The sequence below is a fragment of the Diuraphis noxia genome, unplaced genomic scaffold (genome assembly GCF_037042655.1).
Source record: "Diuraphis noxia isolate RWA-SAM2 unplaced genomic scaffold, SU_Dnox_SAM2 contig0004, whole genome shotgun sequence".
In the NCBI taxonomy this organism is placed as follows: domain Eukaryota; kingdom Metazoa; phylum Arthropoda; class Insecta; order Hemiptera; family Aphididae; genus Diuraphis; species Diuraphis noxia.
The window spans coordinates 48209132-48353310 of NW_028301714.1; the positions used below are offsets into that span (position 1 = coordinate 48209132).

Genomic DNA, 144179 nt, shown 5'->3' on the forward strand with positions numbered 1-144179 from the left:
AAAATAAACTATAGTTATATTTTGAAAATAAAAATGGAAAGGGGGTATTGGCGCCCACAAGCAAATTATTTTTAAGGATCAAAAAAGAAATTTGGAAAAAATTATGGTCTTGGAAAACACAATAAAGACTGCTCTATGTTATCTCATGAAAAACAAAAGAAGGATAATTAAATCATGATAAAATTATATTTTATACTGGGAAGTTGTTATTAAAGTTTAATAATTGTGTACACAAAAATAAATTAGTGCTATATTTTGAAAATAAAAATGGAAAGGGGGTATTGGCGCCCGCAGGCAAATAATTTTTAAGGATCAAAAAAGAAATTTGGCAAAAATTATAGTTTTGGAATACACAATCAAGACTGCACTATGTTATCTCAAGAAAAACAAAAGAAGGATAATTAAATCATGATAAAATTTTATTTTATACTGGGAAGTTGCTATTAAAGTTTAATAATTGTGTACACAAAAATAAATTAGTGCTATATTTTGAAAATAAAAATGGAAAAGGGGTATTGGAGCCCGCAGGCAAATTATTTTTAAGGATCAAAAAAGAAATTTGGAAAAAATTATATTCTTAGAATACACTCTAAATAATGCAATATGTATTCTAAAGAAAAACAAAAGAAGGATAATTAAATCATGATAAAATTATGATTTTTAGTTGAACATGGTTAAAAAAGTTTAAAAATTTTGGCAAGTGGCTTATAAAGTTTAAAAGTTGTCTACACAAAAATAAAATTAAGAAATAATTTGAAAATAAAAATGAAAAGGGGGTATTGGCGTCCGCAGGCAAATGATGTTTAAGGATCAAAAAAGATTTTTGGAAAAAATTATGGTTTTTCAATACACAATGAAGACTGCACTATGTATTCTCAAAAAGAATGTATGAAGGATAAATAAATCATGATAAAATTATGTTTTTTAGTTGAACATGGTTAAAAAAGTTTAAAAATTGTGGCAAGTGGCTTATAAAGTTTAAAAGTTGTCTACACAAAAATAAAATAAAGCTGTAATTTGAAAATAAAAATGGAAAAGGGGTATTGGAGCCCGCAGGCAAATTATTTTTAAGGATCAAAAAAGAAATTTGGAAAAAATTATAGTCTTAGAATACACAATGAAGACTTCACTATGCATTTTCAAGAAAAATGAATGAAGGATAATTAAATCATGATAAAACTATGATTTTCAGTTGAACATGGTTAAAAAAGTTTAAAAATTGTGGCAAGTGGCTTATAAAGTTTAAAAGTTGTCTACACAAAAATAAAATAAAGCTATAATTTGAAAATAAAATTGGAAAGGGGGTATTGGCGTCCGCAGGCAAATGATGTTTAAGGATCAAAAAAAGAAATTTAGAAAAAATTATTTTCTTAGAAAACACTATAAATACTGCAATAAGTACTCTCAAGAAAAATAAATGAAGCATAATAGCACTATGATAAAATTATGTTATTTAGTGGCAAGTGGCTTATGTAGTTTAAAAGTTGTCTACACAAAATTAAAATAATGCTATATTTTGAAAATAAAAATGGAAAGGGGGTATTTGCGCCCGCAGGCAAATTATTTTTAAGGATCAAAAAAAGAAATTTAGAAAAAATTATTTTCTTAGAATACACAATGAAGACTGCACTATGTTATCTCAAGAAAAACAAAAGAAGGATAATTAAATCATGATAAAATTATATTTTATACTGGGAAGTTGCTATTAAAGTTTAATAATTGTGTACACAAAATTAAAATAATGCTATATTTTGAAAATAAAAATGGAAAGGGGGTATTTACGCCCGCAGGCAAATTATTTTTAAGGATCAAAAAAGAAATTTAGAAAAAATTATTTTCTTAGAATACACAATGAAGACTTCACTATTCATTTTCAAGAAAAATAAATTAAATAAAAAATGAAGGATAATTAAATCATGATAAAATTATGTTTTATATCGTCAAGTGGCTTGTTAAGTTTAAAAATTGTGTCCACAAAAATAAACTAGAGCTAAATTTTGAAAATAAAAATGGGAAGGTGGTATTGGCGCCCGCAGGCAAATGATTTTTAACGATCAAAAAAGAAATTTGGAAAAAATTATAGTCTTAGAATACACTATAAATACTGCAATATGTATTCTCAAGAAAAACAAAAGAAGGATAATTAAATCACGATAAAATTATGATTTTCAGTTGAACATGGTTAAAAAAGTTTAAAAATTGTGGCAAGTGGCTTATAAAGTTTAAAAGTTGTCTACACAAAAATAAAATAAAGCTATAATTTGAAAATAAAATTGGAAAGGGGGTATTGGCGTCCGCAGGCAAATGATGTTTAAGGATCAAAAAAGATTTTTGGAAAAAATTATGGTTTTTCAATACACAATGAAGACTGCACTATGTATTCTCAAAAAGAATGAATGAAGGATAAATAAATCATGATAAAATTATGTTTTTTAGTTGAACATGGTTAAAAAAGTTTAAAAATTGTGGCAAGTGGCTTTTAAAGTTTAAAAGTTGTCTACACAAAATGAAAATAAAGCTATATTTTGAAAATAAAAATGGAAAGGGGGTATTTCCGCCCGCAGGCAAATTATTTTTAAGGATCAAAAAAAGAAATTTAGAAAAAATTATTTTCTTAGAATACACAATGAAGACTGCACTATGTTATCTCAAGAAAAACAAAAGAAGGATAATTAAATCATGATAAAATTATATTTTATACTGGGAAGTTGTTATTAAAGTTTAATAATTGTGTACACAAAAATAAATTAGTGCTATATTTTGAAAATAAAAATGGAAAGGGGTATTGGAGCCCGCAGGCAAATTATTTTTAAGGATCAAAAAAGAAATTTGGAAAAAATTATAGTCTTAGAATACACTATAAATAATGCAATATGTATTCTAAAGAAAAACAAAAGAAGGATAATTAAATCATGATAAAATTATGATTTTTAGTTGAACATGGTTAAAAAAGTTTAAAAATTGTGGCAAGTGGCTTATAAAGTTTAAAAGTTGTCTACACAAAATTAAAATAAAGCTATATTTTGAAAATAAAAATGGAAAGGGGGTATTGGCGCCCACTGGCAAATGAGTTTTAAGGATCAAAAAAAAAAATGTATTAGAGTCTTGGAATACACAATGAAGACTGCACTATGTATTCTCAAGAAAAATAAATGAAGGATAATTAAATTTTTATAATATTATGTTTTATAATAGCAAGTGGCTAATAAAGTTTAAAAATTGTGTCCACAAAAATAAACTATAGTTATATTTTGAAAATAAAAATGGAAAGGGGGTATTGGCGCCCACAAGCAAATTATTTTTAAGGATCAAAAAAGAAATTTGGAAAAAATTATGGTCTTGGAAAACACAATAAAGACTGCTCTATGTTATCTCATGAAAAACAAAAGAAGGATAATTAAATCATGATAAAATTATATTTTATACTGGGAAGTTGTTATTAAAGTTTAATAATTGTGTACACAAAAATAAATTAGTGCTATATTTTGAAAATAAAAATGGAAAGGGGGTATTGGCGCCCGCAGGCAAATAATTTTTAAGGATCAAAAAAGAAATTTGGCAAAAATTATAGTTTTGGAATACACAATCAAGACTGCACTATGTTATCTCAAGAAAAACAAAAGAAGGATAATTAAATCATGATAAAATTTTATTTTATACTGGGAAGTTGCTATTAAAGTTTAATAATTGTGTACACAAAAATAAATTAGTGCTATATTTTGAAAATAAAAATGGAAAAGGGGTATTGGAGCCCGCAGGCAAATTATTTTTAAGGATCAAAAAAGAAATTTGGAAAAAATTATATTCTTAGAATACACTCTAAATAATGCAATATGTATTCTAAAGAAAAACAAAAGAAGGATAATTAAATCATGATAAAATTATGATTTTTAGTTGAACATGGTTAAAAAAGTTTAAAAATTTTGGCAAGTGGCTTATAAAGTTTAAAAGTTGTCTACACAAAAATAAAATTAAGAAATAATTTGAAAATAAAAATGAAAAGGGGGTATTGGCGTCCGCAGGCAAATGATGTTTAAGGATCAAAAAAGATTTTTGGAAAAAATTATGGTTTTTCAATACACAATGAAGACTGCACTATGTATTCTCAAAAAGAATGTATGAAGGATAAATAAATCATGATAAAATTATGTTTTTTAGTTGAACATGGTTAAAAAAGTTTAAAAATTGTGGCAAGTGGCTTATAAAGTTTAAAAGTTGTCTACACAAAAATAAAATAAAGCTGTAATTTGAAAATAAAAATGGAAAAGGGGTATTGGAGCCCGCAGGCAAATTATTTTTAAGGATCAAAAAAGAAATTTGGAAAAAATTATAGTCTTAGAATACACAATGAAGACTTCACTATGCATTTTCAAGAAAAATGAATGAAGGATAATTAAATCATGATAAAACTATGATTTTCAGTTGAACATGGTTAAAAAAGTTTAAAAATTGTGGCAAGTGGCTTATAAAGTTTAAAAGTTGTCTACACAAAAATAAAATAAAGCTATAATTTGAAAATAAAATTGGAAAGGGGGTATTGGCGTCCGCAGGCAAATGATGTTTAAGGATCAAAAAAAGAAATTTAGAAAAAATTATTTTCTTAGAAAACACTATAAATACTGCAATAAGTACTCTCAAGAAAAATAAATGAAGCATAATAGCACTATGATAAAATTATGTTATTTAGTGGCAAGTGGCTTATGTAGTTTAAAAGTTGTCTACACAAAATTAAAATAATGCTATATTTTGAAAATAAAAATGGAAAGGGGGTATTTGCGCCCGCAGGCAAATTATTTTTAAGGATCAAAAAAAGAAATTTAGAAAAAATTATTTTCTTAGAATACACAATGAAGACTGCACTATGTTATCTCAAGAAAAACAAAAGAAGGATAATTAAATCATGATAAAATTATATTTTATACTGGGAAGTTGCTATTAAAGTTTAATAATTGTGTACACAAAATTAAAATAATGCTATATTTTGAAAATAAAAATGGAAAGGGGGTATTTACGCCCGCAGGCAAATTATTTTTAAGGATCAAAAAAGAAATTTAGAAAAAATTATTTTCTTAGAATACACAATGAAGACTTCACTATTCATTTTCAAGAAAAATAAATTAAATAAAAAATGAAGGATAATTAAATCATGATAAAATTATGTTTTATATCGTCAAGTGGCTTGTTAAGTTTAAAAATTGTGTCCACAAAAATAAACTAGAGCTAAATTTTGAAAATAAAAATGGGAAGGTGGTATTGGCGCCCGCAGGCAAATGATTTTTAACGATCAAAAAAGAAATTTGGAAAAAATTATAGTCTTAGAATACACTATAAATACTGCAATATGTATTCTCAAGAAAAACAAAAGAAGGATAATTAAATCACGATAAAATTATGATTTTCAGTTGAACATGGTTAAAAAAGTTTAAAAATTGTGGCAAGTGGCTTATAAAGTTTAAAAGTTGTCTACACAAAAATAAAATAAAGCTATAATTTGAAAATAAAATTGGAAAGGGGGTATTGGCGTCCGCAGGCAAATGATGTTTAAGGATCAAAAAAGATTTTTGGAAAAAATTATGGTTTTTCAATACACAATGAAGACTGCACTATGTATTCTCAAAAAGAATGAATGAAGGATAAATAAATCATGATAAAATTATGTTTTTTAGTTGAACATGGTTAAAAAAGTTTAAAAATTGTGGCAAGTGGCTTTTAAAGTTTAAAAGTTGTCTACACAAAATGAAAATAAAGCTATATTTTGAAAATAAAAATGGAAAGGGGGTATTTCCGCCCGCAGGCAAATTATTTTTAAGGATCAAAAAAAGAAATTTAGAAAAAATTATTTTCTTAGAATACACAATGAAGACTGCACTATGTTATCTCAAGAAAAACAAAAGAAGGATAATTAAATCATGATAAAATTATATTTTATACTGGGAAGTTGTTATTAAAGTTTAATAATTGTGTACACAAAAATAAATTAGTGCTATATTTTGAAAATAAAAATGGAAAGGGGTATTGGAGCCCGCAGGCAAATTATTTTTAAGGATCAAAAAAGAAATTTGGAAAAAATTATAGTCTTAGAATACACTATAAATAATGCAATATGTATTCTAAAGAAAAACAAAAGAAGGATAATTAAATCATGATAAAATTATGATTTTTAGTTGAACATGGTTAAAAAAGTTTAAAAATTGTGGCAAGTGGCTTATAAAGTTTAAAAGTTGTCTACACAAAATTAAAATAAAGCTATATTTTGAAAATAAAAATGGAAAGGGGGTATTGGCGCCCACTGGCAAATGAGTTTTAAGGATCAAAAAAAAAAATGTATTAGAGTCTTGGAATACACAATGAAGACTGCACTATGTATTCTCAAGAAAAATAAATGAAGGATAATTAAATTTTTATAATATTATGTTTTATAATAGCAAGTGGCTAATAAAGTTTAAAAATTGTGTCCACAAAAATAAACTATAGTTATATTTTGAAAATAAAAATGGAAAGGGGGTATTGGCGCCCACAAGCAAATTATTTTTAAGGATCAAAAAAGAAATTTGGAAAAAATTATGGTCTTGGAAAACACAATAAAGACTGCTCTATGTTATCTCATGAAAAACAAAAGAAGGATAATTAAATCATGATAAAATTATGTTTTTTAGTGGCAAGTGGTTTATAAAGTTTGAAAATTGTGAACACAAAAATAAACTAGTTTTTTATATAGTTTGTTGAACTAATTATGATCAGAGGACGCATTAATTAGTGTGATTGACATTAGTTCATATGAAATACTGGTATAACACTACTACTCGTATGGCTTCAAATCCGTGATCCAAATTATGTCAATATTAATCAGGTATATATAATATTTTAAGTTTTAAGTATTCATTATAAAAGCTAAAAAAAAACTATGTATAATTAACTAATATATAAGTATAATATTATATGTTAGTATAAATGTATTATTAATATTTTCCTCCTTAATTTTTAAATATTTTTCATTGTTATGTTGACAATTTCGAATACCTTGTTAGTTAGTAAGAAAAGATCTATGCAAAAGTCACGACCAGTGATGATAGTCATCTATCATCACTTGAGCTCTACTTACCATTGTCGATAGGTACCTAACCTAAACTAACCTTCTGATGACTTATGTAGGTAACCATCTACTTGTCCGCGGGGAAGGCAATGCCGTAGCCAGGGTTAGGATTTGAGGAGGGAATAAGTGTATACAGTACTATACACCCAATACCACTCGGGAAGGCTGACTACGACACTGGGTTTAATAAGTATCAATCTAAATGATCGTAGAAATTGTTTGGGTACTTGGGTAACGCGTGACAAACGGATGGTTAACTAGGACAATTTGAATAAAAAGATCCTTAGTTGATTTCCGATATTAGTGTTTACTTATCAAGTTGTTCTATTGATTGTTAACCTCTTAGAAATAGCTCTTATTATTAAGATGTTGAGCCTCTTAAAATATTTTTCTCCCTACTAGATTTTGAGGACTTCGGTGCAACTGCTTCTTAGATAATATATTACCTATGGATAGAGCCACGCCCATTTTTTTATGTATATAACTTTAAGCACATATTTATATGACGACGAGTGTCTGTCTGCGATGAGTGCATAAATGAGTATACGTGAGGGGAACTGTTGTTAACACATCCATAGTACATTCTATCAAGTCTTAATCAAAACTTGTCATCTTAACTCGCAAGTATGATTGGATTTAAATTGTACAAGTAATAACTTATAATTATTAAAGATTTATGAGTTTGTATTGTCTCCGACTTACAAAAGTCCTGTTGAAGAGAATGAGAGTGCGACATCCTTATTAAAGCAAAACAACTTTTGTAATATTATTAGGTACATAATTGGTGTATATCTAAATTATTTTCCCTTCCAACACACTAAAATTATAGTTATCATGCTTTTTTGGGCCCAAAAACGTCGGGTGGTACCATAATGGTAATTTTATTTTTATTTTTATATGGTAACTAATTAAAAGGACCCTAGACACCAAAAATTGAATTATTACGATTTTGAATATTTTTTAAATGAAACGATCAAAAAAAATGTTTACACAATCTTTTCTACAATAAAATATTATTATTTATTATTTCAACATAACATTTTGCTGTGTGATTGGTAATCTTTACATTACAGTGTCTGTACATTTTTTGTAACAAAGATCAAGTGTCCAGAAGAAAATTTAACCATCTAAAATATCTCAAATTACATACTTATTGTTAATTATTATTATTAAAAAGTTATAGTATGAAGTATAATATCTTATTTAGACTTAAACAATGTACAATTGGTTTCTTATTATTTTTATTATTACATAATATACGTTTTTTTTTTCAAACAAATCCTTCAGCAATTATATATCCATATTGCGTGTGTTTGTTTAGAAACACGTGAGTATGTGGGGTAAGGATTCGTCACTAAGAACCCAGGTGGTCACCCATCCAGGAGCTAGTGACGCCAGGCGATGTTTGACCACGGCAAACCACCGCGCCACACCATACCCCAAAATACAGTATACGACTAGTGTGCAGTGCATATACCAGGCCAGAGGCAATTTTTTTGTTTTCAAGATATCAACTGCATAACCTGATTTTACTGTTTGGTTTTAAACACATGTAAATAATACGAGGATTCGTCACTAAGAACCCAGGTGGTTGCCCATCCGGGAGCTAGCGACGACAGTCGATGTGTTGACCTTTAGGTCAAAATTTACTTTTTTAACATATAGAAACCATATCTATTATATGAGATAATTATTACTTGTACGTCTATTTTTCAGTTCAAGAATGTTTTTTTATTTTTATAGCTAATAATAACAACAACACGTATCTCACTTAAAATATTGAATACCTAGGTAATAAAATATACATACGTTAACAACAAAAAAATTTTTTTTTTCTAAAATCTTAAATTTTAAAATTCCATTAGACTAGTCGAAAAAGTATACGATTAACACTAGTATAGATTCCAACACTCAACTAAAATAATACTGTAAAAATGATTGTATTTCTCAGAAAAATTACTTATCACCAGATCTTATTTCTTCTTTCCATCATTAGAGATTTGGATTAATTTTAAAAAAAAAACTAGTAATATAAGTTGCTTTCAATTTCATAATGAAATTCTTTTAACTCTTAACCCCCTTCAAAAGTTGTTTTTCTTTTATCTGGACAAATTACTATTACAAATTTTTATTTTAAAACATTTTATGTTTTTTAGAGCAAAGACTTTTTATGCATTTTATATATTTTTTCTTTTTTGTAAGTTTTATTGTATGCTTATTTCTAGGTTAGTAGTAGTAATTCTAAATGTTTTAAGTGCATATTTTGATAGTTTATTGAAAATCAAGCACTTAGGTAAATATTTTTATGTATCAAAATATAATTATATTAAATATGAAAGAAAAATGAAATTTTTACTAGCACTTTAATTTTTTTTTTTTTTAATATATACAATATATCATGTGTTTCAAAAAACAGGGTACACTTTATTGCTCAATGCTCATTAACCTGTAAATATCTTTAATTCTGTTTGTTGGGCATTAAACTAGACAAATCAATCATAAAATCCTATATGACTTAAAATTCTTATATGTCATATATTTCTTCATTATTTTTAAATGGAAATCCCTATTTTAAATATCGTTTTTGTATATCATGAAATTCTCATACAAGAAATGGCTATATCAAATAAAATTAAAATTATAGTCAAAGCGTTGAATTATAATAAATAAAATAATATAATCCAAAGAAGAATAATACATTTTTTATAAAAGAATTAAACACACAGTCGTTAAGATTCAAATAAAATTAAGATTATAGTCCAAACGATGACTAATAATAAATAAAACATAATCCATAGCAGATTATCGGAAATATAATTCATAGCCGACTTTTAACAAATAATTCTGATTTAAATACAAAAGAAAAAAAGAAATGTCCAGAGATAACAACAACGATCAAATAACTGGAACAAACAACAAAGTTTACCTAACATAAGTGTTCATAATCATGGACAAAATGAATTTTTCAATAATATCAAACAAATGTTTCTTTTTCAAAAATAATATTGAACTATAAGAATTTCACCTTTGATATATCACATAAAAATGGTAAAGAAAACAGAGTATCAGACGGGCTATAATACAATAACATTATATGCAAACGATAAAAACATTGGATTCGACAAATCACTTAATTAGGTACGAATGTACGACATACAATTAATAATTATAGCATTTTTTTTTCCTAATGCATGATTTTGAACCTTATTTTCTAATAGATATTATACTAATACCAGAAAAAGCATGCCTTTCAACATATAAAAATTATTAAAGGATCTAAACGAAATAAGGAATGAAATTCCACATATATTAAAAAAATGGCACAAATTAAACGAAAAAATTATTTAGACAAAAGTCACGGAATAGTAAGCTTTAGTCCAGGTGACCAAAAATTAATAAAAATTCCATTTTCACAAATAGGCAAAACGCCTAAATTAGCACAAAAATACAGAGGCCAATTTAAAGTAATTTAAAAATAATAAATAAATATCAGAATTAAATTATAAAGTAAAATTAATCTACGATAAAAAACTAACTGAAAACATCATTCATGTTAGAAGAATAAAATCATATTATTACAAGTTAACCATACAACAAAAATACAAATTTAACATAATAACCAATTAAAATGTCATCATTTACAGATTTCTACAAGACTATAGGTACCTAAAAATAATACTAATAATCTAATTACAAATCAATGTCCAAAAACAATAAAATAAAAACAAAAATTTTTAATTTATAAAAATAAATAAATGTAAGCTACAAGAAATTAAATGGATTATCCATTCAGATTCCAGATCATAATAATTATGAAATCCTTATACAAGGAAGGGCTCATCTGATCATACTAAACCACCACAAAAACAAAATTCTAATATTCAATAATTTACCAAATGAATAATGTCATTAAATACTATTGCCACAATCAAGCAAATATTCCAAAAGTCTAAAGAAAAAGACAACAAAACATCAAATAAGAATAATACATTAGAGATTCTAATATCCAATCTCATACATATTAAGTAGGTACTTCATAAAAGACATTCGATATTCTACTACCTACATACCTAAAAGTTATCAAGAGAAGACATTTCTACGATAAATAATTATGCCAGGAAACGTTAGATGCTAACTTCCTACTATACCAAACTTTTGATTGGAGTATCAAAATATTAGCAAAACATTTTACTAATCTAACACAATGTCTCATGAATAAACAACATAACAACATATTAAAAAAAAAAATAATACTCATGGGAAACAAAAAGTAGAAGTCTGCGCCAATCACAAAAACAACAAAACCAAGTTGTATGGATACCACTAAAATATTTGAGTTAAAAGAATTTTAAGTCATATAGGAATTTATGATTGATTACAGGGTATAATTAAAGGGTAATGAGTGATAAAGTGTACCTACCCTGTTTTGTGGGACACACGGTATACATACATATATAAACATATGATAAAATGCATAAAATATTTAATTAAGTAATTTTTATAGTGTAATAAAAGAATGTAAATTTTTTTAAGGCATATTTAACTGCATATATTTGATGAATTATTTGTAAGTACATAAAAGTCCTAGCTCTACAGTTATTAATTATAACTTTTACTTCCAATCATGCCTACTTTCAAATTTACTTTTTTAATTACAATCATAGTACAATCTTGTAAAGTAATATTAAACAAAAGTATTCAAATATTTTATTTTGAAATTGAAGTCCTAAGATGAATATTTTGAGAATGAGAATTTATAATGTTTAAATTTTTTTACTTATCAAGCCACAACTCTAATACTTTTTTTTATTGAGCATTACAATACTTTTCATAATAAGACTATTAACTATAATATGTTTAATGAAATTTTAAATTTGTATATAAAAATAAAATTTGTTATTTTAAAGATAATATTCATATTTTGATTGGTGTGATATTTTAACAAAATATGTAATGACAAAGTAATACTTTTTACAAGACTTATAATAATGTAAACAATCAACAATCAAGAGCTTTTTGACTTGATAACACTTAAGAGGATGTCAGTGCATTTTTTTTCTCTCTGACCCACGCACAACATAGCAAATATTACGTACACTATAATCATAATAATTTCTAAAATTAGAGTGAAATGGCCTCTTTTAAAATTTTAAGTTACTTATGATTAATACCTAGAGCATCTTATAGGCTATATTTGAAGCGAGTTATAAATACTTTAAAATACTCAAAACTCACTTAATAATAATTTAAGTATAATAAGCCTATGATATGCCCTAGATAAAAATCTAACCATTCATTTTTCTCTAATTTTAGAAATTATTAAGATTATTGTGTACATAAAATTTGATATATTGCGCATGAGTCGGAGAAAAAAAACTCCACTGACATCCTCTTAATCGGCCTAACCAACCTTCTCTTTTTATTCTATCCCATAAGTCGAAGGTTGTAAACCTTACCTAACCTGGTAGTACCACTCAAAGGGTCGAGTGACCTTTGCAATTTAAGATCCTTTCCTACATATTCAGAATTGTTAACATAACTATTCTACCTAACTATCTCCCTTCCCCCCCTAATCTAATCCTCTCTCTCTGCCACTACCCCTCTTTCTTCTTATCCCTATCACGCCCTCCCCTTCACCTATCTCACTGTCTCTCACAACCTCTCACAATTCTCTCTCGCTTTTTGTTCTGTTCCCCCACCTAACCTTATCATCTCCCTTTGACACTACCTCTCTCTCACCCTATCATTTTCACACCATCCCCCTCACCTATCTCTCTCACACTCACTGGTCTGACATTCCCCCTCTACCCGTTTTTCTCACACTTGCACCCCCTCATTCACTTTATCTTCTTATCCTTCATCCTATCTGCCTCTCTCACTCCATCTCACACTATCCTTCTCTCGCTCTCTCTCTACAAGTCACTATAGTACCTACCTTACATAACCTAACCTAATCTAACCTTACCTCACACTATCTATCTCTCTTACTATCCCTCCTTTTCTTTCTCACCCTTTTTCTCTCGATTTTTCTTCTGCTTCTCTACCATCTATCTACACTACTTCTCACAATCTCTCTCTCTCTCATTCTCTCTCTCTCTCTTTCTCTCTATCTCTCCACCCTATCTCTTTATCCTTTTCTGCCCCCACTCTCACACTCCCAGTCCCTATAGTACCTACAGGTCATCGTACCTGATAATTGGTGAAAATATTTAAATATCATTGAGGAAATTATTAAAAAAAAAAAATTTTAAATATTATACCTGACCAATTTCCTAATTTTTATCATGATTTTATTGATAACTTGAATAGTGTTATACCGGTGATTACAAAACGAATAATTTAAAATTGAAAGTAATCTATCTCCTGATCAATTAATAAATTAATAAAATAAAAATAAACCTACTGAAAAATAGAAAATCACTTACCTAATATCTGAATCTACTATAAAACTTCATCTTTGAAACATTGTTAATATATTTCAAAAAAGGCTTCACAACGAATATGATATTTAGTTGGCAAATCTTCACTGACGAATACCATCTCTGAAATTTCAATAAAATATTCAACAATATTTTCTGACCTATTCATTTTAGATTCTGAACGAAGTGATGAATGTATTGATTTTACAATGATGTGGTTTTTTTTTTTGTGTGTCTGTACATCATAACTAGTCGAAATAATGCTTCAACTTCAAACGTTGGGGGTGGTTTCCGATATAAAAGAGAATATCGTTGGTGCATTATAGAGGTCAAAAGTAAAAATTTTCCAATCGAGAGAAACAAAAAAAAAAATGACAGAAAAACGGATTTTTACGCAAAAGCAGTTTTCGACCAAATCGATTTTTTTATATGATTGTAATTCAAAAACCAATCACTGTAAATACTTGAAATTTTCACCAAATGTTTATGTTAGTGTAATCTATATACAGTTTAGTTTTAGAGTTATTTATGGACCACTGAAAAAAATTTTGTGTTTATAACTAAGGATTAAAAATACAACACTAAGTTTTCTATACGTTTTCCTTCAAGTAGCTATAGAGAAAACTTGAAGCATCATTATAGGAAAAATTTTAAGTGCGTTTTAATTTTAAATTTGTATGAAATAGCGGAACGACAACGATTTATCCTCAGACGATTTTAAATATTTGTTATCATTCAAAAAATATAAGTCGTAGATACTTGAAAATTTTACCAGTTAATTAAATTGGCATTTTCTTTACACGATTCAATTTTCAAAATATTTTGAGATATTTATATTCAATTTTACTGAAAATTTTTTTTTTGAAGTGTTGATAAAATTATTTTGGCCCCATCAAAATACTTGAAATTTTAATATAAAGTTTCTCATAGGTTATTCTTATAGTGATTAAAAAATTATAAGAATACCAAGTCACAATTTTTTTTTTATTAGCATTTGAAGTTCAAATATTGACAAAAATTCGTCTTGACCATGAATATTTATTTTTTTGTGTCTGTCATCACGTTTTGGGGCAGTAAAAGTGCTTCGATTTTTGACTTCAGTACGTTATTCGATCAGAAAGTGAATCTAGTCGGTACTTTGGTGGTCATAAGTATTCATAATATTTTTTTAAACAAACTAAAAATTAAGGGAAAAACGGGAAATTTTACGCACAATCAGTTTTCGACAAAATCGATTTTGATTTTTGATGTATCTTTAAAACAAATGACCATTGATACATGAAATTTTCACCGAATGTTTATATAAATATATTCTAATCACTTTAAAATTTTCAAAAATGTTTGACTTAAGTTGAACTATTCTTAGGTATATGCAATTTTTGATCATTATTAGTTTTTCTTAAAATTAATATCGATAAAAATTTATTTTTTGGTTAGAAAATCTTGAAAGTTTAATACAAGGTTCTTAGCATATTTTTAAAATAGCAGTTGAAAAATAAAAATAAATTCATAGTCACAATTTTTTTTATAAGCATTAAAATTTTGAATTTTTACAAAATACGTAAAAATCACAAAAATTCGCAAGTTGTTTTAAGCTAGATGTTCATAAAAATTTTCTGTTTAAACCTAAGATTTGAAAATTTAATACAAGATAATTCCTTATAAGATATCTAAGATTATAAAATTTAATATATTAAATTTATATTATATATATATTATATATATTAATTAATTTAATTTAATACTAAGTTTTTTTTCAAATAGCTATTGAAAAAATTTGATGCGTCATTATATGAAAAATGTTCTGAGCGTTTGAGTTTTAAATTTTTATGAAATCGCGTAATGATAACGATTTATCCTCAAACCAGGTATATGTATATCTATGTTAATACAAGGTATTATGAATTATGATAACTACATGCAATGTTTTTGGAAAAATTGATTAACCATTCCTTATGCAAAATGCGTCTTAATTGAAAAATAAAATATTTGTTTCAAAATAGAATATTTGATAATATTTAAATATAATATATCCTAAACTGACAAATCATCTTCGTTTAGAATCGTTTTTCGTATACAATGATACATATCATTGCATTCAAATTTAACCTACACTTGTCAGAGGTCCACCCCACCCCCTTACCTATACAGCAGAGCGACATCCACTTACCCACTTTTTATTCATTATTACAGATAAAATATAGTTAAACAATCCGTATATTGTTATTATGTTTTGTTGTTTTGATCATTTTATTCAAGAACTTATTCATTTGATATGGCTATAAAAACATTATACCTACTGTATGGCTACTACGCTACTAAAACTCTAGTACTGATTCATTTTTATTTTAATAATTTTTTATACAAACTTTAATTATTATTGCGTGTTTTAGTTTGTTTATTTATTTTATTTCAAGAATTCATGAATATTATAATTGTTATTCTATAATAATTTTTGAAAGATTGAGTTTTATAAAATGAATAAAAATTCGATTGCAATAAATTAGTTTGTTTATTTACCTAACCTTACGTAACTTCATAATAAATAATGACTGTACAATTTTGAAGAAAATAATAACTCCTGTGTGTATGTAATAGGTAGATACACTATTTTAACAGATATTTATTATATGCATGATAACTAAGTTATAATACATTTTTCATAACCGCTTAGTTCACCAGTCAGTGATCAATTATATTAGTCTTTAGGTCGTAGGGCTTTATAGGTGTACCTACAATGTAATAACTTAATAAGTACCTATGATATTAGATATAAGATAAAGAATAAAGATTATAAATAACTATAAATATCTATAATATACATAATTTATCGAAATAAAATATATTTTATTCTAAATTCCTGACTTCTAACGTTGGATTTGGAACAAATTACCATTTACGAATTTAAATTGATCCCTATGAGTTTTGGATACTGAAGTTATCAGTTAAAACGTATATTACAATTAACTAACTACAGGTTTTACGTTTGGCAACCTGAAAAACGACGCAGCGCGTTTATATTATTCGATCTCGCGTATTTTTTAATTTCGCGCTTAGAAATAAAATATGCGTCAACGATACTTGGAACTTGGGAATATATTTTTCGTGACGTTAAATAGTTATTTAAAGTCTAACATAAGATTCAAGCCTCAAGAGAATATGAAAATAAACTTACCTCAAACATCGACTCTTTTTCGGGGTTTTGGTGAAATCCGAGACGTGTATGGGTACACTCCGATACCGACGTAAGAACGCGTCAGATACTTAATTAAAATCTGAAAATATTATTAATTATGAAATTAAAATTATACGGAATTCAGAATATTTTTAGTTCATGTTTGCTCTAGTGCTCATTGAAATTATAATTTTAGAATCTTTAATGGACTGCCACTTTTGATTCTGAAAAGACAATTGCCACAGATTATATTATGTTACGCTAATAGGATAAATCCAAAGATATGTAATATTTCAATAAAACTTCTATTACCAAGGAGGTTCGCGTTTATGAATAACGTACGTTTAAATAATTAAATGTGATACAACAATAACCAAAAAATATTTGTAATTTTAATTTTAAATTGAAATTATAATATAATATATTATTTTTCTTAGCCTATTTTTGTTTGATTATTGATTACGACCATGCTTCTTTTATGCATTACAGGTATTATATATCTAAAATAATCCGATTAATGTTTAATTTTTATCTTCCCTACCTAGTTATAATGTGTTAATTTATTTATTTTTTAATATTTTATTCAAGATCTTATTATTTCTTCACTAGTTCACTAACCACAACGAGTTATCTACTAAAACTCGGATACCTACCGGTTCGTTTTTATTTTAATAACGTAAAGATTAATTATAATTACTTGTATTAATGTTTATTTATTTTACTTCAATAATTTTTAAAAATATTATTCCAATTTATTATTTATTAATTTTTGATATATTGTGTTTTTTTTTAGAAAATAAATAATAAATGCAATTTTAATAAATTATTGAATTAGGTACCTACGTAAAATATAAAATAACCTATTCATGAAAAAAACCTAGACATAATTAATTTTTTAAGAAAAACAAAATTGTTCAATCTTATATAAAAAAAAAATGTTTTATCCTAATTAAATAACTTACTATTGTATCAGTACCTACATATTATATTATATCATTATTGTAAATAAGCGTAACTAATGGCCTTTGTTGTCGATGTGAATAAAAAAAAATATATATAAAATTGTTTACCTATAAATCTGTAAAAATTTAATTTAATTTTAAACGGTTTAACTTTTAAGCAATATGAATTAAAAATATAATGTATAAATAGGTAATAATATATTTATCTATGTCAGTTGTTGGCTTATTGTATATATTTTGTATAATACCCTAATAAATACCGAATGCAATTCATTATATTAATCATTTTCTGATAATATCTAATGTACAAAACCTTATCAACCATAAATTTTAATTTAATTGTGTTATTGTTCTATGAAAATATTAACAGCTATTAAAAATGCAGAATTTAATATTTAAAATAAAGTAATATTGGATGGTTAAATACTACACCTTCAGTGATAAGTACATGAATATGAGAACAGTAAGTAGGTACTTAGCAGCTACACAGTTGCAATTTTTTACAAGCTATATTAGTATAATATTTTTTCAGACGATTTATCATTGAAAACCACACATTCAAACAAATTAAATGAAAAATCACAAAATTTCATTGAGCTATTAGGTTTCAATGGAAACTTATAAAGTGTGATTAAATAACTGACTCTAATAATAAATAATAATTTTATGTTGATCTCAATGATCTTGTGTTTATATGAACTTTATGTTACAACACAGTTTTTATTCTGTTTACAGATTTAGATAATGAAGATTTTGATGATAGTATTAAAGACAAGGACTGGAAGGAAAATAAAAGCTCAGGAACATCATAAGAAAGGTCTAAAATCAGAATTTGATGACATTTTAACTAGAACAAGGTGTCATAGTAAAGATTTTTGTAACAACTTTAATAAAAATACTATCGGACAAATGGTTTTATAGAGAGATATCAAATTAATTAAAGTTAAAAATGAATTCCCTGATAAATTGTTATTACAACAATTTAAACAACTTATGGGCAAGCAAATTATCAAGAAATTATAGTTTTAAATAAAAATAAAATTATCAAACATACATTACATATGAAATTTGCATTTATTGAAAAGCCTGGAATCTTACAAATGAAAAATATTTAATTTTATCGCGCAAAGCAAAACTTATTCCAGATACTTATTATCATTTTTATAAAAACTTAAAAATATCTGAAATTGATTATACATATAACAAATACCTACTAATAAAATAATAATAATAATAATAATAATAATAAAAAAATGAAGATGGTGATTAATTTATATAATAGAATTAGACTTATTATTTATTTATTTTCAAAGCCATAGGTAGCATAATATTATTAAACATAAGGCCATGATAATTATAATGAGTAACTTTTTTTTACATTGTATTTCAAACAAGTATTACCTATATTATTAAAATAATAATAAATTATTCAAATTCGTACATAATGTTATAGTCTTGTACTCTTGTTATTCAAAAGCATTTGATAATTTTATAGTCATTATCAGTTTAGAATATATTTATTTTTTAATTTGTCATATTATTTGTTACTTTAATAGTTAAAAATAAGCTTATTGACTTAAAGACAAGTAGTATTTTATTTTTTATTTAGTGTTTTATAGTAAATTATTTTTAAAGATATTGATTACATACCTACAACTATTAAATGATTAATTTTCATCCTTATATATATTACATGTACAATTATAAATTATAACACAACAATAATTTTAATCAAATTTCAAAAAAACTAATGGTTAATAATATTTTATTATTCATTAATAATTTAAAGTTCAATACTGATATAATTGGATATATGACACAAAAATAAACATAGCTTAAATTCAATACTGCCATATTTTGGTATGTCTGAAAATCAATTTCTGTATGCAATACAGCCACATATCAAAATATGACAGTCTTGCATTTACTTAAAAAATTGTAAAAGGCCATAATAAGTCTGACTTTTTGGGTTCAAGGGAATATTTTATTATATTTGAAAAAGTCACAATATAAAGTATGTTTAAAGTGCCTATTGTAGTTTTTAGTTTCAAATGCACAGGTGAAGAACTCTTTGCAAACATCACCATTGTAAAAGTATACGAACGTGTACCTCAATTCTTTTATAATATTAAGCCGCAAAAGAATTGGTATTAAAACAAACTTACCTTAAATATCAATTATTTTTGGCTTTGTTAGAGTCCGCGACGTGTATGCACTCCGACGCTGAAATGGAAACGCATCAGATGCTGCTGAATTGAAGTCTATAAATAATGTGATTTATGAAAAAAAAGATTCAACGGAAATCAGGATGTTTTTCGTTCATATCTATTTTGTCATGTTTGCTATCTAATTAAAATGTTAGAATCTTTAATAGACTGCGTCCTCCGCAACGACTTTGACAATCGCCATGGATTATATTGTACTAAATCAATAAGAGAAATCCATAGATACCTAGATATATATTATAATACTACTTTTGTATCAACGATGCCCTTGTATACAATCTGTTCATTGCAGGGCATCGGGCAATAATGAAATGAGATAACTATACCGAAATAATGGGTAACTTTAAACTAAAATTATGTATAACAAAATAAAGCAGGTAACTATACCTTGGTATGATTTTAATTATTTTTTTTAAATTTATTTATTTGATTATCGATTAAGAATATTTAAGATGGTGTTTAAATGTTAGAAGCACATGCATATTTTTACTAAAATATATTGAATATATGAACTATTAAATAAATGTAATTACTGCTTTTTAAAGTTAAAATTAAGTTATACAGTGTACACATTAATTTTCCGTACCGACCATATCGGGCGAAAGCTAGTTTGTAAAATTCCAAGGCAAAAGTTTTCTCCGAATAAGAAACTAATAATTAATTACAAATTTGTTATTTATTATAATTAATTAATTATCTACGGCAAAAGCCACCAATATGCCAACCATGTGCCACCACAATCTCACTAAACACATCTTCGTAGCATAATAATATTGTTAATTATGACAATTATAATAAGTAGGGCTAGGGTTTTAAAGCAAATACTTCTTTTTTCATATACCTAGGTAGGAGATAGAAATTTAATTTTTATATATATAAATTAGACTCACTCTATTCTTATTCCAAATAAACCAATTTATTTTAGCTTTTTTTATTGTTTCTTTCAGTTATTTTAGATGTCGAATTTGTATATTATGTTTATTACTTATAACTTAAAAATTATAATATAGGTACCTACTATTGTGTTGAACATTTCCTATGTCGTACGTGTGTAAGACGGAGAAAACACATTCGGGTTAGACGTCCTTTTAATAATAAAACTATAGGTATACTATAGGTACCTATATAGCCATATATAAGTAGGTACTCACTATGACACTACTCACTACTCAAATATTATAATTATATTTATATTGTATTTTTCTATAAACACTTAAATAGTTTATTATTGTAATAATATTGTCCTTCTAGCGGTTATAACACGATTGCGAACGTTTTACCTTTTTTATAACACGATTGCGAACGAATGTCACTTATCGGATGAATTTGTTTTTTTAGCCGAAAACCAAACGATTGCGAACGTTTTTTTAGGCTACGTTGCCAACTTTATATTTCAAAATATATATATTATATATAAATAATACAATGTGACGTTATAACTACGTTACAAACTAAAATACTTAATTTTTTAAAATCAATTAATCTAATAGACCAAATATAATGTTAATGTAATGTAAATATAATTATAATTATGTAACAAACGTATCTACAAAAAAAAAAAAAAAAACTGTAACTAATGGCCTATGAAGCCGGGTTGTAAAAAAAAACTAAAATACAGTTATACAAAATAATAGGTCATGTTAAAAACGGCGATTGATTAAAAAAAATTCGATATTAATACTAATAATACTGTTCAATAATGTTTAAGAAGTTACAAGCAAATAAATACACAAATAAATTTAAAAAAATTAAAATAGTTGTTCTGTATTTTTTTTTTTTATTTAAATTGTTTAATGTTAATTTAATTCTAGATTTATCTTTTTTGGCCATAGGATTATGTACTTTATTTTTAATAGAATTTATTATTGTCAAAGTGTGATCCACGACTTACCCGCCTTTTTTTTTTCTCGATTTTTTTGAAAACCGTTGGAAAATTTTAACTTTTGACCTCTATAATGCACCAAGGATATTCACTTTTACATCGGAAACCACCCCCAAAGTTTGAAATTGAAGCATTATTTTGACTAGTTATGCTGTACACAGACATAAAAAAAAACACACACATCATTGTATAATCAATACATTCATCACTTTGTTCAGAATCTAAAAGACAACATTTTTTTATACAGATATTATTATTATATTTAGTTAAATACCTATTTAATATTATAAAATAATTAAGAATTAATTAGTTTTGTGAATTGTGCTAATTATAGTACCTCATTTAAAAGTTAAGTTAATTTTATTGATTCAAAAATAAAATCTGTTTGGATAATACACTGCGAACACGTCTATATATTTATAATATGGTTGAAGTATCTAGAAATACTTTTGTTACTACCAAATTTTGATATTTTTTATTTCGTATATAAAGTAACTTATAAACTGTTATAATATGAGTAATTGTTTAATTTAATCTCTTGTCATAGAAACTAGACACGCAAAGCAAACAAATTAATGTTGATCGGTATCATACGAAAAAAATGTATTTGTTTTTTAGCGGGCTAAGCATACAAGACACAATTACCGAAATGATTAAATCGCAATCGTCTAAAAATGCAAGAACCTCGCTTTCGCTCCACGGATCTGGGAGAAAAAGAAAAAGGCCACCGCCACGCACGGATAAGTGCCGAGGGAAAAATTTGAACATGATGATAAAGGTTCGTTATTACACATTTCTTGCGGTATTTCCGAAATAAATATTACGAATTGCGATTTTAATTGCAGGCTATCGGAGACCTCTGCGAGAACTGTATATCCACGTCGACCAAAATAAACTTGTCGGGTGACCTGGAACCGTTATACCAGTGTGCAGGTCATTGTGGGTTTTCGTTACATCGTTCATACTTGACGGCTTTTTACGGATCTAGGGCTAAATTTCTAACAGTTCGTTCTCAGTGATTCTGTTACGACTGTGGGACATGTGCATCGGAACCGCCATGCTCAGTATCTGCATGACGTGTAAATATATATATTATATACATTTCAAATAAAAATAAAATTAATTGTCGCATACAATTTGTTGTATACGAGTACATATAGATGACATGTCTATTAAAGTGCAATGGATGTAATACAAAATACCATTTTGAATGACTTCAATCTCCAACTGACATGGATAAACAAAAATTGCCATGGAGATGTCCATTTTGCATAGTTGACCACGGCGCCGTCGTTTCTATTGGGACAGAACCATTATATGAGCGACATGGTGAAGAAAAATCGGCTTTCAAAATAAGAAGGTATATGTTTATAAATGAAATATTAATCTATTTACTAGTTCAGTGGTTCTCTAGAGGGTTGGGTCCTAAGTATACTTCGAGGTAGTAAAAAATACGAATTGTAATTAGTACCAACATTTTAATTGATTATTCTTTCGATAATATGTTCACGTTTCGGTAGTGGAGTATTTATCTATAAGATATTGTTTAGAAGTTTAAAAGCTGAAAGTTTTCATAAACTAATTACACAGAATATTCTATTTTAGTTTCTTAATTCACTAGATAACTTATTTACGCAGACATTATCCCAAGGTTTGTCAGTATCCAGTATTGATTTAAACACCAACTAATAATACGAATTTATTATGATGGTATGAATTACATACTTACATATGTTTTGGTGTAAATTTCAATATATTATCATTATCACGGTGAATATTACAATCATTCATTTTATCAATTATTTAAATAATAATAAGAAAAGAAAACGAGGAATTTGCTGTGATATATAGTACTTTAATATGGGCTATAGCCTATAAGTGTACACTTCGAGATTGGGTAGGCCCTGTAGTCTGTAACGGCTGTACGCAATTTGAATTTAATAATAAATTAAATCGTTATATATATTTTAGTAATTTCTTACTGTATAAGATGCAACACGATTTATTTTTAGTATACATTTGCAATTTTGATAATTTTTTACAAAATTTGTGTATTACTCGTAAACTTTTGAGGATTCTATCATAGTTTAATAAAAGCTTAAGATTTTAAACAGGTAAATATTCTGTAAATAATTTAAAATGTGCCGAATATGTTTAAAAATTGTATAACTCAATTGAGACCCGTTAAGAAATGTTTATTTGGTGAAAATAATATCAAGTCCACCACAAACATCTATTCGTTTTTAAATTAAAAAAAATAAATAGTTTTGCGTAAATATTCTAGTTCTTTTCATATTATAGTAAATATTGCTATTTTAAGTACATACTTGATATAATTTACTACCAAACACTAAAGTTATAGATAGGAATGTTTTTTTAATTATATGTATTTAAATGAAATATGTTATATAATTAAATACTTAAATAAAATTATTGATTATACGAAAAACGATCTGAGTGAAGACGGCCATTCAACTGTCAGTCTATACAATATTAATTTTATTACCAAATATCTCAGTATATTTTATGATATTATTGTACTATCAAGATATTTTGTTAAGACAGAAACAGGGGCCTGGAAACTGGATTGTGTGTCTAGAGTCGATGCCAAATATTGTTCAAATTAAACCACAATCAGTGCGTAGAGTAATAGGCCAGCGTCGACCAGATACCTATCAAATCATTGAATGGAGGACCAGAGTTAGAAAGATATAGTTCTGGAAAGAAATCACGATTGCTTGAATCGAATAAAATAGAAAAAAACCACCCTTCACTTCCAAGAAACGAGAAAAAAATAAAACTGACTGCTGAGGATAGCGTCACACAATTGAAAAAAGTAATAAAGACGGATTATTATTTATTTCAGTATTTATTATTTCATTAAAATTTTAACAGAAAAAATGTGTAAAACCATCCATTGTGGGTTTCAGATATGTACGTAATGTCACGAAAAACGGTAAGTCTTCTTTTCTTGACTCTTCGACCCTGACTGTCCTGATAAGCGATATTTTACGATTTCGAATCGCTGTGTGTGTGTGTGTGTGTGTGTGTGTGTGGGTCGTGGGGTGCAAAAATTGTTTGTTATGAGTTCAAACTTTCTTATCCCATTTTGTTATTGAACAAAGTTCATAGGTTAGCATCTACAGATAAAGCTTAACAGTATCGATATTATATAGTCTGCCATGATATTTAACAGTTTATATTAGTGTTTATTTATGTCGCACTTAACTTTTTTACTGTTGTACCTACAGTAGTTAGCATTGTGTTATATCTGAATATTCAATGATAAATCATTGCATATACTAAATTAAAATGGTATCACCACATAATTATATCTGATTATCACTAAAGACCAAGGTATACCTTAAAAGTCCGAAACTGGTAATATGATTATAATATCAAGCAGAAAGTAAATAATAAATACCTATATTTAGGCACAGAACCAAGGTGTATATATCACCCCTTATAAATACATCTTGCATCGACCTATACCGAAATGATTAAAGTATGAAGATGAGATTGACTCACAGCTGTGGAAAATGACGCTAGCGCCATCTACTATCACAATTTAAATCTCGAACTAATTATCACACTTAATATTTAATAATTTGAATTTATGGTATGGAATATTGGAAGTATAGATTCTATTCCACGATTTAAGATCTATATAAATATACTTACTACTTAGTCGCAAACAAAAGTTTGTTATTTTGTATAACGTATGGTATTATTTCCACTACAATTGAGATTTGAGACTTCATAGGATATCTTAAAACTATGCAAAAATATTTATTCAAATAGAAAAAAAATAATAAAATGAAGTGCTGCATTCTTTTTTGTAAAACAGAATACAAAAGTAGTACTTTTGATATACCCAAATCTTCATTAGATTTTCGGGGAAATGCTCTAGGTATGAAATTAAAAGCAAATTTTCGCATTTGCCAAAGGCATTTCAAGGAAGAGGATATTATAAGGACTTGGGTATCTGGTACTAGACTTACCAAATATGTGTTATGTATCTTAACCTAAGCCTTAAATTAAAAAATAACTTTGTTAGTTAATAAATAAATAGTGAATAATAAATAAATAGTATAATGTAAATTAGTTAATATTTTTATAATAAGATATGTTTGAAAAAAGCTAAACTTCGAAATGGAGCAATTACCATGGCAATTTCTGTAGTGGAAAGCAGATTCAGTAGTTCATCAACACTAGATCTGGTATAATTTTTACTTTAGAATTATGATAGCGAATGTATCAAATTATAATAAAATAATAAAATCTATATAACTTACATTATAATTTATAATATAATATTACTGTTATACTTATACAGCTTGAAAGCAGACTTCAATAAAATCTTAAATGTTTGGAAAATAGTATAAAATTGTAAAATTAAATTAGTAAAAAGAATAATTCTTTTGTAATCATTATTTATTACACAAAACTGAAAATAGAAAATTTAAAATTCAGCAGGCAACAAGCAGCGATTAACTTAGAGTTAACTTTTCTATCACATGGAACCCTTACTGTAATTTCCAGCACCATGAAGAACTCAATTTGGTTCTCACCTTATCATATTATGCTGATGGGCAACCTGTGTATCTTAAATCGTGGTCGTTATAAATACAGTCGATTAATAAACCATGGTCATGAATAATAATAAATAATGATAGAGGTATCGCCAAATATTGATAATATTATTATTATTGTATAGTAATGATAGGTATATGCGTCGTAATGATGTCATAATATTGTCATGTAATGAAGGCAATGGAGGGGATCCAATACGACAGCCAAGGTCATTAAAACGTAGCTTTTATGGTAAAATTAGCATATTATAGGTGTAATAAAACATTCAACTAATCAGGTACAAAGTTTAACAGTTATCAATATTGTTACTTATTAGGTCATACGGTATCGAATTTATCAGTTATAGCTCCTGGACTTTACAAATGAAGAAATAGTATAATAACATGCCACATTTACCGACTATAAGACCTCCTTCAAACACCAATACTTAAGGAGCTGACGAGCTGTAACTCGCAAACTAATCAACGAAATATCAAAATGTGGGATGTGGGATTATGCATCATTACAAAAATTACAAGAAACAATGTCATAATGTAATATTATAATGTATATTTTTACATAATAATAATGTTAATAATAATATAAATTATCGAAGTCTGTAGCCGCATGGGATACGCATTTAGCTCGTACGTGGGCGAGTGGCATTTCCGTCAATCTAGATAACTTTACCACATCCGTGAGAACAGCGACAAGAGCAAGTAGACTATGGGGAGTAGAGGGTAGCACTATATAAGGGACCCCGAAACGGCCTGTATTCAGACGCGACTTGACCAGACTAGCCAGAGCACCTTCACGCCAGTCTGTTGTTTAATTTAATTCATTGGACTTAGAAAATTTCTTATAAACAATATTTTGAACTTAGAAAATATTCGAATCAAACCGAATTTATTCTATCATTCAGAATACTTAACTTACATTCAGCTTTCATGTTATAAATAAATATATGTTTTACCACAATAAATAAACAATTAATCTAATTAAGAAGAATTCTACGTTGTGTAATTAACTCAAGAGTCACCTTCCAAACATCATCCTTGACTACTGATACCTGTAGGCGACGTGATCACTACAATGTTACCATTTGAAAATAAAAAGTTGTTAGTGATTTCACCAATAAATATAGGGGTGAACAAAATTAAAATATCATACGGTTTTAGAAAAACAATATAAGCCTAGAAGTTTAAAAAAAAAAATTAAAAAAGAGTTAATACTTTTCGAGATAATTAGTGTACCTACTTAAAAGAATCACCCTGTATAATATGATATGATGATATGAAAAGAGACAAAATATAACAATGAATTTAAATCACATAGAAAAACCTATGATATATTAAAATTTAAAAAAAATGACACGCATATGTTATAACAATATATTTAATATTTATACAAAAGTACAAAATAATTATATGAGTTTCTTTCGTGCTACCTATTATTTAATAAAATGTCTGTCGGATCAGCTACCTAGTTAAAAATGTTAATATATTTAAATATTTACAAATAGCCAAAATAGGTAATATAAAACTATTGAAAATTTTTAAGTTAAATTAATTTTGATACTTTCATTGAGAGAGAAGATTTATTGTTTAGTACTTTTCTCAAATTATATTCCTTTAAGTATTATAGCACCCACAGGCAAATGTGTTTCAAGAAACAAAAAATTGATGTTTTTAAATTCTGCATTAGATGTAGGTACACAGTGTAGATTGCTGTACGCCAGTATGAAATTTTAAGATAATTATGTGTATATAAATATAAAGAATTATAAAATCATGATAGAAAGATTACATAAAAGGCACGCTATTATAAAAGGTTAAAAATAAACTATAGTTTAATTATGAAAAAAAAAAAAAAAAATGAGAAATGAGGGTATTGGTGCCAGCAGTCAAAAGTATTTCAAGAAGTAAAAAAAAATTTTGAAAATATTATAAAAGATTAAGGAATACACAATGAAGAGTGCAGTATATAAGTTTAATAACCATGTGCCCTACTGCCCTCTAAATAATCATTCTATCATTATTTTATTATTCTTAATATTTTATATCATTAAATTATCTTGAGGTTACATACAGCAGTCTTCAGTGTGTATTCTTATTACTTTATAATTTTTTATGATTTATTTTTTTTGCATTTTGAAATTTATTTGGTATGCATATTAACTAGTTTCAAGTTATTACTTTCAAAGTGAAAATATTCTAGTTTAAATGTTTTATACCTGTCACCGCTATCAATGAAATATCTTCTTTAACTTTCTTATCATTAATTAATATAGTTCTAAGAAAACTTAATCTATACCTAACGCTGGTATTATTACGTTGAAAATTGTGCAGCAGCGAAGTAAATAAGAAAATTTGTTGTGTATAATCTACAGACAATTTATTTTTTACAGAATGATTGATCAGATTGCACTCAGCGAGTAGGTAAGATAAAATTTAAAAATGAAAAAGAATTAACAAGAGTCAGGACTATGAAAAAAATAAACTTAAGTCAAATTTATGAAAGTAAAAATGGGAAAGAGATCACGGGCGCTCGCAGGCAAACATAATTTAAGAAGTAAGAAAACACAACATTTTAAACAAATATTTCAACTACATGATGTACTATTATAGTAATTGCAGTGGTCTCAAAAAATGATTTATCTCATGATAATTGATAACCTACAGTTATAAATATAAAGAGCTAGTTTAAATTTAAAAAATATGTGACTGAAAAAACGGGATGAGTATAAAAATATTGAAACAATAGAACTATACTCTATAAGGTAATTTACTAATATATTATTTAAGGTAGTAGTAGGTTGTGCGTACTTAAAATTGAAATAGACAATAGAATTCATACATATAAACATAGATAAATATCCAATATCCATAATAATTAAAAGACTAGGCACTAGGCAGGGTGGTATTTATCTAAACTGAGCTAATTCTAATAAGTAGAATTAACATAATAAATTATATAACATTAAAATGGACAGTAAATATTTATCTCGTTGCTTCTAATGATTCAATTAGCTCATAATTCTGAGTGATAATTTATTTCTTCCCAGGCTTTAAAGTTCAAATTAAATTCCTCATCACATTTCATTTTGATAGTTGGAAACAAACTGAAAAAGAAAAATTTTACAATTCACTGTACACATCAGTAGACTATAAAATCATATAATATTGTAATCATATGACGTATTTTTTTATATTTACTTGTGATTGACTGTTTTAAATATGTCTTTTTGTACATCGTCTACATTTGTAGTAGCACAAATCACATGGCCAAGACTAATGTTCTTAATCACATTCAGTTGATCTAATAAATGATTAAAAATGTCTTCATAAATTTCTATTTACTTATATCAATCATATCTATGATTTGTTTACCATCGGTGAAGCTGCCGGGTTGTCCTTTTACATCATAGAAAAAGCGATCACCAGCTTTAAATCGATAAAACCCGTCTGCAATTAAGCACTGTGCTGTTGGGCCCACAATTGCACCATCACTGTGTTTTTCCAATAAAATACCCACCATTAAATCGATGTCATTCACCGAATGATAATTTTTTTTTAATTTTATTATATCCTAAAACAAATTAAATTATTACTATTGGCTTGTTAACATAAATTTAAAACAGCTAGGTGTATTTTATAAATTTAATAATTAGGTAAGTAACAAATAACATAGTATTTGTACCCAATTAATATTAATTTTTGACGTGAATATTATTTAAATGTTAACTACTCGTTAACATAATATATTGTACCTAATAATATAATATTTTATTTTTAAATAATTGATAATTTACCATACTTTTATGTGTATAAGATCGGCTAAGTCTTCGAAATCCTTCGCCAAAGGAAACCCGCAAAAATGTCTGACTTGATTATATGGTTGTAAACCCACATCACGGCCTCTTGCAATATCGACTGCAAGTAAATCACGACCATTGTATTGAGGATTGTTCGGTAGAGTAAGCATGTAATTTGATATCTACAATGTTAGAAAAAAATATAAATTTTATAAAGGACTGACTTGTAATGACCTAACCAATGAATATATATATATAGTTATAATATTATATTGTAAATTTACATAAAAATTGTATGAAGGTTGGACCATTCGACCAGGAGTCTCTATAAATCCTTTTAACAATTTATCAAAATTATCCCCTTGAGGTATTAGGTCTGCTTTTACCATCCAATCTGTAATTTTTATTGAATTTTCTATTTTGTAATCTTTGTTCATAAAACTTAAACGTTAAAATTCTAAATTAGTTAAATCTATTACATTATATATTTAGGTACATAAAAAAATTAATTTGATTTGTTGTTATTACATACTTGAACTCAACTGGTATGATTGCGTGAAGAACTCGACTTCCAGCACTTGAGAATTCAAGGGATGTGGATGGATTTACGGTAGGATCATATATGTTTGCTTCATTTAATCCATATATTTCTTGGAAATCTTCTCCTAAATTTTTTTTTTTAATGATATATTTTAACAAATGCAAGAATTATCTGTATGTACTATTGGAGTACATCCAATCACAAAAACAATTCTAAATGATTACCAATTATAATCGGTAAGAAATCTTCATACGAGATACGTTGAATAGTTGCAATGACAATCCTTCGTGACTCTTGATAAATAATTTCATCGGACCAAAATGGATTTAAAGACGAAAGTTTAAAAGCAATATAATTATGAAACCTTAAAAATAAAGTCTGCATTGCAGTAATTCCGAAATTTTGATTTCCGTTCTCTGGATCCCCTATAACATACCATCCTCCAATAAATTAATAATGGTTAAGACTCGAATAACATAATATAATTAAAGATATCTTAGTTAAATAGTAAATATATTTTGTTAGAAATTTTTATGATTCAAAAATTGTACTCCTAAAATTGTTGAAATAGTTCACTGTTTGGCAGGGTGGTGAATATTGGATATTTTATAAATATTTTAGGTGCCGTAGATACTAAAGTGATTGAAAAAAATTTAATTTGTATTTGGAATATTATTTTTATCGTCAAAAATATATAATATGTATTGAGTTTAAATAATGAAAAACATATTTAACTAAATATAATTTTATTTATATTATGAATATCTATTTTTATTTGTAGATACCTAGGTTTATTTATTTTGTCAAAACATTTTTGAATGAAATCTGCTTATCTAATAAAAAAAAAATTAATGTATATTGATGCTTCATAATATTATCAACCTGTATCGTATTTGATATGTGTTTTTTTATTTCCAGTTGATGCTTTGTTTTCATTGGCTAGAAACGGACAGAACATTTGACCATTGTCGCCTATAGAGAATTTAAGTCGTCCGCCTTCCATAGCTCTAAGATGTAGAGCATAACTTTCGTTTGATCCGTATACTTCAGATGCGTCAATAAAATGAGAGTTGTCATTTATCTGAAATTTTAGTTCTAATTTTATTTTATGGTAAAATAGAAGAAAATCTGACATACAAATTGTGTAGGGTATAACGGACAACTATAATTTCTTGACGTTAGTGATCGAAATATGGGTGAACAAGTTTTATTGTGTACACCGTAAACAGGATCATCAGGTAAATTTTCAAGTACTATTTGGCATTGAGTATAATTCTTTATTTTATTTTCAATTAAACAACAATCTATGGCATTGCCTAAATTATACATTTGAGACAAAATAAAAAAAAAAAAAAAAAAAAGGTTAAAATTTACAGGTATGAAAAAAATAAATATAATTGTAAAATCTTTACGTACCACTCTCATTAAATATTAGATCATTGGGCATACCCGATATGTCATGGGCTAATAACTGTCCAAATGGCAATAAAAGTACATTATTTTCATCTACTCTATATATTTCACGGTTCAGAAATATGTTAACGTCTAGCACCCTGGGGTAGGGTAATGCACTTCCATTTGTCTGTACTCGTAAATCATAATAACCTTAAAAATTATAAATTCTTATTGAGCTAAGAATAATTAAAATAGTTGAAATAAAAAATAATTTTTTTTTTTCAAATCACGAGATCAACTTATTATAATATTTAATGATAATAGTCTCACCATCACTAAAATTAGCATCAAGCAACCGAAGAAATGGAGTTGCTGCTGCGCCCCATGTAGGTGTTTTCAAATTATTACAAGATCCATTCATACTTCTGTATTTGGCGTTTGGATCACATTTAACTATAGGAGCACATTTTTTTAAGAAATCATCGTTTGTGGTTGCAATACTCGCGATGTGTAATGGATGTTTATTCTGTAAAAATATAAAATTTAGATTGATATTGATGCAGTTGTAGGTTTATAATTTATGTATAAAACAATGAAACTATCAGAGTTACTAGTTACCAATACAATATAATATTTACAATATAATGGAGGTACCTTGGTATTATAAATATCAAATTATAAGAAACTAAATCATTATTACAATATTATGTGCATGTAAAATATAATAGTGTTAAAGAACTATTTTTATTTAGGTACTCAAGAACACTTTTATTTACCATCATTCATCATTATTAATTAATTTGCAAGGATTTATGTTTTTCACATTCAGGTATAGTTAATATTATGTAGATTTTATCGGTTTCATTGATTTCCTTTTGTGTGAATATAATATAACCGTAGTCATTTCAAAAGTTTTAATAGAAATTATAGATAATTAATTATTAATGAATTATTTGCGAATAAAAATTGTTATAGATTTACTATTAAGCTATTTGAGTTATTTTTAAACATTTAGTTAAAAATATATGTCAAATATTTAATATGATCATTTCCTCTGTTATAAACTAATAACCTAATGGTTGATGCAGTACCAAGAATAATAATAAAAAAATAATTTCTAATTTATACATATTATTAATAGAATACGTATTGTTGCAAATGAATGATTAAGTTAATAAAAGTTGATTAGCTGAAGACAATATTGTTATTTGAATTACCTAATCATTATTATAAATTGTATGCATTATCGAGTACACGTTTCACTAAATAAAATTCAATAAATTTAGTAAGTTCACGTTTGCTAAACAAAATTGATATTTATTTTTTTAATTAAATAAATACTTGTGTAGTTTTATGAGACTTACTTTAGGTGTATTGCTGGATTCCGATTCTACATCATTGTTTATGAAAATGTACAAGACATAAGCAGTACACAGCAAAAAAACAATTAACCAAATTACATTGAAAGGCCATTTAAATAGTTTTTGGTTCCATTTCATGTATTGTGTATTTCTTTTTTTCAACAAAGTGCTAAAAAAAAAAATATATATATATATCCATATTATATCTATTAATTTTTAGACAAACATTTTAGTTTATATAGAAATTAATTTTTGATATTATGAACGATTTATGCATATATTATAATTATACAATGAACAATAAAATCATATTATTATTTATAATACTTACTTGGTTTCATCACTTGTACGAGAATAATCCATTGTATTGAGGCTACACAATTACACTGCTACGGCTCTCTACAAACTCACGGAATATATAATTAATTTAGATAAATGTTTCCAGAAAATAAGATCGAAAGATTTACTATGCTTAAATATTATTATTTTATTTTTTATTGTTACACCATCAACTACAAGTTATATAATATTAAATAATAATGGTATTCTGAATAATTATAACATTCAAAGTTAAAATCGAAAACATGTGTTATAACTATAGTACACAATAATATTAGTACTAATTGGATGATTGGGTATTTGGGAACAGAACATTTAAATCACCATTTTTATCTATAGTTTTAAAATGAGTTTAATACAGATTGTTTGTGGCTTTTGATAGTCAGAAAAATAATTACTTTAAAAAAATAATAATTTATCAATAAAAGTTGTTAGGTACTTACGAGTTTATTTCATAAATGCTAATTTGTTACATAATAAGGTAATCTCTGATAGCGATAACTCATTAGTATATTATTTAAGTATACATTAAAATTTAAAATGCATGTAAGAAGTAGTATAAACTATCTTAGAATAGATAAACAACTCGACGAAACGTCGACCTCAAATCGATTAATGGAATATCCGTTATTTAATATCGTTATATATTTTCAATCAAAACATAATTTATATATAAATCATAACACTAACATCATAAATCTTGTTTACAAGTTTTATTTCAGATAACTTAATAGATTCTGAGAGGACCAATGAATGAATTAGTTTAGTAAGGGTCAATGTTGATCGTAGCAATTTTTAGTTCAGCATCTTTCCTGATTAGAAAGTGAATTAAGTTGGAGCATTAAAAAGGTCAAAATGATGAGTAGTTTTCAAAAGATCTGGGATTATCAAAACAAAAAAATTTATGAAAATCAAGAATTTTTACGTAAAACCAATTTTCACGAAATCGATTTTTATTTGTGTATCTCAAAAACTCATACCTAATCATGTATGATAAAAATTTCAATGTATATTGACTCGTTTTAAGTCATAAGAAAACTTCGATTTCTAAAAAAAAAGCTTTTATTCAATTACTGTCGAAAATACTTGAAACACGGTTCCAAATAAGTTATAAATGTAATTAAAAACAAAAATTTGATCGTAAAATGCACAGTAATGTTTTATGATTGACATTGAAGATTCATTTATTTAAAAATTTTATTATTACTTATTAGTCATCAATATATGATTTAGAAATTTGCAAATAATTTTTTAGTTTAAAAATTTTCGTTTCATAGCTTATATTAGAAAACTCAATAGGTTTCCCTACAAGTGATTCTACTTCTAGCAATGTTACTATTGTAAGTAACCCTGTTTATATTTTTAATCAATGTAAAATTTTCAAGTTTTGAAACTTATTTTAATTATTAAATTTTAGTATTTATACAAGTATGGATGACACATCGTCTCGTATTCAACGATTTATCATTAATTTCAAATCACATCCATTACAATGATATAGGGACTGTACTCAATTTGCACCAAAATTGACCCAAAATATTTACAACATGTGTAATTTGCACCATTTTTTTAAAAATGCGTTTGTAATTTGCACCATCCTTAGGTAGTAAGAAATAGGAATTGTAATTTGTACCAAAATTAAAATCGATTATTTTTTCGATAGTATTTCGATAATACAAACCTATAAGTTTTTATATCCTAATATAAATTTAGCTTAGTTTTTATTTATAAAATAGCTGAGCGTATACACATATTGATGTAAGTACTAAGTTTATATAAAATTGTATAATTATGAATATAAAAAAAAGTTGGCAAATTAAAAAAATTATATGATATTAAATCGTATTATTATTATTATTAAAATTATTGTTGTCATTCGTATCATAATCTAGTCTTGACGTCTACGAAGATACCGAGGAAAAATCGAATATTTCAAAATCGAATATTCGATAATCGAATAAATAAATAATCATTTTAGTGCAAATTACAAATTCTATTTTTGGCTATCTGCAGTGGTGCAAATTACATATCTTTAATTTGGTGCAAATTACAAACTTCCGATATAGGTACTCAACAACTATTTTACAGCAAAGCGGTGTTCACTTGATCGATCACCTTTTAATTATTTTTAAGCGTTGGTAATCAAACTAACCTTTTTTATCAGTAAAATGTTTTCCATCTAAAAATTGGAATTCGTTGTATGCTTTAAGAGAGAGTAAAATATTTCAAGTACTTATCGATATAATAGGGAAAAATCTTGGAATTTGTGCAAAAATATAGGCTTTTGACAAAATCAATTTTGTTTTTTTTAATTGAAAAATAAATAACTGCAGAGCCTAAAATATTTCACAGAATATTTTAATTGGTATTTTTTCACATGCTTTATTTTCAACATATTTTAACTCTTTTTGTACTATTTATAGATGTTTGAAAATTTAATTTGTAAGTATAAAAGCCTGAGAATTTAGTATAAAGTTTATTATTATTAGTTCTATAAGCAATTAAATATTATTGAAAATACATCGTTAACATTCTTATGTTCTGGATTATTAATCAAGTAAGTATAGTAATTAGATAGGTATCAATTATTTAAATACAAAATAACGATTCTCTTCAAATGTATTTTTATATTCTGTATTAAACTAAAAGATATACATTGTAGAAACTTAAGGCTTAAAATTTAACTTTATTAAAGAAATATTAAATACCATGAAACGATTTACGTTGTTCTATTCGCTGTGCGTCAGCATTGCCTAATAAGTTATATTCTATAAATAATAATAATAATATTAATAATAATAATAATATTAATAATAATAATAATATTATAATTATATAAATAATTTTTTTTTTATTAGTTATAAGCCTCGGCAGTGGTGGCTATTGGCTGACATTGTTTGCATTGTTTTATATAATTGTTTTACATAGGTAGTTTTGTTTTTACATATTATTTTATATTATTTGTTTACAATAAATTTTCGATTCCAGTTTCTTTTATGAAGTTTAGTGTCTGTTTGATGGCTGATACGTTATTTGACCTAATGATTGGCATAGAAATTCTGGGATGTTGTGTTTGGTTCTTGCATCTTCTGTTTGTCTGCATTCGATTAGTATATGTTTGATAGTCAAGTGAACTCCGCATGTTGTGCACCTGGGTTGTTCTTCTTTACTCATTAGGTAACCGTGTGTGAAGCGAGTGTCTTCTATTCTTAGACGTGTTAATAATACTTCTTCTTTTCTGTTAAGATTTGCTATGTTTTTCCAACGTTCTTGTTTTATTTTGTTAAGTTTGGTTCCTTTTCTTATCCATTTGTTTGACCATAAATAATTTTATTTACCATATTAATTTAAAAAAAAAAAAAGAATAACAAATAGTATTAGATAAATAAATAATAAAATAATCTTAGAAGCAGAGGCTGACATCATCGTAAATTCTAAAGATCGTACTTCATATGCTGCATTTATCACTGAATTCAATTTTAAGAAATATTATTTTATCAATTTGATTGTTTTGTGCTTGTTATAAATTCTTGTTAACTATTATTTTATAGAAACAAGAAAATAAGAAGTTGAGTAGAGAGGATAAGACGATAAGCAATTTTACACTGGAGGATACAGAGTAAAGATGGTTAGTTTGGAGAATACAGTTGTGAATTTAAAATTTTCTCAAATCTGTAATATTGTTTGAAATTCTTGGATTTAATTTTTATATTATTTTTCTGCTAATTCATAGTCAAATATACATTTTAAAAATTAACCATATATATTTTATACTTTATAGGCACATAATAAATTATATATGTATATATTTAAATACAACAAATATCTATTTTAAATCGATCAATTCACAACTCTGGTCGACCATTTGATTCATCCCAGTCTTTAAAGTCCAAATGGAACTCCTTATCACATTTTCGTTTGAGTGTAGGAAATAAACTAAAACATAACAAATATTTTTCAAAATTATGTGGGAATTTTATGAAAATAATTTTATAATTACTTGTGATCGACCATCTTAAACATGTCCTTCTGTACATGATCTACGTTTGAAGTAGCACATACGACATGACCGAGAGTAATTTTCTTAATCTCTTTCAGTTGATCTAATAAATGATTAAGATTTTCCATAAATGCATATTGCCTAATATTTATTATATTTATGATTTATTTACCATCGGTGAAGCTACCGGATTGTCCTCGTACATCGTAGAAAAAGCGATCACCAGCTTTGTATCGATAAAAACCATCGGCAATTAAACACTGTGTTGTTGGACCCACAATTGCACCGTCACTATGTTTTTCCAATAAAAGACCTACCATTAAGTCAATATCATCCACTGAGTTATAAAGTTCTTTTAATTGGGCTATAACCTGAAATAATAATTTAAAAAAATATTAGTTTCTATAAAATGTTTTATGTACTACTCAATACAATTAAACTATTATTTTTTATATTTGCTGGTCATCCGTATAAGTATAAATAAATAAATATAATAAATATATTATTATATAATATGTATCAAGATAAAAATTTATAATATTGCAATATTATAATTTAAATTCTTTGATAATATACTCTACTTTTATGTGTATGAGATCCACCAAGTCATCAAAATCTTTGGCCAATGGATATCCGCAAAAATGCCTGACCTGATTGTATGGTTGGAGGCCTACATCACGACCCCTTGCAATATCAATTGATAGCATATCACGACCATTGAACTGAGGTGTATAAAGAAAGTCATTTTCGAGTAAGTTAGGTCCTGCTAATAAAGCATTGTTCAATGTAGGGAACACGAAGTTGGATATCTAAAAAATTAAAATACAAATATATTTGATATGTCACTTCATGCTTATATAGGATCTTTATGTGTTAATTACAAACATACAATTATTTATCTCAATAATAAAATAAAATACAAATAATAAAATCATAATATTAAATATTATAATAATTTAATGATAAACTTACGTAGAAATTGTAAGAAGGTTGAGCAATTCGACCGGGAGTCTCTATAAACCCTTTTAATAATTTATCGAAATTATTATCAATAGGAAATACAGGGTCGGTAACTAACATCCAATCAGTAATTTTTGCCGAATTTTCTATTTTGTAATTTTTGTTTATAAAACTTAAATTTAAAAATACAAAATTAATTGCTTAGTTAATTTTATTTTCAATTTAAACAATAATTTAAAATGTATTATTAATTATTTTATTATATTATACTTTAACTGAGCTGGTATAATTGTATGTAGGACTCGATAAGCAGCAGTTGAAAATTCTTGAGACGTCGAGGGATTTATTCTAGGATCATAGATATTTGGTTTATTTAATCCATAGATTTCTTGAAAATCGTTTCCTACAAAAATGTACGATATATTTTACTGCCAACATTCTTAAAAATATAATGTTAAATGTTTAGGTACCAATAATAATTGGTAAAAAATCTTCATATATGATACGTTGAATAGTTGCAATGACAATTCTTCTTGACTCCTGATAAACAATTTCATCAGACCAAAATGGATTTAAAGTCGAGAGCTTTAAAGCAACATAATTATGAAACCTTAAGAATAAGGTCTGCATTGCAGTAATTCCTAAATTTTGATTGCCATTGTTTGGATCTCCTGTAAAAATATTTAATAGTTTACTTTAGATAATTGTTTCTATAGGCTGCAGTTAATCATTGTTACAGTAGATAATTCAACTTTTACAACTATGTAAGATTGAAATTACCAAAGAATCAATACATGGTGAGAAACTAGAAAATTTATAATTTGAAAAATCTTTTGTAAACTACTTTAAAAATGTTAATATATTTTTCTTCTAAAAAATAAGAAAAAGCGCTTAAGTTGGTTACATTACTGTTTTATTGTACAGTAGGTTTCGAGTTGTACTTCATTACTGAGTAAGTTACGGTAATTAATATTGTGTTAAATTTATATTTTAATGATAAACCATTGCACGAGAAAAACTATTCTGAGCTAATGGTATATTTACAATGCGCAATTAATAATTAACTATTTCTTAATCATTAGTAGGTAGGTAATATGGTAAAATTAATTATTTTTCCGAAAAACATTACATTTATTGTAACCATTATTAATATTTAATTACTAAATAGTTCATATACCTAAAACCATTATTTTTTTGTTTACATTACACCTATCAAACTTGGTCAAAATTTAAATTTAAAATGTATGTGGATAAGTAAAAAAATGACCACGTTTATATGTTGAATATTATTATTTATTAATATAAATATGATTTTGGGTTGAGTAGGTACAATATTTTTTTCCAACTGATTATTAGAAGGCCGATTTTTTAACACTTAAAAAAATTAAATATATAGCAAAATGTAGCATATATGCTACTATACATTTTTCCATTGCATTCATAATCATAATATTTATGATTCCCTTAATTTTCCTTAATCCTAAAAATATTATTCATGTATATTATTTGTAGCAGATATTGTTCCTGGGCGCCTGTACGTATTTTTATATTTTTAAAATTCTTTATGAACTACTTTCGTGAGATATACTATTAATTAAGATTTCGAGATTTTTGACAAAACCTAATAAAAAAATAGTAAACAAATTTTATAATTTGAAATGCTATAAATAGATTAAATTTAGTCTAAATATTTGAAATACTATAATTTAGGTAATAACAGAATGTTTCAAGTAATATTTCCCTATTATAAAGAAAAGTGCAGGAATTAAAAAAAGGTTTAAATATTTAGTACTAAGAAAACTTCTCACTCACCCTGAATTTTCCATCTCACTAACGTTTGATATTTAAAAATTAACATTTAACAGTTCCAATTGTTTTGTATAAATTTTAACTTAAAATATTTTAGTGAATTTACCTATTTATCAATCTTATAAGTAAAATCAACATCTATAATCTCTCGTTGGTTTTTAAAGATTTTTTTATATTTTAATTGAATTATAAAGCATTTTCAAATATTGGTGTATTATGTGTTAGTAAAATGAAGACAACATAACATTATGCAACTACGACATCCTCTTAATATTTCAAATCTTTTTATTTTCATGAATTTGATGTTTTCAAAACATTTAAATTTATTTTAAACGATTGTCTATATTTGTATAGACTATAGACACTTCTGAAAACTACAGAAAATTTTTTATTTTTGGACTCTCAAAATACCAAATAGATTGAATCTTACCAGGAAATATCCTTAAATATAAGTCTAAAGCATTCTGTACTGTCCCAAAAGGTGATAACAGAAAATAAATCATTCATTAACCATTAATATGAATGAAGTATTAGCACCAGGAATAGAAAAAAATCGCAAAGATGTTAGCTTTCCTAAGAAAACCCAACCTAACAATACAATTTAAATCTTCTGTTAACGATAACCAAAATATAAATGTTAGTGGAAATCTCACAAATTTAACACCATATTAATTGTAAAATTTTAGTTGTAGAAATCACTCATTGTGTATTATAAACAAAAAACTAATAACTTTTGCTGTTGATGTTTTTAAGTTCAAAAAAATAAAAATATTTCAATCTCACAAGTTCAACCACGATGTAAAAAGTAAATTTAGTAGATGATTTTAATAATAGTATATTTTTATACATCACGACTTTCTAATTTATCATAATCTTGAGGTTAGTAAAATTAAAATTAGGTATTTCAGTTCTTTTGTAACCGTATCTGATGTCAGATTTAAAGTGTGACAGTATTAACTTAGAAGGAAATTTTTTTATTTTATCATTTATTTTAAAAGTTCAAATTCTTAAAAATGTATTTTTGTAAGCATTTACCCCACCTAACCCACCACCGAGTAGTCCAAGTCCAGTTTTTATACTAAAAAAATATCGACGTGTTACATACACACAAATATAATAAATTATATTAACCTGTATCATATTTAATACCGCTATCTTGACTTCCGATTGGTAGTTCCTTAACTATATTATTCGCTATAAGAGGACAGAACATTTGACCATTGTCACCAATTGAGAAATTCAGTCTTCCACCATGCATAATTCTAAGTTTCAGCGCATCATCTTCATTTGATCCATATACTTCAGACCCGTCGATAAAATGTGAATTGGTATTGATCTGATATTTAAATATAGTTGTTATTGTAGTATATAAATAATAGAACTTCTTGCATTAACATTAAAAGTTAAAACTATTAGGTTAGCATGCACATATACACTAAATTTATAGCGATAGAATCCTTTGAATTCATTTAAGATATTATTAGATTGAAGTAAGTATATTTGTATATCTTATATATTTATGTAAATATTCTTTTAAAATTATACTATCAGTATATCGTGTAAACAAATAAACATTCAAAATAATATAACATGTAATTTATTAATTTACAAAATTTAATTGCCTTTGAATATTAGTATGGTTTATTGAAATATTAATTACTCGTATTATTTGCTTTTGCTAACGTAATTTAGTTTATTTAATGTCTGTTATATTATATTTTTTTTATGTAAAACAGTCAATATAAAATAATAATTTATTCAATGATAATGAAGCAGTAATATATTATGTATAATATTGAGATAACTGCATAATAATTATAGTTAACTTAAATAGCATTTTTATATTTACAAACGTTGTGGGGTACAATGAACAATTGTAATTCCTTGATGTCTTTGCTCGGAATAAACCAGTACAAGTTGTATGAAAAGCACTATAAACAGGATCATCAGGTGATTCCAAAATCAAATAACATTGTGCATATTTCTTTTTTTTATTTTCAGCCGAACAACAATCAATTGCTAAGCCTAATTTAAGTGATTGATAAAATGTTACTAGGTATAAATATTGAATTTAAAAAAATTAAGTTGGTCGAAAAATATTAACTTACCATTCTCTCCTAATATGTCATCATTTGGCATACCCGATATGTCATGGGCTACTAATTGTGCAAATGGAAATAAGAGTACATTATTTTCGTCAACGTGATATGTTTCATGATTCAGAAAAACGTTAACATTTATCATCCTTGCACTAGGTAATGCACTTCCATTTGTTTGCAATCGTATCGCATAATAGCCTAAATAAATATAAATTAATATTTTGCATTTTAAGCTGATTTTTATGATTTGTCATGCCTTATGATAATTTTTAGACAATTTCTGAACATTGATAATTCAAAGTATTGATGAAAAGCTAAAATTATTTTTTTATTATTGTTTATTTATTAAATACGGACTTGGCCCAAATTACAGTAGAAGTTAGTTAATAGATAAAAACTCACGCCACTCATGGAAAACTGAAGAATATTCGTATAAGGAGTGGGAAATAATTATTCCGTACTCAAACAAGAACAGAACTATTGAGAAATTAACTAACAAAATTATAATAATTATTTACATAAATTTTGTTACTTTCAGTTTAAGAAATGGGCTTGAAACAAAAAACAATCTTAATAGATAAATATATTAGTTTACTATTAACTGCTTACTTGCGAGTTCCTAGGTATTTTATTTATTTTATAACCATGTCCTTGACTATACAGGGTATTCAAACAATTTAAAAACACCCATTAGACTAATTTTAGGCCAAATAAACGATAGTTTAATATAATTAATAAAGTGATTTAATATTTTACCTAATAAATGTCAGTAGTGAATAGTGATATAATATATTAATGCTATATTATGCATGTTACTATACAAATATGCAAACTAGGTACTTAAAGTGTTTCCAAATTTTGTAAACACTCGTATACATTTTTTAAATAAAAATTGGTGGGAGAGAGTATCCACACTTCAAGTAATGACGTCTGTACATGTATAATGTATATGGCATGCAGCTACTGATTACATAGGAAGTAAAAAGTAATTAATATAATTATAAATTATGAATTATTATCGCTGCCCTTATAAAATCTAAAAAGTATAATGAGGTTGCTATAGTAACGTAATTCTATTATTATTAATCATATTGGTTGCTGGAAGTAACCCAATTTTATAACATTAATATTATCTTTGTTTTTGCTTGGTTTCCATGACAACTATAATATGAAATTGGTCAGAAAAATACAATATTTTACTATACTAGCCTCAACACGATGGTGTAATGGTAACTCTTTTGGTGCCACACAAATTTATAAAATGACCACAATCATAAAACACAAAGGTACAATAAAAAAAAAATCTATTACCGTCACTGTAATTAGCATCGATCATACGAAGAAATGGTGTTTTTGCGGCACCCCATGTGGGAGTCTCTAAATTATTACAAGATCCATTTGCACTTCTATATTTGCCATTTGGATCACATTTCACACGAGGAGCACATTTCTTAAGGAAATCATCGTTTGTGGTTGCAATACTTATGATGTGTAGTGAATTTTTTTTCTGTAATAACAATAGGTATGTGACTTAAATGTATATGGTAGCATTTGTGTAATTGTTGGAGTATAAGTGTATAACAGACTTATAACTTGTTTCAGAGGTATAATAATAAACTTTTAGGTTTAAGTTTTTCTAAAACCGTAACATATTAAAATTTTTTTCACCCTTATATATTTATTGGTAAAACTACTATCAACTATTTATTTACAAGTGGTAGAATATAATTAAAATATTATGAATTAATAATTCCAGTTTTTTTCATGAATTAACGTGTTAACATTTTTATTTTTCGTTTATTGGTTTTTGAGATACAGCTCCTCAAAGTATTGGTGGTTTTTACTATTTTTCCAATAATTGTAAAGACGAGGAGCTAGTAATAGATTTGATATCGTTGAATCAAAGATAACAATATAAATGGCATTAATTAAGAGTTACTTTTTTACTTTGAACCCTAATCATTTTTTAACTTATCGATTAACTGGGCTAATAGGATTTATTTAGTTACCTTGGATTCAGCGATTAATTTTTAACAAAAAACATAATTACACTGCCATAAGGGCTTAAGGGTTCAAGCTCTCTGAAATATAAAGCTTACTATACCCGTGGTAGTATTACTAGTATTAGTAGTGCCCTAGCCCTAGCAATAAATTATTGTAAACTTCCCTCTACCTCATCTGAAAAAAATACTGGCTACACACTGCAAAATTACACATGACATAATTTAATATATTTTGTCTTTTGTATACTATGTTTATTTGTATTTAAAATTGATATTCTTTTAGTATATTTTCGATTTAATGTAGCTACTAGGTAATACAAGATTTTTTATAAGCTTATTTTACAAAAATTAACATACAATTTAGCATAAAGTAACATTACATTTTTATCAATGTTTGAAGTATAATTCAAACGTATAATAACGACTTATTCATATAAAAATTATTATTTAAACATAAAACTTCGAACATTATTTAGATTTTATCGCATTAAAAATGTTTTTTTCATTTACTAGGTCAATGAATTTTCTCATTCAATATAACATTTATAATAAGTTATACTAATATTGAAATAAATATATAATAATTTAAAGTTCTAATTTTGATTCAAAAGTAAAAAATAACTTTTTAGTTATTTTGTAGTAATTTCAAAAATATTATTTATTATTATAAGTATTATAATTATAGATTAGACACCTTTATAGTTGAATTAGATTCCAGCTGGATTCTATTCTTATTAAAAATGCCCACTAGATAAATAGCACCTAGTAACAACAAACCAATCAAGACTATTGTAAAAGTCCACTTGAGCACTTTATTATTCCATTTCATATTCAAACGACTGTTTTTTAACAACGATCTGAAATGATAAAAATAATCTATATCGTTAATATTATTTAGAATATACAAAGGGATTTTTTAGAATTATTTGGACCATTTGTATTATATTTAATGTGCGTATCACGATGTATAAATGTATAATAATATGATTTCATACTCACTGTGTTTCTTCACTTGGAGAAAATATATTCATCTTATTGTAATATTTTCTGTTAAGTTAAAAATATTGCTTTTTTTAGAAAGAGATTAAAATATTGATTGTTAGTTAAAATTACCATCTAAAAGAATAAAGATATATCATATTTATTAAAATAAAGCTATATGTAATGATTCTTGGAATAATAATAATATGTTTCTAACTATAGTAGCTACGGTTTACACTTTACACTATACAAAAGTATTCAATATAATATCTCTAGAGAATACGTTTGATGTACCTCAGATCCAATCATATACTGTGTGTTCGTTTTCGGCTTTAAAAATCATTGACCCCCACCAATAAGGCGTTTAAATGTTGTTTTATTTATTTTATTCTCAATCCAAATGATGAATAAAAAATTGAATTCAAGTGATGAAAATACGCAAGAAATTACAAGTTACTTTATTCTTATTGAAATTTAAGGAACAAATATATATACAGGAGGATTTAAGTAGGTACACTAATTATTTGGAAAAGTATTAACTTTTTTTAATTTTTTTTTTTTAACTTCTAGGTTTATGTTTTTTTTAAACCGTACGATATTTTAATTTTATTTACCCTTATATTTATTGGTGAAATCACAATCAACTTTTGATTTTCAAATGGTAACATATAATAAAAATATCATGAACTAATAAAACCATTTTTATTATAAATTTACGCATTTTTATATTTCGTTAATTGGTTTGCGAGTTACAGCTCCTCAAAGTATTGGTGTTTGAAGGAGGTATTATAGTCGGTAAATGCGGTATGCTTATACTATTCCATCATTTGTAAAGTCCAGAGAGCTATAACCGATAAATACGATACCGTACGACCTAATAATAGGTAACAATATTGAAAACTGTTTTACTTTGTACCTGATTAGTAGAATGTCTTATTACACCTATAATATACTAATAATAGAAATATAATTTTTATACCGTTGTAATAGTCTCAATGACAGTAAACTGTGTATTTTCAATTGAATTCTAATTTGATTTTATGATCCTAAAAAAAAATATCTTAATAATAAACGGTGAAATATATTTTATACCTAATACCTATGTACAATGTATATTTTTACATGTCTAAATCCTGTGGTAGATCACTTCTAGTAAATTGGTAGATCACCTGCTATACAAATGCCTTTTGTAGTGACTCATAATAATAGTAATATAAAATGGGGTGACTTCAGTCATGATATATTGAAATAGGTACCTAAGTTGTTTACCTACATATTATCTTATTGTTTTTAACAATATTCATAATTATATAATATGGGGTAATATGTAGAATTTGCAATTTTGAATTAAACCGTCTTTAATTAAATAACATGAGTGAAGAAAAGTTTTAAAATTTAACCTTTATTTATAGGTAAGGTACTATATTATGTATATTTAAAATTATAATTATTGACTTGTTACAGTTAACTAAAAACTAATGTGAAATAGTTTTTAATAGAAATTTAAAAAAAAAAATAAACTTTTTAAAAGGTATATCATAAAAATAAAACATATCAGTTATATGTATATATGACGACTATACATGTTAAAGTAAAATTTAAATAAATATTATACTGAAAAAATATAGTTACTAAAATAATGTTAAATTGTGAGAATAATATTTTCAATATTGCTCAAGTCACCTCCTGTAATATGAATTTAATTACATTTTTAGACTTTTATTAGGTGTATAAAATAATTTCTTAGGTAGATTTGTGTGTATATCTGAAGAGATTTTACAAATGAGTAATATGAGCCCCTTCAATTTTTCATAAAACATCTGAAATTAATGCCAGCATACACCTGTATAATATTATGTTATTAAAAAAAAATTTTATCATTTATTATGTAATTATTTATTACGAGTAGTTTCTTAATAAACTGTATTGCTATTAAGTATATTGTATATATTTATATATCTTCGAACCACAAGATAAATATAAAAAATATTGTGTTCAAATTTTATTATAGACAATTTTTTAAGATCTCAAACACAAAAATTTATTTTTATAAAATGTTGGTGTTTATTATACCTAGTTTATTTTTTTAGTTATTGTACAATAGGTACCTATTGATTATTATTATGTTTTTTTGTTATTCATTGTTTTTAATATATAAACATATGTGTGAATATGTAGGTATCACAATAGTAGGTTAAACAATCCTTGTTTATTAATGGTCTTGGACTCTTGGGATTCCGAATTAATTGTTAATCAAATTATATCACTACATTTATTTGATATTAGTTTTTGTACAATAAAAAAAAAGTTATAAGATGTTCAAATCGTGTAACTGTATAACTCTATTTTAGATAAGTAATTAATTAAATTCTTCAATCGTTCTGTAAAATTATAATACCTATTATTCTATTATATTTTCTACTATTGTCATACAACATGCATATCATTCACAATATCACAGAATAATATTATTTAAGATAATTGATAGGACTATCATAAATAGTGACAATTGCGCATTATTATCCCCTAAATTATTGTTCTGTGCCTAAATATAGGTATTTATTATTTACTTTTTGCATGATATTATAATCGTATTACCAGTCACGGTAATACGTGATTAGGTAGTGAAAATAAGATATAATTTTGTGGTGATACTTACCATTTTAATTTTTAAATAGTTATCAGTGAAATTGTGATTAAAATAATTTTGTCAGAATATATTTCCAGTTTATCATTTATTATTCTTGGGTAATTCGGTATGTCCAATTAGTCAATAAGTTAATAAATGATTAGGGTTCAAAAGGTACAATGGCAATCATTAATTAATTGTTACTTATGTTATTACCTTGGGTTCAATGATATCAAATGTATGACTAACTTCTGGTCTTTACAATTATTGAAAACATTTTGAAAACCACAAATACTTTGAGAAAATGTATCTCACAAACGAATCAACGAAAAATAAAAATGTCAACACGTAAATTCACATTAAAATTGGGATTATTAATACATGATATTTTTATTATATGTTACCATTTGAAAATCAAAAGTTGATAGTGATTTCACCAATAAATGAAAGGACGAAAATAATTAAATATTATACGGTTTTAGAAAGACATAAACATAGAAGTTTAAAATAAAAATGCAAAAAAATTAATACTTTTCGAGATAATTAGTGTATCTACTTAAATGAAGCACTCTGTATATTATAATAAAATAAGAAATACTCAAATACCTAATTGTAATAAAATAATTTATCATACTTTTTTTAGATTCTAGATATTAAATCAGTAGATATTTGGGTTCTAAATAAAAAATGCCTAAACATAGTCTCTTGTATTACTTTGAGTAAATAGCATTTACATTTATATATTTTCCGTTGAGTTTTCTGGATGTTTTTAACCTGAGTTGGTTTCATTATTCATATTATACAATTTACATGTTTTTATGTTCATAATGTTGATTCCACGACAGTAACGTCGCCACACCGGCCGTAGTGGTATGTCGGAATGAACCGAACGTTTCGGAAACAGGTAACCGGAGACTGGAAGTTGTGTAATAAATTATTTGATGTTTTCGTTTAGAAATCGTAGGTAGGTACTGGTCAATGTATACCAGGGGTCTTCAATCTTTTTATGCAGCGGGCCACATATTACTTTTTTAAATCTTGCAGGCCGCATTCGTAGTAAAAACATGTAAGTATTTTATATAAAAATTTAGTTTTATTATTACAATTTTTAAAATTAGGTAGGTACATTTAAAATAACAAATTATTATTATTATTAAAACATATATAGTTAAACATTTTTTTTTTTAATTACAAATTTTTTATTTTATTTTTAATGTGAAAACTAGCAATGTTTTTCACTCACTAATTTTTCGATATTTGGTTGGATCTTGTTGACAATTGACATATTGTACAAATATTACGAAGAAAAAGTATGAAATTGAAACTTTTACACATAAATGAAAATATTGTGCTTGTTCCACGATTACGAACTAACAGACAATAATAGTTTTATCTTGGTAGGTAATTCAATTTATCTTATCGCATATTTCCGATAACGATAGCTTAACTGTTATAATTTTATTGAACTATAAAATGTACATGCTAAATTTAAAATGTGATCGCGGGCCGCATATACTGACAGACTGGACCGTGGGTTGAAGACCCCTGATCTATACCGTGGACTACGGGGAAACTGGTTGCTCTCTTCAGCGTTACGCAACCATATTTTTCTTAATCTTAATGTATCTATATTCATATATATATTTAAAATATAAACTTTAAATATTTATAATGATGATAATATATGTGGTGCCTAGTTTATAAAGTGATGCAGTCCTTATGTTTCATATACTTAAAACTTGTATCATATGATCTAAGGCTGGAATTATGAACAAGATGCTGTAATCTTGCACTTTATCAACCGGTGCTCCCACGTATGGTTTTTTAACATGTTCAGTTGAACTAACACGTTTCTTATCTTTTGTCCTTTTCTACATATTTCTACATATTTCTACCAGCAATACATTCGTACTTTTTATACGTATCAAAATATTCAGTTTATTTTGTTTTTGTATTTTTTGTATTATTACTATTATATCTGGCAGATAAATAGTACTGCCCCGCAATAACGATTAAAGTACATTTTGTACTTACAATAATATGTTTTAATCCACGATTTTATATTATTATTATGTGCACGTACTATTTAGAACACTTAAACTACCTATACAAAATAAAACCTGATTCAAGACTAACTAACCGTCTGCGATCGACAATCGACTATTTTAGTGTTTGTCACTGAAATATACATTTTAGATGTGATATAATTAACACAATTTAACTCTTTTACTTATTTCTCCAGTAGATATAATCAAGAATGTTGACAAATATTGCATACAATTATGGGACTCAGATTGGCGACAAATTACTAAAAACAAATTAAGGGAAATCAAACACACAGTCGAGCCATGACCTAAACTCAACTATTTAAGTAATCATGAACTGACTTAGAATTAGCCACACGAGAGTTATGCATGGATATCTAATGGAAAAGACCGAATTTGCTACATGCCACTCTTAAAATTTTATCATTACCGTTAAACACATCATAATCCACTTCCAAATTTTCAGGGAGGCCAGAAAAGAAATACTATGCTGACATAGAAAAAATAATCACATTTAAAAAAAAATTAAAATGTTTAACTTAATTTAACCTAATTTACATTATTATTAAGCTTCATTGTAAAAATCCCTTATATCCCATGATATTGATGCTGTAACAAACATAATAAAAAAAATTACTCAATTTATATTATTATAGTATTAAATTAAACTATTATGTTGGTATATACCTACCTATACATATATCAATAATGAATACATAATATGGTGATTGGTAATTGTTTTTACCATAATATAATATGAAACACGATTTTCAAATACCAATACTTAATACATTAAATATATTTTAAATTATGTTCAGACATCTATTTAGTTTACATCCTTATATAATTTTATCTACTAAACTCAATTCATAGTTATACAGTATTATGATTTGGTGAATATTATTTTTACGTACCACTCAAATATAATTTTAAAGAAAACCTCAAGAAGTTAATAATAAAAAAAAATTTAAAAATTAATGAAAAAAAAACGTAATTTATAGTCTTATAAAAAATATTTTTATAAACTATATTCATTTATATTGATTGAATTACAAATCTAATCTGTCGCTTAATTCTTCCCATTCTTTTAAATCCAAATAGAACTCGTCACATTTCAGTTTGCTTGTTGGAAATAAGCTAAAACACATTTAATATTACAAAAATATTATAAATTAATATTATAAAAAAACACATTTTTATATTTTATATTTACTTGTGATCGATTATTTTAAAAATGTCATTTTGTACGTCGTCCACGTTTGAAGTTGCACAGATAACATGGGCAAAAGTAATTTTCTGAATAACATTTAATTGATCTAGAAAACGTTTAATTAATTTATCATATAAAATCGTATGTCTCTAATGCATTATTTAATTTCTATAATTTATGATGTTTATTATTACATCATATATTAATCATATAATCCAGTATTTTACAATTTTTTTAAATAAACAAAAAATTCGAATTTAAAATTTTAGACAAATTAATTAATAATAATTTAAAATTAATTCAACTATTTTTTAAATCAGTTATTCTATGCTATCCATTTTTAAATCTGACGCTGCCAATTTTTAAAATAAAGTTTTTTAATCAGTTTTATATGCTATCTATACCTTGTGGCTTGTGCTACAGCCTACAAGTGTTCTTCGATGCTTATCAAATCACGTTAGAACTCATCATAGTTGACGTATTGGTAAAATACTAATAATAAAAAATATTCGAAGCGACTATTTATTATTTTTAATTTTAAAATGTGTCATTTTTATATAATTATAATTTATAAGTACATTTTTATTATCAACATATACTTACAGAACTTTTTGTTATATAATGATTTATGTCGAAAATATTTGCCAATTTATAGTGGTATGAAGTATAGTAATATTATTTATACAATGTTGATATTTTTTGATCAGTTATCACTTATCAATAAAATCAATGATTATTTATTTTAAATAGAAACAACTATGAATATTATTTAAATTAAATGTACTAATAAATTTTAACGTAGTATTAAAAACAACGACTTAAATACACTTGATGAAAAATACCAGTATTTTTTACAAAAAAAAAAAGCTCTATACACTTTAAAGCCATAATAAACCAATTTCGTTCATAATAATAAAATACATTGTCTGTACATACTCGTATTCGAATTAATTTTTCTTTCCACTACAATTCAAAAAACAGTGTACGACAAGACATAATAATACGAATATATTATATTAATAGGCATTACTATATTGAGTATTATTTTTATAGTACTATGTGGATTTGATTTATTCACCAATAGTAAAACTGCCAGGTTGTCCTTGTACATCGTAGAAAAATCGATCCCCAGCTTTGTATCGATAAAAACCATCGGCAATTATGCATCGTGCCGTCGGACCCACAATTGCACCATCACTGTGTTTTTCTAATAAAATACCGACCATTAAGTCAATATCGTTGACTGAGTTATAAAGCTCTTTTAGTTTCATTATATCCTAAAATAGATTAGAATTACAATATTTTATACTATATTATATATAACTAATATATACAACTATAATATGTATATATTTGATGATAAACTATACTTTTATATGAATCAGATCTACTAAGTCTTCAAAATCATTCGCCAATGGAAGTCCACAAAAATGCCTGACGTAGTTGTATGGCTGTAAGCCCACATCACGACCCCTAACAATATCAATTGTCAGTAAATCACGTCCTGTATATGGAGGTTCATTAAATTTAGCGAGCATAAAGTTGGATATCTATAAAATAAAAATATATTAATTTAATATTTTACACAAAATAATATAATATAAAATTGTAAAATAGTATAATTACATAAAAGTTGTACGATGGCTGAGACAATCGACCAGGTGTCTCCAAAAATCCTTTGAGTAATTTGTCAAAATTATTTTGTAAAGGTAACAAGTTTGATTCTCTCATCCAATCCGTAATGTTAATCGAAAATTCTGTTTCATAATCTTTATTCATAAAACTATTACCAAAAATTCAATATTAGTTTATTTTTATTAATTACGTTCAGTACCTATCTATTAAAAAGTGTAATTATTTTTAAAGTGAACATTTATATGCTTAATAGTATTCAGATTTTGGAAATAAATTTTTAAAATAATTTGAAGTCATAAAAACCACAATGATGAAAAAACTGATATTTCTTATATCGTTTTAATTTTTAATTTTTTTGAAGCTAAATATGTTTCTAGAAATTTCAAATAAAAAAATTAATTAGTTTAAAGTTTAGATGATCCGGATGGAGTAATACAATTATATCTTAAATGTTCGATACTACTTCGCTTGTTTAAGCTTGATAAGCTTAAAAGTTTAAAGTGTCAAAACACTTATAAAGTAAGTTAAAACAACTAACAATCTTTTTCATTGGAAATTCGATTTTTATGAATTTAAATTCTCATTGAATAGTTCAACTTTGGAATATGAAGGTAAAAAAGTTTGCTTTCGTATACAAAAATGAGCAATTTACAAAAATTAAAAAATATTTTTTTATTTTTTTATATTGCAATATGACTAGAAATTATCTCAATAAATATTTCTAAAAGCATTAATACACGTTAAGAAAATGTATACCTATATAACTTTTGAATAATTATCACCTTGTATCTATAATATTATTATTGGTAAAAAAAAATACTTGAATTGAACAGGTATAATCGAATGAAGAACTCGAAGAGCGGCGCTTGAAAATTCTTGCGACGTAGAAGGATTAATGGCAGGGTCATAAATATTCACTTCATTTAATCCATATATTTCAAGAAAATCTTCCCCTGTTCAAAATTTAAATACAGTATAATTTTTTTTTTTTATTAATTGTTTGAGGCATCAACTGTGCACATGCATTAGCTGGCGTTACATAATTATTTACATTAATTTCTTACATGCTAAATATTAATTAATTTCTACTTATTACCTATATTTACTAATTTGAACTACTGTCATGGGCGGATAGGTCATTTTTGGTCTACCAGAAAATTTTAAAAAGGGGCCTCCACATGAAAAAAATTTAATAATATATGATATTAAAGGGCCCCATTACAGAAATACGAAGGGGGGCCCACCGGGAATTGTCTGGTTGCCCGGTAGGCCTATCCACCTATGAATACAGTATAATAACAACAAAATATTTTAATATTTTTAAATTTCAATAAATTGTGCTATATGATTAAATATATTAAATTATACATACCGATAATTATAGGTAAGAAATCTTTATAGGCGATACGTTGAATAGTTGCAATGACTATTCTGCGAGATTCCTGGTAAAGCATTTCATCTGACCAATAAGGATTTATAGTTGACAGTTTAAAAGCGAGATAATTATGATACCTTAAGAATAACGTTTGCATAGCTGTAATTCCTAAATTTTGATTTCCATTATCCGGATCACCTATGAACATAATATACATGTAGATCATCACAATAAATTTAAAATAAAATGGTCTACAGTAGGTAAGGTTAGGTTAGACCTAGGTTATAACGAGTGTGTACTAACAACTTTCACAGATGTTAATTCAATGGTGCATTTTGAGGAGCAGGAGGTGATTTTTAGGGAAAACATGATCCAGTTTCACGTACGAAGATTTTACTGGAGGATTTGAGTACGAAGATCAATAGATCAGCATGATGAGAATCACAATAAATACTATCACTTTCGTGAGGGTTTAAACAACATATGTGTTAATAAATTAATATTTTAAAAAGCCCTAGTGTTTATGAAACATTATCATCGAAGCGTGATTACATAATGTTGAGATGTTGAGATATTAAAATATAGTATTTAGAATGTTTAGAGAATGATCGAAAAATTGATTGTAAAAATAATAATTTTTGAACTTATTTATTATTCAGATATTTTCTTATTAAATTTTTATATGTTGGAACACCAGAAAGTCAGGACGCCGGAATGGACGTGGATTTGCATATAAAATATGCGAGATTAGTATTAAAATGTGAAAACTGGTTCTCCAAGTATTTTCCTAAAATGACTACTACCACCTTTAATTGATAAATACGGAATGCTTTAGAACACTTAATTGATGATTTTAATCGATAATAAAAATAGTTTGACTTTAGTTAAGTAATAATTTTGATATCTCCTGACCAAAAATGAGTATAATATATTATTATACACAGTGATTCGAGGAATGAATATTGAATACCTATAACTAACATTTATAATAACTACGTCTATTTGACGTAAAGTTTGTATTAACCTGTGTCATATTCGACGTCACTTATTTTATGTACGGTAAGGTCTAAATTTTTGTTGGCCAAGTATGGACAGAACATTTGCCCATTGTTGCTTATTGAGAAATTAAGTCTTCCGCCTTCCATCATTCTAAGATGCTTTGCGTAACTCTCATCCGACCCATACACTTCAGATGCGTCAATAAAATGAGTATTATTGTTAATCTGAAATTTCCATTATTACTATTATCAACGTACTCTATGTAATTTTGTCCATAAACATTAATATTTTACTTACAAACGTTGTGGGATATAACGGACAGCTGTAATTTCTCGACGTTAACGAACGGAATAGTCCCATACAAAATATGTTATGCTTACTATAAACAGGGTCGTCAGGTGGATTTTCAACTACCATTTGACACTGTGTGAATGTTTTTCTTGCATTTTCGTCGACGCAACCATCAATCACTACACCTGCACACTCAAAAAAAAAAAAAACAATTTAAATAATCTTTTTAAAATACAATTTTATACAAATCATGAAATTTAACGATTTATGTTATTTGAAAATCGATTACGTACCGTTGTCATTTTTTGGAATGTCAAGAAACAGGCCTGACACGTCATGAGCTATTAATTGTCCAAACGGTAATAAAAGTACATTATTTTCATCGACTCGATATATTTCTTGATTCAAAAAGACTTTAATGTTGACCACTCTGGGACTAGGTAATGCACTTCCATTTGTTTGGAGTCGAAATTTATAAAAACCTTAAAAAAATAATCATGGCTTCAAACATTCAAACCTAATCAACATTGAATTTTCATCTTACTATAATATTATTAAACTATTTATTATTAAATATATATTAAATATATATATATATATATATATATATGTATTTATATAATAATCATATTTTAAGACAAAATAATAATATATAGGTACATTAGTTTATGTCAGATTTTATTAATATTATTTTAATTAATATTTCCACCTAAAAAAATTATATAGTCTATTAAAATATAGATATTTTTTATTATATATTGAATAACAATAATATTTATTTATTATGAATATAAACAATATTCTATTTATTTTTATTTATAGGTGTCATATTATAGACACAGAATACAAGATCAATACTCATTTACCATTTGTTTATTACTTTAAACTTGTATAATGATATTACCATCACTAAAATTAGCGTTCAGCAAACGAAAAAATGGTGTTTCTGCTGCACCCCACGTAGGTATTTTCAAATTATTACATGATCCGTTTATGCTTCTGTATCTAGCGAAAGGATTACATTTCACTTGAGGAGCACATTGCTTTAAGTAATCATCATTTGTGGTTGCAATACTTATAATATGATGAGAATTTCTTGTCTATAACAGTATATGAATTATGCAACAGTTATAAAAATCGAAGGTAAGTCAAATTAAGAAGTTTTATATTTTTATTTTTTTAGCAAAAATTTAAATAAATATTTAATGACTATAGTAATTACTAATATGACGTTATAACCACACGCATTGTATCCGTCTTAAAAACATTTAACAAACAAATTTTACATTCTGAATAATTCATTTAACTCTGTTATGTTTAATTTCAAAGTAGTAAATTTTAATTTATTTATACATTAAATCATATAATTTACAAAATTATTTTGGTAATTATAAATTTGTATAACAATTAATATGAAGATGTGTAGTTTTATAAATTATATAATATGTATTTGTATTCAATATGTATCCTTTAAAAATTAAGTATTTGATCGAGAACCTCATAAGTAATTAGTATCATGATTGAATTGTAAGTTTTAATTTTGTTTTAACATTTGTGTGACGTATATGTACTTAAGGTACTTAAGTATTTATAGATAGTTAAAATTTTCAAGTATAATACATACTCAAGGAAACAACTTTAAAGGAAATGCATAAAGTTACCTACAATGAACAATGAAGGTTTAACTGGTTAAAAAATTTTCCTAAATTATACCGAGCTTTCAATAGCTATAAAGACAGCAATATTATTCATCGTTTCGTCTCCAAAAATTGAGTTCAGGCCAAATCTGGATATTTCCCAGTATAAATAATTATGATTAATGAATGATACCACAACTACAATCGTCAAATTGATTATTGTAAGAGACACACGACACGATAGAAGAGTATTTTTTTGTTACAAGAATGTTTTGATTATTATTATTTAAAATCCTATAGAATTTTTATTGTTGGAAACAATGATATTACTATTCACAAAAAAATACAATTTTATTTAAAAAAAATGTATAGTCCTTGAATTTTTTTATGAACAAGAAGAGATACTATAAATTCTATTTAAAAATATATTAGTATGAGTATTTAGTATTGTATTTATAAAATACTCTAAATATCGCCGTAGATTACTAAATATTTAAATATTTATTTCTACACAAGTTTATCACCTAAATTGTCTAACACAATATTTTCTATTGAAAATGTACGTATGGTAATTTTAATCAAGTTACCTTAATGGTGTAACTGGATTTAGGTTGTATTTCATACTTAATGAAAACGTATAAAATATAAATAGCACCAAGTAATAATAATCCGAATAAAATCCAATTAAAAGACCACTTAAGCAGTTTATAGTTCCATTTAACTTTCGATTTCCTTTGATTTAACAATGGTCTAAAACGAGAATAATTATCATTTCATAATAAACAATTATTTAAATTTAATTAAGTATTAATATAATACAATTTATGTCTGTAAAATTAATATTAGCATTCATAATACTATATACATTATAAATAAAATGAATTTAAATATTTTATTTGTATCATAATAATTACTGGGTTTCATCACGTTGAGACGATGAATCCATATTTTAGGGATTTACCCTCTTAAGTTAGCAACGATGGTTATGTAAAATTACTAAAAACTGATAAATTCATATAGATAACTCTGGAAATTAAAACAAAAGGATTTTATACTTAACAAAATTAATTAAATTAAAAAGTCAAAAGTGTATAAAACAATTTGGTTTTTTACTTCATTGAAAAAATTAATATACACAACTCATTGAACGGTTTAGATCAAACTATTTGATACTGGTAATATATTTATTGATTTTACAAACCTATTAAGAAACCAAACATATACATATATATATATTATCACCACTTATATCTGTTGTATTTTTAATATGATAAGATAATTATAGATCGAGTTAGGTATATCAATAACAATTGATTTAATGATGCTTAGAAGGTAGGATGTTAAATAAATATAATAACTACAAACGAAATACATCTCTTAATTAATATATCAGTATTAAAAGCCTATCGGGTGTTCACAGAGATCGTGGACAATAAGAAGTTTTATTTTTTTAATTCACTGAAACACGAAATTTGACCATTTAACTTGAAATTCTTTTTTATAGCTAGAAAAATATTGGCGATTCCGTTCTAACAATTATATACTTTAAGCAAAATACCAACTAAATCTTATATATTTAATTTTTAGTTTTCTATTCTTTTAATACACCACATATAATTTATGTTTACTTGAAAGCAACACTTTAGATAATAAATGAATATATTGTGTACATCCTTGCCGTTATAAATATACCAGCTACAGAGCAATGTTCAAATAATGTATTTAATTCACAGAATTCAATAAATATTAATCTTAATTACTTCACTAATTTTTTTGTACGAAAAAAAAAATGTATTTATTTTATTTTCATTGATTATTTAATCACAACAAAAACTATTTAAATCTTGTAAATATGTACCTCTGGTTCTTTTTACCATAAAAATGCATATTATTTTTTTTACCACAAATTGTATTTCAACATATTGAATTAATTATTTTTTAGTTAATTAGTCTTTTATTAAGGTGTTATTAAATATATACATCATGTATTAACTTGACCCTTCTATGCATATCGTTTAAGTTCTAATTTATGGTTTAGAATAATATATTTTTTTTTGAAAATATTATTTCTCTGTGTAGTGTACATGTTATGTACTAGTTATTAAAATATTCATCACAGGTTAGTTGTTAACTTGAGATAGTTTTGATAGGTCAATGTTGATAACTACCTATGTTAAGCAATATAACTTAATATATTTATCAAATTCCTAGTTTATTTAACAATAAATGTTTAACATTAATAAAGAAAAAAGATATTAACTTAACTCAACTAAAAACAAATATTTATTTTTTTTAACCATATAATACAATTAGTACATCAACTCTTTTACTCAATGATTGAGCTACTAACATTTTAATATTAATTGTTTATAGTAAGTAACTTATTATTAGTACATTTTATGTAAATTCTTCTTACTATTCCTTCTTAATGTATACTAAAACGATTAAGGTAGGTAATTGTTTGTTTGTCCTCTATAAATTAAAAAAGCGGGTAAGTGGGTGTCGCTCTGCTGTACATTAAGTGGTGGGGTGGACCTCTGACTAGGGTAAGTTAGATTTGAATGCAATGATAGGTATCATTGTACCTATACGAAAAACGATTCTGAACGGAGATGATTTGTCAATCTAGGATATATTATATTTAAATATTGTCGTATATTCTATTTTGAAACAAATATTTTATTTTTCAATTAGGACGCATTTTGCATAAGGCATGATTCGAAGTTGGAAAATTGAGTCCCAAATGACCCTTACTCGGTAAATTGAGTCGCGGGGAATAATAGGTAGTAGGTAAGTTGAGTCTCAGAAAAAACAAGGTAGTAGGTAATTTGAGTCCCAGGGAAAAACGATTTATATGCATTTAAAATTTAAAAATATGTACTATAAAATTTTTATTTGTGATTTGTAGACATTCATTGACTGCATGTATATGATTTTGAATATTGCAACATGCATTTTTATTAACTATATAATTATTTTTTATGCAATAAAAATGCATGTTGCAATATTCAAAATCATATACATGCATTCAATGAATGTCCACAAATCACAAATAAAAATTTTATAGTGCACATTTTTAAATTTTAAATGCATATAAATCGTTTTTCCATGGGACTCAAATTACCTACTGTCTTATTTTTTCAGGGACTCAACTTACCTACTATCTATTTTTCCCGGGACTCAATTTACCGCTTTCAAAATGTACCAAACTTATCTCGGACTCAATTTACCTGGCCCCGCAGATTAATCAATTTTTCCAAAAACATTGCATGCAGTTATCATAATTTCACTATACCTTATATTATCATAGATATACATATACCTGATTTCATAAAAATTTAAAACTCAAACACTCAAAACATTTTTCCTATAATGACGCTTCGAGTTTTCTCTATATCTACTCGAAGGAAAACTTATGGAAAACTTAGTGTTGTATTTTTAATCCTTAGTTATAAACGCAAAAAATTTTATGATTTTTCAACTTTAAAATTACTTGCAAATTTTCGCGTTTTCGACAGATATCGTAAAAATTTGAACTATAAACGCTTATAAAAAAAAACCGTGACTAACGATTTTTAATTTTTTTTAGCTAGAATATGAACAACTCATAAGGAACCTTGTATTAAATTTCCAAGTTTTTTTGGTCATGTAAAATTTTTTTACTGACACTTCAAAAAAAGTTCTCATAAAAATCAAAAATTGCAGTGGTCTATAAATATCTAAAAAAGAGTCAATCATTTTGAAAATTAAACTGTATATAGATAACACTAACATAAACATTTAGTGAAAATTTCAAATATTTAAAGTGATTAGTTTTTGAATAACAACCATATAAAAAAATCGATTTTTTTGAAAACTGTTGGAAAATGTTAACTTTTGACTTCTATAAAGCACCAAGGATATTCACTTTTACATCGAAAACCACCCCCAAAGTTTGAAATTGAAGCATTATTTCGACTAGTTATGCTGTACACTGACACAAAAACAAAAAAAAAACACACATCATTGTAAAATCAATACATTCATCACCCCGATCAGAATCTAAAACTATTCGACTATCTTTAATAACAGTTATATAAATAGATTCCTTGAGATTCGAGGAAGGTTCGAACTTTCGTTTTCAGTCCATATAAGTTACTATAGGGTGGCTGACGCATAAGTTTCTTTTTCAGTTTACGCAAATCGAATCTTTTTTAGTTCATTTAAATGGTTAAAATTATAAAATATTAACTTTAGAATATCATTGTGTATTGAACCGTTCACTGACGTTTAACGGTTTCTGACAAATAAAACTAGTAGGTATATCACTTGCATGCAATGAACTAAAATTCAGGAATTAAATTTGCATGTGATTATAATGACTCTGAAGACCAATATTTTCGTACAATTATAACATAATGCATCAGCTGAACTTTTTACATGACAATTGTTGAATATCGGTAATGAGAAAATGGAAACCATTATTAGGTATAATAGTATCATTTATATAGTAGGTAAACAATGTATCAATTGTGAATAAACTGATTTAAAATCAAAGCAACTGCAGAAGAATTGATTTAAGATGTTTTCCCAAATATTGTACGATATCACGAAAATCATCAGTGTATATTGACACGTGCCACAGTTCAAAAATTGATATAAAAATGTAAATGTGTTAAAAATTATTTTCTAAATAAAATAAAATGTTCAGTTGTTATAACTATAATTTGAAAATGTATAATAAGGTTTCTCATTAGTAGCTCATACTATAATCTAAAAATCTAAAAATGTATGAACACAATTTGAGCATTAAGAATTATAAGTTAATGCACCTATATTACCTATCCACGATGACGTGGATTACTTCTTATTATAAAAAACATTTTATTGCGCAAGAATATAATATGTTGAGAATTAACTTCACCTATATAGTAGAAAAAATGATAAATCACTGAAGAGTGCATTATAATATTATATTATATTCGGTTTACGTAGTCAATTATACAAACATTCTATTTTTAATGCTATCCTTTTTCATAAACAGATGCCAATAACATTATAACAACCAATCAACACGTCAAACTAAGTGATTTAGAAAACATAATATCACTAGGTATATAGATTTATTATACTCCTCATACCAATCTAGGTTAGGTTACGTCATATTGTATGTATAGGTATTAGCGTTTAATTAAACATTAATAAACGATGGCAGCAGGGGAGTAGTAATGTTCACACAGATCCTCCCCTGCTGTCGGTTCAAACAGAAAAAAAAAAAGGTTACGTCATATTAATCTAAAATAAATAATATTATATTGATAGTAGTATTATGAATGTAGTATAAATATGTGTTGAGATTGAACAAGATATGTTTTTTAAAGATAAAGACAATAAATTATTTTTGTTTATATATATTTATTGTAAAATCACCGAAATTCAAAAAGCACAATATTATATTAAAATTAGTTATGTTATAATACAATTATTATTAAATTTCTTTCCATGGTGATAAGTCCATCTTAAATGATTTACAGCTATACTTAATACTTGACATCCACCTAAAAATGTTAAAATACAAGTTTATATTGCATATTATATATAATTGTATATAATATATTGTAATGATAGCCACTCTTCACAACTATGTTATACTAAAAAGAGTGTCATCATCATGTCCCTCAACATAATATATTATATAATAATAATATGGTATTATAGAGCCACATAGATGTTTATAGTGTTTATTATGATTATAATAAATATCTGTGGTCATATATTGTTATTCCTTTTATACAAAAATCTGTTATATCTGTGCTCGGACGATACCCTTCAACCTTCGGCCAGATACATGCAACGTCACTCTCCCTGCGTACACCCTTGGCGTCAGACATGCGTGGCGAGTCGACTTAAGATATTTAAAATGTAATTTTTCTATGTCTCAAATAATAAATGCTCTTTTTATATATCTCTAAATTAACAGTTGTGTATTAATATTGAATTATAAATTAATTAGTGTTGAACCTATTTCTACTCTAACACTCAAAAGACTTCAGTCGAAGTGGGGTAAGTTAATTCAAAGTATAAATAATAAAAAACCTTATATGCATATATGCATTTGCATGTGTATACATGTATGTACATAAGAAGGTAGTAATCTAGAGTGTATAAATAATATACATAAAAGAGGTAAGCACATATACGTTACATGTTCTCCTCTTTTTTACATTACTACAATATTTTTTAAATAACCCTTACTTATGGTCAACAAATCTAAATGTTTCCTTTTGCATGTGGTCCAAATTTGATGATGTGCACATAACGTGACTAAGAGTGATCTTTTTCAGGGATTTAATTTGTTCTGAGAAAACAAAAAAATAAATTGTAAGACGATTGGCCGTTGTTATAATATAATATATAGGTATGTAAAATGTGTGTTAAGTGTGTGCTTATTTTTATGTACCCGGGGTAAAGCTTCCTGGTTGTCCTAGAACATCATAAAAGAAACGATCACCAGCTTTAAACCTATAGAAACTGTCTCCAATTACACACGCAGTTGATGGACCAACCATTGATCCGTTTCTAGGTTTTTCCAAGAGGGCACCAACAATATAGTCTATGTCGTGCACAGTAGAATAAAGTGATTTCAAAATTTCAATATCCTAATAAAAGATAATTTATAACAATATCATTTTTATATTATATAAGAAAACCCGTAAATAGTATAATCTTGAATAATTATAAAAATTTAATGGAATGGTATTATTTGAATATTAAATATATTTATCCAAATTATAATGAAAGAATGATATTGATAATTAAAAATCCGTTAAGAAAGGTACATAATGATTTTACCTCTAAAGAGATTAGATCAGATAATTCTTTAAATTGATTTGCTTTTTTTAAACCACAAATGTGTCTCATTTTGTTATATGGTGGTAGGCCATTATCTCTGCCCCTTTGAATATCATAAGACATTAAATCAAATCCCGAGTATCCATCCAAATTCGGTATTTTAAACACAACATTTGTAATCTGAAATTATTATTGTATATACAGTAATAATATTAAAAATAATAATAAGATATAACATTTCATAATGTTACCAAATTATTATAGGATGGTTGTACAGCTCGACCTGGCGTTTCCAAGAACCCTCGTAACATGTTATCGAAATTTCCTATAAGCAAGTCTGGCTGCAGTAACACTCTTGAAGGCTCTACTTCATCGATAATTGAATAATTTGCAGTCATTAAGCTGATAATTATGATAAATCAATGGATAATTTATTTTATTTCATAGTTTAAAAATGTATACTTGAATTTAGCAGGAATAATGTTGTGAACAGCTCGAAATGCACCACTTGTCATTTCTTGTGCTAAAGCCGAATTAATTGAAGGATCATAACTGGTCTGTCCAACTAGTCCATACTCTTTCATGTATGCGTCTCCTAAAATGATTAGACATCTTGAATTTATTTATATTGATCCAAATCAATAATATGTTATCGTTTATTTAATGATTATTAAATCGATATATTATTAATACCCAAAATATGCTTTTAGTTTTTTGTTATGTATACTATTATGTGCAGTTATGTATATGTATAATTTTTCAAAATTCAATATGTTTATATAGTTTTATTTTTCATTTTTCGTTTAGACTTAAATACATTTTTTTTACCTAGAATAATTGGCAAGAAATGTTCATAGGTTATAACTTGTATGATTGCACCTACGATTCTGCGTGTTTCTTGATAAACTCTTTCGTCGGACCATGATGGATTTAATGTCTGTATTTCGTCAGCCAAATGATTGTGATACCTTAAAAATAAATTTTGAAACAATGCAATGGCCAAATTCTGATTGACGTTGATATCGCCTGTAAAAAATGGTTTCACAAGTTAATGATTTATATTGCATTTTGTTATTTTAAATTCAAATTACCTGCGGCGAATTGAACATTAGATTTTCCTAATGGACCATCTTTGAATTCGGAATCAGGGTTTTGTGGACAATACTCTTCGTTTTCCAATATCCGTGATCTAAGTTTACCATTCAAAAATGTCCGAAGACCATCAGCTGTCTTTTTGTTTGAACCGTATACGTGTGATGCATCTATATATTGTGTATTTCTATTGAACTAAAAATATTTTTTAATATTTATTTTATTTATGGGTTAAAATTATTTCATAAATAATAATTATTATTATTATCACATGTGTAAATTAAAAAAAAAAATATATCGAATAATTAAAAAATGTTTTAATACTTACAATAGTTCGAGGTGTTAAAGGGCAGCTAAAATTCACTGAAGTCGCAGATCGAACAAATTTAAACAGTGTTACATTATAATGGCTATATACTGGGTCATCTGCTGCTATCGGTATAGCGGTTTCACATTCAAATGGAATTTTGGACTTATCCTTTTCATAACAGTGATCCAAATCAGCTAAAATTACAATTTTCTAAATTTAAATATATTAAAAGGTGTGAAATTATTCAATTATTAGTTTCTAAGTTTATAATATTATACAATTGGACAACATTTAGGTTTTTTATATAATCTATATATACAAATTCCTTTATATATATAGAATAGTCCTCCGGAGGGATCACCGCAGAGCCTAAACCATAGGGCAGATATGCTTGAAATTTTCAGGATGGATTAATATTATAATTTCACCGTGCTTTAAGAAAGGATTTTTGGAAATTCAACCTCTAAAGGTAAAATAAGTGGTTTTAAGTATACAATAGTGGCGCTATCTATCAAGCAATATCTAATATTATTAAAATTATATTTATTATTTATATTATTATGATTATTACATACAGACATTTAAAAAATATATGCACCTACGTCCTACAGTTATATGTGTAAATGAATGACCTGAAAAATAAAAATAACTTTTGTTCTAATCAAGATAGCCAATTTTTACAAAAATGTTGATGGTAAATTCTTTTATTTCAGTAAAGTAGCTTATATTAAACAAATTTTTAAATATCAATAAGGTATTTTAGTAAACTAATTCGAAATATGAATAAGATTGTTTTCAACATTTTTTTTGTTGTGATTTTCAGACACAAGTTATAATTAAAGGGTTAAATGGTTTATACTTTATTATTCATACAATTTTAATACTTTTTTTCATATATTAATCAGTATAAATTTTTCATTCTTTATTCGTCAGGTATTTCTGTTACATTCTGTAATTATATAAATAATAATTTTATATTAATAAATTACTACCTGGAGTAGTCGCATTTCGTATATCATCAGGATAGAACGATATATCATGTGTCAAAAACTGTCCCCATGGAACTAATAACTCATTATTGACATGATCGTAGTTACGAATATCTCTCATATAAAATAATTTCACACCTACTTGCCTAGCACTAGGCAATGGTTTTCCATCTAATTGAACTCTAAGCGTATTGTTACCTGAATAAATTCAACACAATAATAGTTTAGAACTTAGTATTTATAACAAACCTCCATAATATCACAACTACAGTAATCAATACTTAAATATAGTACGCAGAAAATGTAAGAATATATAAATACTTTATGGATATTGAAAATTAAGAATATTATAATCAATTAATGTTAACATTTTTAATTAGAGAATTTATTATTTATATTATGTTTTTAGTAAATCAAATAGGTAAATACCAATTAATGTAGGTATTTATTTTTTATTTCATGCGTTTAAAAATATATGCTCCTTTTTATTATTATCATTTATTACCATCATTGAACTCGGCGTTCATCAATCTGTAAAATGGTGTTAAAGCCGCACCCCAGTTAGGGTTCTGCAAATTGTTACACGAGCCATTGAATGTTCTGTATTTATCGTCTGGGTTACAGGTTACGGCCGGCGCACATTTTTTGAAGTAATCTCCATTAGTTGTTGCTATACTCAACACCCTAAATGTTGGATGGGATTTGAACTCGAAATTTAAAGGATTATGCGATAACGTTGCCGCATCAAATCTAACAACATTTGCTTCCGTCTCATTAGCGTTTGGTGAACCATTTTTATGGTAAAATATGTATAAAATAATGGTTGAAGTAACAACAATTATTAATATAACTATAAAAAGAGTAAACCATGGTTTCTTCCAAAATGGTTGTATTGCTGCATTGGATCTTAGTAATGGACTAGAACATAAATGTTTCTGATTTCAATTTCAATACATCATAATCATTCATATAATTAAAAATAATTTAATATTTATAAGTTATTAGTTATTAGTGTTATTACAGTTATAACTTATAACTATAATCAATTTTTTTTTCATCTCTTGGAACTATTTATAGTGGTTTGGTATCTTACAATTCATATAAATTATAAGATACTACCTACTATTGAAGTCTTAAAATGTATTTAAAGTTTAGAAATTATAAAATAATAATAGCGTAACTAATAAAAAAGGATATGTTCTTAAAAAAGTTTATAGTAAAATATGAAAATATTTAGTACGAAATGTTAATCATTTCTGTGAATTAGAATTTCATTTGATTTATTTTGAAAACGACAGTATGCGTACAACACATTTAATATTATGTAATATCTAAACATCTGATAGTAATTTATTGATTATTATCAATTACAAATTTGACTTTTAAACTAATTTAACATCAGAATAATACTATCTTAAAGTTAAAGCTCATATAACCTTTATACATTTGTTGTTATATAACTTTATTATTAATATGTATTATTTCTATAAGTAAATAAAAAATATTTCTCCCAATGACTACGATGCTGAGTGTTATCTTTTAATAACAGAAATGTAGACTTTGAAGTCATGTATTCAAATTATGGTGTAGGTACTTATGTATAATATCATTAATTGAAAATTATCGAGGGATACATTAGTTTGTGTAATAATAGTATAATCAAGGTGGAACAAAAATTAATATTTAGGTACAATCAGTCAAACTCTATTAATTTGCACCTGGTTTTTCGGAGGTTACTGACTTTTTACTATTTTTTTTCTAGGTAATTAATATCGATATATTTGATAATATTAAATTGACTGTTTCAGATTTTTATTTAAAGAAATCACGTAATCAAATTACGTAATACATATCAACCAGTGTCTATATTAGTTTACATATTTAAGTTTTTTTTAGTACATAAATAATGTAGAACATCCAACCCAATTATTAACTTTTTTTAATACCAACTACGTGCAATATGTAGGTATACTATATTTGATGTGTATCAACTGATTAAGAACAGAGCAAGGTATAAGTGAAAATATTTGATGAGCGAATGCTAAATACTTTACCTATCTCTCTGCAACTGTGACAGGTAAAAACTATCAGGCATATTATTGAGGAATGTCAGAAGAAAATATCTTATGAAAGAATAGAAAAACTTCCTAAATAAATCAGATCAGTAAATTTGGTTACGTATCGTAGGTACCATCTGCTTAATATAGTACTGAATTTTGACGTATACCTAATCGTTAATTTATCATACATGATTATTATTGTAATATTATTACTATTAGTTGAATATTATGTATCTGTTTTTATTTTCTACACAACCTGTACACCAATACCATTTTCATAAGCAATAAAAACAATTTAAGTAAAATAACTAGTGATACCTTAAAATTCAAGAAAATAAACAAATGATTAAAACTCAAAAAATATAAGGATTTTATTTTTTGACCTTTGGTTATAACAGGTACATAATACATATTAGGCACATAGACTTTATCATTAAAAAAAAAAAAAAAAACGTTTTAGAAGCGATGGTAATATTCATTTAATTTTACTAAACAAATTATTATTATTACTAACCAACAATTTTGGAGACAAATATAAAACGTACAGTTATATATTGTATTATTACTAGGTTAACTAAAAATTATTATTATAATGAAGCGTTCGATGCGTTCATTTTACAATAGTGTTATTATTATAACTTCAAAAGTAGCACTTTGAAAAGGTATTTTTTTGGTTTTCATATATTAGTTTATATTTGAGCATACTAAAAACTATGTAATATGTTGTAAAACAATCATAATAAAGAATGTAAACAATACTCACTCAGTTTCATTCGGTGAAAGTTTATCAACTTTTTTAAAAACATTAACCATTTTTAAATAAACCGGTCGGAATGAATTTCATAATTTGACTGAATTTTATCTGTTGTTATACCTGCGTGAAACATTGAAGAGATGTAGGTAATATTACATAATTCCTTCCATAGTCCGCTACACGTATCAGGTTCATAAATATTATGATAATACATTTTTAATAAACAATTATTTTTATAAAGGCTGGTACAATACCATAAAAACAAATTAAAACAAATCGTTATATTGACGATCGATGTGAATTGATACACAAGGCCGTTTAATACAAAATTAAAGCGACAAACAATATTTAGATGGATAATTTTCTAGATTTCAAGAAGTTGATGTTATACCGAATTTTCCCTAGTTGTCTACATGAATAACTGCTATTTATTTGATTGAGATTTTGTGTTCATCGATGAATGATTATTATTTGAAAAATATGAAATACACAAAACAACTTAAAAAATCGATTCAACGATTAAACTATAGTAATAAACAATATAAATTTATATTGTTCATTTGATACAGAATATAGGTATATTATACTATAAAATATTTATTTATTAAAGCCAATTCAAAAACCATATGTACCCGTGTTGTTTATTGTTGTAAATTGTTTAATAATGTCAACTCAATCACTAAATTCAATTAAATTATGTAACTACTGTCTTAAGATTCTAGACCTGAGTTTCGTTATTAAGTTAAATTTTGAAGAATTTAAATATATAAATATATATATATATATATATTTTCCCACTAGTCGTGCTGTATCGCAATAACCAAATATAATGTGGTGTTGAATAACTTACTCTACTATTAGTCGTTGTAAATCTAACTGCCTAACTAGTGAAAAATTAACGCAGTTACGATCAAGTGAATATTAGTTGTATTAAAATGTCTACTATTTCAGTGTATTGTTCTTTAGCGTTATTGTTGTCATTTTACTTTGAATATGTAGTAAGTTTTAAACATAATTATTTTATTACCTATTTATAATATAAGTTACTATATTTACATAATCTACTAGATGGATATAGACAATAAATAACAATACTCAAACATAGTTTGCATTTTTAATAGAAAAATAATAATAATATATTATTGTATCATATTCATTTTTAGAGTAGTGACAAGAGGTTTTATGTTGACTATGAAAAAAATGAATTCATCAAAGATGGCAATATATTCCGGTATGTTTCGGGATCAGTGCATTATTTTCGAGTGCCTAGACCTTATTGGAGAGATCGTATACGTAAAATGAAATCTGCCGGCCTTAATACAATATCATTGTAAGTATCTGACAAATTAAAAAAATATATATATACATAAACTTTAAAATTTTTCACGATAAACTAAATTATAAAAATAATACTCAAAATTATTTTTTAACAATGATTAATTTACATTTTTTAAAACACATTTTACACTTCAAGAGATTTGTATTAAAGTACCTACTAAAAGAAAAAAAAAATCATTGCATAAAATATCGAGATAAAGGTTCACTGTTAAAACGATCACTCTGTACCATTGGCTGCTAATGTCGAATATGCAAATTCATTTTTAAAAATATGATGTTACATTTTACTTTTATTTAAATACAGCGTGTTTCCTTTTAAAGGTAACACTAAATAATTCTGTCCAGTGACATCGGATTAATATGTGGATTTCGGGAGGGAATAGGGAATATATATATACACATTTCTTGACGATTTTTACATTTTTAGATCTATCCGTGTGCGCATGCGCAATACAACTTGCATTTTTTAAAATGGCAACAGGTGTTTTGAATACCAAATTCGGATAGACCAAATTTTTTTAAGTCGATTTGGTCCTTTTTACCATAGCTCTAAAATCAAAATTGACTAAATGGCAACCAGTCAAAGTTTCGATTAATATTATTGAATTATTTAATAATATCTGCAAACCTACGGATACAAAAATAATAAATAAAATTTCATAATAATTCATAAAATTCTAGTATGATTGGTGAAAAATTCAATAATTATATTAATCGAAACTTTGACTGGTTGCCATTTAGTCAATTTTGATTTTAGAGCTATGGTAAAAAGAACCAAACCGACTTAAAAAAATTCGGTCTATCCGAATTTGGTATTCAAAACACCTGTTGCCATTTAAAAAAATGCAAGTTGTATTGCGCATGCGCACACGGATAGATCTAAAAATGTAAAAATCATCAAGAAATGTGTATTTATGTATTCCCTATCCCCTCCCGAAATCCGTATATTAATCCGATGTCACTGGACAGAATTTTTTAGTGTTACCATTAAAAGGAAACACACTGTAGATAAAAACATTTTTCATGCTAAAATTTATTATAAGATACCTATACAACCTTTAAATTCTTCAAAAATATATTGATAATTTTCATTGTTCCGTGTGTAATTAATAATTTATTAATACTTCAAATTAATAATTTTCTATTATCAATAATATTCCCTACAAAATTTCTAAATAAGTTTCTCAGTTTCTGAATATTCTGTTTAATATTCTGTTTATCGCTTATTATAATTATGCATGAAGTCAAATGTTTATCTAACATATTATAATGATTAGTTTATTTATGATTCTATAGATCATTGGTTTTTAATGGATAAGGAGGTGTTTAGTAATTGTTTAAAATATATAATATTATTTAATGATGTTATAGATATGTGTATACAGAGTGTATACATTATGAAATCATTACTAAGTCATATTACTATTAAAGAAATGGAAACTTAAGCTGACTTTCACGTTTTAAACTTCGCGAAACGGAAAGTTCAATTTCACGAATAATTTTAATTAGAGTGTCATTAGGGTTAGGTAAAATAGCTTAAAATTAACATAAATATTTTGAAATTTCTCTTGTGTTAAGGAAATTATTATTATTTAAAAACCTAATAGGGAAATGTTTAAAAATTCTTAGATTAATAGCAATTATGAATATTGAAGATGAATAGTTTATGCAAAATTTCATCAAAATTTTAACTTCAAGAGTTAGGTGCTATGTGGTATAATGATATATATTTTTTTCAGTTATACAAATTTGAGAAATCTCGTACCTATAAAATTGTATGCTTTTTTATAAAATTTAAAATATTAATGCTTAACTACAAACATGTTTACACATATTAACGATTTGTTAACTAAATATAAATCTTTTTAAAAATGAAATACAAAAATATGATAGTAGATATATTAGATATTAGATCATTATTCATTATAATAGAATATAATATGAAATATATAAATTAGTAACATAACTAATTATAACTTATTCAAATGTTCATCAAAAAGCTAAGTCTGTTTTTTTTGTCACTTTAAGACTTAAAATCTAAACACACCAGTTTTTCTGTATAAAACGTTTGTGAAAAGAATCACAAGTTCGAATACCAAATTATGTGTGGTAAGAAATGCAATATTATAGAGCATAATATAATATATTAATATTTGATTTTTAAACTGTTTTTCTGGTCGAATTTCGATCAATTGATAATACTAATATCCATAAATAGCTGAAATTGAGCTAAAGTATTTGGAAAATTATGTCATATCTATAAAATGCTCATGTAAATATTTGTTGAAAATTAAAAATACAGTTTCAGTATTCACAAAAAAAAAAATCGATCTTATCAAAAACAGCTGAACTTCCTTTTATATTCTGGTTTTGAAAAAATTAGAAAAGTTTTTTTAAGCATTTAAATTTATCGATTAGATCTATAGTTTTCTGCTAGAAATCACCCTCCAAGTCGAAGGTTGAAGGTTGGAGCACTTTTGTTGCTTCGACACATGTGATGACAGAAAAAAACACACAATCTCCCCAATCAGAAATCAGAATTTATAACAAAATTAAAATAGTTTTTTTGTATCAACAGTAATACCTAATAATTTTAAGAACTATTCGTTTCCTAAGTAGTATGAGAAACTGAAGTTTAAAAAAATTCTCAAAATATTAGGGCCTTAATTCAGGTTATTCTTAAGGGGCACTCATTAGGACAGAACCGAAAAGAGTCAGAAGTCTCTTCTATGAATACTATTATTAGATGGTATATATGTTACGGGCAAAGTAGAAAGTCGAGCATTGTGGACAATGACCGAGCACTGTGCACAATGCCCGATTTTCAAGGGCAAAGTTGGAATAAGTTAACGTTGCCCTGGCATTGTATACAGTGCCCAATTAGATTTGGACACAGTAGATTAAATATTGAATATTATATAAAAAATAAAAAATTGAAAAATTAAAAATATTATTAAAAATAAATAAAGTTGCACAGCTTTAATATTTAATTAATTTATTATTAAATTGCAATTATTATTTATTATCACATACACCACTATTATGACACTTTGAGTTGCAAAGACGACCAGATCTTTTACATTTAAACCGGTTGGTCTTACACAATGTATTGCAAGTACACCTATCGTACTTTTGGCTACCCAAATTAGAAGATTTTCTTGCCACTTCTCTTAATGAAATTTATACATTTATTTATGAATTTCTAGCTTAAAATAATTTGCAAATTTTCGTGATTTTTACATATGTTGTCAAAATTAAGTAGAAAAGCTTAAAGATTTAATACAAGGCTTTTAATACATTCTTTCAATAGCAGTTTAAAAATACGTACGATTTTTTTATAAGCATCTAAAGTTCAAATTTTGACTGAATACGTAAAAATTACGGCGATGTTCAAACTATCTTAGTTATAAATTCATAAAAGTTTTTCCTTTCATAATTGTGATCTGAAAATTTAATACAAGGCTCCTAACATATTTTTACAATAGATATTGAAAAATAAAATAAATACGTAGTCACCATTTTTTTTTTTTTTACAAGCATTCAATCTTTGAATTTTGATAACATATGTAAAAATCACGAAAATTCGCAAATTATTTTAAGCTAGATATTCATAAAAAATTTTCTTTTTAAATCTAAGATTTGAAAATTTTTAATAATCTATAAGGATAAACCGTCTCCACTCAGAATTGTTTTTCGTATACAATGATATAATATCGTTGGATTCAAATTTAATTCCATCCATTACAGTAACCCACTTGTAACCAGTGTTAGGACTTATCTAGATAAATTATCCAGATAATAATTATTTTATCTTTTATCTTATCTAGATAAATAAATATAAGTTATCTAAGTATTTATTTTAGATAAATATTTGACTTATCTAGATAAATTTAAAAGATAAATTTTTTAGTGAAAATTAGATAGATCTGTACCAAAAATATTATTAACTATGTGAATTTTGTTTTGGTCCACTCGACAACTTCTTCAGCAGGGTGACTTCCCAAATTTTTATTTATACTTTGTTACTCCCTAGAGTCCCTTGGATCTTATTGGTTCCTTATATAATTATATGTGTTGAAGTTAATGTTTGGTGATACACATCATGATATAATAAGTTAAGTCGAAAATAAACATATTATTATAGGCATGTACTTACATGACATTATATATGTTTTTTTAAATTAGTTGTTTTGATTTTAATTTCTATAATTATCTGTTATTTATCTGGATAAAATATTTTTATCTTTTATCTTTTTGTTAGATGAATTAAATTTGTTTATCTTTTATCTGTATCTTAGATAAAATTTAGTGTTGTTATCTTTATCTTTATCCAGATGATTTTTTTGTTATCTGTTCCTAACACTGCTTGTAACCTACTGTACAGCAGAACGACATCCAAGACTTACCCGCTATTTTTATCATTATATCAAAACAGTTTCTTCAGATTTTGATTACTGTGGTGCTATAGCAAAACTTCTATATAAATGACAACTTATTGAAGTTTTTTCAAACGTATAAATTGCACTGAGATTACGAGAAAAAAAATATTTTTCTTATTTAACTAATAAATATCAATTGGCATATTATTATAAAAATACTTTTATGTAAAATTAGGGCCCCAAAAATAAATTACCCCAAGGCCATTAATTTCATTAATCCGGCTCTGGTATTGACAATTATTACTTTAAAACACAAAGATTTTACTTAGTAATGATATAACTATATTTGATATCCAGATAGTATTTCCCTAAATATTAACCATTATAGAAATCTGATATCATTCTATAAACATATTATACAAATAGAGTTTTATTTTCAGCATAAAGCGTATATTATATTGAATTTAATATAAATAATGTACAAAAATAAATATATAGTTTTAATACAATGTCATAATATTCAATAGTATTTACGTTTTACTTTGTATAAAAGTATAAATTAAGAATTTTAAAAAAAAAAACAGATATTTTTTAACCTTATACTTGATATATTATACAGGTCTCCACCTTGTTGTTTTTCCTTGTTTACATAACATTACCACAATTTTCTGGTCTTAAAATTATATAATCGCCTAAATCTGGGTACAAGGAAAACTGTAAACATAAAAACTTTATATTAATGTTAGATATTTTGACCTCTGAGTATAACAAACCCGCACGTGTTGTCTTTTTCATACAAGCCCACATTACAACGAATTTGCTTTTAGCAGGAACAATTTTTGTGTTGTTATAAATTTAAAATTTAAAGGTAAAAATATTATAATATTATTTATGGTATTTCATAGGATTTTATGAATTCTAGGTATTAATTTCAAAGTTAATATATAACTGTGTGAAATATTACAATTTTAAAATGTCCATAAACTTGCTTAAAAATTAAATATCAATAAAATATATTATATATGCTCTGGGTAGTTATTATTCTTATCGTCGAATTTTACAATAGTCTAACATTAAAGTTAATAAGACAAAATTGGTTCGCAAATTTATTTTTTTCATTTTAGTACGTTTTTGAGACGGAGACAACACGTTGAGTTTGATGTCCTGCTGGGGTTTATAAAATGTAATCGGGCAGTTTTGAATGTACTCGTATTAAAGCAATTTTCTAAATTCATACGAATTAATTTCTATACATCATGGTTTTGTAAATATATGCTTAGTAAGCACGAACCATGAGCGTAAATATATCTTCTTTTTTTTTTATTGATCTTTAGAATACAGCTCGACAGCACAGGCCATTAGCAATAGTTAAAAAATATATCTTCTTAAGATCTATAAGTATCTACATTTTAGATTTTTAATTTTAATTTCAAATAATCAACACTTATAATCTTATATGTTTTAAATATTCAAACTAAAAGTATAGAAGTTGGGGAACGAAATTAGAAAAAAGTGGCCTCATTGACCTTAACTCTCAAATAAACATAATAAAAAATTAAAATTAATCAGTATTTAAAAACATAATTTTATACTTAGTCTTTCTGTATGATTTGTACGATTTCGGAATATTCTGGTTGAAATAACTTTTATTAAAGGGTAGGTACTTAATATAATTAGCAAAATAATAATATTGTTATACCTACTTACTTTATTTTGGAATCATTCACCATGCATTTAAGTTGATTGTGTACGTTTCACAGTTGGGCTTAAGTCTCATAATTCGTCTAAAGTATTGTATGCAATTGAATATTAGAATCATTTTAAAACTATAATAATTAAATAATAGGTAAGACCTATGTACTTACATATGATCAATGAACCTGAATGTATCTGTCTGAATACGTTCTAAATCCGACGTAACGCAAATTATATGGCTAAGCGTTATTTTCTTCAACGACTGTATTTGATCTAAACCATATGAATCCGAATCAATTACTAGTTATTGGTTATGGTCCAAAAAATTATAATTACAAAGACTTTAATTCCTTTATGTTAGGTAGGTATACATCTATTATTATTTTCTAGACACACAAATATTAATTATTCTAAGTTTTAGCTAAATTCACTTTTCCAACATACCTACTAATACAAAAATAAAAATAAAATTTTTTAAGGAAGTAATTAATAGTATCCAATGTATTCAATATCCTTAAAAATAGAGGCTAACTCATTGTGTTCACTCAGAATCGCGCGTTATTCATATGCAACGAATCATCGTTTTAGCGATCAAGTTAAATACATCCATTAAAGCGAAATATACTTAATGACGATATACAATCGATAACTACTATACAGCTGATTGAGTTCTCCGTTTTTTTGTTTTTTTTTTTTTTTTTATCTTACCTGAAGTAAAGCTACCAGGTTGATCTTTGACGTCGTAAAAGAAACGGTCACCATTTCTAAATCGGTAAAAACTATCAGCAATAACACAACTTCCAGTTGGGCCAAACATAGATCCGGTTATTTTATTTTCCAATAAAATCCCAACGTAATAATCAATATCATCAACCGTTGTATAGAAATCTTTTAATTGGTCAATTTTCTATATAATATAACAATTCAAGCTAGGTAGTTTAAATTTAATATTTCAAAACAAACATGAATAAATTGAGCAATGTGACTTACTTTTAATGGTATATAATCTGATAAATCATCAAATGACTTTACTTGTGGTAGTCCACATAAACTTCTTATTTTAGTGTAGGGCGGGAGACCAACATCACGACCACGTTGTACGTCGTAAGATAACAAATCAAATCCAGTAGTGTTGATTGTTGGACTTTCAATAAGAATATTTGAAATCTTTAAATAGAAATAGAAATCTAATTAATTATAGACATTATAACAAATTAATAAATTATTTTACACTTACAAGGTTATTGTATGATGGTTGGGGTTCGCGTCCTGGAGTTTCTGATAAGCCTCTAATTAATCCATCAACGTTACCAATCAATGAATCTGGTCTTAAAAATGATTTGGAAGGTTCTTCCACCTCATACGTAGTGTAATTTTCGGTCATATAGCTGTACAATTTTGAAAAAATTTAATCACTTTAACAAACAATTTCTGCACGAAAAAAAAAATTTTTATCCGCAGCTTATAATTAATTAACATTCAAACATTATTAAAATAGCTCTCCAATGATTATCATATTTAAAAATAGTATTTTGTGATAAATTATAAATATATTACAATATATTACTGTCATAATATTATTCATAACAAAATTGTCTCGAAATAAATCTTAAAAATACAATAGAATACCATTTGTACAATATAATGCTTAACGACTGAACTTAAAATCACGCATCTTAAATTTAAATTGTTATATCTTTGACGGTTATTTTAAAATTAAATCTTAAAATTGATTTGTAATACAATCGAACCCATAAAAATATAATAAGTCAGTTTGTAGATATTTAATGATATTTATAAGAGTTTTGTTCAACTTAGATTCATAGTTGTTATATTTCTCTAATATTAATTATATATTTGTCATTGCTATTAATATCATTAAAGCAGCATATATTACAGTTGTATCAATAGTTAAAATTCAATAAATAATTGAATAAAAACATTTTCAATAGTTTGAGTTAGGCCTGTCTCAGTCACTGACTTTCCTGCCCCCCCCCCCAAAAAAAGTACGCTGATAACTATAGTTGCCAATGATTAAGATCAATAAAAAAAAACAAGACAAAATTATTCGAATATTTATAATAGCCTAATAGTTTAAAGTCGGGTCATAAAATAAATAATAATAATGGTATTTTATAATCTTATTTTATCATTTTCAAACTAAAAAAGAGGGTAAGTAAGTGGATGCCGCTATGCTGTACAGACAGTACAGTTGGTTACAAATGGGTTACTGTAATGGATAGGATTAAATTTGAATAAAATTATATTACGAGTATATCATTGAGTAAAAAAAACGATTCTGAGCGGAGACGGTTTATCAGTCTAGGATATGTTATACTATATTAATTATATTGTTAGAATTTAAAAAAAAAAAACATCGTCTGTAATTATTTAATATTACAAAATAGTGAAATCGTACGTTTTTCTCCTTTAACCGTTTTTATTTCAAGTACGAAAATCGAAAAATGAGCTCTCTAAAGTACCAGCTCAAGAACATTAACTTTCAGAAAAAATGCTACACTTGATAGTTTTGAGCAAGTTTAGAGAGGGAGAAAGTGTTTACAGAATAAAAAAAGCGGGTAAGTCGTGGATGTCGCTCTGCAGTACAGTAGGTTACAAGTGGGTGACTGTAATGGATGGAATTAAATTTGAATCCAATGATATTATATCATCGTATACGAAAAACGATTCTGAGCGGAGACGGTTATCTGTCTAGGATATATTATAGATTGTTAAAATTTTTCAAATCTTTGATTTAAAAAGAAAATTTTTTATGAATTTCTAGCCTAAAATAATTTGCAAATTTTCGTGATTTCGCGATTTTTACATAATATGTTGTCAAAATTCAAACTTTGAATGCTTGTTATAGTAAATTGTGACTTATGAATTTATTTTATTTTTCAACTGCTATTGTAAAAATATGTTAGGAGCATTGTATACGATTTTCAAATCTCAAATATAAAAAGAAAAACTTTTATGAATTTCTATCTAAGATAATTTGAAATCTAGTGAAAACCCCTTGTTGTAAAAATTTAAATTTCAAACTCTCATAAAAATTTAATTTGAATTTCCGATGGACATTTTTTTTGTGATAAAGATTAACAAACTTGTAAGGAGCCTTGTATTAAATCTTAAAATCTTAGATTTAAAAAGAAAATTTTTTATGAATTTCTAGCATAAAATAATTTGCGAATTTTCGTGATTTTTACGTATGTTGTCAAAATTCAAACTTTGAATGCCTATAAAAAAAAAAAAAATTGTGACTATGAATTTATTTTATTATTCAACTGCTATTGTAAAAATATGTTAGGAACCTTGTATTAAATTTTCAAGATTTTCTACCCAACAAATAAATTTTTATCGATATTAATTTAAAAAAAAACTAATAATGATCGAAAAATGCATATGCCTATGAATAGTTCAACTTAAGTCAAAATGTTTTGAAAATTATTGTATGGTGGATAGAATACACTTATATAAACATTCGGTAAAAATGTTCATGTATCTATGGTCATTTGTTTTAAAGTTACATCAAAAATCAAAATCGATTTTATCAAAAACTGATTGTGCGTAAAATTTCCCGTTTTTCCCTTAATTTTTAGTTTGTTTATCCCGATTATTTAGAAAAATACCAACTAGTTTCACTTTTTGATCAAACGAGGTACTGAAGTCGAAAATCGAAGCACTTTTACTGCCCAAAAACGTTATGACAGACACAAAAATATATAAATAAATAAAAAAAAACACACATCATGGTAAAATCAATACATTCCTTGCTCTGCTCAGAATCCAAAATTGAAAATTTAGGTTTTTAAATTAAAAAATGTTAATGTAAGTACTTCAATCGCGCAGGTATTATATTGTGAAGTAATCGAAAAGCACCACTAGTCATCTCTTGTGCAACAGAAGCCATTATCGTTGGATCATAATTTGTTTCACGATTTAAACCATATTCATTCATATATTTTTCACCTAAAAAAATTTTGAACTATAAAAAATTATTAATTCTTTAAATATTAAGTCACCCTTACCCAAAATTATCGGCAAAAAATGGTCGTATGTAATAATTTGAGTTACAGCTGCAACGATTCTACGTGTTTCTTGGTAGATAGTCTCATCCGTCCATAAAGGGTGTTCTTCTTGCAACTTATTAGCAATATAATTATGGAATCTTAGGAATAAATTTTGAAATAATGCTATTCCTAAGTTCTGGTTAACATTTACGTCTCCTAAATACAAAATATATCTAATGTGAATTTAATAAAAATACATATTTTTTTATTTAAAAAAATAATTAAATTAAATTATAAGAAACTTAAAAATACGTAATAGGATATTAAATCTGAGAGCAACGACAAATCGTTCAATTAAAATAATTAAAATGAATGGAGAGAGCAAAAAATAGAAAAATTATGTCTGAATCGAATAAAGCGTAGTATTGTTTTTGTAGAAAGACGTGATAAATTAATTAATGAAAAAAATATTTTTATCGAAATTTTAATGTTTTAAACGAAATCTATGTAAAGATTTTTGAAATATATTTAATACACGCGCGATACGACGATACACCATTATAATAAGGTAATATTAATTTTGTATCAAAACAAATATTACACATATGTTGTGTGACAACATTGTTGTTAATATTATCTTTGTTTATTCATGAATATTTTAGGTGTTTCTTAATTTTAAATAAAAACATAATTTGGTATCAACAAATAAATAATCAAATTTGAAATTTAATTACGTTTAGTATATCAAAATTGAAGTATTGTTAAGTGTTTCATCATTTCCGTATAATATATAACACTAAAATGAATAACAATGAATACATAAAATCCACTGAGATAATTTTGTTAGAAAAAAGATACAAAGTCAGAGTTCAGACTCTAGATTTTTTTCAATGTATTTGTCTATTACCTGCAACGAATGCTATTGTTACTTGAGTCTGATTTCCGTTTTTTACAATTTTACTTGGATCTTGGGGACAATAAACTTGATTTCCAATTGTATTGTATAGTAATTTTCCTCCATTGAACAGACGCAATTCATTTGCCAATTCAGGATCCGAACCATATACATTTGACGAGTCGATATAATGCGTGTTTTTATTAAGCTAAATTATGAAAAATTAAAAATAAGAATGTTATAAGTTGAAGATAGTGATTTTGCTATTATACACTATTTAATATCAGAACATTAGTGTGCTATAACAATAAACTGTTTTAATAAATAATCGAGTTTAAAGATTTTGTACGATAGACATACATTTCTCATAATATTAAATTGTATGATACATTTGGATACCACTTTATATATAAATACGCATAGTGTATTTTATCAATATATAAAAAAAAAACTATTATAAAGGCATAACTTTTACCATAAAAAATCATTACTAACTGAAAACAAACAATATTTGAATTAAACGTATAGGTACTATCAACTAATGTTCTGATTTAATAATGATATTAAAAATACTAACAACCGTCTCAGGAACTAAAGAACAATTATAAGCCTTCGAAGTTATAAGACGCAAGAATTTTAAAATCGTTATATTTTTTTTCGCGTACACTGGATCATCTGCAGATAATGGAATGACCGCTTCGCACTCTATTGGCGGATTTTTATCTTGACAATGGTCTAGTGCAGCTATATATTATAATAATATATACACAATGTGATTAAAAATCGAAATAGATTTTTTCGCTCAAATTCTAGTAAAATTTTACCTGGAAAAGATGAATTGACACTACGAACTGGTGAAAAAGCTGTATCGTGGGTAATGAACTGGCCCCACGGTACTAAGAGTTCGTTATTTTGATGATCACAAATCCTATGTGTGTCCTGGAACATTGTTAGAGTAAGGTTTCGAGCATTTGGTAATGGTCTTCCGTCCGATTGTACACGAAATGCTGAAATTCCTAAAACCATAAAATATTTAATTTCAATAACCATAATGTAGTTATATAGTTAATGTTAAAACAATACCTAGGTACCTATCATAATAACCTGATATATTTTTCATATAAATTAAACTTTGATTAATTGTTTTTATTTATCGATTATAACGTAGATAGTAATTAAGAATTAAACATTTTTTAAATTACCATCGCTAAACACCGGATCCATATATCTATAAAAAGGAGTTAGTGCTGCACCCCAATTAGGATTTTGCAAATTATTGCATGATCCATTCACTGTTCTGTATTTTGCTTTAGGGTCACATGTCACTTGCGTTGCGCATTTATTGAAATAATCGTTGTTGATCGTTGCCACGCTATTTAATCTTATAGTAGGTATTTTCTAAAAATAAATATTAAAAGTAGTTTTAAATTAAGTAGTTTCTTTATTTAACACATTGATGGACAGTCATGAAAAAGTATTGCTATAGCAGCATTGTTGTTTAGTGACGCCAGTGGACACTTTTGAATAATTCTTTTATAGCAGCTAGTACTCTAAAAACCGACCGAAAAGTGACACTACTGCTATAGCAGTAGTTTTTTCAATATTATCATATGAAAGACCAAGCTTTACTGTCTATAAACATAAAGCAACATTGGACAGCATAAGGCAGATACAGTTTTTCTATAAATTTTATATTATAAATTGGTATCAATTTCCAAAAAATGTTAGATATTATGACAAAATTATTTCTATTTGGACTGTAAATGATATCGACGGCATCGTATTGTTGATAACAACATACATGTTTTTTTTATATAATATTATCTACATCTGGTATCATTCTCCAGCACTTATAAGTGTAAAGAACGACACAGACCCATAACATTAAGATTAACTCCCAATCTATTATAATTTTAAAATAACAATTGACAGGAGCCTTATTTGAATTTATTTTATTTTATTTTATTCTTTTTAATTTTTGCGTTATTACAAAACTATCAACACATATTACATGAATACGTCAGTAGAATATATGGGTATATATAATATGGGCACATATATTATTAATAAATAATAATTATTAACTGTTTATTTAATCTTCGTCGTTTGCACAAAACATAATATATAAGGAATAAAAAAAATTGTATTACTTCTATAGCGGTATTATATTATTTTTGTCATACGTACATCACATATTTAATAATATAATAGGTCACTACTGCTATGGCAGTACTAAAACATTGATTTAGTAAGGCATGCTTTACATAATCATTGATAATTCTCAGTGTCCGTCAATATATTTAAAAAAATTATATATTTACCTTTGGTGTATTGAATATCAAAAAAACCACATACAAGACAATAAATATACACAATAGAAGGGTCACAAAGAGCAACACGTTCCGTAATTTGAACCATTCCAATTTCGATTTTAACTTAGAACCAATAAGAGGGCTGAAAACATTAAAATTTAATATTAGAAAAAATATTTACCATTATATATTTTTTTTTACCTTTCAACCCTGTAAATTGTTACCTTATATAATTTAATTTTTAATTTTTATCAATACACTACACGTCTTATTTTAGACCTAGATAAGTTCAAAAATATTGAACTAATATAGTATCTGTACCTAACTTTTAGGATTGTACATATTATGTAAGTAACTAGAAAAAATACTATCTCATAAAAAATATAACTAAATTCAATAATTATAATTATTTTATAACTTTTTTAAGACAGGTACTTAGTATTATATGATTTGTGTCATTTTCTGTATACACATTTGTTATTTGTGGATAGATATACTACAGTTGTAATAGATGTCTTGATGGTTCTTTAATATTGTTATTAGATCATTAAACGACTGCTAATTTGTCAATATAAAATATAATATGCGAATAGTGTTGGATTTTAATAATTTATAACGCTTATATGTAAAAAAACATCTCTTTAGTGAAATGCAGAATTCGAATTTCATCGTAGCAGAGATTTGTGATGACGTGAAATAATATTTTATAGAGAGATTAGCGGACACGGACGTTTTGGCGCCGCCGTTTGGACGCTGCCGTTTTGGTCCTGTCGTTTTGGCCCTGCCGTTTTGGCGCTAACTCCGTTTGGCGCTATCCATTTTGGCGCTAGCAGTTTTGGCGCCAACTAACCTAATAGAATTTGTATCAAAATTGTACCTAAAAAATTATTACAAGATTAAGTAAAAATATAAATATATAGTAAAAAATTAAAACATAGTGAATAGGTAGTTAATATAAATATAAAATACAATATAAAATTGTACTTAAAACATTATTATAAGATAATATAGTTAAAATATAAATATAAATATATAGTAAAAATTAATAGTTTTAAACAATTATTACAAGATATAGTCAAAGTATAAATATAAATATATAGTAAAATTTAAATAGTTAATTAAAAAATTATTACATTAAAAATAGTTACCCTAATGAAACATTGTTTGCAATGCCTCTTAAAAATAATAAAATTCAATTTTTATCATAATTAGACACTAATTTTAAAATTATTTTATCATTATCATTGTATTTTTTCAGCATTATTTACAAGCTTTTCTCGATCACGTTTCGATTGAATTTTCTCCATTTTTAAATTTTTTATGTATAACTGTGTACAAACTTTATTATCACTTTACTAAACGCGTGCTTGTATACTGTATTAGACAAAAATGACACCAAACTATCAGGTGAACACCAAATTTTACTTTTATTGTTTTATTATTTTTATTATTATAAATTATATAAATAACGCGCGACCTTTCTTTTCTAATCTACGTTGTAGATTCTATGCAATATATGATCTAATGGTTTTGCGTGTGAACAGCATGATTTGCTTTTATCGTTATACTTTATTACAGTTACAATAGATAACGTGCAATATTTATTGTCGATTGACATTTTTTCGTCTTGGATTAAATTCAATCATTTATACTTATGAATTATTAAAATATATCAAAATTCATGTTTTGCTACAATAACTATTTAATTTTTTACTATGTTATATTTATATTTTTATTTTTATAATATCTTGTAATAATTTTTTAAGTAGATTTTTACAACTAACTATTTACTGTATTTTCATCTCAAATTAATCGTAATATTTAACAAAATTGTAATTTTAAATATTATATAGAAATATTAGCTGGCGCCAAAACGGCAGGGCCAAAACGGCAGGGCCAAAACGGCAGGGCCAAAACGGCAGCGCCCAAACGGCGCGGCGGCGCCAAAACGTCCTAGACCAAGAGATTAGGTAGATTTTTATTGGTATTTGTATACAGTGGTGTATTTAGGGATATCACACTCCAACAAATATACAATGAAATAACAACCCAATTTATTACAATTTACAATTAACAACATATATATATATATTTATATATATACAGGGTGATTCTTTTAAGTGGGTACACTAATTATCTCGAAAAGTATTTACTTTTTTCAAAATATTTTTTTACATGGTTTCAAGTTGTTAAAAAACCAACGTTTTTATTAGAAAATTATATTTTCAAATATTTTTTATCCTTATCATTTTTTAAGTTTTTTACTTTTTTGTATGACAACATATAATTTTGATTTCATATTCCAAAGCAAAATATTTTTCTAAGTATTTTGATTCATAAAAATCGAATTTAGGACGAGTAGTTTATGAGTTATATGTATTTAAAGTTTAGACTAGCAGAGTAGTGGACAAATATTTAGCGGGGTAACCCCGTACCATTCCACTCTATCAATCTAAACTTTAAATACTTACAACTCAAAAACTACTAGCCCTAAATTCGATTTGTATGAATCAAAATAACCTCTGCATAATTTGTCAAATCTAAACTTTCCAAAAAAAGTATTATCATAAATTAAATTATAAGTCTGTTGACATTTTAGGTGACTATAAGATGCGTCCCGTGCCAAAAATTTCTTCAGCATTGTAGATAAGATTTTTTTAGTGTGCATATGAATGTCAGACTCGATCTATTTTAAGTTTTTTTTTATTTTAGTTAAATACTGGATTATTCAAAATTAAAAATAAATACTGTAGGTATAATATTATGAAACATAACATTTTTTCCTATTTTCACACAGACTTTCTACAGTATTATTATTTATTATTAACTAGGTAGACACACTTCATGTAGCTAGAAAAAATCTATTATTAAGCAAGTTATAGTCGCTATTGTTTTATAAATTTACTATTTAGCTACTGATGTAGATTCTATCATTAGAAATTATGATATTTCTAGACTCTAGAGTCTAGAGCAAAGGCCATAAATTAAGTTAGCCAATCATTAAAAAAATTATCAAAATTATTTTGTGAATCCTACATTAAATTAAAACATCTAAATCTGTTATGATATCATAATTGTTTCTAATTATAATAATTTATACTTCTAACCTTTTATTGGTTGTACGTGATTATTTATCTCTCGTGGTTTTTACGATGATAAACACTGAGTTGTTCGTAATTATAATGTTTTCTTCGGTTCAGAGTACCTTCTCAAAAATTATTGAAAAATATATTTATACATTTGTACAATGTACAGTGTGTCCCGTGATGAATTACCCAATGCGATATCTCCCAAAATAATGGTGATATCGAAATATTCTGGTTTTGTAATAAGACTAAACTTGCTTAAAAGTATCAAGTGTAGCATCTTTTTTGAAAGGTAATGTTCTCGAGCTGGTACTTTAAATAGGTAATTTTTCGATTTTCAAAACAGTACTCAAAATAAAACTGGTTAAAGGAGAAAAACGTACGATTTTACGATTTTATAATATTAAATAATTACGGACGATGTTTTCTACCAGAAATATTGCTTCAAATGAAAAATGACAAGATATCTTTTAACTGTATTTTGGATTTTGTTCCTTACGGTTTAAAGTTTGTAAAATTTTAGCCATTTTTAAGCTATTTATAGACATTTTAATTTTGAAAGTTTTTTTGTTGTAATTCGGTGCAAAAAATTCGTAAAATTTAGTTGTTTACTTATATTATCCTTACCTAGACATGGTAAAATTTTCAAAACATTTTAGCGACTTTTGAGCTTTTTCTTATATTTTATATATTTTTTTTTTCATTTTTATGACATGTCCTAATTATAAATTATAATTATAATTAGATAAATTACCTGATTATACAAATCGTTCTTAAGCTGTTCTTATAATGCTTTGTTTATCACCATAGAAACGAATAAAATTAAATGAAAAAGATTCCCTCGTCCGCTCAAAATTGTTTTTTACTGAATGTAATCATTGCATTCAAATCGAATACAGTAAAATTACACTATTCTGTTCGATGACCGAAGGGATGATGAACAATCCACCACCGAAATGCTGACCAACTTTTTTTTATTTTTGATGAAAATTGTGAATTATTTAATACCGTAATGTTATCAAACATGTGACCGCTGCGACACACGCATTCCCATACGGCCGGCCAAATACTTTCCGTACGTGTTCCTAATTTATATTTATCATATTTATTTCTTCAAAACTAGAAAAAATATTAAAAATCAGGAAATTAATGAAAATAAAATTTTGAAACGTCAATATTTTCAAAAAAATAAACTCTACAAAATGGCTATCTTTAATTTTTTTGGAAATAATTAAATAAAAAAAAATATTTTTTACATTTTTTACAAAAACATCAAAATAAATTAAAAATTGAAATAATTGTAGTACTTATCTCTGTGAATCTTATTATAAAACTAGAATTTTGATATCTCCATTATTTCGTGAAGTACAATCCTCGCGGGACACCCTGTATACCAACAAACAGGTCTTTATCGTTCGTTGAACATAAAATATACCCATATTGTATTTAGAATATTATATAGTAATTTAATGACATTTTCTTAAAAGCTATTTCACTAGAGATACTAGTGTACCAATAAGATAGAGTTACGAGTATCGCTCGTACTTGTATTAGATGACGTTCGAGACACATTAATCAAACGAAAAATATAGACCAGTAACTATATATTATTAGCTTAAGAAGGTCCCACATTTTTTAATGTGAATAGTGTGGTTTAAATTATGTATACATTCTTTAATTGGTTTTAATTAAGCCTCAACAACAAAGGTTATTGGCTATAAACATTAATATTTTTTCACACAAGTATGAAGCATTAACAATAATATATATATATGCATAACAATAATCATATTATAATATGTATAACTTATTATAACAACAAAATACGGATACACCAGCTATAAAAACAGTTAGGTATATTTAAAATGGCTAAAAGCGTATTCTTTGAAAAATATTTGTATTTTTTAATGTATGAACAAGCAGTTAACAGATACAAGTAGGTATACCTATAAAAATCGTAATATATACAGGTTTAGTGTCAAAACATTCCCACGTGCACATACCTACTATACATAATTTAAACTACCTAAGTATAACTTATTTTCATTAAAAAAAATGAAATCTATTCTGTAAACTCTTCTAAATTATTTTTGGTTTTTTATTTTAATAACAAAACTATCTTTCATAACTTAGTTATTAGTTTAAGACTTTAAGTACGTATAAATAACATAATTGTATTACAATTGTACAACCAATCTTTATAGATTTCCCTTTACTCTTTCAACAATTATATTTATTTAATTATTATTATTATTATTTTTAATCCTTGTTGTAAACTTATCCATCACATAATTAATTAAAAATTAAATGTATTTTGTTATTTTAAATTCTAATTATGGCTTTTTAAATAATAGGCATTTAAATTTATTAAAATCCTCGTTAATAAAAAATACTCACGAATTTTCATTTGTAAATAGTTTACTTCTACTTCTTAAAATGTTACCCATTTTGCATTTATTAGTAGATCTATTTCTAATAACGAACTACGTTATCGGATTGAACAATGTTCCGTAATATCTGTGTATAGCTGAATATAAACTGAAAGTAGTAAAGAGTTGTTCACGGAGACATGAACACCGGTGCCTACTAACGAATAACCACTATCGGAATTATTCGATTTATTCTCATGTTATATAACAGCTACTTTTATCATTATTATTAATAATAATAATAATAATAATAATGTTTTCCCTGTTATTTTTATTTTTTAATAGATTATTTATTCGAACATAAAAAAATAAATAATTATATAATTGCATATTTGCATTGAAATATGGATTTATGTAAAGTAATTATTAATTAATTCAATACCTATCACTTAAATTATTTTATTTTATGTTTGTTGATGTCAAGTGATATGCTAGTTTTATACTTTTTATTCTTACTAAACTCGTGTAAAAGATATTAAAAAATAGTAATACTAAATTATCGATAGACAACTATCGATATAAACAAGAAAAATAAAATATAACGGGTCACGTGGTAGCCTAGCGCTACAACAATCACGGTACTGTTGCTTGTTAATTGTTACCAGATACTCATCCTCTGTTAAACTATACTTATCACCAGTTTATGTAAACCTTACGTAAGAAAATTAGAATAATTTATTATAAAAACATTTGGAATTAACCTTATAACATAACCTCTATCTAAGAAGTTCTTCAACGGTTAACGCGAAATACCATATTATGGTCTACCATGAGTCTCTTTAGTACTTTATAGTTCATTTATAATGTAGCATATTGTTCAATATTGTATCATAAGTACATGCAAAACTAGAACGTTTTATTAGGACAAGCCAAATGACAAATATAAAAAAAATTCTAATTACAAAATAAGTTTTTATTTAAATTTTAGATTTTATTATATCAGTATGTTATCCGATGGCCAGTTAGTATTAGGTCAGGTTATGGCCTTTGTGACCTGACCCGTAGTTTCACCTATGGCTATAAAGGTTTGCTGACAACATGCAGGTATCTAATGAAAACTTTGACTTACAATGATAATAAACTCTGGAATCAAAATACAATTTTTGTAAAACTGAATTAAACTCAGTATTGTCTATAACGATGGTAAAAAATATGTCGTTATATTATAAATGAACATTTAAATAAAAGGAATAATTTTGTCGGGACCTTGAAATTAATGTCGTGTCGTCTTTTTGACCGGCATCGTTGTGTATAATATGTATATATGAATCGGTGCGGCAACAGGAAAACCGGTTTTTACAACCTACCGAGTAAGCACACCGTTTTATATACACTCACCAGGATCCAGCGGTTCTCAACTTTGGTATGTCATGTCGACACTTGGCACCAAATGACATTTACTCAATTTTTTTATGCAATCTATTTGAAAATTATGTTCAAAGTGTTTCAATGAGTGCTACGCATAAGTGCATGACCAAGCCGCCGCCGCCACTTTAATTTTTTCAACTACCATTAAAAGAAACTTTAATTCATAATTTATTATTATTATTATTTTTACTCATATTGTCATTTAATTATATTGATAACTAACTTTGTGGAGACCCATTCAAAATCATTTGCGACCCAAAATTGGCAACAGTCAAATCGTAATTTTTTGTTCCAAAAAAACTATCGTTCGTTCATAAAAGATTGTAGAGAATAGAGAAATTTATATTTTTTTGTTGGAAAGAATTTTTTATAAGTGTTAATTTTGCCAGTTGATTTAGATGAGTAGAATTGAAAAAACGTAGAAAACACTATGTAAATGACGCGCTATCACACTCTGACATATAACATTTAACCATTCAAGCGATTTCTGTCGCAGTCATACACCGTTTCATTTTTTCGTGCCGTTTCATTAATTCGTGGCGTTTCATTTTTCGTGACGATTTTTTTCTCCATCCATACCTCAAGAAAGAAGTTTTACTTCAAAAATTCTTTAAAATCACAAATATTAATCGATTATTTTGTACTTAAAATTCATATTTTTAAATCTGTACACCTACAATATACAAATTAAATACGAAATTTCTTATAAGTTTATTGTTTCAGCAGTTGAAAAACAAATAGTTTAGCGTAAAACAACCACTTGCATTTTTTTTTTTATAAATTATTGAAAATTAAATATTGATGAAATTGGATATTAATTAGGTATTCAAAATTTCAAACGTATAGGTATTAACAAGTTTATTAGTTTTTAAATACCTAACCTAAAAAATTTTAATCGTATAAACTTGAAACATTCCATTATCATAAAATATAATGTTCAATACACAGACACTATAATTTTAAAACAGTTTAACGAATATAGAATATTTATTATACACATAAACTTATTCAAACAACTTGTCAGTATGTATGCAGGGGCGGAGTGGGTAGGGATTTTAGCCAGGAAGATAATATAAAATTACTTTAATATTTTTACACATTTGGGATAATACATAATACAATATAATTAGTAATTACTTATCAGTATGCATATATTAACACTAATATGTGAATCGATTTATCAAATAGCTTATAAGCTTCAATGATTTTTTATTTAGGTCTACTGATTTAAAATACTTTAAGTCAGAAAAAATCCAAAATATTTCATAAAAATCTATATGCCACATGTTAATTTTAATCAGTTGATCATTTGATCCGTCATAAAGAATGTGTCTTTTGTTCTTAATTAAATGATTTTCATCATTTTTAGTTATGTAGAATGGAGCTTACATGAACCATATTCGGGTGTATATAATTTCGAAGGACAAGCTGACATTGAATATTTTTTGACAATTTCAAAACAAGAAAACATGAATGTCCTTATTAGACCAGGGCCGTTTATCTCAGCTGAAAGGGACTTGGTAAGTATTAATACCAGTGTAAAAAAAAATATTGTTATGTTGTTAAGTTCCAATAATATAAATTCAGACTTTGTAAGTAATGCAAAAAAAAGGGAAGGAAAAAAAAGTTACAACAGTTTTACAACTTTTTTAAACAGTTCAACCCTAAAATGGAGGTGCCATATTAAAAAAAATACAGGGATCGTAACTTGTAACATTTTTAAATTGTACATATTTCAAAGCTTTTATCTTATTTTAATGTTTTCATGTTTTTAGCTCTATTTTATACTTATTCTATCTTTTGAAAGTAGAAAAATTGATGTTTTTTTAGTCAGTGTTGATTAGTTTTATTAGATTAAACTTATGTAATAATTCATTGTATAAACATACGAGATTTATTAGTTCTCCGTCACTCGTCAGTCGTTTAAGTAATTCCATCGATATAAGAATATTGTGTTGAACATACTTTGTATAGACTACTTTAAAATAAATAAGAAGTATTATAGATTAAGTTATTAGATAAGTAATACACTAATACCTATTATATGGCATGTAAAATGTGTTTATGGAATTATTCAAAAATAAAAGCAATATATCATTGGAGTTTGTAAAACCAATACGTTCATAATATGTACTTCGCTTCTCAGTCTAAATTCATTAAATATTTATTCAGAATTTACAGAAATGGATATTTAAAACATGATACGTTTTGTGGGCACAGTGTTTGGTTACAACAATATAACAGTCTTTACGTGACTTTTTCATGAATAAAAATGTATATTGTGAATCACCATTGTGTGGAGGGAAGGTATTATATCTATACTTCGGAATTCAGATATAGATTTCATGTAAAATTAGAATGTTAATATTTTTTTCAGTTGAGTGGTTAAATAGACCTAGAACATTTTTTATACTTAATTCGGTTATAATATTTTTGTTTTTTAAATTGCAGGGTGGTCATCCATATTGGCTGTTGAAAGAAAAACCTAGTATACATCTGAGATCTAGTGACCCAAGTAATATTAATATACCTAATATTATGTATATCCGTTAACATTTAAAACTATAAACCTCACAGATTGGTTTAAAATTTATACTTACCTACTTAAGTTTTACTGACTAATTTTTGACTATTATTATCTGTATAATATATATGTACCTTGAAAAATCACAAAAAAATGTATGTATAATATTTAAAATCAGAAAAATACCTCAACTTTTTTTAAGCTGGACTAATTTTAATCAATATTTGTTATGTGTGCAATATGTCTCATTCTGTACTAATTTTTATGATAAATAGATACATTTACATTGTATATACATTTTAAATTTATTAATCTTATTTTTTTTCACAAATAAAAGGAAAATTTAATGATTAAATTATATACAAAAATGGAATACACTGCTATTAAATATTTTTTTTTGTTTTTTTATAATTTGAGAAACATATCAACAATTTGTTTAATTCAATTTCATAAGGTTTCTGTATTACTTATTTCAGATTACAAAAAGTACGTAAAAAGATGGTTTTCAGTATTGATGCCAAAAATAGTTCCATTTTTATATGGAAATGATGGAAACATTATCATGGTTCAGGCGAGTAAATATTTAATATGTATAGTAATTGGTATTTTAAAAAATACACGTCTTTTTTTAGATTGTCATATTTTCAGCTACGTCATTCTAGCACTCCAAATTTGGAATTCTTGTTTTAAAATACCAAAAGGTTTTGTAACTGTTTTGCATTGAAATATAACCTCGATTACTTTTTTTTGGTAACTTATAAGAAATTTCAAATGGACTTAAATAGACTTGATATTTTCACAAAGTTTTTAAACCTACTTGTAACCAATTATAATTTTGGATTTGAAATTTATAATTTAATTCAAATTCCTTAAACATTAAAAATTTAGGAATTCATCACATTCTTAACGAGTGTATTCCTGAATTTATTCTTTTAATTTATTTTGGTAAAACTTGATTCACAATGTTCACATACACCGAGTTACACTAGTAGATAGTTATCAATTATCATAGGAATTTCAGGAACTGGCATGTCATACGGTATACAAAATAATTTATTAGGTACATATTGGTTATTATTTAAGTTGAAACAACTTATTCCTTAGTCTAAATAGGGTCGACGTTTAAGAAAAATGTATTCTATTAAAATTATTTGTATTCAAGTATTAAATTTTGAACTTTTGGTCTTAACCATGAGTAAAAAAAAATCATATTTAGTATTTATTAATTAATTTATTATTAATTTATTAAAATGAATAACATTACTTATCTTAGATAACTGAGTTATCTATAATATTTTGTATATTTTTTTTACTTAGATAGAAAATGAATACGGACATAACGATTTAGGAAACTGTGATATGGAGTATATGTTATGGCTTAGGGATTTAATCTATCATTATGTTGGAGAACAAGCCCAACTTTATACGACCGACGAATGCAATTTATCTTTTTTGAAGTGTGGACAGATTCCAAATGTATTTTCTACTGTCGACTTCGCTGCAATTGTTAATGGTAAGATAAAATGAAATCCTTCAAAAATATTAAATGTAATAGATAGTTAGTAGTATACAGCATACCTATTAGCTATTGATATAATAACAATTATTATAGCAAGATACCTCAAATAAAAAATAAATGGTATTCTCCAAAACTACAATTATATAATATGATTTTTAATATTAATGTAATTCAAAGATATGTGTTACATGTATAACAATAGTATATCAAATATAAATACATTATACAATAATGATTATGGAGCATTTCTATATACCGAAGTTTAGATACATGTTTCAACTGTTTTAATAGAAGTTTGGAATTTACAACTATTTTTATTTAATTATATATTATTTACATCTATAACTTTATTTCTTATAGTAACTGAGTGTTTTTATCATTTGAGACAAGTTCAGAAGAAGGGGCCATTAGTCAACTCTGAGTTCTACGACGGATGGGTCGCGTTTTGGGATAGCCCGCGGCCAGTTAGATATACCAAGGACATAATACGAGTGTTAAAATATTTTTTGGCAACTAACGTATCTTTTAACTTTTTCATGTTCCACGGAGGAACCAACTTTGGATTTACTTCAGGTGCTAATACTAATGGGACAACTTTAGCTAAATCTGGCTATCGACCTCAATTGACCTCGTACGATTTTTCCGCTCCGCTAGACGAAGCTGGTGATCCGACAGAAAAGTATCATGCTATTAAACAGGCCCTTAAAAAAGCGGTAATTAAAATATATTTAAAACTATTATGAAAAATATTTAAAATAAATTACGTCTTTAAAAGCAATTATTTCATATAATCATATTATGGGTAAATAGTTAATAAAGTATTTATAATTATTTGGCTAACAATTTAGGGCATATTATTTCACGTTTACACGTGCAATTGAGGTTTGATTTGTAAGACACGTCACTTAAATTTTCAATAAATGTTCAAAAAATTTAAAATTAATGATATTATTCACGTTTTTACGTCTCACTTATATAGTTCTGTATTTGTATTAGTAATGTAATTTAAATATGATAAAATCATATCATAATAATTATAATTAACTTAAAACATGTTTTTGTGATGCAATATTTACCATCTTCTAAAAATCATTAACTAACAATAATTTCTTTTCGTAAAATGAACATCTATTTAAAGTCTTGGATAATCTTAGGGTATCTTAGATCTTACTATTTTTGACATAAGTTAATAAATAAATAACAAATAAAATTAATCTCTTGAATATGATTCCGATACGTGTTTATGTGTTTTAAAATGTATCAATCTTCGAGTTTACGATATCCATGACTCGTGTACACGTGCGTTTGTATTCACTTAAAAAATTAAAGCCCCTAGTTTAAATAAAGTTTTTTTTTTTTATGTTAATACCTATAAAGTTTTATGATTCAAATTCACACAGTGTTGGATTTAAAATTAAAGTTTCATACCCATAAACATTGAAATACTGATTGAAGAATAAACATTATATGTACCTATAATAGTGAACCTTTTGTACTGTGTATATCATTAAAGGTCTAGATTCAAACGGAACAAAAATTGAAAAATGTAACTTAGGAAGATCGTTTTTATTACACAGATGTTAAATAACAAAAAATTATTATTGAATTTGTGCCCAAAATTATTGGGATTATTAAAATGTGCGTTGAATAAAACATTTGGATTGCGTACAGTGGTGTAATAACGGAAGAAGGATTTAGGTGTCGTATCCTCGATGATTTTTTTTTTTTTAACTGGTAAACAATATTTGCATATAAATATTATTATCTATTAGGTATTACGTACTAAAGTATATTTTATAGAAATAATTCATTAAAGCCAACTCATCCATGCTAGCTGTATATAACTTACATATATGTATTGCTAATGAGGACCCCTCTTTTGATGATAATTTGTTCTAATGTTCTTAAACACTGTTAATAACTTTTAAGTTTAATATATGCGTTTTAATTGCTTACTTAATTATTTAAATGAATGTTTAATTAAATTGTAATTCTGTTATTTACATGTAATATTTTATTCATCTAAATTTTCTACTATTATTCTAATACATTGTACTGTACTTTAATGTTATAGGGGCAACCCGTATATTTTTAATAAATAAATAAATAAATACCTATAATTACTTCGTAATAATTAACACTGATCAATATTGGACATTATATAGATAAAAATGCTTGTATTGAGAGGTGCTTATGATATAAGCCAGTATTTTTTTTTTTTTTAGCTGAGAAGGGGATGAGTAAATTTTCCATTCCCCTCTCCCTTAAATATCATTTTATTACGCCATTGATGACGTACACCAATAAACTGAAGACATATAATATTTAATACTATTTAGAAATGATAAAATGTTTATAATTTATGTAATTAATTTTCATATTAAAACAATTTTTACAGAATTTCCCAACAGCGTCAAGTCCGAAAATCGCACCAAAGGGGAATTATGGAATCGTAAATATGTTGCCTGTGATCAGTTTATTTGACAATGTAGCCCAACGTCTCAAGCCAGTCTTAAATAACATACCATTATGCTTCGAAGATATGGATATTAATCATGGACTAGTATTATATGAAACAATTTTACCACCGATGGGAGAATTGACCAAATTACCACTAGTTATCAAATCACTTGGCGATCGAGCAATTATCTTTTTGAATAATGTACGTATATTAACATATTATATTATATACCTATCTGTATATAATATATATATTGTGCACACATTTTTTTCGGTACACCTACTATAGATGCTTTATTAAAAATAATAATTTTATCACTGACTATCATCGTATAATTATATATTATAATTAATATATTTAATACAAATTATTTGTAAAATTATTTATCAAATAATATATTTTAAAAATTTAATCAAGATTAATTGTTAACATTGAATAATAATTGAATTCGTTTAATATTTATTTTAATAAATTGATAAAATATTAATATGTGACGGTAATTCAATATTTATTGTTCTAAATTTATTAAAATGTTAATATGTCGTAACCACTTCGTAAATCGATGTTTTCATGAAAAGATGAACATTATTCGTGAAATAGAAACACGTTTTTTACACTTTGTGGAATTCAAAAATATTTCACGAAGTGGTCGATCACTTTGTGTACTGAAATACAACATTTAACAACTTATTCTACTCTTATACATTTTACTTAAATAATTATATATAGTAATAAAGTTTGTTCATATCATATTAATTTATTAACCGTATTGTGAATATTTTTTATTTATTAGAGCAGGAAAAATGAATTGTGACAACGACTGTTACATTTTAGACTACCTTTAAAACAAACACGTCATCTTTTGGTTTGACAAGCACTTTTACACGAACAACTTAACGGAACGTCAAGTTTGATTATATCTATATTAACTTCGTCAAATAATACAATAAATACTTAAATAATATCTAAATTATTAAATACGACTATTATACTGCAATTACTAGACTATCTAAAATGTGTAAATGATATTTATTGATTTTGATAAAAGTCATAATCATAATGATGATTATAAAGAATTAACCTTGCGTGAAACTGTCCAAATTGTATTTGGAGGTCAGGGATTTTTAAATTGTTCGATTGTTCGTGTAAAAGTGTTTGTCAAACCAAAAGAGGTGTTTGTTTTAAAGGTATAGTCTAAAATGTAACATTCGTTGTCACAATTCATTTTCCTGCTCTAATTAATAAAAAATGTTCACAATACGGTTAATAAATTAATATGATATAAATACACTTTATTACTATTTATAATTATTTAAGTTAAATTTATAAGGGTAGAAAGATAGAATAAGTTGTTAAATGTTGTATATCAGTACACAAAGTGAATGACCACTTTTTGAAAAAAATTACACGATGTTAAAATTGAGTGACCATTTCATGAAATATTTTTGAATTTCACAAAATGTAAAAAATGTGTTTCCATTTCACGAAATGGTCATCTTTTCATGAAAAGATCAATTTCACGAAGTGGCTACGACAAATATATATTTAAAATTAAATTTAAAGTAAATATTTATTAAATTAGTTTAATTGAAAAATTCTGCGTTATATACCATACATATTATAATTTATTCCAACTCCATACAAATAACATAATGTAATGTAATACGTAAATTAATAGTTTCAAACATGAGCTGATTACCCTATAATCTTCAAGCAGATAATATATTAATATATACAAATATATAATATACCTACAACAAACACATTACACGTTTCACATAACGTATATTATTTTGTTGTACTCTAATATATATGTATAGTTAATTATTAATAATTTGATTGTGAAAATTGCGATGAATGAAAAAACAGGTGTGTATTCAAACAACTATAAACAATTTTATTTTGTATTATGTATACTAGCTAATACTAATATCAACAATGAAAATGTGGAAGTAAATGTGGAATCATATTTAAATTAAAATAAGTAGAAAAAGAATTGTCTTAGAGGTTAAATACCGTATGAGAGCGATAGCATCATGTACATAATAGTTATTCAGTTACAAAATAATATTGTTCTCAAACTTTAGTTTCTATTTAAATAATATATTTAATACTCTATTACTTCAAAGATGAAATTAAATCCTAATTTAGGCGAAATTAGGAATAATGAGCAGATCTAATAATAATACGACGATGGAAATATCAGTAATCGGTAGTAATCAAAAGCTGAGCATTCTTGTCGAAAATCAAGGCAGAATTAACGACAAGAGATTTTTGGAGGACAGGAAGGTATCTTTATTGCATATTGTATTAATATTAATTTGTGTATTAATAGTTAAATTTTAGGGAATTTTATCAAACGTAACTCTAGGAAAATACATCCTAGGTCCGTGGGTAATGACTGGATATCCATTGAACGAAACATCGTGGTTAGAAACTATAAATATTCGACCAAACGTTAAGCCACCAGCTTTTTACAAAGGAATTTTTGTCATACCACAAGATAATAAACACACAAAACCATTGGATACATTTTTAGATACGTCTGGATGGTCAAAGGTTTGTTGATTACTTCAAAACAATATTATTAATTTGAGTTCTACATGATTTACATTCAAGGAGACGGTGAGCCATGACAGTTTGTTGATTTATCTAGGGCCTCGTAGGCCTTTGTTGATGTTTTAATCATAAATTTCAATATGAGGGACCATAGATAATACGCATGTGTTCAAATTTCATAATTAGTCGTAAATTTACTTAAATATGATGTTACGATATAATTAACTAATACTAATCAGTTTAGTTTATTATTAATTAATAAACATAATATTTATCAGTCATTAGAATAGTTAATTTATCAGTAAACAATATAATATATAATTATTGATATGTCATATCATTATAATTAGTTATGATATATCAGAAGTAATTTAATTTTTAATATACTGTATTATGTTGTATTACGAAATAGACGATAATGTCTTATTTTATTATTTTTTTTATTTAAAGAAATATAGCTTCAACAACTTAGGTTATTAGCCTGACATTAGTTTTTACATGATATTTTCTTAAGATTAGTTTTATATATTGTATATACAAATTACATTTATTGGATTACAAGATTACAATTTTTTGATAATATTAACGGTACTTAAAAATTCTATTATTTTTGTAGTTTGACTTTCGCCCAACGCTTCTTCTATGGTAGGTAGCATGTTGAGGTTGATGTGGGTTGAAGAATATTGTGAGCATTCCTCCACTATGTGTTTGATAGTTAAATCTACCTTAAAGGAGTTTGGTAAGGTTTGCATATTGGTTAGGGATCTTTACTAATTAAATGTGAGTGAATAAAGGAAGAGTGGCTGATTCTGGTTCGGGTGGTTGCGATGTTTTGACCGATTGAAATTAATGTCTTATTATTCATTTGAAAATATTTGAGATAAAATTCACAAATATAAATACCCTAAATTGCGTATAGTTTATTTACAAATTTGACTATAACGTAATATTATTTAATTGAATATTATTCCTAATACTATTCATGAATATTGTATAGTTTAAATACATTTCAATATTTTACAGTATAATTTATGACTTATAAGATCTATTATTTTTAGGGCGTTGCATTTATCAATGGCATCAATATCGGTAGATATTGGCCAGCAGTAGGTCCACAAATCACACTATACGTGCCAGCTCCGTACCTAGTTCTTGGAATCAATACTATAGTGATGGTAGAACTAGAAGGAGCTTCTGAAGATTTGACCGTCAAGTTGGTTGATAAACATCGTTTGGATTGGTGATTTAAAATAAAACAATGCCTCGTAAATTAAATTTATGTTATTCATAATACGAATTAATAAAAATAAATATAATATATATTCTTATGTGTATGTTTATATGTTTAAATAGTACTAGATGTCCCACCTGACGTTGCATTGCCCAAAAATTAATATATTTAATAAATATATTTGTAAAAAAAAAAAAAAACGTATTATTATCATAATATCTTCTAATTATAATATTATTAAAATATTATGTAACCAATGTCAGTCATTTGGATAAACAAGCAATTTTTTATTTTTTTCGGAAGTTGAAAAATTAAGCTATTTTTAACACCTTTCAAATCTCAAGGATATAACTTATAATGAAAACGGTTAAGTAATTTTTGGGTTTATTAACTTCAAACTAACTATAACATCCATTTTACCTATATTTACTTCGCCCTTGAAAAAAATTGAAAAATTCTGCTATATATACGGGGTTCCGCGAGGATTTATCCATTGTGATACCTATCTCACGAAATAATGGAGATATCAAAGTTTTGGTTTTGTTATAAGACTTACAAGAGTAAGAACTACAATTATTTCATTTTTAAATTTAATTTAAATGTTTTAGTAAAAAATTAAAAAATATTTTTTTTTATTTAAATATTTCCAAAAATATGACCATAACCATTTTGTATAGTTTATTTTTCTGAAAAAATTGACTTTTCAAAATTTCATTTTCATTAAGTTCATGATTTTTAATATTTTTTCTAGTTTCGAAGAAGTAAAATATGATTATAATTTATAACTAAACACACTGGAAGTTTTGGCTAGCTTGTACGAGAATGCGCGCAGCGAGGCGTGTTACATGTTTAATAACACTACGGTGTTGAATTGTTCGCAATGTTTCTCAAAACTAAAAAAAATATTAAAAATTAATAGATTAATGAAAATAAAATGTTGAAACGTCAACATTTTCAAAAAAATTAACTCTACAAAATAACTATAGTTGAATTTTTGGAAATAATTAAATAAAAAAATATATTTTTTAATTTTTTTTACCAAAACATTAAAATAAATTTAAATATGAAATAATTTTTGTTCTTATCTCTGTGAATCTTATTACAAAACTAGAATTTTGATGTATCCATTATTTCGTGAGATATTGCAACGGGTAAATCATCGCGGGACACCCTGGTTTTAGAGTACCTTAATTTTTGGAAAAATTTACGTCAGTGTATTTACCTTTGTGAACTAATTCGACTGTGGCAGATTGGATAAACTATAAATATAAATTGGTATAAATCGAACATGGCTCAAATTATTCTCTGAATTTTTCCGATAAATATACAAGAACAATTTTAAATTTTCACGAAATCAATTTAGTAGTTTTCATGTACCTAATACCTATATAAAAATACAAAATACATTCAACTCTCATATTTTAAGATATAATTTATGTATTTGAAACCATGAACGGAACGATTTAATGAATGATTTTAGCTCATCCGCCCGAGTAATTAATGTCAACCATTTATTTACTACAAAAATTAATGTCTACTATAATTATTTCTTCTATTTCTATTATAATATATAAGTTTTATTTCCATTGTAAATCATAAAATCCTCTCTGATTAGACTTATCAGGTCCAATTAGAATTCAAACCATTCAGAGATGCACTCAAACACGCACACAAAAAAAATCATCATAATCGGCCGTTTAAGAAGAATTTAGAATCATACACATATTAGGTATACAGACAAATAAAATAATATATATTTATACTATTTTATATAATTTCGAATGATATATATTATAGAAGCCAATCTTAAGTTAATGACTGCCGACGGGATGTAGTTATATTTTTAAAAGATTATTATAATTTATATTATACTGTATACATATTATTTAACTTATCTGTGTGAATTTTTTTTTCACGTGTTTATTATTTAGTCTACGATGTATTTACTATATTATCAATGTGTTATGTAAGAACGATTATTAACCATGTACAGTGTCATTTAAACTCATAAAGAATAATATTAATTGTAGATGTAATAAAAAACATTATAGGCTTTAATATTTTATTGTCAATTATTTATATTACACATAATTAAATGTATTTCTAATTTAATGTAATAGATAACAGTTTAAAAACTATATTAGTGAACGCAAACTACTTATGCACCATCTACTACACTATAAACTGTCATGTAAATGTGTAATGAAGCATTGAGTAGCGTATCTATGATTTTTTTTTTAGGAGGGGGGTTAGAAAAAATATAACATTAAATTGTTTTGAATTTTGTGTGTTTTTATTATTATCAATAATCATACATTAAACATTGAACAATTTTCGGAGAGGGGTACAACCCCTAAACCCCCTCTGGATACGCCAGTGGAAACATTTAATCCTGGTGCACTGTTAATTTATTATTAATGAGAATCTTCATGTGTATTGTGTTACAAAAACTAAAGTATACATAATGATTATTGACTAGATATAGATTAATGATTAGAAATACAATAAAATACGTTAACGTCTTATTTATCACTTAGGTATAACATTCATACAATGAAACAATATAAATAGGTAGACGTGTGCTTCATACTTGTGTAAAAAAATATTAATGTTTATTGCTATACCTATGTTGTTGAAGCTTAATTAAAATAATAATAATAAAAAAATAAAAATAGACGTGTAAACGTGTAAACGTGTTACGTAAATAAATTAGGACCAAGAACTAAGAGATATAAGCTTGCAAAATAATTGTCGAGTTATTCATAAACATTAGTGATACAAAACAGAAATTGTTAAATTAAAATAATCTACTGGTTAATGGTTGTAGTACCTATATGATATACTAAGTATGAATTCTCATTTTTAATATTTGAAGCAGCGTAGTATTTATATATGTCTCCAAAGAAAAACTAATGATTTATAAGTTAGATAATCCTAATACTCAAGAAAAAATAAACCCTTATCATGATTTACAATAGGTGTTTAAAACAATAGGACGGTGGTAAACTCTCCCGATGGTAAACTCTCCCGGGTCAATATTATGTTTACTTGAAAGAAATGTGCAAACTCTCCCGAGTTATTTTAAATGTTATTGCTACTCTATGAATTGACTACACTGCAGAGATTGTGATAATAATTTTTATTATGAATTGTATTACCATATTTAATCTGTATTTATCTTGTGTTAACCTGTATTTGTCATTTAAATATTTAATTACCGTTAGAGTATTTTTAATTTAAATATTTAAAACGATATCGACTATAATGGCTCAACCAATTCTAACTGTGTAAAACGAATAATACCCCATGCTGCTCAGCTGCTCAGCTGCTGCAATACATGCAGCTAGCTTAGTAGTACTGAAGTAGACCCGGGAGAGTTTACATGTTCTCTTCAAATAGTACTGAACTAGATCCAGGAGAGTTTACATGTTCCCGTCAGGTAGTATTGGACTAAACCCAGGAGAGTTTACATGCCATTAAAATCGGGAGAGTTTACAATCGCCCAAACAATAAATTAATCTCGAATCGAATTTCAAGTAAATCCAAATACAGAAGTCATTATAATTCTATCAACTGCAGACGGATTTTTCAGCCAGGTCTAATTTCAAACTTGGTGAAGACTGATTACTAGATACTGACATTCAAATTTTAACAACTTTTCTTTTCATTGTCAAAAAAAAAAAAAAAAACGCTAGATATGGTCAAAAAAAAAAGGTACACCAACATTAAGAGATTTACATTCTTAGACGAAAAACGACTAAAAATATTTAAATATTTTTGTATCTAAGAATATTTGTTACTACGGTCGTAGTGGTGAGTGGCCGTAGTGACGATGATAGGTAGTCATTGAAACAAGTTTTAAATGTTCACATTAAGTTTTAAAAATAGTATGAAAATATTATTATATATGACCTAACCAATATAATATTATTTATTATTTATACCGTACTTGAGTTCTGAAAGATAGTCAAATATGAATACTAATTATTAATCTTTATTCGATTTAGTGTGAACTTTATAATATGTGCATTTTAGATTCTGAGCGAAGCGAGATTTACCATGATGTGTGTGTTTTAAGAAAAAAATTTTTTTTGTCTGTCATAAATTGAACTCTTTATAGTCATATCTCATATGCAATTTTCGATTATTATTAGTTTTTATTTAAATTAATATAGATAAAAATTTATTTATTGGATAGAAAAGCTTGAAAATTTAATACAAGGCTCCTAATATATTGTTACAATATAGCAGTTGAAAAATAAAATAAATTCATAGTCACAATTTTTTATAAGCATTCAAAGTATGAATTTTAACAACATAAGTAAAAATCATGAAAATTCACAAATTATTTTCAGCTAGAAATTCATGAAAATTTTTTTTTTTAAACTCAGATTTTAAAATTTAATACAAGATTCCTTACAATTTTTTCAATCTTTATCACAAAAAAAATGTTCACCAGAAATTTAAATTAAATTTTTATGAGCGTTTGAAATTTAAATTTTTACAATATTAGACTTTCACTAGATTTCTGGGGGAAGAGGTGGCCGAGTGGTCTAACGCGTCGGTTGTGGCTCAGCCGGACCGCGTTCGATCCTCGACTATCGCCTATCGGGTGGCATTTTTCTTCGGGCAAGTCATGGTGTCCGGAGAACAAGTGCCGCCATCCCCCACTCCGGGGCATGGCAGAAACCTACGGGTGCCCCAATAGAAATTCTGCCAAACAGGCGTTCGAACTAGGCCTTCGGGCCTACTTCCAGGACATAGCGCTATACGAAAAAAAAATAGATTTCTCATTTCGCGATTTTCTAATTTTTGTGTAACTCTGAAACAAATGACCGCAGATACTTGAAATTTTCACTAAATGTTAATATAGGCCCTATACTTTATACAATTTTCAAAATATTTTGATTTGTTTTGAGTGGTTTACTGATATTTTAATTTTTCAACTTTTTTAGTTTTTTTTTATATTAATGTCAATAAAATGTTAGTTATTATTGGGTCAAAAAGCTTCAAAGTTTAATTTACGGCTTCCAACATATTGTTTTTGTTGAAAAATGTTAAAAATACATAAGCACGATTTTTTTTATAAGCATTTAAAGTCCAAATTTTTACTAAATACATGAAAATTAGGGCAATATTCAAATTATCTTAGATAGAAATTCGTAAAAAATTTTATTTTTAAATCTAAGATTTTAAAATTTAATTCAATATTCCTTACAAGTTTGTCTATCTTTATCAAAAAAAAAAAAAAAAAAAAAATGTCTACCGGAAAGTCAAATATTTTAGTAAGTATTAATAATAAGTAATTATAATCTGTAATATATCCTAGACAGATAAACCGTCCCCGCTAAAAATCGTTTTTCGTATACAATGATATAATATAATTGGATTCAAATTTAATTCCATCCATTACAGTAACCCACTTGTAACCTAATGTACACCAGAGCGATATTAACTTTCCAGCTTTTTATATTTTAGGTAAACAAATTATTACTTGTATTAGCACCATGTGTGCTGAAACATTTTAAGATTATAATAAAAAGAAAATATATAATATATTTTAGGTATTATGTTTCTAAATTAAATAAAAAGTTATATTAAAAATATTTAAAGTGATTTTAACTGAACCGGAATTTAATTTCTAATTTCTAATTTAATTGATCAGAACCGATAAAATCATTAAAGGTTCAGTCCCTGAATGCAGGTATTTCACAACGGCGTCCAAGATAGGCAGTTTTATTACATTTGTCTCTAATATATTATATTATAATACAATTATACTTACAATACTGAATTGTCATCATATTATTCATGTTTATGTTGTAAACTACAATGTATGCAAAGAACACTGAACATGTACAAATTATGATTTTTTTTTTTGATAACTATTTTCCAGGAAACAATTTTATTCCTGACGATTAAAACACAATACCTATAAATAAAAATGATATAGTCTAGTCTAATAATAATTTTAAAAATCGATTTGTAAAATGTTATGCATTGCATAACACTAAATTTACAACTTTAAGTATCCAAGAGTATTGCACGTTGAATAATATACTCGCTGCATACTCATTTTATTACGATCTGAAGAGAAACACATACTAAAATATGCAACCAATTTCTTAGTGTCTTAATACTAGTATACACTACCTTATAGTACTATACGATTTAAAAACTATATGTGTTCGTTAATTGACTAATTAACTAGTCATCATAAATGATAAATCACTTATTACTCATAAGTCAAATAACTCTTTAAGCATTGAAAAAAGTATAATAAAGAACTATTTAAATTTATATTAATCCCTATGAAAATATACATAACCATCATGAGAAGTGTATAGTTATTTTATACTACGTAGATGAACATAATACACAGTAACTTATTGGCACATAAACATTATGACGACTTCAAACAAAAAAAGCCATTTATATTATTTACTTGAATACATTTTTTCATAACAATATTATGTTAGATGGTATGAAGAAATTTGTATAGCATTTAAAAATTCATTTATCATTTCCAAAAACAAAAATAAAAATTTAAAACTATAAACTCGATTTAAATTTATCGTATATTCTATAAATCCAAAAGAAAACTAAACATTTTTCATTTTTTTTTTTTTTTTTTGATTGGTATATTATAATATAAACAAAAAAGATCTTCATTATTTTTAAATATTTAAATTATATTTATCTAAAAATTATATGCTTTAAACTCTATAATGATAAAATTCTAATTTCTCTTATCATATTCAATATTTATTTTTTGTCTTACGGTATATTAATGACTAACTATACCGCTCTTGAGTAAAGTAGCCACGAACACATTTAGTCAAAATCCAAGTCTCTATGGTTATTCGTCCATTAAAATGCTTTAAAATATTTTTTATGAATTCCCCGAAATTTTTCGTTATTTAATTCAGATACTCATTAAACATAATTGTGAATTTTCGTATAACTTTTTCTTTTAATTTTCATAAACAAAAATATATTATGATTTCGAATATAAACTATGCAATATTCAATACCATACTTAAATTAAACTTATCAATATTAGTTCCAGCCTAAGTGGATTTTACTCAACTATTATAAATTAAAGTAACATGAATACATATCAGTAAAATTGATTGACATAAATAAATAAATAGTGTTTTCTAGTAAAATAATAAACAATAAAAAAAAAAAATATATGGAAATTAAATTAACTATTTTACATGATAAAATAATCTAAAACAATAATAATTTAAATAATTTTACTGAGGTTTTATGAATGCTGACTGTTAGGTTCTCCTGATAAGGCTTGTTTCTCTTCTACATCATCCAATTTTTCAATTTGTTTGTGTTTCTTGTACAGCCATCTAAAATATATGTAACAAATTATATAAACAATTAACTCAAAACACTGATACTAAATAATGGTATTTGAATATTCTATACATAATAATATGTAAGATTGTACGAGACTATCACCACTGAAGAATAGTAAATTCTAAATGAATATTATATTAACATGCATTTTGAAAATTATCACATGTTAGTAAAATGTATTAAATAGAAAGTGATAAGATTAATATTATAATTTTTTGTTTGAGAAAAATATATGTGTTTAAAATAATATTATTAAATTTAAATTTCAAAAAAAAAATATAATACACATAAAGAGAAGTAGGCATAAAAATCTTGCGGGAATCCAATGTGACGAGAATCTTTCAATTCAATTTTGTACGAGTAACTTTGGCCTTTCTGAGATGTTCATGTTAACGCTCTTCTTTTTGTACGGTTGTACATCCATCTGAATATAAAATCAGTAAATATTTATTCTTCATATTAATTGTTATTAACTTTCATTGGATCTGATAAAATAACTTTCTCTTTGCCATTTTCATTTTATTAGTTCAGCTCCTAGGTAGTTATTACTTATCACGAATAAAATGCAATAATTAATATAATATAATCAGTAGGGAACGGATTTGAATGTAAATTGCATTTTTATTTGAATGTCCGAAAACATTTCATACATCAAAGAATTAAAAAATGTAACTTTTATTTTGCGTTTTTAAGACTTTAATGCATTTTTTGAAATTTTTAGTGCATTTTGTGGTTTTTAAGTCATTTTTTCCACATTCATTCTAAAAAAAATTAAAATACCTAAATATGTATTATGTTACGAAATTACGAAATTATTGTTGACACGTGTAGACACAAAATATATGCATACAAGTTACAACAGATTATTACCCACATTAAGGTAAAGATAAGAGATAAGATACAATAAACTATTTATCTAAAGTTAATTAATTAAGTTTGTATTGTATTTAAATATTTGTTATTAGATTTTTCATAATAATGTATTTTTTTATAAGTTTTAAATATAAAATTTTGTTTTTATTGAATATAAACCCATTTTTTAAGTTTTTCAGGGCATTTTTTAGTGCATTTTTTGATGTTAAAGCATTTTTTTAAGTCATTAAATCGTATTTTTTAAGGCATTTTTCTTGTTTTTTAGAGAATTTAAATCCGTTCCCTAATAATCAGTGTACTAAAATGTATAATATTTTGTGCCTATAATTAACAAATGGCACAATAATAAAAATATAATAGATATTCATTTTTTATCACCGATTTAATGATTTTGCGTATCCTACACATTTGTTAGGATATTTACTAAAATTAATTCTAATTGAATAATGATATATTTTTTAAATTTATGTATGAAAAGGATACTAACACTCCTATGGGTGTTTTTACTATAAATATTTCCAAATTATAGGTACTTTAAAACAGTTTTTAATACGAGCATATTTTATGGGAAAAGGTTATTACTAATATATTATTAAAGTATTATAAATTATTAATCAAATAAAATATAAATATATTATAAGTAAATGAAGAATATTAAATTTTTCTGAATCACCCTTTTTAAGTGAAAGAAGTGACAACAAGCAACCCTAAATTTATTGACTGAAATTCAAGTCTAGTCAAAACTTATTGGAAAGTTTACTTTTAGATTTTTTAATAATTACCCTAAATGTATGAAAATCTCTAAGGACAAGTGACAGGTATTGGCAAATTTTTCACAATATAATGTCAATAATTTTTTTTTTTTTTTTCGTACCTATCAATGTATAACTTTTTATGATACAATTATATTATTATGCCTACTATAGGCTATATTCAAAAAATAATAAATATTACTGAATGACAGTAAATTTTTACCATTTCATAAATTAAATTTGTCTATTTTATATTCAAATAGATCAATCCTATGGTTATATTACTAGTATAAAATCCAAATTTATTTTAATAATTCATAATATTTCTATGGAGTTTAACTTTTAATAATATTGTATCTAAATTGACATACATAATATGGCTGTATGAATGTTCAGTATTAGCTAGTGGTTTGATATCTCATAAACATAAACGAAATTTTGTTTAAATCTTATTGCATAATATATTTATGTATAAACTATAAAGACAATTTACTCACAGAAAAATAAAAATGGAGGAAATATTAAGCACTCCTCCGAGTATGTAAAATGCACCAGGTAGAAAGTCTAATGTCTTATAATAAATCACATTGTACAGTGGTCTGAATATTGCAGGAACTATGGTTTCGACGAGTGAAGATACCGCCAACGCTTGACCTATATAAAATACGAATCAAATTACTGCAAATAAATAACTACCTATAGGTATATTTTAAAATGATTACACCACGTGTGAGTGTATGATACAAAAATTAATTCAAAATTATTATGTAGTTCATTAATTCCATACCAAGTTGGTTTGCAGGAACAAGTTTTGAAAGTATTGATCTAAATGCAACAAGTGCCGTACCGTGGAAAATGTCCACGATTGGACCTGAAATAGATATATTTATACATATATTAGTATTGTAATCAAATCATTTTTCTAGATTTATTATTAAATACCTACGTAATATATAGTATAAAGTATAATTATTAAATTTATATGAGTATAATACACAATTAATTGCATAATATTTACCTATATAGAATAAGAATTCGGTCGGGGCGAAGGCGTAAACAAATGAAGCCAATCCTTTGCTCAAACATCCAATTGCTCCAAGCAGTCTGTCGTCAATACCAAAACGCTTAACAAAAATGCACAGTGTGAATGCAATACCTAAAATTTATAAATATGCCATTTTCATTAGTCTTTGTCGACTATTACCTAATATTACATACATTATACTGTTCATTATACTGCAACAGGTCTATTTGACTTTTTTTGTATTCAATATTTTTAAGTTTTTTTTTCTTGTAATGTTTTCTATAGCTCTGCGCTTTAAATTTTATATGTTATATTTTAGTTCATTTTTTAACAATTAAAATTAAATAATTTAAATTTTTTTCTTATATAATCCAAGATAGCTGTTTAATAAATAAGTATTTAAAAACAATTTTTGCGTTTAAAACTTTTAATTTGTTTTCGTCATTGATTTAAAAAAAAATTTCAAAGTTTGTTAATATTCAAATTTATTTCTTGCTAATCAGTGTTTTTTTATCATTAAAAAGTAGGTAATTGATAATAAATACACAATATATTTTATCATTATTTAACATGACCACGTGAATGCATATTATCACCATTAATCAAATAGACCTGTACGCCCTGTATAATGTGACTGTTATAGTACGTATTAATTAAATTTACCTACGAGATTACAAATAAAGTAATACGTGGAGAAAAAACTGAAATCTACTTCATTCCAGTTAAATTTAACTCGTACCAACAAATACATCAATATTTGTTCACCTGAAATGAGCATTAAATCACAATTAATGTTTTAAACGATGAATATCCAATGCATTTTAATAATTACAAAAATGTTGGTTACTAAATAAAATTTTAACTATAATATTTCTAAAAAGCGTAAGAAAAATTTACATACTCTATAAGAATGCTAACTTTCTAAATTTATAGGTTAGTTTACACAATTTGAGCAATAATAGTACTACGTGTTTTTTAAAATAGTAAATTTTTCATGAAATAGTTTAAATTAGTCCAATTTGATATAGGTATTGTGAATTGTATACAATTTATGGTAAAATAAAATATTTACCGCAAATTTATTATTACTATTAAAAGGAATATGCTATAATATACTGCTCAAACTGTTCAAAGGAATATGTACACAGCTATTTGTTAAAATGGAATGGATGAATATATTGATTTTAGTATTTTATAATGATACCCAAGTGTCATTTTTTGTGTTTGTGTACACAATTCACGATTCATAGATGAAAAAAATGTAATGATATAAAGTTTAATATATTTTCTAGGAATGAATCTTAAAAATAAATTAATAAGGGAAAACAGGAATTTTCACGCAAAACTAGTTTTTACAAAATAAATTAATCAAAATTGCCTTAATTCAAAAATTAAAATAACCTTTTAACTAAATTTACTTAAAATGTTTATACTGTCATTTTCAAAATATTTTGAACTATTTATAGATAAGTTGATATTTTTAATTAATTTAAGTTATTTTTTTTTAAATTAAGATAAAACTTATTTTTTTAGGTTAAAAAATCTATAAAGTTGGACGATATTACATATTAAAACGAAGAATAACGATTTGTTATTTTGTAACTAAAAAAAAATTTTCGTGAGGATTTAAAGTTTAAACGTATATTATTATATTTTATACCATAAGGTTACTCACATAATCACATCATTATATGGTAAGTTTGTATTGCCTCTAAATTATTAACAATACTATATATTGTACTGTATTAAAATAAAATAAATATTAATAAATGCGATGTTTTTGGCAAAAATTTATTCAATTTACCCTACTACTATGATAATAAAATAAATTACCATACAAAAGTCATATAAATGTATCATAAAGTATACTTCGTAATACAAGCTGACAGACCATGATTGCTTAGAATTGTTTTTCGTATACAAGGAATAAAACATTGAATTTAAATTTAACAAAATATGCATTACAGTGTCGAACGTGGTACACTCGACACCTGCTGTACAGCTTAGCGATTATTTACTCTCCCCTTTTTTTTAAATTATTTATTCATATTATATATAATGCTATTATATATTTATATAATTCAATTTTATTTATTTGAAGACACTTTAATTAAAACATACCTACTTAGTAGAAGATTTATCTACATTTCTAATATGTAAATTTAGTATTATTATTTACCTATCTATTTGGATAATTGATTTTTAAATAAATACATTTAAAAAATATAATAATGTGTATAAAATTTATAATTAGGTAAATTAATACTTAAAATTAAAATTAAAATACCACTAATCATGTTTGGTCAATATATTAGTTCATAATATGTATGAGAGTTTCGTAAAATGTTTAGTTTAAACACCATTTCTATAAATCATGGACAATTTTTTATGAAAATATCGATTCTAATAAATTAAAATAAATATAATTATTTATATTTAATATATACCTATAATTATATAGCTATTCTATTCAGAAAACATACTTGATGCAACAGGCTCACAGCAAATCAGTGTTGTGTAACAAAATACCACGTAGAAAGATTTCAATTTATAATATTATGTTAGAGAATATTCATATTTGAGAATTGGTATGAAAAATATTTGATACTAAATAATAATTATTTTATCATATATAATTCTAATCATAGGTTATTAGCTTTATTAAAAAGTGAATTGACCTATCAACAAACTTCAAGGTAAAAACATAATCTAGGACATCATGGTAGGTTTTCATTGATGGTGTAATTTCAAATTGAGTTGAAATTATGTAAAATAATACCACTTTAAAATTCTCATAGCTCACTAAACATTAGATATCATCAAAAGATTACGAGTTTACGATTCCTGATAATATTCTTATCGTTACACTGGCAATTCACTCTTATTAATCAAACCTTATTTACTAAATTAATGAAAAATATTTCATTTTTATTCATTCATTTATTTCAGATTCTCGATTTGTTTTTCCCCTAGTAATAACTTTTATACTAGGCAAGAGTAATGCTAGAAGTTCATAAAATAAAATAAAGAAATTCTAAATTATTTTACCTCTGTAAAAATATGATATATATTCCACCATACATGTCAGTTTTTGGTTATTTGTATACCTACCGTTTTTATTTTCTACAAAATGTAATAACATATTTAGTTGAATGTTATACTTTATAAATTTATGTATTTCGTATACCTAGGAACCCTATAAGGGTGAAGGGGGGGGCAGAAAGACCTATGGTACTGTGGCCCGAGCTTTCGAGAGGCTTGTTGTTCATAAAAATAGTTAGTTACTTCAATATATATTAGAAAAATGTTTGGAGTGCGGGTTTAGTTCTCTACCAAAGCCAAAAATATAACGTGGGGGGCCTGCGTATGCCTAATACCTATAAAATAATAAATTTAATACTTTTTTATACAAACCACTCATAGGACCCAATATAATGACCATGATAACAAACAACAATATAATGTCAGATCTATTGTTGTTGTCATCTCCTCGCTTAAATGTAACTTGAACCGCTTTCTTCACGTGTTTTAAGTCAAAGAAATCGACTATCGCAAGAAAAGCTGATTTTTTGCAGTATCCAACGGCAATATTGGACTCATGATATTTTTCTACAACATCGGACTTCATATCTTTGATAACAATTATACAGTATATGAAACTGAACAAATACAATACAGTGGATATAATATACACTCCGTAAAAACCGTAATCTCGAAACATGATGCCGGATAACGCTGTCCCAATGGTGATAGTGATCGAAAAAATTAAACTTACGAAGCCAACTCGAACAGTTCTATTTTTAACCTAGAATATATAAAATACAAGTTAAAAATTGTATGCAATAAGTAACATATTATATTATTTCGTAAACTAATATTGAATATTATTATAGTCGTTATTTTATTTTTAGGTTCAATTTTAACATGTTATCTTTAGTTTATAGTTTTTCTTTCTTTTCACCATAATTATTACTTATTGTACATCCCTGTATAGATCGTAATATTTCACAATAAATTTATATTAAAAAAAAAAAAAAGGTTCAATTTCAATGATAATGATTTTTATGAAATGAGTAAGAATGTAAGATATATTTTAATAGAGTTTAGACAACTTTTATGAAACAATTTCCAAAAGCCACAAAGTGCTATGATCAAAGTTCTTCCAAAATGTATTATTTTACATTTGTACTTTATACTCATTCATTGTAAAAAAAAAATCAATTGTGCATATGAGACTTTAAAAAACCATTGACTGAGAAAAAAATGTCATAGTAAAATTTATTATAGTATAAATGTTCAATGTTTTAATAATATATTCTAATTTTAAACGAAATAAGTAACGTTATTCAAATTTATTGTTTTATGGGTTTTATTTTTTAAGATTTAATTTCGATAATATTACACCTATGTTTTGAGTGATTCAAATTCAAATATTCAATAGTAAATCAGTTTAAAAAAAATCATTAATATATTCTTTAAATTAAAAAAAAAAATCGTCAATATTTGAAAGCGTACAGTATTCTGTATAACTATATTATAGTATAATTTATTATAGTCATTATTATTACCAAATTATTAGGTAGTATACGCAGTAGACTTCAAATTATAATACATCGTAGATAATCTTACACGTTTTTGTCTCCGACATACGATTTATATACTCCATTATTTTTAGGATGTATAAGCAGACGCCAGACAGAGAATTTAACTGGCAAAATAATATTGGAAATGCGAAATCGACAAACCTAACACTATAGCTACCCCTAACCATCTTACAAGATAATATTTTAATACCGTGCTTATGTCCCCCACGTAGGCGAACACGGCCAGCATTAATATCGGTAAGCCACCCGTAACGGCCGATGGGACCGACTCGACGATACCTGCTACCTCCATCGGCAACTCGTAAAAGAAGTACACGCAGATGACCAGTCCGACATTGCGCACTAGTTCGCCGATTATTGGAAACAACATAAACGGTTTCCGTTTCTGGTTCCGGTCGCTCCACGAACCGACGAACATCACCAGGACGCACGGCATCAAGTTCTGGATAGGACTTTGCCAGAGCATCATCTTGGTCACCAACTGCTGCACTGCCAATTCTTCGTCCCGATAAAATGTGGAGTTCTTGTTCTCCAGGGCAAAACACACCTTCTCGCCCAGTCTCAGGTTTACTCGGCAAGCCTTTTGCATGTTCAGGTTTTGTGTGGTCAGGCTGGAAATGATCATGGACAGTTGGAACAGAGCCAACAGTGGTTCTACCGTCACGTTCCGGGCCATGAACGACACCTTGGACGTGAAACTCATTTTCTGCCACTCGTGTTCATCCGTATCGGCGTCAGTGGTTGGCAGGCACGCCATATCCTGATGTTTTTTTATCGTCATGATTGCGATTTACGAGTAATATTCACTTATATCATACTCCTCCCTATCTGAAATCGTGTCAAAAATCAACAATTATCAATTTTTTTCAATTTTTTTAATTTATATATTGTCCTACATCAATGGCTCAACCATTTGTAACTTAAATATCATAATGTGTAACATATTCTCACACGGTGTAGGTATAAGAAATCAAAAATTGTAGAATATTTCAGATTTCACGAATAAGACACTTAAATATTATATATATATATATATATATTCTTATTATTTTAATTATCACTTATTATATATATATATATATATATATATATATATATATATCAATATTTTGCCTGTAACAGGAAGCTTATGCAGACGAAATAACTTTGGTTTTAATCTAAATTTTATTATTATTATTATCATTATTATATGAATTACACGATAACATAATATAATTTTGTATATTTAAATAGCCAATTCATCAAGTAAATATTTAGAAAAATGTTGATTGTAAAAACATGTCATGTAGTTTATTATTTATGACTTTTTAAAATGTCCTGCAAATATTTAGTAGTAAGATTCATTAATTTGAAAAGTTATAACTTTTTAAAACAATATTTAGATTTTAATAAGTAGGTACTTATTAAAAATTAAAAAATATTATTCAGAACAAAAGTTATTCCATTCGTTAGATCTTCCTGCTACATCACCCTGTATAATAGTTATAGGTTTATATATTATCAATTATTTTTCATACATTAATACATTATAGATACAATAATTTGCCATATTAGTAATTTTTATGAAATAATCTATTTCTTTGGGTATCTACATTTTTTACATCAATTTTAAAAATGAATTCAAGTGAAATTGTATAATATGGCAGCTAATAGGTTTTTCATTTTTTTTTTTGAAACACGATTAATTAATACTTGTTTTATATTGCATACCAATATAATATCAATCACCGCGAAATAATTATTAAATGCCATTTGAATACCACCTTCATTTGGGGGACAACAATCCTTCGATTATAAGAGGAAAAATATTCAAGCTAAGTTGCGACCATCGGCGATGTGGCTTGTGAAATTCACGGTTTATTCTTTGTGAAGTATCGAATCATTTAGGGTCGTATTATAATATTATTTTGATACCATGGTTTTTAGTTTAAGCTCGATACCAAATTACTTCACGTGTAGAGTTTCAAGTTGTACAAAAATATAATATTATTTGTGTCTTGAAAGTTAAAACAAATAATTCGAATAGCACTTTACATGGTCTCAACAACCAGCATTAACGCATTACAACGTAAATATACCTACTCGATTCCAACCATCAGAACTGCGACTGACTGAATTTATATTTATTCCACTCCCGGTTTTTTATTTAGTATTACCAGTTACATTAATTTTGTATTTTTTACTGTTTATAAATTATGTACATATTTTGTATGTACTAAAATATTAACGTATAACATATGTACGGCATATTATAATAACGTTGACAATCGAATTTGTTAAGAAATAAAGTTATTTATATGATTTTAGCTATCACATCAAATTAACTTTTCAGTTGTTATTTGTGTATTTTTATATCTAATTAAATAATAATTTATATTTAAAATGAATACTGTGTACCTATAGCGAAAGAGATAAAATTTTATTTTATAAAGAATTAAATAGGTAACAATTTTGAGTGCTGGAAGTGTTCAAGTGTTCAATTGTTCAAAAATAAAGCACGGCATAATATATACAAATTGGTATATATTATAATAATTAAGTAAGTTTTAATAATAAGGTATAGGTAGGCAAATTAAAGAAAAGCTATTGTTGATATTAACTGTAAAAACCTAAAAAAAATTATTATGGTGTTAATGCTATTATGTCTAATGATAGAGATTTAATTAGAAAGAATATCCATCATGTAAAGTATTTTATATTATAATAATTATCCACTTTTGTTTTCTACTGAAGACGTTCATGAATCATTTAAAAAAAATCACGTAACAAACAAATAATAAGCAAAATGTTATAGTTATAAATATTCCAATTAAAATCATAATTATGTTCAATTGTATGTATAATAAACTCGCCTAATTTAAGTAAAATTGGTACTTATCGTGTTAATGGAACATTTAAATATTCGAAAAAACAATTGTTTTTATTATTAATGGATTTAAAGAAGCCATACTGTATATTATTATACAGTTTAACCATAAACAGGTTCAATAGGATGTTCATTTCACTTATAGGAAAATCACGGCAATGTAAATTTCAAAATCTAGAAATGCATATAAAAAAAATATTGTGAATTTATAGAACCTTTAAAATATATTTAACAAGATTCCTACATACAATAATAAAGAATAGCAATAAAATATATTTCATCTCTTCTGTATGTATTGTAAACTCTAAACAGTGCTGCAACTATAAGTTGATGTTAATAATATAGTATGTTGTTTGGTTGCAATGTTACATAGCGGCTTTTTGATATATAATGATAATTTTAATGACGCCAATCAAAATATATTATTTTTAAACGACTAAAGGTATGACCTTATTATGAAATCTCCTTCTAAGAAGAACAATTAAACCTACAACGTGTCAACGTACCATATAACCTATAATTGCGGATAAAATTTATATTGTGTGTTTGTAAATCCATCGTGGTAAAAGTAATGCATTGGCGAAAATCCACTTATTAATTACAATTCAATATAAGTAATTCGGAATCATAAAATAATATAATTCATGATTATTTTATTTATTTTTAATTTTACAATTTATCATTGATTTGAATTTCATTCAAATCAAATGGAAACGTCTCCTACGTGCAAAACCGGGATCCCACGACTCGTGTATTTGACGAATATCCACGAATACTCAAATAATCGGCAAGTTATACGAATAGCCAAGTAGACCATTCCCACAACTCGTACATTTAATGAATATCCACGAATACTAGAATAATAAGATATAATATTATAATAATATAATAAGATCTATTTTGGTAATTAAATTCTCTTTGACTCGTGTCACATTTACCGACAATCCGCGGGAAGGTGGCGAATGACGAATAACGAATACCGAATACCGAATATTCGTACAAGTACTCTATTCCCACTACTTGGCGAGTATCCACAAATACCGAATATTCGTCAAATACACGAGTCGTGGGATCCCGGCTTAAGATATAATTTAAATATATTTTAAACAAAACCAGCGTCCCCACAATTTATTGTATACTTAATAATGACTTTAATTTTTACAAATTACGAGTTGCGTACCATTATAAACAGACTACTACCACGATGGGAAAATAAATTCTTCATGATAAGATTGTATATTTTTCACCATGGTTACTTATAAGCAGTTTTCACACTACAATGTAGGCTATAGAGTACATACAAAAAAATTTTTTTATTAATTACAAAAAAAACATCTACAGCAAAGGCCATTAGTTACAGAAAGTTAAAAAAATATGCATGAATAAGTGTTTACAACGATATTTACAAAGATGGGTTATAAATAAAATGGTATGTACATTTTTTATATATAATAATATAGTTTAGAGTATTTTAGAAAATTCAATAAATCTAAGTTATTTTTAGGATTGGGACCGAGTGCGGAGTCCAGGTTGCATGATATCCTATGCTCAACTCGTTCTTGATTGTACAATAAACAGACATACAAAATTTGTCCATATGTTTAAATGCATACATTTCTTGGCTATATCTACTTTTTTATAAAATGTTTTTGTGTGACAGTATGCATAGCTTTAAATTATCTTATATCATAATATAACCATTGGTATAGGTAGATACCTAGCTAAGGGAGAGTTTATTAAAAAAAAAATATATATTAATATATACAGTTTAGATAAAATACCACGATTAGAATGTTTTATAAAAAAAATAATCTTTATACTTTTAATCCAATTGTAAATTTAAAAAAAATTATTTATTTCGAAAATTTTCTGTCTAACTTTTTTATTTTATTTTATAATTCCTCATTATAAACTATCAAAGCTCAACAATTACTTTGACAACTAATATGACCTTTGATTTTGGCTTTATTATATTTACTGCATTGTTTATCAAAATGAAAATACATTTTTAATTTTTTTTGTATTTAATAAAAACAATATTTATATAATATATTTTAACAATTATTGCATAAATTCGATGTTTGCATAATCGTTGTACAAAAAGCCAATGGTGGGCTTTAACTTGTTAAAAAATTAATTTTTTTTAACTTTTTAACTTAACTAGTTAATTATTTTTGTTTTCAACTTAATAACTTATTGAGTTAAATTTTTATCTTTTAATTTAACTTTTTAAAGTTAATTATCATTATGGTGCAGTTAAGTTAATTTTAATTTTTATAATATCATCAATTCATAATAATCAGATTATATTTTAATCTTCACTAGTAAATAGTATTAATATTAGAATACTGATAAGTGTCTTGGTAAATATTTGTATAAATTAAAATACTAGGGCAATTTATGACTTATGATTATTGTGATTATTAATTTTATTGAATTAACTTAACTTGCCAAAGTTAATTTTTTCCATTAACTTGCCCACCTTTGCAAAAAGCTAATAAAAATAAAAATATAAAAAATATAATTACAATCAAATTACGAAAATGTACTAATATTGTAGTTACCCTTCTTTTCTTACTAACGACGAAGTATATTATATACTAATTTATAATATATTAATGTATACCTTTTTTTTACCCAGATGGAATTGGAATAAAAGACTCTCGAAAAGAAACTCAATATCTTGGATATTTTTAGATTTCCAAAGATAATTCGCACAACTTATAGCCCAACAAAAATAGTATCATAAAAAGTTATAACAAATATGTTTTATTGTGATTTTTCAAAATTCTAATCTTTTTCACAGTATTTTTACTTACAATTACTGACAATTTTTTACCCTTACCTCCAAACTATCAACTGCTAAAACAAATTTTTATAAGAAATTTTTGAAGTTGAAGTTTGAAAATTTTTCAATATATATTATATAGATTAAAATCCATTTCCAGAAATACAAAAAAATGTCATCTTTTTCTATATGTATTTATGCAATTAAAATGAAGATACTTTTTGCATTTGAATGATATAGCGAACCTTTAATTTGACGGTACACATCCTCTTGAAAGTTTTAAATTTATTATATTTAAATTTAAAACGCCTTAATTATAAATTTGTAATATTAATAATTTATTATTGAGTTTATTAATAATAAATGATTGCTTAATTCCCATGAAGACAAAATTTGGGCGAAGCACTTTTCTAGTGTTTTTTGGTACTATTTCCGTATCTATTTTTAATATGTGAACGCTGTTTAAAAGATTAAACTTTAATTAGTTGTTGACTACAGCACATTTAAACTAAAATGAATCTATAATAATACGTTAATAAATTATAATATATAACCTTTTATTAAACAAAAATTATAAATATTAATCATTCAATATTGAATAAATTAATTCAAATTAAGAAGTTATATGTTATAACTCATAATATGAGAAATATAATATATTTTTAATTGATTTAACACGTTTTAATCTAAACATTATAATATATTATACGGATTTAAAAAATATTTACCATCGCTGAAAATCATAGCTGAATGGCAGTGACCTATTACTAAATAGTATATTGAGAGTAACGACCGGTTTAGACCCATAATCATTATTTGTACCAATATATTTTTAAATAACTATGTTTATAAATAATTAGGCTGGTGGTGGGATAGTACTTTAATATTTGTTTTATTATTTTGTAATATTGGACATAATTCCCAGTTAAAAACCTAATTTGTATAAAATAAAATATTATCAGTAAATATGCAGCATGTGGCGCTTAATCAAGAATGTGCGTACTGCGTAGACAAAGCATGTGTACAACTGAAATATCTATTAAAACGTTTCAATCTTTTATGACATAAATAGCATATAAATGTGTGCATTCATGACACATTAAACTTAACGTTGTACGAATGTGAGTTCTATATTTCAACAGATGGGCCACCTATAGGTACTTCTACTCAAAAATAAAAATTGATTTGAGAAACTCTGGAGACAGCTCTTTGGTCGTATTAGTCTATTTTGTTAAAGTCATGTTAGATTGAAAAAATATGTTACGATAAAGCCACACACATACACGTTGTTAACTTGTTATTTTATAAAGTTATATCTATTCTTGTAAGATATTAAAATTTAATTTAATGATTTATTTCATTAATGATTGATAACGCAATAAAAATCACGGACTAAGATATAAGCCATAATCTTAATCTGTTGTTAGAGTCTTTTATCTATTTATCATTATTGAAATTTACAATAAATGACCTAATTAAATAGAAATGTAAGATTATTATTTTATGTAAAATTTTAATAAATGACAAATAATAAAATATTTATTGTAATCGGAGGGAAATGTTACTATATAGTATTGGTATATTACATTTCAAATGGATGGTTGAGGGATGTGAAAGGACAGCCTCCCTCACCTCAACCATTGAACTAAAAACTTGGAATTTGTGTATCAATCAAAATATGATTCTGAAGTCACCATATAGATTCTGAGTCATGGGAAAACAAAATAAAATCTTGTTATCTATGAAAAATGTTATCATCACCATATTATGAATGTTAAAAATAAAATCGGAATGCATATGGCGGCTACCGCATATACAAATTTTACTATTTTACATATTATATGAGAAGTATATGTACATTATTCACATTCTATGTATTAATTAGTGTACTCCAACCCCTATAAGAGCTGGTTGAGTATAATTATTGTAGGAAACATTATTTTTTTCAAGTCTGGGAATCCTTTTTTTATTTTTTCAATTCAAGCACTGCATATATACAGTGAAACCTCCTTTAACGGACACCTCTGAATAGTGGACACCTCCAAATAACGGACGGAATTTTTTGAATGGTGAAATGTGTACTCACTGTATTTCCCATCTTAATAGCGGACACCTCCAAATAACCGACGACATTTAAGCGACCGAGAGTGTCCGGTATTTAGAGGTTTCACTGTATTGAATTCATAAAATATATAGGTAGATACCTATAAGTTCACAATTTATTCTGTATACCATATGAGTTTATTATCATATATATATATATATATATATATATATATATATATGCGTTGAAATTTAAACCAAAATGTAAAAATCATTTTATGTAAAATATTATTATATTAACAATATTAGAGATTGATACCTTTAAATTATAATAATTGTATAAGTCGATATCTCAGTATAGATTATGATAAAAAATTATGTTGGTAAACTAAAATAATATTTTATAACCATTATTCGTCAATTGTTTAAATAAATCAGATTACAAATATTAAATTGAAAAGTTGTTAAATGTTTTGACATTATAACCTGGAAATAGTATAGACTTTTGGATTTATGGATCAAATAATATTTATAGAAAAGCATGTTGGACATAATAATAACACCAGAATGTCTAAAATGTAATACATCTAACCATTCTAACCTAAATGAACTTTCTAGATTAAATATCAATATTACTTTTGTACTTAAACATAATTAAATATTACACTATGTTATGTCTCAAATTTTGTATACAATTTTTATTTTATTTTATTTCGTTAGTTTGATGACTAACCTAACCTTTTTTGTTCATATTATTACCTTTGTTTTGTATATGTTATTGTTAATGACTTATTCTTGTTAAAAAAAAATATTTATGTTAAAGGCCAATAACCTTTGTTGTTGAGGCTCATTTAAAATAAAAAAAAAAAAAAAAAAAAATAAGAAAACTGTGTAAATAATAGGTAGGAATTTATAGTAAAAAAAACTAAAATATTTATAATATTTATCAACGTAATAAATATATAATACAAAAATCTCAAATATTAAAGTTATTATAAGTTAACAACAACAATTTTGACATGTACATAATTATAAGACACAAAATGTCCAAAAATTTACATATTTATTTTGTATATTAAAATTAACACATTTTTTTTTCTATTTCTTTCTTTTTCTTTCTAATTATATAAATTAATCCAATGCTAATGGCCCATAGTTGTCGAATCAGAAATTCTTTGTAAATTTCAAGACCAACAAAAAAAAATATATATATATATATATAATATATAATACATTATTTTTATTTGTTAAACATTGACCATCTTTATATTTTAAGTAATAATTAAATTTAATATTAAAAATATCTTATTCTTATATAATATTTACTTTTGTGAACTAATAATTTTGTTACCAATTTTAATTCCATATCATTTTTCTTAATTTAAAACCATAATTTTATGTTTGGAACAATTTTTTTTTAAATTTATTTGTTTATTTTTTGAAGGGGTGGTTTAAAAAATTGTGTGACCCATGTATAATCACCCTTAAACCCTTTTAATAAATTTCATATAGTTTTATAATTTTCATCGTTTGATCTCCTAGTTAATAGTTTGAAAAATTTACATTTTTTTGCAGTAACAAATTAAAATAATAAGTTAAAACTGAACTAATTAAAATTAAAGTAATACGATCTTATATTTTTACATGATATTCGAAATTTTATATGTGTTTTCCTACAGTATATTATTGAATCATTTTGATTAGAAAATGATATCTAAAACAATTAGTTTTCTTAAATTTCCCATATATACATGATAATACAATTTATTCTACTTACGAAATACTAATTCCAAATCGTCTGTATCTAATAAAAATATTAATAAGCAACACACGCTGTATTTATCAACTCATCGCTTCAACTCAGCGTCATGTCTTGCTGACTATAACTCCGCGTTTAATGTATGGGCTATCGGCATTCACTAGTTCGTTTTATAGGTAGGTACGTAAACACTGTAAACCGGATCGTTATGTAACACAGACAGACATATAGAGTCAAACGATTTCTTACGGACTTTTCCATTATTATGTGCAACTTTTTACAAATAAATAGCTAGACATTTTAGGGAAAAATAAATCAGGTACAAAAGCTCTGAAAATTCAACAATATACATAACTTTCTAAAGTTTTTCAATAAATTTAAGAATAATTTAATAATTATAGATATGTGAATAAATAAAAAAAAAAATTTTAAATTATTATTTTAAAAGATAACACATATACTAACAAATTACAATGACGCAGCTGTGAGCATGGTAGTTTACTGTCTCGATTTACTCACGTCTGCTCAAACCGTTATAAGATAAGTAATTAGTATTATTAATAGGTACCATATAATTAAGTATGTACAGTAGGATTTAAAAATATCCAAAATCACAAAAAACATAAGATTTTTTATATAATTATGAAGACTACTTATAATAATTAGCTTGTTTATACACAAACCTTCAATTAACGGAAATATAAATCGACATTCTTTTTATCTTTTTTTTTTCTTAAGATTCTTTATAGAGGTATTCTATTGAAACTACCGCCAATACTACAAGGTTATACAGTGTATATTTAGACTATCATATGTTTTAGTTTTATTGCTACAATTTCATCGATCATTAAAATTAATTTGATATAAAATGAAAAATGAAAACAATATCTGACTGTAATATTAAAAACAAATTTATTACAAAAACGACTAAGAATTTATTGCATAGAAATATCACCGTAAATTGTTGAACCAATACAATTTTAAAACTTATAAGCTGCAGAAGTCAAAGTGAAAGAAAAAATTTTTTTGCCTTATAATATTTGATACTTTCCAAATTTAAAAAAGCGGGTAAGTCGTGGATGTCGCTCTGCTGTACAGTAGGTTACTGTAATGGATGGGATTAAATTTGAATGCAATGATAGGTATCATTGTATACGAAAAACGATTCTGAACGGAGATGATTTGTCAGTCTAGGATATATTATATTTAAATATTGTCATATATTCTATTTTGAAACAAATATTTTATTTTTCAATTAAGACGCATTTTGCATAAGGCACAGTTAATCAATTAGTGTAGTTATCATATAGTTATCATAATTCATAATACCTTATATTATCATAGATATAGGAATACCTGGTTTGAGGATAAATCGTTATCATTACGCGATTTCATAAAAATTTAAAACTCAAACGCTCAAAATATTTTTCCTATAATGAGACTTCAAATTTTCTCTATAGCTATTTGAAGCAAAACTTATGGAAAACTTGGTGTTAAATTTTATAACCTTAGATATAAATACAAACAATATTATGAATTTTGAACTACAAAATAATTTGCAAATATTCATGGTTTTGACGAATTTTTGTCAATATTTGAAATTCAAATGCTAATAAAAATTTAATTTGAATTTCCGTTGGACATTTTTTTTGTGATAAAGATTGAAAAACTTGTAAGGAGCCTTGTATTAAATTTTCAAATCTTAGGTATAAAAGGAAATTTTTTATGAATTTCTAGAATAAAATGATTTACGAATTTTCGTGATTTTTACGTATGTTGTCAAAATTAAAATTTGAATGCACGTAAAAAAAAAAAAATGTAGCTATATACTTCTTTTATTTTTCAACTGCTATTGCAAAACTATATTATGAGCCTTGTATTAAATTCTCAAATCTTAGAATTAAAAAGAAAAACTTTTATGAATTTCGATCTAAGATGATTTGAATATTGCCGTAATTTTTATGTATTTATTCAAAATTTGAACTGTAAATCCTTATACAAAAAATTGTGACTATATATTTCTTTTATTTTTCAAATGCTATTGTAACACTATTTTAGGAGCCTTGTATTAAATTTTCGAATCTTAGGTATAAAAGGAAAATTTTTTATGAATTTCTAGAATAAAATAATTTACGAATTTTCGTGATTTTTACGTATGTTGTCAAAATTAAAATTTGAATGCATGTAAAAAAAAAAAATGTAGCTATATATTTCTTTTATTTTTCAACTGCTATTGCAAAACTATATTATGAGCCTCGTATTAAATTCTCAAAACTTAGAATTAAAAAGAAAAACTTTTATGAATTTCGATCTAAGATAATTTGAAAATTGCCGTAATTTTTACGTATTTAGTCAATATTTGAACTTCAAATACTAATAAAAAAAAATTGTGCCTATGTATTCTTATAATTTTTTAATCACTATAATAATAACTTATGAGGAACTTTGTATTAAATTTTCAAGTATTTTGATAGGGCCAAAAAATTTTTACCGACACTTCAAAAAAAAAATTTCAGACAAATTGAAAATTTCAGTCGTCTATTAATATCTTATTAATATCTCAAAAAAAAAATCAAAATATTTTAAAAATTAAATCACGTAAAGAAAATGCCAATCAAAATAACTGATAAAATGTTCACGTATCTACGACTTATACTTTTTGAATAATAACAAATATTTTAAATCGTTATCGTTACACTATTTCGTAAAAATTTAAAATTTAAACGCACTTAAAATTTGTCCTATAATGATGCTTCGAGTTGTCTCTATAACTACTTTAAAGGAAAACTTATGGAAAACTTAGTGTTGTATTTTTAATCCTTAGTTATAAACGCAAAAAATTTTATGATTTTTCAACTTCAAAATTACTTGCAAATTTTCGCGTTTTCGACAGATTTCGTAAAATTTTGAACTATAAACGCTTATTTAAAAAAATCGTGACTTACGATTTTTAATTTTTTTTAGCTACAATAGAACAACTCATAAGGAACCTTGTATTAAATTTTCAAGTTTTTTTGGTCGTCCAACATTTTTTTACCGACACTTCAAAAAAAAATTCTCAAAAAAGTCGAAAATTTCAGTGGTTTATTTAGTCGGAAACTACCCCCAAAGTTTTAAATTGAAGCATTATTTCGACTAGTTATGCTGTACACAGACACAAAAAAAAAAACACACATCATTGTAAAATCAATACATTCATCACTTCGTTCAGAATCTAAAAAAAAAACACACATCATTGTAAAATCAATGCATTCATCACTTCGTTCAGAATCTAATAATAAGATATCAAGATTACATTTTGTCAAGAGAATGGCATTTAAACACAAGCCTATATATAGATATATTCAAAATAAATAAATAACATTTTTCTTAAATAAATAAAAACCATTTAAAATAATTAGTACGCTTTCCTAAATTCAAAGGTGAAAGGTAAAATAAAATATGTTATCATGAATAAAAATCATAAAATATTTTTGGGATGTAAGCCAGTTAACCTCCTCGTTGCACCCTGGGTAACTTCAAATGAATTGGAAAGCACTAAGGCTATATCAAAAATATGACCTTTTTAGGACGCACTCTGGTTATTACCTTATTTCGGATGCACTATTAAAAAAGGTCATTTTGGGACGTGTTCGGAAATCTCCCCTATACACTATTCAATGTATGATATATCTAAAAATATTAAAGAAACTGACCCCCCCCCCCCCCAAAAAAAAAAATGCCTATTTGCACAATAATTGTATTTTATGAAATAGTTAATCATAATAAATCAAAAAACGAAGCTTAAAAATATAAGAAAATTAACTCAAGTAGATGATATAGTGATTTATAAATCCTTATATTCAATAAGTAGAATAATGTGGTTAACCTTTTATATTTAACGTACGTCAGCTGATACTTAATTTTACCCATAGTTCAATACTAATACTACCGAATAACGTAAAGGTGTGATATACCGATATTGGTGTATGGATCGCTCATATATAGCAGTTACAGATAATCAATAAATCAACCATATATTATAGTACCTACTTGTTATTAATTATTAAAAAAAAAAAATGCGGTTATTACTCATTAATTAATGATAATTACATTTACTAAGCTTCTATAAATGCATACCTACATTTTCAACACCCAAAATTTGAATTTCATAATAATAATTTCCTAACATAAGTTCTTATGGAACTTTAAACCAAACTATAATTGCATGAATCATACTATATTATTGTTTACAATAGCAAAACTACTATTGTCTAAGCACTAAAGCAGTACATATTTTAATGACTTTAAAAGTTTGCCTTGATCTGTGTTTTACAGAAATATAAATGAAAATAAAACAATTTTTAAAAGTGAGCTTAATGACTTAATGGAATCGAATAATTAATTAATTAATTATCAATCTAAAATCACTATTTTCGATTAAAATTCATGTTTATATATTATTTTACTTAATACTTAGGTATTGTATGTTTATGTTTATACGTAGGTACGTATAATATTTCCAAACATTACGTCAATATTTAATCATAGTTAGAACATACAGGATAAAATAACTCAAATATAGTATTATATAATATCATAACTAACATGTTTATTTTAGAAATATTAGGATTTAATGATAGGATAGGTTAACATTTGTAATTTACGTACAAAATGAACTCTCTAACCATGTGATTATGCAATAAAATTCAGTAACTAGGTATCAAAAGCAGAAACCTATGCGGGTCAACAAAAATCAAATTGTTTTTTTTTTTACAAATTTCTTGATAAATTTAAATTGCTAATATGCTAGTGATATATGTATTAATGAATGTATATGTATCATGCAAAATTAAAATAAAATTTTTGAAAACTAAATCCTTACTAGGTTGATGAATATTTAAAAATGTAAATTTAACAAAATAATCACATACCTATTTACATATTATTGTATTGATTTTATAAAATTTGGTTTCTCTTAAATAACACTTGGGTATTTTTAAAACTGAAAATTATTATTATAATTAGTGATATTTGGCAGTGTAAATAATTTAATAAACAGTATAATAACATTATAAGGTATTGATGACTAAAAAAAACAATGGTTAAAATAATAAAAATTAAATGAAATACTAAACAATAACATAGAATTTAAAAACATTAAGATACCTACCTATAAATTGGGCAAACTATAGTATTATATGAACGTGAGTAGGTACATCAATCTCCGCTTAACATATAACACTACGTCAAATCAGCAATTACAAAGCACAACAATCTCAAATCACTGTTAAAACCGTTTATTTATTTTTAATTAAAATTATCTTTCAGTAAAAAATAATATACCCAGCGTGTAGAATAAATTATACTTCTAAAATTGATCATCTTCATTCACTGTATTATATAACACTAATGCCCATCGATCAAACGACAGTGAAAACAGAAAATTTGATTACAGTATCTCCAATTATTCAATACGAACATAACAAATTACATTAGATTTCGATTTAATGCTTAATTGACAAATAAAAGTACATTTATATTATTAAAAACATTAAGTTATAGGTATACTAAGCATTTTATTAAATATAAGATATTAAAATAAAATTCGGAGAATTTTCTCTATTGTATATAGTACCTAAAGAGATTGAGTATATCTCATCATTAAGTAGGGCACTGTAATGGGTGTGTTAAATTTGAATTCAAAGATAAATCATTCCATTCGAAAAATAATTTTAAGTAATGATGGTCGGTCAGCCTATAATACTAATATAATTTATTATATACATTATACATATATTGCTATATTATAATTAATTGTTTTATTAATACAGTAGTTTGCATTATTGATTTTGACCAAAAACACCGCATTATATAAATTATTAGTTACTATAAAAATATGTATTTAATCATATCATATTTTTGTTAACTTTTAAGTTAAAACCGACTTACTATAATGTTGTGTAAATAGGTTCTTGGTATATAGGTATATATATATACACCGTGTGTTCACCAGTATTTAGGAAACACTGAATTTCATAGCCAGATTATGTTTGAATAAATCGAATTTTTTTTACAAGCTGATACATATAAATACTCATTTTTAAATAAATTTTTAATTTTTAACCCTCTCGGTACGCGCAAGCGCAATGCAACTTATTTTTTTTAAATAGCAACCAGTATTTTTGATACCATCTTCAGATATTTTTTAAAGTCATTTTGACCAATTGACCATGGCTCTAAAACCAAAATTGACTGAATTAGAATCCTTTTAAATTTTAATAAATAATACATTTTTACAATTCATTATAAAATGCATAAAACCATGTATAATTATTTATTATTGGTTAATTTTCGAATATTTTTACGAATTTTTTTTTATACTTGTTATAAATAAGATTAACATAATATGAATATAAAATTATTTAATTAAATTGATGACAACATACTGTATACGTAAAAAATATTCAAAAAGTAACCAATAATAAATAATTATAAATGGTTATATGCATTGTATAATGAATATCGTAAAAATGTATTATCTATTAAAATTTGAATGGCTCTCATTCAGTTAATTTTGGTTTCAGAGACATGGTTAGTTGGTCAGAATGACTTAAAAAAATACCGATTTCTATTTAAAAAAAATAAGTTGCGTTGCGCATGCGTGTACCGAGAGAGTTAAAAATTTGAAATTTATCTGAAAATGTGTATTTATGTACCACTTTTCAGCTTGTAAAAAAAATTCTATTTTTTCCAACATAATTCGACCGAGAAATGCAGTAATCCCTAAATTGGTGAACATACACGGTATATATATATATATATATATATACACACACCACTATATAAGAATAGCTTAAAACTTTTCTAAATATTTTGAAAATATTATTGTGTATAGAATATAATCATAATACTTGTAATGCACTATTTTGCATAGAATCATCTATGCAAAAAAAAAAAGGAGAAGTGTAAAATAGCTAGGTATCCGATCTGCTACAATGCTGTATACATTCGAATATACACCGTCATTGAGTAAATTTGAGTGTAGAAAATTATCTCGGCTTTTGGTTGATTATTATTATTATATTAGAGTAATAGATAATTTATAGCTTTATGTTCTGCCACAATTTCACAAAAATTCATCGACTGTATTAAAAATACTAAATAGGTACTTCAATAATAACAAATGATTATAATAAGACACTACTAGATAGTTATTAGACATTTTAAGTATCATACAATTTATAAAGTTTTGAAAAAAGAAATGTTAACATGTTATATAATGCTTTAATTGCTTTAACTAAAATTAAAAGTGATTCTGAGACATAGTAGGTTATAACTTTATAAGATTTACATCATTATTAATTATTATATGAGTTAATAGATCATTGGGTCCAACAATTTAACTCGGAGGTCCTTATAGTACCCAGATTGAACCTTGACACTCTAATGTATAATATAATATTATTTGAAAATCAATTACCCCCCCCCCCCCTCTTCCCAGAATTGTTGATATGTGTATTATATTTACATTCTGTTATTTAAAAACGTAACTATATTACTAATTATAAAATATTTTGTCATGTTATCTTTAAACAATTTTAACTATGGGAAACTACGTGATGCCTAGGTTAAAATAAAATAAATGTGTATGTAAATTAAATTAAGGACATATTTATTGCACACTTTAAGCACTTTATATAGGTATGCATAATACATAATATAATTATTATACATTATATTATATGTTTGCATTAAAAATAATATACTGTGTGGCTATTATGCAAACATCCGTTGTAGCCTTGTAGGTATGTTTCATTTTGAAGACCTGTTTATAACTATTTGGAATTTCTTAGATGTTATTTATTGGCACGCAAAATTTTAAATTTCTCTCTACCTACGAGTCACTGTATATATCTACTAACTACATTTCCCTCTCTATATAGGAACTACTGACTTTAGGTTTCGCCATGTTGTGTAATATAAAATATTATAGGCATACGGGTTGACAGCACTGAAATATAAAAAAATAAAATAAAATACATAGAAGTCAATATAAAGGGAGAAGTAACTGCCTGTTTACAGTATCTCTGGTGATTATATAAATCTCGGGATAAAAATTTGAAAGGTAAATAGGTATATCATGTGAAACTGGGAACCAAACATTTGGTAGGTGATAAATAAGTATTTATATATATAATGAAGACCGGCGAGGATATATAGTACTCAAAGGCGCCCACAGAAATATAAACTAGAGAGCGAAAGTCAAAAATCTCTAATAACACAATTTTTTTAGTTTTCACATGTGATAAATAAATAAATATTAACCAAAACAGAAGAGGTACTCCTCACATCACCCCCTGAAGACGACAATGATTGTACTATATGCTATCTTATAACTTAAAAGTAAAGGGATGGAGATAAATATTTTCGAAAACATTAATTATTGTTTAAGGTACACTTCAAGGAACCTAAAAAGTCAGATAATTATATACAATTATTTCTGATCTTCGATATATTGTATACGAATAAACAAAAATATTACGTATCTTAGGATCTTTTTATATGAATGTGTATATTATTGTTAACACATTTTTAGTGGAAAAGCTTTAATTTTCAATATCTTTTTTGAGACGAAAGTGAATCTAATAGGTAATGTTGGGAGATATAAAATTAAAAATCCTCAGCTATAATTATTTTGCTGAAACCTGGAATTTTTACATTAAATTAGTTTTTGGCGAAATCAACCCATCAAGTATACGAGTATTTTAGTTCAAACACAAATAACCATCGGCACTTGAAATTATCATCAAATGTTTATATTAGAATTTTTCATACATAATTTTTAAAATATTTTGACCTATTGAAACATAAGAATTTTTCGATTTTTTTCAATTATTGTCAATAATAGATTTTTCGTTCAGTTAAAAAGCTTGAATATTTAATAGTTTCTTTATAAGTTTTTTAGATATTTAAAATATTAAATAGCCACAATTCTTTCATAAGACTTGACGATTTTTTTAGTTATTTTGTAGCTAAGGCTTGAAATTTGAATACAAGGATTCTTACAAGTATTTCATAATTCATACTGGAACAGGACAGATTTGAAAGAGGATAGAAAAGACATTTTGCCTCGGTACGACCATAAATGGACACTATGGAGACTTTAAGCCCGCTTTACGAAATCATATTATTATTACTACTATTTTTTTAATAATAATTATCCATCTATTATAATATTATTTAAAATTTTTAATTTATTTAGATAACAAATGGCACTAATAATTGTTAAAAATCTAAAAAGATAAGGTCTATATTCGTTACCATGGATATAGAATAATATGATTGAGAGTAGCAACATGAATGGTTAGACCAGATGTGTTCAAACTGTGCATCATGGCTTCCAGGGTCGACGCGGGAGTAGACGAAGGGAGCAACGCACGCACGCCATGTAATTGAAAACCAATAATAAGTATTTATATATATATATTTTTTTATATAATATATCATATGATAAATAAATAATTAGTATAAATTACAAATATATATAAATTATTATGAACATTGATTTTTTGTCATTTAGAGAGAGGGGGGACCCGTCAACATTTTGTGTGGACATAAAAGAACCGTAGTAGAATGAAAAAGTTTGAACACCTTTGGGTTTAGACAATATAATGATAATAACCATAAGTAATAATAATAAGACAGACTCAGAGTATATACGGTTTACGAAAATCGTGGGAGTTTAATTTTCAACATTTTTGTGATTAGGTATTGAATTTACCTACTAATTAAATTTTATCTAAACCAAAGAACATTTATCAAAAAAATGAACGGCCCCATTTCTAGTTAATCTCATTAAAAACCAAACGAACAATATATATTCTAAGACCTATAGTGGAGTGGTTTACGCAGGATTTTTCAATGAGGCGCTTAAAAATAAATAATTACAAACTGTCAAAATCCGTTAAATTCATAACCTATGTATTATGTGTATACTAAGTTGAATATTGTTATATATTGTATGTATTGAACTTTCTTTAATAATAAACGATGTGGGCTGGAGCCCGGAGTGGAAGTATTGCGAAAGCAGTTCGCGCTCCGGTCCTCGATACCAGGAAAAAAAAAAAGGTTTAACATGTTAACTCGGGCCTAGGAATAACGATGCTTGGATAGACGGATGGTGTTGCTAACATCAGTTCAATTGTTATCATAGATTATAGATTTATATGGACTGTGGCATTATGACTACAACAGCTGACTATAGAATGTTTAAAAATATTATCTATGAACCTTAGGAGTTTAGTCAGTTTAGGACAATATGGTTTGCATTGTTTGCAATAAATAGGTTAACACACGATTTAAGAAACTATATTAAATCGAGGTAAATATAAAAACAAAAAACAATAATACGAGCAATGGGGGGGGGGGGGGCTTCAGCCTGTGGATGCCACTACCTATGTGGTACTATGGTATTCAAATTTGGGGCTCAGTCAAACCGTCAAATGTCAGAACAATACAGGCATTCCAGTCTATATGTCTGCGATTATTATCAGGTGCCCCTTGGTTTATCACCAATGATACACTTCATAAATACATCTGCATTCCAACCTTCAAAAATCTTGCTAAGATCACCTACTAAAAATCACACAAAACATACAGTACTCACTCAAGCAACTCTCATCCAAAGAAATTCCAGATAATCCACCCAGGCGCCTGAAAAGGAACTGACTCATATTTGTATTAGTAATATATTTCTAAAAGTGTGTTGTAGAGGAGGCGTGGGGGCGTAGGCACAGCAGATCAATTTACTTTGGATTATTAAAATTAAACCAAATGCCCACCTATGATTCGGGAACAAGATTTAAAAGATGTATAATACGCTGTAGTTGTGTTTTGAAATAATATCTTTTCATAATTTAATATTGTGTGTTATTTTAAATTATAGAAAATGAGTTCACTGCACATTGCAGTGGAACAGTACTCAATATATTATTAGTGCCATAAATTATACTGTCGTAGCTTGCACACTGATCCAGTAAATAATTCGAAATATCGCGCCGGAGCTTATTTCCGTACAAATTGCTCACACTTACACTGCGGTACTATACGTATATAACCTGTGATATTTAAAAACAATATTGTTAATTTATAAATACATAAACGTTTGTAACTAATGTGTTCTGTGTACTATTTAGTCCTATAAAGACATGAAGCATAAATTTTAATATTTATTGTACAATTTTGTATATCATCGGTAATGTATATGAATTATGAACCTACAACTTAATGTTTTAAACTCAAGACTCACAATGCATTCTATAAAATAGAAAAATTGATATACGCAGAAATGTGTACGAAAATTTAATTTACAATATTATATTTAAAAACTTAACATAATATAATAATAAATAAACTAATTATTAAAGTGTTTGAAATTAGTTATAATAAAAAATAACTTGAAACGAAATATTAACCGAATAAATCATGATTCCGTCATTACGAAAAACTGTACTAAAATCCGTTAAGTACTCGAGATATGTCTGTACATACAAAAATCAAGCTCATAAATCACAACATAATGTTATAAATTATAATATTACATTGATTTTTAAACTTATATATTGTAATAATTAAAAATATAAAAATTTATAGATGTATCGAAAGAGATTTACAAAATATACCTACGTCATACTTCGCAATAAACAAGTTTTGGTAATCATTCGTTTTTTCCACCGAAAATAGCTGTGGTCTGTCATGTTAGCCCCACAAACCAAAAAATCTATAGTATTATGATCAGGGCCGCCCTAGGCAAATCTAATTTACGCTTCTCTATGCAATAGTTAATTTTTTGGAGAGAAGCGGGTTGAATAAAATAAGGAAATTCATTTTTATCTATGAACCATTGTTTATTTAAAAAAAATAAAATGTTTTGACTGACTTAAGTTTTCTTTACAAAATATAAAATAATAATAATACAATTAAAATAAATGTTGGGTATGAAATAAAATAAGTAATATTTTTGACCATCGTTATACATCCATTATCGTTATCATAGATCAAAAATATGTACTTAATTTAACATTAAAAAATATATAACTAAAAATTAAAAATATATTAAATGAAATTAATTTTGCGAGCCTTTTCTTGGGCAAAATCAATCAGTAAGCTTTTAGATTCCAGATTTTCCATTACTTCTTATGATTATTGTTCGGTCGTTCAGATAAGTAATTACTGTTAAGTGTTTGATGTCAATTGATTACCTGAATGGTACTCATCTGATACAAATATTGAATATCGGAAATCAGCTAGTGTATCATGAATGGCGATAAAAGCATACGGCTCAACAATGTTAGTAGGCACGTACAGACGTAGGTACAGTTATAGCACTATCTAAATCATATTGACCTACAATAAAAATTCGAGATAAGGGCATAATTATAATCTACGTTTCTTTCGTCCGTTTTTTCTCGTTATTTGAATATTATAATGTGTGATTTCGATCAAACTGTAACAACCAGGACGAGTTCGACGTGTATATGCCGCGTAGTATTAGAATTCTTTAGTGATGTTTAGGTATAAATTATGGCGCAAAACAACGCGTATTCCTACGTATGCCACATGAGTGCAGACCACGTTTAATAATCAAGAGTCATAACCAGTTTCAAACCAACGAGTCGGGTTCACTGGACACTACGTATATATTGTAGTAGGTAGGTACGGTCTAACCACGCTCGTGATACCGGGTAACGCCATTGCGTGCAACATTTCTAAGGTAATATTATACAGCAGACGCTGCATAAGCTATACGTAGTCGTATCATCATCAGCCCGTCGACCGGACGCAGTGGTTTTCGTCACCCGACGACGGACGGCCGATCTGTGTTATTTTTTAATGATAAGTGTCGTGCGTGTATGTGAGTTCACACACTGAAACCGCCAACCGTCTGACGATAACCATTCGTTATTGCCTCCTCCCGCTTCGGATCAAACTGCTGTAGCTGTAAGTACAAAAATTTTCTTTTTTTGATTATTTACTTTTCGCGTAATAGCATTTATACCTATATGATAAGTATGGTATTCATATTATAATAATAATTACACTAAACACGATGAGTACGAGTACTAACCTGGTAAACTGCCAATGAACGCAACGATAAATCACCGACAATACGATTTTCAAATTTTTTTTCCCTTTCTAGTAGAGAGCTATAGATTATTACGAACCTACAATAATATTAAAATGTTATAACATTTTGCGTTGTATGTGTGATTGTGTGAAAATATAAGATATTTTTTAGGTCAACGATTCTTTAGCTGCAGAGTCGTTTCACGTGTTGCTTACACCGTTTACGCAAACTAACCTATAATAATCGCATATATATAAACATATAACATACTAGGTAATAGGTATTATTATTTTATGTCGAAGATGAATACATTTTACTGGGCGTAACAGAAACTGCATACCCCTCCTCATAACGTACTCAACAAGAATAATCATATTGAAAAGTCAAAATCACGTTCCTCTCCCGTCATCCTCGGTCAGGCAATGATTAACATTCTACCGAGTAGAAAATCTTAAAATTACTTCATATTATATAACGTTCACCAATTTTTACATCGTTCGATTTCAGTTGACCGCGAAAATGTATAAGTATCATTAGTTTCAAGTTTCAATAGACTGATAATATGCGACTACTTATAGCTATGTAATATTACTAGGTATATAATGATGTTTCAACTCACGTCAACATCTGCAGTGTCGTAATCAAAATTAAATATGTGGTTGACCTGGTCAACTAGGTATCAATATCGTTAGTAAAATAAGCTTGTATCATGTTCGACTTAATGAATTTGATACACATTACACATACTTAGGTGTACCAATCAGGACAATATTTAAGATTTTACCGCTTATGAGCAATAACATTTAAGCATCCACGACATTGTTTAATATGATGAATTTTTCCAATCTCAGTATTTTTATGCAATATGTATATTATATTTATTATAATTATACAAAATCAAAATAACTGTATTTTGATTAACTTAATGTATTCATAAATTATATAGATATTAACAAACATTTATGGAGCACTGAATTGTATTATTATATATTGATAAATAACAATACTCTTTTGCAGAGTTAAAAATTTAGATACGGTTTTTTGTTATAAAATAATAAAGATTGTATTTTGAATTCTTATATGGTACGAGTTTTGAGATAATAATTATAAATATTTGTAATATCTAATTAATTTAGCATCTATAATTCAAGATCAATAATTTAAAATAACAAACCGTAGCACGCTAATCGATATTTTTCCTCAACTAGAAAACTTTATAAATCATAGATATGTGTTTGTTAATAAGTAACCATGAAAATAAAAACTTTAAAGAAAAATAGACCAAAAACATTTTGTTGTGTACCTATCCAGCATTCTAACCCAAAAACATGATTGTATTAAAAATATCCACTGAACAAAATATTCTGTGAATAAATATTACACAATTTATTATATGATTATTATTAATTTTTTATATTTATTTTCGTACTCGAAAACTTTGATTTACTTTTCTACAGTCGCTGCAATAATATATTTACTCTCCAACGTAATGTACCAGAGTGGGCTTGCCTCCCAAACCACCCCTGAATACAACCCTGGGTGTACCTCTACTTTAACATAAATACATAATTTTGTTTTTAATTGTAATTCTACCTTAACTATTAATTATAATACAATAAATACGCATGACTAATATGGCAATGTTAAAATGTTGATATTCTTCACAATCAATATTGCAATACTTATTGATTGCTACGTGAAACGTCCTCGGTTTGAATTTCAAACATGCATGATGGGTGATTTTTTTCTCAGGACTGGTGCCAGGCAAACTTCAAATAGAAAAAAGACCTATTTCTCTAATTTTTTTATGGCGATAGAAGACCTCCAAGCGTGACGTTTCATAATATCTGTACTCCAGGCACGCCGGCACCTTCAGTAGCACTATCAAATAACTACGGGCAATTAATTAACAAGATAAAATTGTAAAACAAAAAAATATGTATCCTCAACAACATATTCGCAACATAACACCAGATTTAGTTTGATATTGTATACTACATATTAAATCTGGTGTTTTTTCCATTCAAAATTCAAAACTTATTAGTGGCCAGTGGGTATAACTTAATTTATAAAATACAGTTATGAAATTAATATAATTGGAATTCGACTTTTTTGGGTAGAATGATCGAGGGGTTATTAAAATGTACGTAATAAAACCAACTAAACAAACAACCGGTACAAACCATAGTAATTATATATTTTTTAATACAGAATTTAATAACAGCACTAGTAATAGTTACTATAGTAATATTCAAATTCATGATGAAATTTGAAATATTTAAACATTCTAAATTTTAAAAATATAGCCGTAGGGTACACATAACTAAATAACATCCAAAATATTAAAATCTTTACCATTAAATGATAAAAAAAAAAGGCCAAAAGGATATTTCGGTGTATTCCTAATAACATGTTGCATCAGTCGTAATTATATATTTTACTATCTGCTTTAGTACCTACTGGTTAATAAAAATAAATTGACTGCGATAAGCTAACTACAATAATTATAGTTAATTATTAATGATTATCTGCATTAAATTGTATATTTTATATTTGATAACAATATTTAATTATTTTATATATTTATATATTTTATACAGCATAGTTCATTCATTGTATAAACTGCTGGTTAATACGTTTTTTTTTGTATTTATTCAAAATCAATAATTTAATAGTTCAGGCATTAAGGCTAAAACATTTTGTTCTCCATGGTTTATATTATTAAGTATCTATATTATAACATGTATAACCGAATTAGTTGTTCTGCCAACTATTGCGTTATACAAACATGAATACCGACGTATTCTTTTTTATCAATGAACATTGAACACTTTTCAACATATAATTACAATATTATACTATAACAATTACAACGATTCAAAATAAATGTATAATATAGTTGGTAATTGCGCATAATACAGCATTTAATGTATATTATATCTGAATAGTATACGGTATAATATAATATACGCTATTTACATAGTAATAAAGAATAATAGTAAACAATTTCATTTTCTGAGATATACTTCACGTACTTATTCTTCGGGTATTATCAAAAAATATTTTCTGTTGTGACATACGAAAAAAAATATCAAATATTGTGAACAAAAATTATTAGCGAGGCTTGTTTAAGAAAATTTGATTTCAACATACTATTTTTTGAAGATATAGATACAACTAGACAATGAAATTATTATTTTGTATAAGGTGGTGCACCACATCGTATTGATTTACAAAATTTCTATTTATGAGTGTATACGTATTATAATATTTCGAGAAATATTGATAAACCCAATAGAAAATGTAAATTCGTCATTTAATACCAGTTTAAGTAGTTGGTATTTAGTATTTAGATATTTTTGTAACTTCATTTAGATAAATTCCATAAGACTTATACATGTGTAAATATAGTGTCAGCCAAGACCCGATCACATTAAAGTTTTCGCTTCACTTAAATACTTTTGTCTTTATTAGATGTATAATATTGTATATTTATTTATTGCGTCAATCATTCCGTTTATTCTTTCACCAAGACTCGAGAGACATAAGTGCATTATTATTTCACATACGACATTCATTTTAATGAGATATTATTATCATATTATAGCATAGTAAAGTTGTCAACCAATCCGGGAAATACACATCAATAATAAGAACTAAACAGGAAAAAATCCTATACCCTTTTTAGTAAACCATAATCATACCGTTATAGTATCTGTTAAAATATTCTCCACCTTAATACCATCATTAATGGCGATACGCTCAACTATTGCTTATTCATAATGCAATATTATGAAATGCAGCGTCCTATAAGCATAAGTTAACAAACAACATATTCGTCAAAAGAAATTCTTATAAATATGTTTAAAATCTTCGCGGATTATTCATGATTAACAACTACACAACGACATAGTTGTATGAATACCATACATTTTAACCTACGATCTGGATTAACAACTACTTAAAATTCAAAATAACTAAACCTAATAAAATTATCTCACTCCATTACAAATCAAACAAAATCGAATACCGTGGTAGAATCAAATCACGTTTACCTCGAAACATTCCATCGAATTCTTAAAGTGGCCTGTATTGATTAACGGAATAATCATTTTAATTTTTTTTTTTTTTTAAGCACTATAAGCCTTATAATATACTTGCTTGTAGCTTAGATAATAAATTGTGAAATAAAAATTAAAACATTATTTTATTAAAAACCAGCCGAACTCAATATCATAGGGTAAGGGGTCATGTGTTCGAACGTCAAGTGTACCAAAGATTAACTGTTCGAAAGATTAAATGTTTGAAAGGTCGTATGTATGAAATTAGGGAGATGGTAAACTGCGGAAAAATTAACCTTTATCTAAAAGTCGATATATATATATATATTATAAAAACTACAAACGTTTTGATAATGAAATTAAGCTACTGATAAAATACAGGGTGCGGCAGAGCCGACTGACGAGTTTTGAAGGGTTATAAAAAACGAACAGTAAAATTTAGAGAAAAAAACTTTTTTTTATTAAAATAAGTATTGAATCCCATTTTTAAAAATTATTGTTTGAAAATTATATCTCGAAGATGGTGGCCGTCAGCATCAATACACTGTTGTAGATGATCTCTGAAGCTCTCATATGATTTTATGCTGTGATGTTGGAAACTTATCTGCAGCATAGGTCGGAGGAAATGGCTGAAGACCATGATTTAGAGAATGTATGGTTTCAACAAGATGGGGCTACAGCACACACAGCTCGAATTTCACTTGGTGTCTTGCAACAAATGTTCCCTGGGCGGTTAGTCTCTCTAAGAGGAGACATAGGCTGGCCAGCACGGTATCCAGATTTAAGCATGTGTGATTTTTTCCTCTGGGGCTATCTTAAGGATAAGGTTTTCAGACATCGCCCACATACCATAGAAGACCTTAAACAGAAAATCACCGAGGAAATCGAAGCCATACCAGTCGAAACGTTCCGAAAATCTTATGAGAGCTTCAGAGATCGTCTACAACAGTGTATTGATGCTGACGGCCACCATCTTCGAGATATAATTTTTAAACAATAATTTTTAAAAATGGGATTCAATACTTATTTTAATAAAAAAAAGTTTTTTTCTCTAAGTTTTACTGTTCGTTTTTTATAACCCTTCAAAACTCGTCAGTCGGCTCTGCCTCACCCATGTATAGCTGTCATAACACGTATTAAACCTAATTAAACAATAAACGTTTCTGTTGTAAAATAAATAAGTCGTTTATAAATGTAAATATTAAATAAAAAAACTAAAAACTTAAATTATATTTCATTTTGAATTTTTTGGAACTGTTTCATCAATTTGTATACTCTTGGTTGTTTGGATACTAGGTACCTAATCTATTTTTTAATTATGTGGTTAATTTATTATCTTATTTTATAACCACGTGACTCAAAATTTTTAAGTTGACGTTCTGTTCTGATAAATTATTATTATATCATTTCCTTAACTACTTCTTATCATTGTTTGTAAAATTAGTTTTAACTTATATCTTAGTTCATGAATTATATCTGTACATGTATAATTTGGATAAGTTCTTTTTGAATATTATGTTGTTGGTATTTACTATTTACACGACGGCCGCTCCACTCTTACACAGTTAGCGATCGGATCTTTTTTTAGAAACTAGTTTAAGTCAAAGTTATTAACGAATTAAAATAAGGTG

The 144179-nt window shown here is 26.0% G+C and overlaps 8 protein-coding genes and 1 long non-coding RNA gene across 19 annotated transcripts in view; 2 read left to right on the top strand and 7 right to left on the bottom strand.

The window, feature by feature from the left end:
* Positions 1-13518: 13518 nt before the first annotated feature.
* On the bottom strand, positions 13519-21107 carry LOC149056143 (uncharacterized). Its single transcript, XR_016191294.1, has 4 exons — positions 20893-21107; positions 19815-19910; positions 16688-16787; positions 13519-13635 (listed from the first exon to the last, which is right to left on the bottom strand). It is a non-coding gene; the product is annotated as an uncharacterized LOC149056143 (long non-coding RNA).
* Positions 21108-27705: 6598 nt separating this feature from the next.
* On the bottom strand, positions 27706-34012 carry LOC107172185 (chorion peroxidase-like). Its single transcript, XM_089227197.1, has 13 exons — positions 33771-34012; positions 33443-33608; positions 32409-32604; positions 32100-32288; positions 31821-31999; positions 31566-31764; positions 30908-31108; positions 30675-30807; positions 30427-30583; positions 30145-30324; positions 29718-29916; positions 29544-29646; positions 27706-29449 (listed from the first exon to the last, which is right to left on the bottom strand). The coding sequence occupies exons 1-13, from the start codon at positions 33800-33802 to the stop codon at positions 29359-29361; spliced, it is 2025 nt and encodes a 674-aa protein (XP_089083323.1). The 5' UTR covers positions 33803-34012; the 3' UTR covers positions 27706-29358.
* A 3506-nt stretch (positions 34013-37518) lies between these two features.
* LOC107169436 (peroxidase-like) lies at positions 37519-45937 on the bottom strand. Of its 2 annotated transcripts, XM_015519167.2 has the most exons (13): positions 45649-45937; positions 45344-45506; positions 43958-44153; positions 42656-42844; positions 42397-42572; positions 41679-41883; positions 39209-39409; positions 39009-39141; positions 38751-38910; positions 38360-38587; positions 37951-38149; positions 37779-37881; positions 37519-37714 (listed from the first exon to the last, which is right to left on the bottom strand). In XM_015519167.2, exons 1-13 carry the CDS (start codon positions 45678-45680, stop codon positions 37624-37626), a joined length of 2076 nt encoding a protein of 691 aa, XP_015374653.2. In that variant the 5' UTR covers positions 45681-45937; the 3' UTR covers positions 37519-37623. The 2 variants fall into 2 exon arrangements, with proteins under 2 accessions (XP_015374653.2, XP_089081924.1); XM_089225798.1 differs by lacking the exon at positions 45344-45506 and having other exon boundaries at positions 45649-45936.
* Positions 45938-51071: 5134 nt separating this feature from the next.
* On the bottom strand, positions 51072-58677 carry LOC107169439 (chorion peroxidase-like). Its single transcript, XM_015519169.2, has 14 exons — positions 58565-58677; positions 58366-58477; positions 58039-58201; positions 56719-56914; positions 56108-56296; positions 55821-55999; positions 55549-55747; positions 54522-54722; positions 53970-54102; positions 53141-53297; positions 52885-53064; positions 52593-52791; positions 51518-51620; positions 51072-51441 (listed from the first exon to the last, which is right to left on the bottom strand). Exons 2-14 carry the CDS (start codon positions 58395-58397, stop codon positions 51354-51356), a joined length of 2019 nt encoding a protein of 672 aa, XP_015374655.2. The 5' UTR covers positions 58398-58477; positions 58565-58677; the 3' UTR covers positions 51072-51353.
* Positions 58678-62825: 4148 nt separating this feature from the next.
* LOC107169438 (salivary peroxidase/catechol oxidase-like) lies at positions 62826-69651 on the bottom strand. The gene is made up of 12 exons (XM_015519168.2): positions 69497-69651; positions 67179-67591; positions 66677-66871; positions 65703-65878; positions 65374-65569; positions 65111-65308; positions 64745-64877; positions 64534-64684; positions 64283-64462; positions 63891-64089; positions 63686-63788; positions 62826-62988 (listed from the first exon to the last, which is right to left on the bottom strand). The coding sequence occupies exons 1-12, from the start codon at positions 69544-69546 to the stop codon at positions 62919-62921; spliced, it is 2064 nt and encodes a 687-aa protein (XP_015374654.1). The 5' UTR covers positions 69547-69651; the 3' UTR covers positions 62826-62918.
* A 682-nt stretch (positions 69652-70333) lies between these two features.
* Positions 70334-101393, top strand: LOC107169442 (beta-galactosidase-like). Of its 2 annotated transcripts, XM_089227978.1 has the most exons (11): positions 70334-70485; positions 70651-70817; positions 92372-92522; positions 93454-93517; positions 94003-94097; positions 94844-95039; positions 95406-95758; positions 97444-97707; positions 99658-99795; positions 99853-100065; positions 101124-101393. In XM_089227978.1, exons 1-11 carry the CDS (start codon positions 70423-70425, stop codon positions 101307-101309), a joined length of 1890 nt encoding a protein of 629 aa, XP_089084104.1. In that variant the 5' UTR covers positions 70334-70422; the 3' UTR covers positions 101310-101393. The 2 variants fall into 2 exon arrangements, with proteins under 2 accessions (XP_089084104.1, XP_015374658.1); XM_015519172.2 differs by lacking the exons at positions 99658-99795; positions 99853-100065.
* On the bottom strand, positions 75633-89764 carry LOC107172402 (salivary peroxidase/catechol oxidase). Of its 6 annotated transcripts, none has more exons than XM_089227975.1 (14): positions 89603-89764; positions 84129-84261; positions 83010-83205; positions 82632-82823; positions 82385-82551; positions 81820-82015; positions 80931-81128; positions 80739-80871; positions 78137-78287; positions 77890-78066; positions 77608-77806; positions 77070-77172; positions 76912-76988; positions 75633-75933 (listed from the first exon to the last, which is right to left on the bottom strand). In XM_089227975.1, the coding sequence occupies exons 1-13, from the start codon at positions 89650-89652 to the stop codon at positions 76928-76930; spliced, it is 1956 nt and encodes a 651-aa protein (XP_089084101.1). In that variant the 5' UTR covers positions 89653-89764; the 3' UTR covers positions 75633-75933; positions 76912-76927. The 6 variants fall into 6 exon arrangements, with proteins under 6 accessions (XP_089084101.1, XP_089084099.1, XP_089084102.1 ...); XM_089227973.1 differs by having other exon boundaries at positions 75633-75918; positions 76908-76988; XM_089227976.1 differs by having other exon boundaries at positions 76908-76988.
* A 6856-nt stretch (positions 101394-108249) lies between the features above and the next one.
* Positions 108250-130704, bottom strand: LOC107169440 (lysosomal proton-coupled steroid conjugate and bile acid symporter SLC46A3-like). Of its 4 annotated transcripts, none has more exons than XR_016191583.1 (9): positions 125398-125575; positions 116114-116751; positions 114734-115124; positions 111983-112084; positions 111314-111451; positions 111083-111166; positions 110793-110949; positions 108956-109094; positions 108250-108660 (listed from the first exon to the last, which is right to left on the bottom strand). XR_016191583.1 is itself a non-coding variant. In XM_089226902.1 (9 exons), the coding sequence occupies exons 3-9, from the start codon at positions 116702-116704 to the stop codon at positions 108567-108569; spliced, it is 1557 nt and encodes a 518-aa protein (XP_089083028.1). In that variant the 5' UTR covers positions 116705-116751; positions 130293-130363; positions 130532-130704; the 3' UTR covers positions 108250-108566. The 4 variants fall into 4 exon arrangements, 3 of the variants coding, with proteins under 3 accessions (XP_089083028.1, XP_089083027.1, XP_089083026.1); XM_089226902.1 differs by lacking the exons at positions 108956-109094; positions 125398-125575 and adding exons at positions 130293-130363; positions 130532-130704; XM_089226901.1 differs by lacking the exons at positions 108956-109094; positions 125398-125575 and adding an exon at positions 130532-130704.
* Positions 130705-137854: 7150 nt separating this feature from the next.
* LOC107169445 (lysosomal proton-coupled steroid conjugate and bile acid symporter SLC46A3-like) overlaps positions 137855-144179 on the top strand; it is a 17412-nt gene continuing 11087 nt past the window's right edge. The window contains exon 1 of the mRNA XM_015519174.2: positions 137855-138360. The gene's annotated coding sequence lies outside the window, so the exon portion shown is untranslated. The remainder of the gene's footprint in view (positions 138361-144179) is intronic.

Excerpts from the sequence above, each read along its gene's own strand:
- LOC107172185 (XM_089227197.1), bottom strand. The coding sequence starts at position 33,802 with ATGGATTATTCTCGTACAAGTGATGAAACCAA. Across the intron at positions 30,584-30,674 it reads ATCATACCAGTTGAGTTCAA|TTTTATGAACAAAGATTACA; the intron begins GTATGTAATAAC and ends TTAACGTTTAAG. Across the intron at positions 29,917-30,144 it reads CCGATCTTATACACATAAAA|GATATAATAAAATTAAAAAA; the intron begins GTATGGTAAATT and ends AATTTGTTTTAG.
- LOC107169439 (XM_015519169.2), bottom strand. The coding sequence starts at position 58,397 with ATGGATTCATCGTCTCAACGTGATGAAACCCA. Across the intron at positions 58,202-58,365 it reads TCTCAACGTGATGAAACCCA|ACCATTGTTAAATCAAAGGA; the intron begins GTAATTATTATG and ends TTCTCGTTTTAG. Across the intron at positions 55,748-55,820 it reads CGTTATATCCCACAACGTTT|ATTAACAATAATACTCATTT; the intron begins GTAAGTAAAATA and ends TGGAAATTTCAG.
- LOC107169436 (XM_015519167.2), bottom strand. The coding sequence starts at position 45,680 with ATGAATATATTTTCTCCAAGTGAAGAAACACA. Across the intron at positions 44,154-45,343 it reads AATCTAATTCAACTATAAAG|AAAAAAAATTCACTACACAT; the intron begins GTGTCTAATCTA and ends TTGTTATTACAG. Across the intron at positions 38,588-38,750 it reads AACCTTCTTACAATTTCTAC|ATATCCAACTTCGTGTTCCC; the intron begins GTAAGTTTATCA and ends TTAATTTTTTAG.
- LOC107169440 (XM_089226901.1), bottom strand. The coding sequence starts at position 116,704 with ATGACGATAAAAAAACATCAGGATATGGCGTGCCTGCCAACCACTGAC. Across the intron at positions 111,167-111,313 it reads CGAATTCTTATTCTATATAG|GTCCAATCGTGGACATTTTC; the intron begins GTAAATATTATG and ends TATCTATTTCAG. Across the intron at positions 110,950-111,082 it reads TGTTCCTGCAAACCAACTTG|GTCAAGCGTTGGCGGTATCT; the intron begins GTATGGAATTAA and ends TATTTTATATAG.
- LOC107169442 (XM_089227978.1), top strand. The coding sequence starts at position 70,423 with ATGTCTACTATTTCAGTGTATTGTTCTTTAGCGTTATTGTTGTCATTT. Across the intron at positions 94,098-94,843 it reads GAAACATTATCATGGTTCAG|ATAGAAAATGAATACGGACA; the intron begins GCGAGTAAATAT and ends TTTTTTACTTAG. Across the intron at positions 95,040-95,405 it reads CTTCGCTGCAATTGTTAATG|TAACTGAGTGTTTTTATCAT; the intron begins GTAAGATAAAAT and ends TATTTCTTATAG.
- LOC107169438 (XM_015519168.2), bottom strand. The coding sequence starts at position 69,546 with ATGGTTAATGTTTTTAAAAAAGTTGATAAACTTTCACCGAATGAAACT. Across the intron at positions 65,879-66,676 it reads ACGAAATGCGACTACTCCAG|CTGATTTGGATCACTGTTAT; the intron begins GTAGTAATTTAT and ends TTGTAATTTTAG. Across the intron at positions 64,878-65,110 it reads TTTCTTGCCAATTATTCTAG|GAGACGCATACATGAAAGAG; the intron begins GTAAAAAAAATG and ends TAATCATTTTAG.
- LOC107172402 (XM_089227975.1), bottom strand. The coding sequence starts at position 89,652 with ATGGGTAACATTTTAAGAAGTAGAAGTAAACTATTTACAAATGAAAAT. Across the intron at positions 81,129-81,819 it reads AACAATAGCATTCGTTGCAG|GAGACGTAAATGTTAACCAG; the intron begins GTAATAGACAAA and ends TTTTGTATTTAG. Across the intron at positions 77,807-77,889 it reads CAGATTATATACCATTAAAA|AAAATTGACCAATTAAAAGA; the intron begins GTAAGTCACATT and ends TATATTATATAG.